The sequence below is a fragment of the Bolinopsis microptera genome, chromosome 3, assembly GCF_026151205.1.
Source record: "Bolinopsis microptera isolate Bmic1 chromosome 3, MBARI_Bmic_1.0, whole genome shotgun sequence".
Lineage (NCBI taxonomy): Eukaryota > Metazoa > Ctenophora > Tentaculata > Lobata > Bolinopsidae > Bolinopsis > Bolinopsis microptera.
The window spans coordinates 8,806,232-8,950,410 of record NC_087074.1 but is presented as its reverse complement, the minus strand read 5'-3'; the positions used below and the strand labels follow the sequence as shown (position 1 = coordinate 8,950,410).

The window sequence follows — 144,179 nt, the reverse complement described above, 5'->3', positions numbered from 1 at the left end:
GTAATTGTTGAGGATCGTCAAAAGTTTAAACAAATATGAAACTAACCTGTTCTTTTAGAGAACAGTAAGATTGAAGTTTCTCATCGTAGGAAACGCAGCTGGGTTTTTTAGCGGCAAATTTCTCCATCATAATGGTCTTATCGAGTTTCCACAGAGGTCGATATTTCTTCCACTTATTAAGGACGTTCTTCAAACTGAAGTTTTATCATTGTCGGTAATACCTAATGTTAAATTTTAAATATCTTAGATCTTTACAAATAGTTCATTAAGTATTCAAGAAACATTCTTAGTCATGCTCACTACTTACGCTCCAAGGCTCTTGGTGATAGTCTGGCTCACAATCATGGACATGTCGGTAATAGAGGCCACGTTCTGGATATCAGAGTGATAACTGAACACCACAGCTTCATCTTCCCTCTCTCCTTGTGGGGGAACTTCTATACAAGTTCCGGACATCCAGCGAGTAAAGTTCTTTGTGCTCTCTATACAGCCTCGTACAGACTGAAATAAGACATCGTATGTTAAAGAAGAAGATATTAGATATTCATTACCATTTTCTATGAAAAACTGAAGACTCTTTAATTACCTTCTTTGGACACATTGAACAACAAAAATATTTTCGAGAAATAAAAATAAGTCAGCAGCGTATCTACCTGCATGAGATGTTTGAAGAGTTCATTGTATGGTGGATTAACTATAATATCTGGTGGTGACAGCATGGCATCAACACTGAACAACATTTTTGTTTGCAGCTGGTTATTGAAAGTTGTCAAGTTGTTCTGCACCATTTTCTCGAGAGCCTCAAATGCTCTCTTCTCCCAGTAAGCGTAATAACTTCTGAGTTTAGTGGATTTGCCAGTGTTAGTGTTCACAACCAGTCCCTCCATCTTAGTGAGCAGTGGTCCAATAGCGCGGTATTTCTGAGACAGAGTCTCTACTGTCTTAGCTCTGTGGATCTCGATGTACTCGAAGTAGTCCTTAGCATCACGTGGGAGGCCACCTGACAGTGCTGGTGGTTGTTTGAACATGTCAGCGTTCTCGATCATTCCCAGACGAGAGTTTATGTCATCAGCGTTCTTTTGGATCTGGTTCACTAGTGACTCAAACTTACCTGTAACACAAAATTATCATCAGCTACATTTTAACAATGTAGATAGGTTTAAATACTTCATTAACACAAAAATTGAATCTAAGTGACGTTAAGTTTTCACGAAAAACGAACTTGTCTCCGATTATATTACATACAACGTATCAGATTAAGACACTAACCGATTGCATGGCTGCATCTTCCGATGAAGTCAGGGATACCCAGCGAGTTCCAGTTAAGACGCTTGTAACCAGCACGCAGTACCCTCTGTAGATCCTTGATATGATCGTCCAGCAACTGCATCTCTGCTGCATTCAACAGAGCCAGTGCATCGTAATAACGGGCCAACATGCGCTTCAACCCATCAACATAACGTGAGAACTTCTCCTCTTGGAGGGCCACATTTCGAGCCAGTTCAGGAACCATGAAGCCAAGTTGTTCTAGGTACTTGGTCTCAGTGATGATCTCTGTTAGTTCAGGAGAGAAGTTGACGTAGTATTGGGGAGCTCCACTGTCGTCTCCACCAGCACCCTGAGCTTCTGCTTCAGCGTCTGGGTTTGGTGATATTCCTGGGGGAGTGGCGGTTTTTTGTGAGTTGTTTCTTAAACTGTCTGACATCGGCAGTCGTTTGGGTCAATATCATATTGATCAAGGACAATGCGCCGTTAAAATATCACGGCGCATTGTCGGTGAACAGTTTAGAAAACGCTTTGTACTATGAAGTAATTTTACAATATTTTCATGTTTGTAAATGGTCACGAAAGTGGACTAGTTACCGATAGCCAGGATTGGTTTCTTGAGATGAACGTTGAGAGTGTTCTCCACATTCTGTAACCAGTTTTCATACAGCTTATCTTCAAATGCCTTCATCTGACGTGCTGTATTGAGGTAGTGTTCTTTAGCTACCACTCCCAGCTCACCTTGCAGCATCTCCTCAAGGGTCTTGAACCTGAAAACATCAATTTTTAGTAACACTTCTATTATAACTTTGACATCACTTTTATCAGTGAAAGTTGTGTTCTAATATTTAACAAAAAATCGCGTATCAAAAATCGACACTATTTAAAAATGTACTGAATTATTGCTTACCGTAACACAGTTCTTTTGTTCCTGAAGAAGAGAGACCTAGACCAGGCAATAGCTCCAGCTACTGGAGGTTGATTCTTGTAGATAGGCGGGTTGTTGATACCGTCTTTGAACATATTGTCCATCAAATCGACCTCCTTCATAAACTGCGTCAAAATCTCGTTGAACTTTTTCATCATTTGAGAGTTGATAGCTTCTCGAGACCTGATATGCCTGAAGTTGAGAATCATGTCAAATGCTCCCTCGGCAGATCGTAGAGTCTTGAAAGAGTCGTCAATGAAGTGCTTAGCTTCAGACTCGATGAGAAGGACCTCTTGGTTGAACCAGTTCATTACTTGTCGCCATTGAGTCTGATTCTTGATGTTCCAAATGTCAAATTTAACTTGTTCAAAAGGTTCAATCAATCCATCAACTCGTTGCAAGACTTCTTCAATACGTTCTGGTTCACCAGTAACTGCCTTTAATTCTGGTCCGAAGATGTTGTAAAATTCTTCCATCACTTGAGCAATATTGAACAAATCTTGGCAAATAGCAGACATGTAATCGGTCTTCTCAAACAACCTCCTTCTGTCAAACTCCCATCTCGCATCTCGACCTGAGGCTTCAATCTTAGCCCTTACATCAAGGTAGGAATTCTTCCACGTCTTCAGAGTGGTGATAGCTTCTCCTGTTCTCTGTTTGATTGATTCTGGCTGCTCTCTGAGGATCGCTCGAATGTTAATAACTCGGGCAACATGTTCAGATATCTCCCAGGCAATACGTTCCATCAGGGGAACCATCCTCTCATCGCGATTGTAATGCCGAGAAATGATCCAAACCATTCGCAGAGCGTTCATGAGGGATGGAATAGTGTCTATCACCACGCTGAATGTTGAACCGTGGGCGAGATTCTTGAAATGTCGTTCCAAGGTAGACAAAAAGCGGACATTATCTTTGGCTTCAGTATAGAACTTATTTAGTTCAACCCTGTTGTGCTCAAAGCTGCTTAACACAGAAACCTCTGCGACCTTTAGCACTTCAAGCATGTTCTTCACCAATGGTAATTCCAGCTGTTCACAAACAGCACTCAGAGCAGAACTGCGCTCCCTCCAGAAGTCGATCTCTGCCAATGGCCCATTGCCAACAGGAGTCTTCTTCAGTTGCTGTTCAAGACACACAGCAATAGCTTTCTCCCAGCTCTCTACAGCACCTTCAAGGGTTGTGACAATCTCCATGTTTCCAGCAGCAGCTTGGATGTCCTCGATGATAATTTCGGGGATATCAAGTCGAACTTCTCCTTCGACTTGTTGGATTGTTCTGCTGATATGAGTGCAGAACTTTGACATATTTATCAAAAACTCATCCCTAACCACAGATCTAACTGGACCTGGTTTACTTTCACTTTTCCCCTTCTTCTTATCTTTAGAGGAGTCCTTAGGCTTTTGTAGAGAATACGTAGCCAACAACGGACTGTAAAGGTTAAGCATAACCTGCTCTAAAATGGGTAGAGGACGTGAGTTCAGGAATCCAAAAGAGAGATAACTAGGAACTATCTCATCAGCATGGATACGTGAAGTTGGAATTGGTATTGCTTTATCTTTCATCCTCAAGAAGTAAACCGTCGCATCCTGGTTGACGGCTTCACAAAGATCGCCGTGCATCATATGCATTGTTATGATGGTCTTCCTTACAATCTCAATCTTCTTGCCTAGAGGTGCTGGAGCTGCATCTTCTGCAAGTTCCCCGTTTTGTTCTGGGTTATCTTGCGTGCTCCCCTCCTCTTCATCTGAAGAATGAAAAGCTTTAAATACTAAACATTTTCAGCGTACATGTGTCTAAGAAAAAACAACAAATAACCTCAACAAATAACCTCAAATTAAACCATAAAAAATAACATACCTTGGTTTTTTCATATTATGTATTAATGGAATCAACTATAGAATATAAAAGCAATGCGATAGTTCCCTACTGACCATCGAAGTTACTGCTGGTTTTCGGTGCTAGCTCAACCTCGACTTCAATCTTTTCTTCTTTCTCATATGACTGTAAAATTAATTCTCATTAAGAACATCAAAGTGATATTTCTGTACAGACTTTTGTTTGATCGTATTTTTTTTGAAATATATGTGTTAAAGCTAAGAATCTGTTGTACATAAAAATATGAAATTTTATAGAATGTTTGAACCTCCTAAGTGGCAGATTAACTTTACTAACCTCAATATGGAATAAAATAGTCTGACTTGCGTCTGGATCTGTGAAGTCTAAGTACTTTTGCAGTGATATTGTGCAGGCGTACTCATCCCGCTCCAACAGGTCTTCAAACAAACTATCATCTTCAACGTTCAAGGATAAGAACACTTGGTTCTTTATCCATTGAACACGATAATCGTCCATTTAAACCATTTGGTCTAATCTATAATATAATACAGTGTTATAAAATATGATTATTGGTCTGGTTTAAGCAAAGTTTTTAAAAAATCTGTTATCTTTCTTCTCGTTGTTGTGATTTGTTTCATTGAATTTCTTGTTTTATTGGTTAAAACTGATCATGGCAGTCAAAATTGTCACTTTGTCCATCACTTTCTAGTGATTAAAACAAATCCAAAGCTAAAGAAATTACATAATTTAGAAGTGAGGTAATCAAAGTGATGAACAAAATAGAAATATATCGGTTTCAATCAAATGGCATGGTGTTTCGATGGGACTGGGAGCTTACCTGCATATCCATAAATCATGTATTGATGTGTAATTTAACAAAGATTTGACACTTTTTCAATGTTATAATTATCTTGATGGTCAAAGCATTTTGGATTTGAATCCCTCATTCGTTTACTATAATGTGATCATAGCCGTCTGGAGACTTTACTGAAAACTTCCCTTTGTGAAACTTGGGACTCAACGTGAGATTCGAATTACTAAAGAGAAATTTGTCACTCTATATATCTTCATTCACGACTCAATACACCGAGAAACACCAGAATGGCTGTTCGACCAGATACCTGGCCACCGATGTCAAAAGCGCCTTAACTATCAACTAGTGAACTCACTGGAACATCAACATGAGTTCAAACATTCTAAAGCAGTCGTACTTTCCTGCGGCATTAATGACCTAGCTAGGTATGGGCAGTCGGCCAGGAGTCTTGCGGACAATTTCTGTCCCCGTTTTATAGACTCTTGTAACAATAACAAGAATACCGAGTTTATGTTTTGTGCTTTATCTATGACTAAATTTAACTGGTTGAATGCAGAGATTGACGCTTTTAATATCATAATGTTGAACCTGGCTAAGGATATTCCAAATCTGAGTTTTTTCGATGCCCATGCCGTGATCAAGCGTGTTAACTCATACTACGTATGGGACCGCAACGACAGACATGGCATCCACTTATATCACGAGGTGCAAAGGGTAATGGCACATGAACTTGTTAACTGCGTTGGCAAGTTATGTGGATCTGAACAGAGACGTCACAGGAACTGTGAGTGGCTCTATCACCACAAGCCTAACAGTCTCTCCAGATATAACCGAAGCTGAGCGCTTTACAAATCATTGATTGATACCATTCTGATTAAAAAATACGATTCAATTTTTTCTCAACTTCCAGTCCACCTTTAACAGATCGTTACCAAGATAGATCATATAATGAAATGATCTGATTGGTGGAATTTTTCTCATTATCTGATAAGCTCATCCATTATCAATATCTCTTATCACCCGATCGCACACAAAACATTTTACTCTACAAATCTGTATCATCCTAAATCAATGAGATTTCATAACTCTATACAACATTCAAAATTCACATACAAATCTATAAATAATCAAGTGCGTTCTCTTCAGTATTACTCAAGTTCAGTGCGATAGTCCCTTATTACGTAAACGCTACAAACAAATCAAATACAAATAACACCTCACAAAACTACACAACACAAAAGCAACCACTTTATTCGATTTCTATTTTTTAGCCAAATCAGTTATTTAAATCATACTGATAAGGCCCTAGATAAAGACACTTTATTTCACTTAATTATCCGATTTTAATATAATTTACTTTTAAATCATATCACGATTCTGTAGCATACAGGACCTCCGGTTCTCGTGAAAGAATCTGATTTGAACTATAGTTTTATATACTATCAGTATCATAATCATAATATTTAGTTATAAATGGAACCCACTGTTACATCTGAAAACAAAGTCAAGATCAAATGTTCAAGCTGCAGCGGCTGGTGTTACTCTATTAGAAATATTCGCACATGCTCATGGTGTCAAAGTAATGTCCATGTCAAATGTTTTAAGGATAATTTAGGCTGCACGAGTTGCTGTGAAAGTATCATTCCTGGATTTCACGCAACCTACTATGAAATCTATGACGACTACAGTAAACTTAATAGTGACATATTTAATCCGTACGATCAGAATAGTCGATTTAATCTTATTGGCGACGCCATGACCAACGAAGAGCATCAAGATTCAACTTGGAGCAATATTTCATCTTTCCTAACTAGTTGTCAGTATAAACAACAACGTAACGTGAAAAAATCTACCTGCTCTCAACTTAAAACATTTTCTATGAACATAAGATCCCTTATTAAGAATATAGATCAACTACGTGATGATATTGAGACTTATGATAAGTATGATATATTGTGTTTTAACGAAACTAATTGCACTTTAGGGAAATTACCGAACGGAATAAACGACGTTACCTTAGATGGATTTCATGAACCATTTATCCAGGATCCAATTCGCCCATCTGGAAAAGGTGGGGGGCTAGCCACTTATGTACACAAACGTGTAGTCGATTATGATAAAATTGATATTTTCACTCCAAACCCTGAACCAACTAATACTAGTGGCGAATTCCAATTTATCAAGCTCCATCAGTGCAAAGGAAACAACAGAACGAAAATAATTGGCAATGTTTACCGTTCTCCCGCTAGGAGACCTGAAGCGTTTCTAGAAATTTTCAAAAATACGCTGCACAACCTAGGGAGACACACCCGTAAACATATGACGCTTCATGGAGATTTCAACCTTGATTTACTGAAGCACAGCAGCGACCAAGCATGTCAGAACATTATAGATATTGCGTCCTCTTACGGTTTTATTCAAATTGTATCACGCCCAACTCGCCTAACGGACCATAGTGCCACGCTTATTGACCACATCTACACAAACAATCTTGAGGATACAATAAGCTGTAACGTCTTAACGACAGATATGTCTGATCACTTAGCAATAGTCACTACAATAAATCTTGATAACACGCCAACCAGCAGCTACCGCTCTGCGTCTAACTCACAAAATGTATCTCAAACTGAAACACGTAGATTTAACGACACCAACAATCAAAAATTCAGAGACTTAATTACAGATGAAAGTTGGTCAGAAATTTTTAACAATACCAATGATGCCAACGAACAGTTCAATAATTTAAATACGGCTTATAATAAGATTTACGAGTCTGCCTATCCCACAAAAAGACAATCACGAAGACAAAATGAACGTGTTAATCCGAAACCATGGATGCTGCCCTGGCTCGAAGAAGCTATAGAACGTAAAAATGAGTCATATTATGATTTTGTTAAGGAACCATCTGATAGTAACCGCAGTAAATATGACCGTCTGAAGAAGTTTTGTAATAAACACATCGATAAAGCTAAAAACAAGCACTTCAAAAAATTTTTTGAGCAAAACAAAGAAAATTCTAAGAAGCAGTGGCAAATGATAAACAGTCTTCTTAATAGGAAAAAATCTAAACCTACTTCAATTAAACTGACTGACGAAGACGGCTCAATCAGCACTCCGGCAGCTGTAGCAGAAAAATTTAACGATTACTTCTCAAACATCGCTCCTAAAATTAAGTCTGAAATTAGTAGTAGGACCACTTTTGATCCTGGTGGAACCCATAGCACACTTCGCAACGCCACTCCAAGTAGTATTTACTTAAAGCCAGTCACTGCCACAGAAATTCAGGACGTCATAAACCTGCTTAAGAATAAAGCCACACTAGACACTAAAATTGAACCTCTAAAAATCGCTAACAGCTGTCCCAGTTTTACTAGTGTACTAGCCCACGTTGTCAACAGTTCTTTTGAACAGGGGATCTTTCCACAGGCTTTGAAAGAAGCGAAGGTGGTCCCAATTCACAAAGGTGGATCTAAATCTGACATAAAAAATTACAGGCCAATATCTCTTCTTGCTTCTTTCTCTAAAGTATTTGAAAAGCTAATGCATAACCGAGTTATAAGTTTTTTAGATAAATACAGCATACTATGTGAAAACCAATACGGTTTTCGCCCGGGTAGGTCTTGTGAACATGCTCTTCTCAACGCAAAAGACACCATTCTTAATTCAATGTCTAAAAAGCAGGTAACTTTACTTCTTTTAATCGACTTCAGCAAAGCTTTCGACCTTGTGGATCATTCCATACTCTTGCGCAAGCTGGACCATTACGGCATAAGGGGTCAAGCCTTAAACTGGTTTAAGTCATATCTCACTAACAGGAAACAGTTTGTATCAATTGGCTCGTCAAAATCTTCAACCAACCAAATTTTATACGGCGTGCCTCAAGGGTCAATATTAGGACCTTTACTTTTTATAATCTACATAAACGACCTACCTCAAATATCAGATATAGCAAATTTCATTATGTACGCAGATGATGCCAACATCTTCCTGATAGGAGAAAATCTTAATGAAGTTTACGATAAACTAATAACTCTTAGCGATGCTTTAGTTAAATGGGTAGATAATAATGGTTTAGCTCTCAACCTTAAGAAAACAAATTATATGATCTTCTCTCGACAAAGAAATCTTAATTATCGTGATGTGGCAATTTCTGGTGTCACAATTGAGAGAAAAACAGAAGCCCGTTTTTTAGGAGTTATAATAGATGATAGACTAAACTGGTCCCATCATATTTCTGCCATGAAAATGAAAATGTCCAGATACATAGGAGTCATGTACAAACTTAAAAAATATCTGCCTCTCGAAGCACGTCTTCAAATTTATCAAAGTTTTGTGCAGTCACACCTTAATTATTGCAGCCTTGTATGGGGTTTTGCTGCCAAGTCTCATATTGAATCGCTTTTTGTAAAACAGAAAATGGGCCTTCGAGCAGTATTACCTGGTTTCGTCAATTACTGGTACAAGGACGGTATCCCCCCAGCAAGTACCAAGTCTGGCTTTTATTCACATAAAATATTGACAGTACACAGTATCATTGTAAAGAACGCACTGAAAAACTTTCCTAATCTAGTACCATTGTCTCTCAAGAAAACAATTCCCAAAAGTGCACCATTATATAATACTAACCTGGATTCTATTCTCACTACACAATGGTCAGAAAAGTATGGTCAACACCCTTACAACAACTCAGTATTTTTTAAAGGTCCATTATTAGCAATAAACCGATATAATGTTGCAGCAACTTCCCCGCCTAGTCTATTTAACCTGAACATTTACAAAACTTGTATAAAAACTATGCTCATCGATCAGCAAAATGAAAACATCGAAGACGATTGGCCTAATTTCATGTTATATTGTATAACAGGACTAAGAAAATCAAAGCGTAACATAAACCAAAATGCCGATAATAACCTTGTCTCTACATCTTAGATTATATGCACACACTTATGCATCACTCAATAAACGTCGCATATCTCATCAATTACACTGCCAACATAGGACATTCTTTTTTATCGCCGCGATTTCAAATCAAGTTACAAATTCTACAAATTTTGAAGTGCTCAGTCTTGTTTTACTTTTCTTATCTTTACCTATTAACCATTGGAAAATAAAACTTTAAATTATAAACCTTCATTGCATACTTTACCGGTAGAATCTAAATTGAATAGTTTGAGATTTCCTTTACATTTTATATTTATGCATGTGCCCCACGGGGATGAATTTCTTATTACCATTGATATTATATATATTTTTTGAGTAAACATTGGCTGGTACCACGGGCCAGTCCCCAACAAAAAAAAAAAAATTGCATCGTTCCAGGGGCTGGGAGTATCATTACTATACAAAACTTTAATATCAGTCAAGTTAGTCGAATGAGATGCTGACTCCTCCAACCATTTCATATAATATAATAGGCCCCCACAGGCGACTAGGCCTGGCCTAGATTGCAGAAACTGTAATCTCACTCAAAATATAATACAATCAATCATGATGATCAAAATAATAACCAATTGTCATCGATGACAATAGCTAATATCAACCGAATGATCATCAATGAAATGATCCAATATTCTATGTTCTAAATGGTTCACAAAATTTTAGATTTTCCAATTGCAAACTTCCAAGCCAACTATATCGTGGGAATTTAATTAATCATATCAATATAAAATATGATTGTAAACAAAAATCAAAACTAAGAAAAATTAAATGGTAAATAGAAAAATACATTTGATAAATAGAAAAAAGAGAATTTTTGCAAAGTTTAACAATGTATAAATTGATAAATAAAATCAAACCAAAGCAAAAATGTTGACAAAATTGCATTGTTCTAAGTTGTACAGCAGGGTGTCAGAATTATTGGCGTGTTTGGTCGCGCAAGCCACTAACGACTAACATTGTCAACTTCAATCGCGCTTAATTGGTAATTAAATTAGTAATTGTGAGTCCCCAGGTTGATAAACCTGCGCACGACTATCCGTTGCCATAGTTTGCGGATTTTAGGACCTCTCAGTGCTGTATTATTATGTCTATGATTGCTTTGAAAGTTGAACGTCTGAAGACAGTCAAAGTTGTTTTGCGAAATGTGATCGTTCAATTGTATAGGAATCGACTTAGGACTGGATTCATTGCAAAAGTGACTGGTGTTAGTCAAAGGACAGTCCAGCGGATTTGTCTGACATGGCTACGAAGTGGCAACACTAATACTAAGAAGCCTGGAGGCCGCAAAAGCATGTTCACCCCCCCCCCCCCCGTATGTACCGGCACTTAAGTTTCCTCATAGTCAGAGGTCGAAGAAATGCAAGAGCACGTCTTTTCGCACAATTTCGTGAGAGATTCGGTCCAGTATCAAGATCCACACTGCAACGGGCTCTTCGGAAAGTTAATTTCTGCTGAAAACCTTGCAAGAAGAGGCAGATTCTTTCAGCGAGGCACTGAGCTGGCAGATTAGCTTGGATACGTGGACGGAAACAGCTCCCTCAGTCGTATTGGAACAAGATAATCAAGGTAAATTGGAGTCTGTTGCTGCAGCTGTCCCAGCTGCTTCGGTTTATCTCGACAACAGACCTGTCAAGTTGCCATGGAGTACAACTTCACTTAAAAGAATGAGGAAGAACAAGGACAGAGCATGGGCTGAATTTGATATTAATCCTTCGGATATTAACTTTAGCTGTGCAAATAGCAAGCAGCGTATTTTTGAGGTGGCAGAAATTAAAGCTAAAGTAAATTATGAAAAGAAGATTACATCTAATTTAAAACAGAATTGTAAATCTTTTTACTCGTATTTGCGTAATAAACGTCAAGTTAAGTCAAGTGTTGTTTCTTTAGATAGAGGAGATGGTACACGCACAGATAGTTCATCTGAGTCAGCTGAGGTACTTGCTAGTGCCTTTAGTTCTGTGTTTGTGCGTGAACCACCTGGCCCTCTCCCCCAAAATGAGAGTTATAACAAAGAGGTTATTGATGATATGGAAATTAGCAGTTCTGATATCAAGAAGCAACTTTTAAAGCTTAATGTTTTTAAGAGTTCTGGTCCGGATGGCGTTCATCCAAAGTTGTTGAAATCCTTAGCATACGATGAAAAGTTTGTTGAAGCTGTAACTAAATTATTTGTTAAGTGTTCAGAAACAGGAGTCCTGCCTGACATTTGGAAGACAGCATCTGTTGTAGCATTGTTCAAAAAGGGTGTTAAATCTGATCCCTTAAATTATAGACCTGTCTCATTAACTTGTATTTTGTGCAAAGTGTATGAAAAGTTGGTGAGGGCACATTTATTAACATTTTTAGAAGAACGAATTTCAAAGCATCAGCATGGATTTGTGAAGGGTAAATCTTGTCTATCTAATCTCTTAGAGACATTTGATAATATTCTTGATATTTTAGACGAAGGTGCTCCTGTCGATCTTTTGTATTTTGATTTTAGTAAAGCTTTTGACACAGTCCCCCACTTTAGACTTCTATCTAAATTGGAGGGGTTTGGGGTCAAGGGAAAAGTTTTAGATGTTATAAAAGACTTTCTGACAGACAGAACCATGAGGGTTTGTGTAGAAGGACAATGGTCTGAGGTGAAACACGTGTTATCTGGTGTTCCCCAGGGGTCAGTATTGGGTCCTTTGCTATTTATTCTTTATATAAACGATTTACCTGACAATGTTAAAAATAAGATTAAATTATTTGCAGATGATCTCAAGTTAGTTTGTAATGCAGCTAACCATAGAAGTGTATCTGATGATATTTTAGAACTCGAAATTTGGGAGAGTATTTGGCACTTAAACTTCAATCCTGCCAAGTGTAAAGTAGTCCATATTAATCTGAATAATAATCCTAACTCGAATTATATTGTAAATGGAGTAGAACTAGAAGTATCTGCACAGGAAAAAGATTTGGGGGTTATTACCCATAGCTCCTTGCTTTGGAATGAACAGATAAAAGCATGTATTTCTAAAGCAAATCGTATGATCTGCTGCTTTTCTCTAATAACTAAGGAACTTAGTTATTAGAGAAAAGGTTGTAATGATAGCTATTTATAAAGCTTTGATAAGACCTCATCTTGAGTATTGTGTCCAATTGTGGAATCCAGTTGCGGCTCATGGAAGTTGGGGGACTGTTTTGGAGCTGGAGAGCGTCCAGAGGCGGTTTACCCGTCTTATTGATGAGGTGGGTACTCTTCCATACAGCTGCAGACTGGATATCCTCAATTTGACAACGCTGGCAGAGCGGCGAATACGTGGGGACCTTATCGAAGCTTTTAAAGTAACTAGTGGTTTGACTGAATATGGATCGGGTTTGTTCAGAATGAGCAGATCTGGTCTTAATCTAGTTTCAACCAATAGGTGTAATAAGAGTGTAACTAAAGTTAAGAATCTCCAGTCTTCTTTTCTTCCGGAGCGAGTCATTCCTTACTGGAACAAACTCCCTTCAGATGTCAAGAACTGCTCGACAGTTTTAAGCTTTAAAGTTAGATTGGAAGGATTTAAGAAAGAAATGATTTCTAAAAACAGTGTAAATGATTTTTATTTTTGGAAAGTATCGAATGAAGTTTTAGGGAAAATTGAAGGACCCAGTTATTTAAGCAATAAGGAGACACATAATGAATATCTTTGGTTTCATCCTTTTGTGGCAAAGAAGCGTTTCATAAATCTTTATTCCACTGGGAAGTATTAATGAATTATTTATAGATAATGTATTAGATTTTATTAATTAATAAAATTGAATTTGATAAATTATTAATGTTGATGGAAAAATATGTTTATTTAAATTATTTTTTTATTTAGTGCAATGATATTTTGTAGACACTTGTGATGATGTTATGTCATAATCTTTACTTACTTACTTACTTACTTACTTACTAATCTTTTCCGATGAATGTAAAGTCAAGATAGGATATGATGACAGAATCTGGGTGTGGAGTAAAAAGTCTGAAGGCTATAGGCCGGACTTGTATGGCGAGGAACCCAAGGTACCTAAGCTCTCTATTATGATATGGGGGTGTATCACTTCAAACGGGGTTGGGACCCTGTATATGACCGAAGAGAACATTAATGCTGTTAACTACATGAAGATATTGGACGAAAACTTATGGCCAGTCATGTTGAAAGAGTTTCCAGCAGGAGATGGGGTGTTCCAACAGGACAATGCCAGCGTTCATACAGCGCATATTATACGTGATTTTATGCGGGAAGGTAATATCAAGATGCTACCTTGGCCGGTGAAAAGTCCGGACTTAAACATTATTGAGAACCTTTGGTTTATGCTAAAGTTTGACATCAAAAGGAACATTGAACGAATAAACAATCTGACAGATCTGAAAACTATTATTAGGGAATGTTGGGATGGCATTTCTAAGTCATATGTCAGAACCCTGTACAATAGTGTTCCCAGACGGTTAAGGGCTGTACAAATCAGTAAGGGTCATTTGACCAAGTATTAGATTAATTATTTTGTTGTTGTGATATGTATTTCTGAGTGTGTATTATTTTAGTAGAGGCTCTTACGGGCATTGTCTGCTCGATACGTTAGGGACCCCAGATACACCTTACTAGACGTATTTTTGACCGTAGAATCGATTGAAAGTAGTTTCAAGATGATTGGACTGATTGTTCTGGGGTAAAATCGCAAAAAACCGATTTTTGGGCCAAAAATAGGCCAAAAAACCATGTTTTTTGATATTTTGAGCAAGTTAATTTTGTTGGCATGTCGGCAAAACTTGCATAAAGATAGCTAAAAGACAGCCGCACAAGATTGTATAAAAATAAAACAAATCCCTCTATTTGTTCTGAGGTAAAAATCCAAAAAAGTGGTAAAAATTTTGACTTTTTTGCTTGAAGTTTGAATAATTTTTTGCAGTTGTATTAAATCAACCCAAAAATAGTCACATCGTGTTTGCCTAAATTTTTCCTTTCCGAGAAGTACCCACTTCATATACTTTATCGAAGTTTGAATATTGTCACTCCGCAAGCGTTTTTGCCAAATTTTCGACGCGCACTACGCGCAAAAGCATTTAGTTGTTATCAATTGGCACCCGCGCGTTCATCATAAATTTCAAACAGCTATAACTCAGCGAGATTATGTCCGTTCTAGCTCATATTTTCACACTAAATAGAAAATAATGTGATCTTATTGCTGACAAAATATGAATATAATTTCTCTATTTGCCTTAGAGTAATAGACTGTCAAAGTTTAAAACGCGCATTGGTATAGCACGTGACTAATAAGTCCAAATTTATACTTCTTAACATATTATCGATCCTTAGACATCATACTATGGTGTCCAATTAGCGGTTAGGTCTCTAAACTCGTAGCAGAAAACACGTCTTTTTGCCCGTAAGAGCCTCTACTATTTATTTCAAGTTTATTTCTAAAGAAATGGTAGTAATAGCTTGTTAAACGTATTACTTAATTTGTATCAAAATACGAAATTTGCGCGCCACGCCAATAATTCTGACACCCTGCTGTACATACCAAAGAGTTTACAAAGTTTAAGGCGTTTAGTATAACATTAATTACATTTCCATTCATATTTATGTAACTCGAAAAACTTTTTCTACCAAAAACGTTTTCGATCGGGAATCGTCTTTAAATTATTTTGGGGAATATTTTTACTTGACCATTGATATAACGACGTCGTCGTAATAATAATAATGACACAAGTGATCAACCACTTTATTTGATAGTGTTTTTTAAAATAAAGTATTTATATTTTTAACTTGGGGTGTAAATGTTTTTAGGGTAAAGACAATAAGTAAAACGAATTTGAAATTAAACTTTTGACACTTTAACTTATCAATAATAAATAATAAATTTAATCGTAAGCGACATTCACTTTATGCTATCTAGGCCGCGCCGCGCATCAAATAATATTTTGTGTAACCTCTAAATTAGCGCCATTGCATTCACCGTGTTTTTGGTCCTAGACTAGTAGCAATTAATGAAATTGAACTACGCTGATCGTTTTCGGTTTCATAAATATGCTGATTAATACAATCCTCAATTCTTTTTTAGAAATCAAGCTTAGCTTTCTTATTTCTTAATTTGCTAAATTACTTATTATATAAACAAAACAATAGTTGTCATTAAATTTACATACAGTAAAGCGTTTTTATTTTATGTTATGGGGTAACGTAATTTGGATCAATCAGCGCTCATCAAGAATTTACTTAAACAGTCACTTCTAAGAGCTCAAAACCGGTATGGAACTGAGTGGTGTGACAAAAATTTCACTGAATTCTGATTAAGAAGTGATATTTATTTGCCTGTTATTCCCACTAAAGCACTTACTGACTGACAAGCTTATCTATGATTACCATGCTTGAATTTAGGTAAACAACATACAACTCATTTCCAAGTTACGCTGAGCGCAACCGCCGAATGACTCAGCAATATGGAAACGCGCGCGCATAGCATTGCGCGCCGATGCTGTGCGCGCGCGTTGTCGGCCGAAACTTGGGAAGTTCCCGCTCTAATATTCAGACGACAGTGATGACTCATTAAGAGCACTAATTTCGACCACTTTCCCGGTCGAACCATACCAAATCAAACTAATTGACCCACGTGTATAGCCAATGTCCTGGCGGTGCTGAGCCGATGTAAAACTCTTCTGCTAGATTCTGATTTCTCTGAATCAAGCAGTAAAAATATATAAATAGTAATGACTATAACACGTCTCTGATAGCAATATTGTAAACTAAACACGGGTTTATAGGCTAAGATCATGTTAAATAAAATAAATAAACTAAACACTAAGCTCCAGCGGATTTAATAAGGATGTGGTTACTATCGAGGGTGTTCATACCCACATAACGCTCAAGGGTTTTCAATTGGGTCTGGTAGAACCCCTCTCTAGCTTCCATGGCCTTTTCCCTATCTGCTTGACTTATTTCAGGTTTAAATTCTAGAGCGTCCACTATAATAACAGAAAGGTGCGTACTAAGTGAAGAGTTATATAAGGCTACTGAACTAAAATCTTAATCATGATCAATATCTAAAAAGTGATTTACTAACTTACAACTTCTGATACCTTTCTTAATGTGGCTCTTATGATTAGAAAATCTCTTAGGGAGATTAGAAGTAGTATATCCTACATACGACTGTTTACAAGTTCTACACTCCATTAAATAAATAAGGTTATTACTCTGACAAGTTATATATTTAGTTACTGGGCCGCGCTCAGCCTGTCATTCCGCCAAATCTATATTCTATATGTTAATGAACATAATAGCCTGGGGTCCTCAGGTAATATATTTAGTAATAGGGAAAACTTGTTTGGAATGGTGACTACTAAATTTGGAACAAGGGGACAGGAAACTTTGCTCACAAACATAGCATTTTCCACAGGCATGGCACCCTGCGTTATCAGCCTCCCGAACAGCCGGCAATATTGCAGCGTCTGGTTCAAGAAATTGACTAGCAGTGGCTTCTCCATCTCTATCACTGCTTACAGTTCCACCAGCACGACACTTATTGTGTACAAGCATGCCACCGATAGTTTGATTCTTTCGGTGACTTACAAATACACTGTCAGCACGTACTAGCTTCTTCAAGGCTGGATCGAGATTAAGAAGGTGCTTATACTTGTGAATAATGCTCCCCATGTTGGGAAGTGCTGGATTCTGATCCATCACCATGGGTATTAGACAAGTAGTCGTCTCATCCTTATTTTTAGGGGCATACAAGGTTTTCCTATCGGTTATATCACTAAATTTGTTGAAAGCATCGTCTACAATACTAGAATGGTAACCACGGGGCTACAAGGTAACCAGTATATACCTCCCTTTGCTCTAAGAAATTAGTGTCTTCACTATTGTACTGCCTCACTCGCCTCGCCACACCATAGGGTATGTTTTTGAGAACATGGCTCCTATGACATGAGGTGGGGATGAGATAGCAGTGGGTGTCACTGGGCTTAGAGTAAAGTTTGGTATGAATAACATCGCCAACAGCATAGACATAGGTGTCTAAAAACTCAACACCATCCTTAGAGTAGTCGTAAGTAAACACAAGGTCTGGATGGATACTATTGAGCCATTCCATAAATTGTAGAAGCTCCTCAACAGTACCAGGCCAGGCCATGTATATATCGTTATATATATGTAATAAACAAGTGCGTACTGCGTGTATTATAATTTTATTTAAAACAGCATATTTTAGGGCTGCAATCGATGGAAGAACCTTCGCATAATAAGTTAAAAGGGTTTTAAGGACACCTCACAGTAAAAAAGAGGTATCGTGGAGTGTATTATGCGGAGTGTTATTGATTGGACAGCTACAGTTGACTACGTCACAAAAATGTGACATTTCAGAACATTTCAGAACTTCTGAACATGCTAAGTTAATAGATGCCAAAATTAAGCCACTATAGTCGAAAACACTAAAACTACCACGTACACACGCACTCGTTACTTTTTCTGATAAAACGTGTGAGAAATGGTTACTGCAATATAGTTTCCGTAGTATAGGTGCAAATTGTACATTATAGTTATTACATATTATTATTATTAGTATCACAGATAAGAGTCAATACTAATATATGGAATTCTGCAATAGATGTTGGAATTAATTGGTATCCGTCCTCTGATCACGTGTCTTTTCTAACAGCTTTTCTATGTTACGCTTGTTGCGTGTTAAATTATTTCCAGTTAACAATTAAGCACATCCTTTCGTCACAGCCAGTATGGTATCTGGTATCTGGTATCTGGTATCTTGTATCTGGTATCAGGTATCTGGTATCTGGTATCTGGTATCTGGTATCTGGTATCTGGTATCTGGTATCTGGTATCTGGTATCTGGTATCTGGTATCTGGTATCTGGTATCTGGTACCTGGTATCTGGTATCTGGTATCTGGTATCTGGTATCTGGTATCTGGTATCTGGTATCTGGTAATTATCCCGTATATCGCATTTAGTAGTTATATTAAATCGTTCCATCAACTGGAAAGTTGAAAAGTTGGCGAAACATGGCAAAACTCCTTCACATGTGTAACTGTATAGTATGACAAAGTTTACATCTCACTCCCGGCCGAATTTAAGCGATATAATCTACCAATATTCTCAACTTCAATTATCCATCGTATCCTTCTCTCACATCAAAACAAAGCAATCAATTTAATGATTAGTATAGCATTAAAATGTAATATTTCAGACTAGAGTGGCTGATCGATGAGGGCTTCGAACACTCTGGGATGGGTTACTGTTATATAGGTACCCATCCCAAAGGAGCGGATTTTTGCAGATACATTCTTGAAAAATTACAGACAGAGACAAGATCAGCTTTCAGCTCACTGGGATCAGGTGTAAGTATTAGTTAAGAATACAAGTAGTTCCTCTTCGTTCAAATTGTTTGTACAACAACCCTGCTTTGAACGTTTCACACCTTTCTAAAACCTCACTACTTTTCAAATGTAATTTCCATGAATTTATAAATATTCATAATATGTTTTATTTATAAAATCCCTCCCTCCCTCCCTCCCTCCACCCCTCCCCCCTCCCTCCCTCCCTCCCTCCCTCCCTCCCCCCTCCCTCCCTCCCTCCCTCCCTCCCTCCCTCCCTCCCTCCCTCCCTCCCTCCCTCCCTCCCTCCCTCCCTCCCTCCCTCCCTCCCTCCCTCCCTCCCTCCCTCCCTCCCTCCCTCCCTCCCTCCCTCCCTCCCTCCCTCCCTCCCTCCCTCCCTCCCTCCCTCCCTCCCTCCCTCCCTCCCTCCCTCCCTCCCTCCCTCCCTCCCTCCCTCCCTCCCTCCCTGAATTTGATGCACCACTTCAAGTTAAGCTTTCAGACAAGATCAGCGGAACCTCCCTCCCTCCCTCCCTCCCTCCCACCCTCACTCCCTCCCTCCCTCCCTCCCTCCCTCCCTCCCTCCCTCCCTCCCTCCCTCCCTCCCTGAATTTGATGCACCACTTCAAGTTAAGCTTTCAGACAAGATCAGCGGAACCTCCCTCCCTCCCTCCCTCCCTCCCACCCTCACTCCCTCCCTCCCTCCCTCCCTCCCTCCCTCCCTCCCTCCCTCCCTCCCTCCCTCCCTCCCTCCCTCCCTCCCTCCCTCCCTCCCTCCCTCCCTTCCTCCCTCCCTCCCTCCCTCCCTCCCTCCCTCCCTCCCTCCCTCCCTCCCTCCCTCCCTCCCTCCCTCCCTCCCTCCCTCCCTCCCTCCCTCCCTCCCTCCCTCCCTCCCTCCCTCCCTCCCTCCCTCCCTCCCTCCCTCCCTCCCTCCCTCCCTCCCTCCCTCCCTCCCTGAATTTGATGCACCACTTCAAGTTAAGCTTTCAGACAAGATCAGCGGAACCTCCCTCCCTCCCACCCTCACTCCCTCCCTCCCTCCCTCCCTCCCTCCCTCCCTCCCTCCCTCCCTCCCTCCCTCCCTCCCTCCCTCCCTCCCTCCCTCCCTCCCTCCCTCCCTCCCTCCCTCCCTCCCTCCCTCCCTCCCTCCCTCCCTCCCTCCCTCCCTGAATTTGATGCACCACTTCAAGTTAAGCTTTCAGACAAGATCAGCGGAACCTCCCTCCCTCCCTCCCTCCCTCCCTCCCTCCCTCCCACCCTCACTCCCTCCCTCCCTCCCTCCCTCCCTCCCTCCCTCCCTCCCTCCCTCCCTCCCTCCCTCCCTCCCTCCCTCCCTCCCTCCCTCCCTCCCTCCCTCCCTCCCTCCCTCCCTCCCTCCCTCCCTCCCTCCCTCCCTGAATTTGATGCACCACTTCAAGTTAAGCTTTCAGATAAGATCAGCGGAACCTAAAACCTATAAGAAGAGTATCTTGGGGAGAGAGGAGCATTCTATAGCGTGGTCATATAAAAACCGATACTTACGTATCACAGAGAGACAAAGGTATGATTCTGAGATAACAACACATCTAGAGCCCACGTGAAAATATCATCAAAATTACGTGCAAAAATAAGCTTTATGAATTATGTATAAACAAGTTCCTTAAGAGAGATATTTATTGTTTTGTTCATTATTATGGTGTTTCCAATTTTATTCAAATCTAAAAAGTTGTATCCCTATTCTCCTGTTATCATACTTTTTGACTTTATAAATTGTTGGGTCAGACATTATCATTGTAATTTGACTTTTGAAATATTGTTCAACTCATTTAATCATTTCATTTTATTTGCTCAAAGAGTAAATACAAATTCTGGGTATATTATAGAGTTAACAATTAACATTTAATTGACGAAATTATCACTAGGTTCACCTGCCGAGCAGGAAATCGGATCTCCAAAAACCCAACAATCAAGATGTGCCGTGGAATTGATCTTCCTAACAAGACAATAAAGATGGGCTGCAAAGCATGGGTTCGGGTATGTGCTTAAATTATCTTTAGGTGCCCTTTTATCTAGCAAGGCGAATGGCGATGCAGCCCTACACCACATCGTACTATTGATTCAGATTTGTAAAATCTCCCGAAAATTTGAGAAAAAAACATGCTTAAATAACACGTTTCATCCAGAGTTTCTAGACCTCACAGTTATTGCTAGATGTTTATTACCACGAGACCCTCTTTTAATATGTGATTAATTTTCTAGGCGTACGTTTTTGAAGTGTTGGACGACCTGTATACATACCTCAGCCCAGCTAACCTGAAGAAGGAAAATAACGAGGACCTTCTCAGCTCGAGTGAAAAAATCTATGGGATACAGGTTTATCCTGTTCATAGTATGCACGAGCCATGGTAGGTTTTAGTAATAATTGTCGTGCAGACTGTATTCTGTATGTAAATTACCCAAATTAAATTCAATATGGAACTAACTTTATCGTCTTCGATTTTTTAGTCAGTATCTTCTTCGATTTTTTAATTCAGTTTTCATCTGATATTAACCTGGTAACTTATTTCAATTTGGTTAATAACATTCAGTGGTCATCTACAAAGCCCTCACCCGGAAGTTGTAAATATCATAAAGGATAATGGTTACAAATGCCAAAATCTTTGGAGGTTAAGGGGAATTCTTGAGGAAGAAGTGACTAAGTTATTAGGTTCGTATAATTCACGTACATACGTAATATATTCAAATACAGTTATAATATATATACAGTGAAAATAGATCAGATTAAAAGTGATTATCTGCTGAGTGCTGTTTCTGGTTCCAATTTAATATTTATATAAGAAAACTGGGGTTTGTTTCACATTTACACTTTTAAATCAACCGACCGTAAATCGATTTTTCATTGTACTCAGTAGCACAATAAAATTTATTTTGACAATAGTAAATGCTTATTACACTACTTAAACTCACAATACGAATTTAATTTTAGAACAGAAAGGATACACCATACATCTCGATAATAGAATGTGGTTTCCCACTGTCTCTGATATCCGGAATGGCACTATCCGTCGCGGAGTCGAGTCCGCGGCGGAGCCGCCGGACTCCGGCCGGACTCCGAGCGGACTCCGGCGGAGCCGCCGGACTCCGAGCGGACTCCGGCGGTGCTCCGCCAAAATGTATTTACAGTGGACTCGAGTACATTTTGGCGGACTCCGAGCGGAGCCGAGCGGACTCCGAGCGGACTTTAAAGTCCGCCGCGGACTCCGAGCGGCTCCGCGGCGGCTCGGTGGAGTGTCCGCCGCGGACTAAGCCACTAAGCGGACTCCGGTCCGCCGCGGACTCCGGCGGAGTGCTTGGCGGACTCCGCCGGACCTCTCCGCCAGACTTGAATCCGGCGGAGTCCGGCGGAGCTTGGCGGACTCCGCCAGCTCGGCGGACTCCGCTCGGAGTCCGCCGGACTCCAACAGAGTCCACTGACTTCCGACCTCCGTCTTCCGACCCTCGGCTAAATTTGTCACGTGACATACAACATAGCATTTTGCAATATTGTGGTCAGATGAAAAGGTCGCTAGTGATAAACCTTAACCATTACCCTCACAATGTCAATAGTGTACAACTCTAGTCCTAACTTTGACCCTATAATGTATAAACGTTGACCCTAACCCTCCACCAAACCGTCCGCAGCGAAATATCAATGTCATTGACTGGTCACGTGACCAAAACAATTTTTGTCATATTATCTCATATGGCCTGGGGAAGCGTTTTTAGCAAGCAAAAATACGTCGACCATCACAGGACGACGCCAGCCAGCACTCTCTACGCTCTTCGAGCTCCGATCGTCCTGTGACGAAGTAAGGACGAAGCCTGAGGTCCTCAGGTAACATCGACCACCGATTGAAAATTCAAAGATTTTTTGACATAAAGGTCAAATGTAAAACTAAAATCTTGATGTTGATTGATTGACGACGTCAATTTTTGAGCACAGCGCGAGCGCATATTGCGGAAAAGGACCGCGTAGCTAGTCAAGATGTTGATAAATATTTGGCTTGTGGCGCGATGTGTTGCTCTAACTATAGCCCTCTCGCTTGCAGTAGCGCGCGACCGCCGGAGGCGGAAATGACCTGGTTAGCTAGCTAGGTAAACGCGATGTGCCTTGTAGGATGAAATCCTACTAGCTGACGCCATTCGCAGCTGTGCTGCTCGCTGTACGTCAGCGATCGAAATTTATACGCGTATCCCCCGTTAAGATGTGCCACTCGACGCGCCACACAATTTTTTTCGTTGCTCGTCGCACGTCGACGAACAACGAAGCTCGTTGCGACGCGCCGCGCAATGAGCTGCCAGGCTAGGACATCGTCCTGGTCCAACAAATTTTGGCGAGCGATTTTCTCCAAAAATTTAATGAGGGCGTCGACGTGCGACGAGCAACGAAAAAAATTGAGTGGCGCGGGTGATACGCGTATAAATTTCGATCGCTGACGTACAGCGAACATCACAGCTGCGAGTGGCGTCAGCTAATAGGATTTCATCCTACAATGCAAGGCACATCGCGTTCATTTAGCTAACCAGGTGCTTTCGCGCCGCTGCGGGCGCGCTTGTTCCACAAGTCATTTCCGGCGGTCGCGCGCTACTGCAAGCGAGAGGGCTATAGTTAGAGCAACACATCGCGCCACAAGCCAAATATTTATCAACATCTTGACTATGGACTAGCTACGCAGTCCTTTTCCGCATGCGCTCGCGCTGTGCTCAAAAATTGACGTCGTCAATCAATCAGCATCAAGATTTTAGTTTTACATTTGACCTTTATGTCAAAAAATCTTTGAATTTTCAATCGGTGGTCGATGTTACCTGAGGACCTCAGGCTTCGTCCTTACTTCGTCACAGGACGATCGGAGCTCGAATAGCGTAGAGAGTGCTTGCTGGCGTCGTCCTGTGATGGTCGACGTATTTTTGCTTGCTGGGATCCGGCCGAATGACGCCACATGCAACGTGTAGGGTAAAACTAAAAACGCTTCCCCATATGAGATAATATGACAAAAATTGTTTTGGTCACGTGACCAGTCAATGACATTGATATTTCGCTGCGGACGGTTTGGTGGAGGGTTAGGGTCAACGTTTATACATTATAGGGTCAAAGTTAGGACTAGAGTTGTACACTATTGACATTGTGAGGGTAATGGTTAAGGTTTATCACTAGCGACCTTTTCATCTGACCACAATATTGCAAAATGCTATGTTGTATGTCACGTGACAAATTTAGCCGAGGGTCGGAAGACGGAGGTCGGAAGTCAGTGGACTCTGTTGGAGTCCGGCGGACTCCGAGCGGAGTCCGCCGAGCTGGCGGAGTCCGCCAAGCTCCGCCGGACTCCGCCGGATTCAAGTCTGGCGGAGAGGTCCGGCGGAGTCCGCCAAGCACTCCGCCGGAGTCCGCGGCGGACCGGAGTCCGCTTAGTGGCTTAGTCCGCGGCGGACACTCCACCGAGCCGCCGCGGAGCCGCTCGGAGTCCGCGGCGGACTTTAAAGTCCGCTCGGAGTCCGCTCGGCTCCGCTCGGAGTCCGCCAAAATGTACTCGAGTCCACTGTAAATACATTTTGGCGGAGCACCGCCGGAGTCCGCTCGGAGTCCGGCGGCTCCGCCGGAGTCCGCTCGAAGTCCGGCGGCTCCGCCGCGGACTCGACTCCGCGACGGATAGTGCCTCCGGAATTGTTGTGCTTCGACGGGGCTAGAAGTCGACCGACTTGACGATTTGGTGGAAAAGTTCAGGAGCAGCGGTGATTCTGTTGAGTTTATCTACGAGCCAGATATGGTAAATTTTTACTTAATCTTTGGATGAAGTAAATACCAGGAAGTTATTCGCTGTAGGTAGATATGCCTTAACTCTCTCCAATGAATTATTGTTAACACTCTGTTAATACATTTTCTGTCCACCGCACAGCATGTTGATAGTGAGGGTGTATTGCAAGATGGTGTCCTAAATTAACTACGTTGCAGGAAGTGAAGACAAATACGAAGTTCATGCTCGTATACCAGAACGAGGCAATGAAGTCCATCCTAAAAGACCATGGCGACTACTTGTTTCTCGATTCAACACATAAAACAAACAAGTATAAAATGCTCATGGTATTCACACCTCACGGATACCAGGTACATAAACATATACCCGCAGCCCCAATTACTACAATTTACCATCAACTTACCATAAATACTCGAAAAAGTACTGACCCATCATAAGCTTACCCAAAACCTTGAATTACTGAAAACCTCGAAATATTACTTAAGATGTTATTTATAATTAGTAAATTACTAATAGTAATCACAGTTAAGAATGTTCAACTTCTATTGGTAGTAGCGGTTTTCCTTACTTCCAAGCTTGACGGCGACACAGTAGCAGAAGCCTTGTATGTGGTGAAGCGTTGGAATCCTGATCTTTCGCCTACTTACAGCATGACAGATATCGACACGTATGAACATGATAATAATAATGGCACTTATTGGTAAATTTTTTGTGTATCTATGCCGTAGCCAAGGTATTTCGTCAAGTGTAAAATATTGTATAGATTAATACTTTAACCCCACAGGGCCGAAATTAATGCCATTCAAGAGGTTTTTCCAGGAACTAAACATTTTTACTGTGATTTCCACATCAAACAAGCATGGGAGAAAGCTATCAAGAATCACTTTAAGTCGGATGACATAGGTATGTAATATTTATGCGACAAGTTTGATGTTTATGATATCCCGTTGCATTAAACAGGACTAACTCCTTTTGAGTTCTGATTTTCGTATTATTCTTATTGTGTGTGGAAACCTTCTATTAAAATTGGATATTGTTCTGTGTACAATTACTGCTATATTGTTGCTATTGAGTGTGGGTAAATCTAAAAATTATCTCAGACAAGGAGATTGTGGGTGAACAATACATCAACGCTGAAGGTAAGTCATAACCTTTGTAGCAGCAATGTAGCTATTGGATATAGTAATTGATTTCTGTGGAACTCGGGAGACGAATTCATCTCATCATTTTTATTTGTTGATAATTAGAATTAATGTAAATGTGTGATTGTTTGTACATTACTACACCAATTGAACTCTAAATTAAAATTTATTTATTCTTTATGATAATATAATAAGTGAATTAATTGTAATCATAAATTTCAGCAAAGATTACGGCGTATCAGCTATTACTTTATCTAATGGACGCAGATTGTCCCTGGTCACATCATCTGACCGAAACACTTGATTCAGACTTTGAGGCACGACTCTTGAGAGCTGCAAATCATCCGGTGGTTTTAAGAAACCCAGGATTTAGGAACTACATGATCTCTTGGTCATCACCAGTAGAGGTTAGAACCATGAAACTGTTTTTCACAACCACCAGGCTTGTCCGCCGTGGCTAAACCAGTCGGCGGCGGCGTTTACACATGGCTATAAGACATATAATACTCATAATCCGTGCGAGTTTGGGCGAATTTCTATCTGCCAAACTTGATATATGCAACTTCAAACACGACAAAACTGTACCATAATATATATTGGTCGAAAATCGAGTGTTTTAGTGAATAACTTAAAATATATATTCGATTTTCTCAAGATCTAACTGATAGATTTTCTTTAAACTTTTAAGATAGTTTCATGGTTATATGGCGGATAATGTGTGAGAGTTTTGGAGAATTTCTATGTGCTAACCTTATGATATGACTTCAAACACAAGAAAATATCTCCAAATTGGCGGTTTTGGCGGAACACAGGAATATATTTCAAGATCTGACTGATAGATTTTCTTAAAACTTTCCAGATAATTACATGTTATATGACGGATAATGTGTACGAGTTTGGAAGAATTTCTATGTGCCAAACTTGAGATATGACTTTAAACACAAGAAAACATCTCCAAATTGGCGGTTTCTAAGGGAACACATGGGCATATATTTCAAGATCTAACAGATAGATTTTCTTTAAACTTTCCAGATAGTTACATGGCTATAAGACAGATAATCCGTGCAAGTTTTGGCGTATTTCTATGTGCCAAACTTAAGATATGACTTCAAACGCGACAAAACTGTACCATAATATGGATTGGTCGAAAATCGAGTGTTTTAGTGAATAACTTAGAATATATTTTCGATTTTCTCAAGATCTAACTGATAGATTTTCTTTAGACTTTCCAGATAGTTACATGGCTATAAGACAGATAATCCGTGCAAGTTTTGGCGTATTTCTTATAGCCTTGTAACTATCTGGAAAGTTTTAAGAAAATCTATTGGTCAAATCTTGAGTAAATTGAAAATATATTCTAAGTTATTCACTAAAACACTCGATTTTCGACCAATCCATATTATGGTACAGTTTTGTCGTGTTTGAAGTCATATATCAAGTTTGGCACATAATAATACGCCCAAACTTGCACGGATTATCTGTCTTATAGCCATGTAACTATCTGGAAAGTTTAAAGAAAATCTATTGGTTAGATCTCGAAATATGCCTGTGTTACTTGACTTAAGGCGGGTGGTATTCCCGAGATCCATTGACAACAGTTCTCCACAGCTTTCTGTCCTCCATCAGTCTAGCTATCTCATCTACTGACTTCAGCCCAGTATCTGCTTTTAGGTTATCTAGTAGTGTTAAATGAGGTCGCCCCCTGTTAGTATGCCCATGACTCGGCTTCCAGAGGATCAGTTTGTTCAGTGTCAGCTCCGGATGTCGGTGAGCATGACCTGCAAGTCTGAGCCTTCGTTGGGTTATCTTGGAGCTGACTTTGGGAAGATCACCGTACAGGCTGTGGTTGCTGACATGGTCTCGATATTGGTTGATGTTAAGGGCCATTCTTAACATTCGCGTATAGCAACCATCAACCATCTTCTCTAGCCTTTTCGTCATTGTCCAAGTCTCGGAACCGTACAGTAGCACCGACTCCACTAGTGCTGTAAACACTCTGATCTTGATAGACTTTCTAAGCTTAGAATTCCAAAGCTTTTTGAGTGTGTGGCATGCTCCCCATGCTCTTCCTTTCCTAACCCTGATATCACTCTCACTGTCTCTGATTCTAGAACCCAGATAAGTGAAGTCTTCCACATGCTCTATTGTACTGTTACCCAGGGACTTGATGGTATCAGGGTTCTCGATGTTCTGAGTAATGAATTTGGTTTTCCATTCATTCATTCTAAGTCCCACTGTAGCAGCAACCCTTTCTACCTCTAGCATCAGCGTCTCTGCCTCCTTTACAGTATCTGCTATCAGAGCAATGTCATCTGCAAAACCAGTGTCTGATATCTTCTCCGCCTTAACTCTCCTACTCCTATAAGGCTTAATGGTAAATCCTATTTCAGGGTGCTTGCTTAAGGCTTGTCTCATGCAATAGTCAAGGGCTACAAGTTTGGCACATAGAAATTCGCCCAAACTTGCACGGATTATTTGTCTAATTATAGCCATGTAACTATCTGGAAAGTTTAAAGAAAATCTATTAGTTAGATTTCGAAATATATGCCTTTGTTCCGTTAGAAACCGCCAATTTGGAGATATTTTCTTGTGTTTGAAGTCATATCTCAAGTATGGCACATAGAAATTCTCCCAAACTCGTACACATTGTCCGGAGTGTTACCATGTAACGATCTAAAAAGTTTAAAGAAAATCTATTGGTCAGATCTTGAGAAAATCGAAATTATATTCTAAGTTATTCACTAAAACACTATATTTTCGACCGATTCATATTATGGTACAGTTTTGTCGAAAGTCCTTCTGCTGAAAACCACAAATATTGACTTATCCGCGGGCGCGGAACGTTTTGAGTGAACTTTGCTAGTAGGCAGACCATGTGGTTCGCCGGTGCTAAATTATCACAGATAACTAACGCGCATTTAGGAGACGCGCAAAAGTTGAAATTGTTATTACGGTTTGGGCGAACGATTTAGAAAGAGCCGATGCTGTGCGCGCGCGTTGTCGGCCGAAACTTGGGAAGTTCCCGCTCTAATATTCAGACGACAGTGATGACTCATTAAGAGCACTAATTTCGACCACTTTCCCGGTCGAACCATACCAAATCAAACTAATTGACCCACGTGTATAGCCAATGTCCTGGCGGTGCTGAGCCGATGTAAAACTCTTCTGTAAACTCTTTTGTCTCTTGTAACTTGTTTATATTTTATATTTTAGTTATACTGTGTACTGTGTACAATAGTTATAGTGTGTAGTGTGTAGTGGTTATTTTGTTGTAACGTGTCACTTTATTATTTGCTACCAACGTCAGCCTTGACTTACCATTTATTGTAATTGGTACAGCATATATCAAAATTAAAACACTGTTTTCGATCTGACGGGTGATGGGCTCTCTCTGATGGGACATATAGTTCTAGGGGGTACCCGGGGTACGAGTTAACGAATAGTGTTTGTACGTCCTTCCACAATCCCCTCTCATTGTGTTTTTGACGGAGGAGGAGCCTAGTTCATCCGTCTGCATCGCTTAATCGAGTTAAAAATTTAGCCAATAACAAACTAAATTACATGTTATACTGATATCAGATGTAGAGTTTATAACATACAAATTCTAAATTTTTGACGGCTGACGATGGTAAGTCGCTACGTTTAACTCGGGACTTTTATAGTCTTAAGTCTTGGAGCTCAAAATGTCTCGTGCTGTGGGCCGTATAAACGGCGCACACCACCGCCCCGCCTTACTGCTTACATTACTTCATGGTTGCAGGTTGACCATTGTTAATGATCTGACCCGGCGCGCGCTACTTCGTAGCTCTTGCCATCGGGCCAACATTTCGAGAAGAAAGCGGCGCGCGCTACTTCGAAGAAATTTAGACGAGTAACATCCGTCAAGGTTGCAGGGCGGAGCCGGTGCCGTTTGTCTCGGCCTCGAGTGGCGAGTGCTTGCCCATCGAATACACGATTGAAACACTAATTATTTACTGGCATTCTACAGTTTCCAAAACGAAGTACGAAGGTATATTAACTTTGAGCTTTGTTTTGGCGACTGCTTCATCGATGGGCGAGTAGGTATTTGTTGTTTAGCAGTGTTGAATATTGGAGCAATTATATAATGTATATCTCCATCATAATATAGGCTAGTGTAAACATATATAATCAATAATACAAACAAATAGTATTATATTATTGGTAACTCGCTAGATTATAAATGTTATTTAAACACATATGTTTACGTCAATCATTACTAAAATTAATATTCTTTTTGCTTTAATATAATTACATGTCACATAATTGATTAGTTGAATGAAACGTGTGCTACAATGTCTACGCCTCACGCAGAACTGCGTACCGCTTAGTACTTCATGCTTGAGCGGTACTGCTGTTCACAGAGGCGCGCATATAATAGCACTCAATTTAATCACAAATAACGAGCGCGCGGTTTTTGGAATTTCTCCACTAATATTTTGCGATCTATTAATTAGATCGCAGTGCTCACGGCCTGTACTGCGGGAACGACAGAAATATGTTTTAAATTATTTTGCTTCTGAAATTTTGGCTCTAGTAATTAAGAAATGCGACATGTAATTGTAAGATAACAATTAAATAGATCCTGTGCGCGGCGCCTACAGCTGACCTACGAATTTCTGAACAATTGAAAATTGTGGCTGTGTGCGCGGCGTACTGTATATGTGTTTGAAATTGAAATTTGAATTTATTTATGAATATAACATTATGTATTGATTGTTTTGTGGTAAATAAAAAATTTTTCTTTCCTAAAAAAAAAAATTTTCTTTCCTAAAAATCTGAAAACTTACAAATCATCAAATCATGACTTATCTAGAAATGAAAATAACCAAATAAAATATTAAATTTAACGTAACCATTGTTAATGGTTTGGCCCGAGGCGCGCTACTTCGTAGCACTTTGAACCTGCCATAGAAGAGAAAGCGGCGCGCGCTACTTCGAATTAGAAAGTTAGACAAGTAACATCCGTCAAATATTAAGTATAATTGTGGAACACAACAAGAAAATTGAAAATAATCTTGTGCAAGGGTAGGGACCCAGATGTCGTTTCTAACCCAAATAAACTTTAAGGAGGCTTCTCATCAGTAGCCGCACCTCCTTACTCGGTTTCTGAACTGGAATTCTATGGGCTTCCAGACGGCCAGACCGAGTATTACCACCCCATCCTTCTAGAGTTCATCACAAGTAGCACCCACCTTGAAGATCTTTGACACCCAGACACACCCCATTGGCGAACAAACTTTGGATATAATCTAGTACATGCTCCCGAAGGAATCCCTGGTTTATGGTCTTTCTCATCGTCACCAGAACTTTCACTAGAGTCACCAGCCCTTTCACTGGAGTCATCAGCATTAAGTATAATGTTTAAATAGCAGACCTAAATATAAATGTAGAGCCAATCAATTGAATTGGCTACTACTTAAAGGGTTTTTATAAATTTTGATATTGGACAGATCGTCACACACCATACAACCATCGGAGATCTAGCAAGGTTCCTTATGAAAGCGCATGAACGAAGATTCCCTAAAGTAAAAAAATAATAATAAAACAATAAATCTCATTCAGAAGATTTACGGGGATCATTTATTTGTAGAGGCTTTTATTTGTAGAGGCTTTATTATAATTATGGTGGTTGCAATTTTATTCTCATTCTCCTGTACATATATATAATATATTATATAATTTTTGACTTTTGGGTAAATTTACTTTTTATATTGGGTCAGACATTACAATTGTAATTTGACTTTTGAATCGTTTAATCCGTTTAATTAATCCGTTTAATACTAAATGATATCACAGTTCAATGGTGTGATAAAAATTTGTTTATTTCGTGTGATAAAAATGAGTAAGATTCGTGTAGTCAGTGTAGCCTACGTTGCAATTATCGAGCTCTCTTATCTTTTGTAATTTGCGATAAGTTCAGTTTGCTAGGGGGGGGGGGGGGGGGGGGGGGGGGGGGGTGAAGCCCCCTGGAAAATTTTCGAATTTTATCTTCCTAGACCTAAACGTATTTTAATATCTCTCAAAACAGTTTCAATTGAGTAGAAGTCAGAAGAAAGTAATCAAACAAATTAACTGATTAGACATAAGAATTAGTATAAAATAATGTAATTTATACAAAATTTGACAATTTTGGTGTACAAATTTGTAAATCGTTCGGGTGGGTGCAAGTCCAAACTGAGTGGGTGCAACATCCTTTGGGTAGGTGCGCACCCACTCCCACCTACACGGTGGAGCCATGCCATGCCTGCAGTGCATACTGTAAACATATTACTATTAACTATTACTATTAACTATTGACTATTAAAATAAATAAATAAATAAATAAATAAAGTCAATTTTTACAGCACAGCAATATATATCTAAATATCAGATCCTCTGTAATCATAATGTATAAAAAAAGGAGCTTTTCTCTGTGCTGAAGGATGAATCAAGGCAGATCATGGTTCTGTTAGCAGGCCACCCTAGTTATGGACAATACATATATATAAAATAATTAAATTATAATTTTAAAATTGTGTCAAGATTGAACTAAAACATAACTCAGGGTAAAATAGACGTATTCCCTTCGTCAAATTAACTATTTACAATACTAAACTTAAACGAACTACGGGTAAAATAAACGTAATCCCTTTGTCAAACTTGCTATTTACAATAAGTTAATAAATTAATACGGTTGAAAATTATTTCATATTCAATAACAATGTAGCATCAATATAATTGATACAAATGAGGAGCATACATAGCAGTGAGAATTGCACATAACAGGAGTGATATAACAAGGAACAGTCTATTTGGAACTAGCCATAAGAGGCTAGGGAAGTTCATTGATTAGTAAATATGATTAGTAAATATAACAATATGAATTATAGTAATAATACAATATATAACAATTCCCCTCGCTAGGTTAACCGAACAGTTCTGATCTCGCCTGGTCTGCGGCGCGCGCGCGCGACCAAAAGTCAATCGCTAAATGTTTAGCGCTATTGCTTTTGTTCGGTCAAGAACTGTTTGGCGTCCGCGCGTTACATACATATTCTTTCCAGTCCAATACCGGCCCTCACTTGGCGCTCGGTTGACTGTCACTATTACTCTCCACATTTCAAATATTGAAAACTCACATTATCAAACGGTTCACAATAAACATTAAAGTAAAAAAAACTGTAAAATTATTTCTCTGTCTTATTATAACATCTATAAAACGGTAACGATAAAAATAATGTCTTAATATAACATCTGTCCGAAAAATTATTTACAATTACAAGGCCAAAATATTACATATTTTAGCTCAAATACCCTTACGTCATCTCTTTCATCTTTATCAGTGCATTAGTCTTAGCCCTTCTACTCGGCCTTTCATCTGGTCTGGCTACAGACGGACGGACTACAGACGGACTGTTAGACGCTACGCTAGAGCTACTAATCACGGACGAACCAGACACTAACTCACTATTTACAATCGGACTCGACTGGGACTCACGGACTAACCTACCTGGTTGCTCCACAGGTGAAGCTGATCGAGCTGACTGCTGAGGAATAACATTTGTTGTCATGTGGTCGGAAACAGGTATATGTGACTCCGCTCTCTGTCGTCTACGTTCCAGGACCTCGTTTAGTTTTTGACCCTTCATCATTAAATATCGGTCCCCGTCCTCTGTCAACCGTCGTCTTTGACTCTCGGGTACATCATCTCTCTTCATACTAATTACCGGTGAGTATCTAGGTTTTAGCACATCTGCGTGTTTCTTAACCACTCTGCCTTCGTGCTGGATTGCGTAGTTGTTTGAGTTATCACCGTATCTCTTGATCACTCGAGCTTGTACCCACGGTCCTCGATTGTCCATTCGTACAAAAACTTGTTGGTTCTCCATAAATTCTCGTGTCTTTTTTTGCTCATCTACGACTTTTTGCAGTTTCTCTGTCTGTAAAGCTTGAACCTTCATGTGGTCGGCTGGTTTTATCTGGTGTAGACTAAACCTCAGCGATCTGTTCCAAGCTAAAACTGCTGGTGTTTGTCCAGTAGACGAATGCGGGGTGTTTCTATATGTTAACAGGAAATCATATAGATTTTTACTCACGTCTTTACTCGACTCATTCATTTTCTTTAAAGCTCCTTTAAAGGTTTGCACCAAGCGTTCACAAATTCCGTTTGACTTTGGGCTATAGGTCGGAACTGTGACGTGTTTCACTCCGTTGGAGCGCAGGTAACTCTCGATTTCCTCAGACACAAACTGGGGTCCATTGTCGGATACTAGTGTCATAGGAATACCTGTTCGTGCAAATATCGATCTTAATGCACGAATTGTTGCTCTAGATGTTGTATTAGCATTCATCTGAATTACTTCAGGCCATTTACTATAAGCATCTACCAGTAAGAGCCACATACTGCCTAAGAAAGGCCCAGCAAAGTCTACATGGACCCGTTGGAATGGTGCTGTTGCTCTAGCCCACGGATGATCTACCAGTTTGGGTAGGTTCTTACCGTACTTGCCACACGTCTCACACGTCCGAGCAGTATCCTCGATTTGTGTGTCAAGACGAGGCCAGTATACATAAGAACGAGCTAAGCTCTTCATACCTGACATACCAATGTGGGTCGAATGTAATATACGTATCACAGTATCTCTCAACTTTACAGGGATGACCACTCGAGCTCCCCAGGTCACACAGCCTAGTTCCACTGTCAGCTCGTCTCTCCTGCTCCAAAAAGATGCTAGTTCTCCCTCACATTTCAGGTAATCTGGCCATCCTTCCAGAATATAACACAAAACCTTGCTCAGTATCGGATCTTTCTTCGTTTCTCGAGCCACCAACTCGGCGTTGAGCATGGCTTCACTCACTGTCAGAGAAAACATATCCAAACAGTCATCTTTAACCACAGTTGGGTGTCTCACCTCCTTTGGTAGTCTCGACAGCATATCACAATTTGCGTGATCTTTTGTGGTGCGATACTCGATGTCGTATTGGTAGTTCATCAGGAACAAGGCCCACCTTGTTATCCGGTTAGCTGTCATCTCAGGAATTGGTTTGTCTCCAAAGATTCGAACTAAAGCTTTGTGATCCGTGACCAGTTTAAATCTCCTTCCATAGAGATAGATATGCAGTCTCTTTATTGACCATACTATTGCCAAAGCTTCTTTGTCCATTTGTGCATAGTTCCTTTCTGCAGACGATAAGGTTCGTGACACATACTCGATCGGGCGTTCTTCTCCATTAGGCATTATGTGAGATAATACTGCTCCTATTCCAGATTTAGACGCATCCGTATCGAGTTTCAGAGGTAGCTTAGGGTTGTAGAATGTCAACACACGACGAGAACACAACAAGTTCTTCAAACTTTGGAACGCTTCATGCTCCTCATTGGACCACTTCCACGGCACTCCCTTTGCTCTTAACCTATCTAGGGGAGCAATAACAGATGACAGGTTCGGTAAATATCGTCGATAGTAGTTCACTGCACCCAGAAAACTGACCAGTTGGTCCACGTTTTTGGGTTCAGGAGCCAACTTTAAACTGTCTACTTTACTCTGTACCGGTTGTATCCCCTCTGCTGATACTCGGTGTCCCAAGTAAATCACTTCTTTCTCCATAAGGCAGGTTTTCTCGAGTTTGCACTTGAATCCACGTCTCTCCAAGCGAGAAATCACTCTGTTCAGGTTAATCAAGTGCTCTTCGTCATTTTTACCCGATATTAGGATATCATCTATTCTGCAACAAGTCATCGGCACACCGCGTAGGGTATCATCCATTATTGACTGAAAGATTGCTGCAGAACTACTGATACCATAGGGTAATCTATTCCATTGGTACAGTCCTTTGTGTGTGTTAAGTGTCGTCAAGACTCGGTCCTCCTCTCTAATCTGGATGTTATTGTAAGCTTTCTTGATGTCCACTTTTGAAAACTTTAGGCCACCCCGAACTGTATTAAAGCACTCTTCCGCTGTGGGCAAAGGGTACTGTCGGGTGCTCACACACTTGTTCAACGTTGACTTGTAGTCTCCACATATTCGAACAGACTCACCTCCGTCTTTCTTTACTGGAACTAGAGGAGTCCCCCACGGGCTATCATCTACTTTGGACAGGATACCGCTTTCAACCATTGAGTTAAGTTCATCCTCAACTTTGTGTCTCAAGGCATACGGCAGGTTTCTAGCCTTCAACATTATAGGCTTGGAGTTGTCTCGCAGGACCAAACTCGCCTCCACATCCTTCACTAGTCCAAGTCCCGATTTGAACACATCACTCAGTTTGAGCTCCTCCAAACTTCTGCACTGATCCACTCTGGTACAGTCATCATTCAGTTTTAAATCATTCTTCACGTTGGTCCCATCAGTTTGCATCATTGGTCCCCCTCTACCGTCGCTACCTGCACATTTCTCACAGTTGTTCACCTGCTGAGAATCTTCAGAACGCTGGGTTGTCTCAATTGCCAAACGGTTGACCAACCTGGTACTTAGCAGCTTGTCTAGCCAGTTCTCACCACAGAACTTTGTTATCCAGGGTCTCCCTAACAAAGTTGGGAAATCCTCGGCTACATACAAGTGCAAGTCCGGAACTTTTTTACCATTCATTGTCACATCCACCACTGCATAGCCATCCACGATCACCTGCTGTCCACTAGCCACTCTCAGTGTTTTCCTGCTGGGTTGTAATGTTAAACTTGACAAACCACAGGACACTAAGACACGTTTACTGACAACAGATAGTAGATACCGCCGAACCAGAATCAAATTCCATATTTAAGATTTTACCGTTAATCAATACATCAACTGTCGGTTTACCTTCCAACTGGTTTACATCATAAATCAATTTATCGGAATTAGAATTAGATTCAGCACTATTCAATTTAAACTTGGAATCAGCAATATTTTCATGCAACCGAGAAATCGTACAAATCCCCAAAGAATTTACAATTATGGAACAATTATCATGCAACTGTGATCGCTCATTAACTTCTATGAAGTTACACTGAAGCCCATAAAACTCCTCGTCGAGAATGCTGTTGCAGTTGTCGTCAAACTCTTGTAGTTCTGCATCGCTGTCTACATTGTTGACATCTCGCTTGTTCCAATTATTCCTACACTTGCTACTGATGTGCCCAAGTCCCGAACATTTGTAACATCTCACCTCACATTTATCAGCCTCATGACCCCTTAAACCACACTTCTTACACTTGGTTTTTGATTTGTTGTTTGAGTCCCGATTTTCCGGCTGATATTGTTTTTTGTCCATTTGAGATGACTCCCCCTTCTTCAGATAAGGGTTATTTACTGTTCTCTTGAATGTTGGATGTTTACTATACTTAACACTGTTCACTGTGGCAGACATACTACCATGCATTCCTTGAGCCTCTTTCTGAGCTTGCTCTCTGTTGAGCGCTTCTCTTATGGCTGTTTCCAGATCCAAATCTGTTTTGACCAACAGTTCCGATACCAGTTTCTCGTCCTTCAGACCGCACAGAATCTGATCTAGCAAAGCTTCGTTATAGTTTGTGCCAAATTCACACTCATTTGCCAGTGACCTTAATCTTGATATAAAGCTGGCTCCAGACTCATCTGACTGCTGACGTCCACTCCTAAATTTGTGCCTTTGAGCGAATTTAGTAGGTGCCGGTGCCAGGTGGTCCAATAACAACTTCCTCAGTCTAGGATGGTTCGAGTCAGCTACATTCTCCGGCGCACACAAAGCTTTTAAAAGCTTGAATATTTCAGCATCACATTTAGATATGAACACCGCTACATTCTTTTTTATGATCAAGGTTCGCTCTGCTGCGTTACTGCTGTCTTCTGCTAGGTCCGGCACTGTCCCCATCCAAGAATTGGCCAGGGCGTGAAAATCAAACCTTTCTAACCAACTTTTCACGTCCGCCATTAGTGACAGGTTCTCCAACTTGTTTGCCATCTCGTCGCCAGTTGATATAACAAGGAACAGTCTATTTGGAACTAGCCATAAGAGGCTAGGGAAGTTCATTGATTAGTAAATATGATTAGTAAATATAACAATATGAATTATAGTAATAATACAATATATAACAAGGAGGACTGGAGGTATGGAGCAATAATGATTGACAGTGCACCTTTCCACTGATGTTCCTAATTTCCTGTAATAGCTTAATAGGCATGGAAATACTTTGATTGCAGGGGATAGATTGGATTCACTTATGTACTGAGATAACTTAACCGAAATAACATAACTGCCTAGATACATTGGCTAGTGTTGGGTGGGATCATGAATTTATCGTAAGAGTTATCCCCTTGGTAATTCTCATCAGTTAGCACCATATTCATAAGAGTTTCTTTGTATAACTTAGAAAATTTCTTAACGTCGTCACACTCTCTAAGGGACGTTGGTAATATGTTCCAGGCCTTAGTTCCTAGATAGTTAAACTCCTTGTGAGATCTTGATTTAGGAGTATAAAGATTGCAGTTTTCTGCCTCACGTGATCCACCAGAAATATACGAGAATTTCCCGATAAAATGCTTTGGACATGTTTCATTGATTATACGGTACATATATGAGCTAAGATGAACCTGTCGTCTCAAATGGAGAGGAAGCCATCCCATATTTTTGTATACATTAACCGACCTCTCTCTGATGTTTACATCTAGGGCTATTTTAGCAACCTTTTTGTACATGATATCTAACTCTCCTAGTCGTTTTTTATATGTTCTTGACCAGATGGTGTCTAAGTAGTCAAAATGTGGCAACATAAGTGCATTAGCAAACATCTTCCTGAACTTAAGAGGGAGAAGTTTTTTTGATCTATACATAGCACCAATTCTTTTGGATATCTTTTTCTTAATGTTATCAATATGTTCATTAAATGTCAATCTGCTGTCAACTATAAGTCCAAGGTACTTATGGGATTTAGTTTCACAGATTACCAAAGTAAGGTCATCACAAATTTCAACAAGGATGGCATCAAGGTTAGGCTTAGAGTCAAGGATCATTAGTTTTGTTTTTTCATTATTCAGGGATAGTTTATTAGCCTGAAGCCATCTGATAACTAATTTCAACTCTTGTTTGATGTTACCATAGTTTCCTCTAGATATATTGTCAAAATATAATGCACCGTCATCAGCAAATAGATAAGGTTTAGAAAATAGGCATGCATTAGGCAGGTCATTGATAAAAATGCTGAATAGAATTGGTCCTAATATACTTCCTTGAGGCACTCCAGAGTTCAATGAATGTAAACTGCTTATCCTACTCCCAACTCTAGTTTTCTGTAATCTATCTGTGAGGAAGCTCCTAAACCAGCTCAATGCAGTATCTTTTATTCCATAATGCTTCAGCTTTTGAATGAGAATATCATGGTTAACAGTATCAAATGCCTTTCTGATGTCCAGGAAGATAATTGCAGGATGCTTGGCACTGTTCTTAGCAGTAAATATACGATCAAACAGATCTAACATGAGATAAGTTGTAGAGTGATCTTTACGGAAACCATATCGATGCTCTGAAAGTATTCCCTTTTCATCAAGATATTGAGTCAGTTGGGAGTTCACACAAAATTCGATGCACTTTCCAAGAATCGGTAAAATTGAGATTGGTCGATAATTACTAGGATTCTCAGTATCACCATCCTTATGGATTGGGGTGACTTTTGCAACCTTGCAGCTGTTTGGCATGATGCCACTGGATAAACTCAAATTTACAAGATGTGTTAATGGAGCAATAAATGCAGGTAAAATTTGTCTAAACACTCTCAATGGTATATGATCATTAGTGGATTTGCTACAAGGGATACTTGCCACATAGTCTAAGATATTGGACTCAGTTATTTCAGTAAAGCTATTCAAGCTGGTCTCGTTGTCAATCTGCTCATTTTGTAGATAAGATAGAAATTCATTTTCATTTTCCAGCTGCACTTCTGCTTGGATCTTTGGACCTATTTCAGCAAAATATTTATTGGTGGTTTCAGCATCAAGATTGTTATTGATATTGTTAGCTTTAACAGGCAGATTTGATGCTGTCTTTATCGTTTTCCATACACCCTTTAGATCATTCATGGCACACTTGGCTTTCAGTTCTGTTGCTAAGTTAGTCTTCCTATTAATTCTAGACAAATAGGTTGAATAGTTTCTCTGCCGTTTATATGCCATCCATAATGAGTCACATTTATTACAGTGTATAAGACCATTTGGATGTATACGTCTGTTCTTGTTGTGTGTTAAAAATTTACGGTAAAGTTTCCCTTTCAATTTCTTACTTTCTAAAAATTCTGGAGATGGCTTATGGATGTAATCACTATGGCACTTAATTTGTTTAATTGGACAGAAGTGATCATAGTAGTGATCAATATGTTCGTTTAAACCATCAACTGCATCATTCAGACTAGTTGAATCTATTATTGGTCTATAATCACAAGTTTCCAAAAATTCTTTAAGAGCAGTAACATTCATTTTGCTGTGATCTCTTATTAGTAACTTCTTGAATTTTGAGGCCTTATGCACATTGAAATCGACAATGAACTTTACGAACTGATGATCTCCTATACAATCATCAAGGACTTTGCAGTCAAGAAACTTGGAGTAAGTGTTTGCTATGACAACATCGATTGTGGTCTTTGTGATTCTGTTTCCTAGTTTAGCAATGCGGGTAATATCCTGAACTACCTGTACCATTCCAAACATTTTCATTGTAATGTCTAATTTCTTATAGTTCATACTGCTGATGTTGTTTTGGTCTACATTTACATCACCCAGCCAAATAACATTCTTACTTCCTATACTCATCATGCAGTCTGTCATATAATCTAAAAATTTGTCAAGAGGACTAAACAACTCAGATCTGTAGAAACAGCAGATGAAAATATTGCAATCTGTAAGATGGATCCAAATAGCCTCGATTTGGTCATATTGCAAAACTAAGTTTAGTTGAATCATTTTAAACTTTATGTGCTCACTGATGAGAATGCCACATCCCACATGACCATTGTCGTTAGGACGGTCTTTGCGGATAAAAGTAAAATTCTTGGGTAGGTTTAGACTGGCTGAGTCAATATCCGATTTAAGATTTGTTTCATTCAGGCATAAAACATCTAATTTCTCTTTCCAGATTAGATCTTGGATTTCAAGACATTTTGGCATACCTGTTAGTCCTCCCTGCATGTTGCAATGTCCCACTGCAAGCTTTTTGGCATGGTATGAAACTGTGATTTTACTAATGCACGGGTTAATGCAAGAACTGCTGTGAGAGCATGAAAATTTTTCCAATTTATGCTGCTATAAACTTGTCAGAATAAGATAAATTGCAGAACTGGCAAATTTGTATGAGATAATAACAAAACTTTCTAAAACTTCAATAAACATGAGGAACAATGTGTAATTATCCCTTATCTAGATGAAATAAATGTTAACAATCTTTCTGAAAATTCAAACTTGCTTATGGGCCCAATACTTCAGAAATTTAGCAAGTCGAATAACACCGCTTGTATTGAGGTGACAGTTATCAGATATTTTTGCAGATGGTCTGGCAAAATAAAATTCTTTCCTGAATCCACTTCTATTATAGCTTTATAGTTAAATAAATTATGGGTGCTAATGTAATTAAAACAAGAATCTTTGCTACACATATCCTTAATACCCTTATTCAGCTCTGCCACAACATCATTGCGGCCTTTTGTACTCCTGGGAAGAATATTGAGAACATTAATTGTTGCATTCGGATACACTGACTTGAGATAATTTAAGAGATTACTAATGTCACCCGCTGCATCCTTCAGTGACTTTGAGCCAAAATAGACTGTGTTCACATTATTAGTTCCTGTCATAATATAAATAATAGATGGGGATGGAACAGAGTGTAGGTCAGTTTTTAGTTTATTTAACATTACTTTGGCATCAGCCCCAGGATAAAACAGTTTACTAGCACTAACAGTGGACGATGATAACTTGTCCGCATCAAGAAACCTGAACATAGAGCTGCTTATGAATAGGACAGACTTTTGTGAAGCTTTAGCTGACTGTTTGCAAACTGAGAGTGCAGGTGAAGAAGAGTCTGTCAGTTTGTGTCCTGAGTGAGGGATGGGTGGGGGCGGTGAACGCAGACCAAACTCAGTTGACTGAGTGATCCTAGGGGGCTTCATCAGTCTTAGGGTGATGCTGATCCGGGGTTCATCACACATTTCGTCTGGCAGTATCTCATGTTGAAAGTCAGCCTGAGACAATTTGGACATGATGAAGACATCTCCATGCTGAAGCTGCACAGAGCCCACAACTTCATTGCTGCCGTTTGATCTAATTTGCAGTGTTCTCGTCGCACCAAGTGAAATGGTTACAATATCAGAGTGTTCTACAATACATGATTCAGAATCGCTATGAGCTGGCATGAACTCTGCTCCAGTTTCATATAGATTGACGAGAATACTATTGTGTCTGAAATTGGGTAATATCACATTAATGTAGGAGCTGAGTTTAGCAAGGTAGGAATCATTGTGTACACATTTTGGGTCATGTGTTGCACCTGAATACTCATAGGGAAAGTCACCAAAATAAACCGATTTCCGGTTTTTAAAACCGTGACTGAACTCAAGTTCTTCCATTAATAGATCAAGTGAAAAATTAGAGAATGGACCATCATCTAGTAGGGTAACTGGTTTCACTGGTGATGGGGAACAAGTTACAGATATATTCATTGGCCCCGGTGTTATAGGATCGTAGACAGGGGCAGGGACCAAGTTTGGATATTTGTCTCTGGGCTTAGGGGTGTTGATCCGTGATTCACCAGTAGCAGTAGATACAGGGAGATCAGACACATCATCCTCGTCTGCCATAACCTCGTTAACAACAATCTCACTGATAACAATCTCGTTTCCAACAACCTCCTGTGGAACAACCTTGTCCACGACATCGTTGTCAACAAACAAACTGTCCGATACAACATCTTCCACAACAATGTCATCTACATCAAACGCTTCTACTTGATTGATAACAACGTGTGACTGAGGGGTAATGGTTATGATCTCACATTCAATCTCCTCTGATAAGTTTGGCAGCAAATTTTCACACTTAAAACTCTGTTCTTGTATTTGAGTTTGATCTGATATGAGACTATCATTGTACTGAGCAATGAGATCACTAGTTCTGATAATTTCATTCAATAAAGACAACTTTTTTTCTAAAAAGTCAATCTTGATGTCTTTTGACAGACAATTGTTACAGTTCTCTGATTTTTCAGACTGGAATGAAAAGTTCAAATGTTCTAAAGGGCGCTCACAAGAGTGGAGACTAATGTCTGAGCTCTGATTATTTGACATAGTTATATTATCAAGAGTTCAATGTTCAGAAGCACAATAGACACTGTAAACACAATACCTTCAGTCTAGATAGTAGTTTTGATGAGAATAGTTTTGATGAGAAGGTGGAGGATGAGTAATCTTCAAGTACACTCACAGCAGTCCTTTGCACGTCAACACTTACGCTCGTCTATCATATCTCATACCTCAAATTATTTGTTATATAGTAGTGTTGAAAGTATTAAAACTCTATTTTATATATAAACTAATAAATTAGTTTCATTGATTTATTAGTTTCATTGAAATATCATCTACTCCATCATCGGGGCAGGGATGAGGTTGTAGGAGACTTCTGATAGAAGGGTCTCATGTTTGATGTCAATCTTCTTCCCTCTGTACCCACGACGAGCAATAAGAGATGTTCCTGGGGCACACTTGGGGCAAAAAATTAATTGGGGCACACTTGGGGCCCTAAGTGTGTTTAGTTTACTTAAACTGTGCTTAAAGTCTTTTTTTTGCCTCGACTGTGCCCCAAGTGTGCCCCAACTGTATTTGCCCCAGGAAATTCAATTTTGTGCCCCAGGTGTGCCCCAAGTGTGCCTAGCTAGATTACCAAATTGCCTAGATAGATTATCAAATTGCCTTTATTTTATTTGCCTTTACAATTGCCAGTGTATGGCGTATAACAAATGTATACGCCATACACTCTGTATGGCGTATAAATTAGTTAAAATAATTATTTGAATAATTGTGAAATGAAATTGAATTGTGATTACATTTTTATCTACCTTACTCGGGAATGTTATAGCGGGTTAATTTATGACTGGGAAAATTAATGACCGGGAAAAATATGGCGGACTTTCCCAAAACCCGCCAAATTATCCCGGTCATGTATTTACCGGTGGCCGACCTTTCAAGTTTTTTTTCAGAGGTCAACAAATTTTCAACCGAAATTTCTGTTTTTGTTACTTGTTAAAGAAGTTATTTCAATTTACAGTTATTGATATTACTCAGAAATAGAAAAAATGACACGTCTATTTAAAGGAAAATAAATCTAAGCAATAATAAGTCAAATCTTCATTAAAGCGTATTCTCATTCTCATTATCGCTATAATGTCCCCGCCATTATCATTATTGATATCCCACTGAGCTGCTGGCCGTCAAATTCGAAGTTGTATTGTTGTCTTAACAAGACTTTCATTTTGTCCGCTTATGGGGCTACTGCTCTGAAGGTCAGCCGGAGCTTAATTTCCTGCCCACCGCTTGGTATTGGGGAACGTCTTGGCTTTGCATCTTCAACTGCTCCAGTAATCAATCCACTGTGGACCATGAAATAGTGGCACAGTTTACTCACTTCTAGCGGGATGTGGCCACAAGTTACTTTAACGGGAAAAACTCCCTCTTTCTTTAGTCTACACACTGCACACGAGAAGCGATCAATCTTTAGAGACATTATTATTATAATATATATTATATATTATTATTATTTTCGTTTTCTTCTATAACATGATTCTTCGGAATTTCGCTGGATTGTACAACTTTCGTCTTGGTAGATTCCAAACACAAGGAAATTTTCCTTCTGGTTGGTAATATACTCAATGATGGGAGTATAGTGTATTGGCTATGCCCCGCTTGCTAGTTTAGCTCTTTCTAGTCCCCTGCTACACGGCATGTAAACAGGGATTGGCTAGTTAGAGGCGGTCCGTGTAGGCCTTACACTGTGCTTTCAGCAATACTCATATAAATTGTTTTCTTCTCTACGATTCACTGATTCATGGGCAAGAGAAGTGAGAATCATGGTCCACCCTGAAATCTGATTTCTATAACCAAATTGTGATTTTTATAACGAAATTATGGTAGCAACCGCCAATAAAGTTACAGCCCTCCATCCACTGCTTCAAAAGTCTTCTCTAGCACATATGAGACTTCAGGTAAACTATGATGATCACCACCCCCTAGCCTTGGAACCCCATAATCTGAGTCGGCGGGTTTTTTTATGACTAGTAAAATTTTTGACCGGGAAAAATATGGCGGAAACTTCCAAAACCCACCACTTTATCCCGGTTATAATATTCCCGAGTAAGGTATACAAAAAATTTGTTTCACATTTAAGTTCTCTACAATGACAAATTTGCCTCTAACATTAAACAGTGAGGACCTCCAAGTTGCAAAGATAATTTTAAATGAATAAGCTTTACAAAGTTTGTGATAATTTGTGACAAAATTCCCACACTGTTACATTTGTCCCCAATGGGATCAACTTTGCGATTCCAGTTAGTATTGTGTTTCATCGCTAACATTAAAACATAGTGCAGTGTAGGGATTTTATTGCTGCAAACTTAGTTGAAATGTTATATATTAACCAACACTTCATGGGTGAACATCTTTATAAATACTTAGTTTTGTATACACATCCTAAAAGGATGATTGATTTCAATGTAACACATGCCATATTTCAACTAGGCAGAAATTCTACATGGCATTATATGATCAATCAGAATAAATAAGGATGTGATAACATGATACTATTGTACAGTATTGTAATGACCTATGGTGAGTTCTATTAATTTGGATTCAAATTAATTTCTTGATCTTAAACAAATAATTAGCCTTGAGTCGAATTAAATCAATCTATTGTCTTATATCAAAGAATCGGTCTTGCATCACAATCATGAATCAATAAGAAAAAGTTCAACAAATTAATATTCCAGTGCTAACACTCACATGTATTTCAGGCTCATAGTTTTACTGGATCTCTAGTGCCATGCTCAAACATGTGGCCTACAAGGGCGAAGAAGTTGTTAACTGTTCACATCCAGACTCTTGATGTGGACATGGAGTTTAGTGTCCCGGTGAGTGGTGTATTTAATAAGTATAATATGTTAGTGATGTTTCTAATTTTTCTAATTTTTCTAATTTTTCTAATTTTTCTGCTCTGTCAGTTATATTATATCTGTATCTGTAAATGATGTTTCTAATTTATTGTAGTTTGTCGTAAATCATATCATTATATATAGTACCCATGCTCTTACTTCTTGTCTCACATCGAAAAAAAGCGTAATAGTGATGTTTAGCCATGTTGAAAAAGGATATTGATTATGTCGAGATTTTCTGTTCGTTGGTTCGTCACAGCACCGTCACATTTAGCATGTTGTTAAAACATTTGCTAAATTTTTAAAAGAATTACATGTCCTAGCGATCCGAAAACATACAAACGGTTCTTAATATTGTGATTGCGATAATATTGCATTCTTCACCAAGGAAGAAGTTGTGAAGCAGTTTCGATGTTGATCTTATTAGCGTCCTAAAATACCTCTCAGCGTGTTCCTAGATGGTCTAGATTTACTTATATTTTGGTATGACCTAGTCGTTTGGAACGTTGACACAAGATCACATACAGATTGAAATGCTAATTAATTATGGGTCGCCTCTAACCCTCTACATATTTAACATCAGTATATTATGTGATATTGGTTGCGATCTGACACGCTCATAATTATCATGAGATCACGTCATACTAATCTGAACATTCTACTTTTGTATGTAGTTCGGTTGAAACAAATACAAATGCACGAAATTGTACTGGATAATTAGAGGGCTTTCTACGACAGTAAAGCTTTAGTTTAGTAAGGAAACATTGCGTTGGTCCTAAAGGTTTCAATTTTAGTTAAAACTGGACACAATCAAATCCACCGTGTATAAGTTAATCATGTTTCATTTAAAACATTTTATGTGCCATTTTTCTACAGACTTTAACTATCCTCCCATCTCAGTACAAAGCTACGGGAAAAGAAGTGTTTGACAAGGTGACCAACACGATGGGTCTACGAGAGACCTGGTACTTTGGTCTGCAGTCCACCAAGACAACTGCTGGACAAATGTGGATTATTGACGAGAAACGTATCGTGGACCAAGTGTATATTAGTGATGATAACAAACCTGTTCAGCTGAACTTACTCGTCAAGTTCTACCCACAGGTACTGATATTATATAGGTACTACTATAGGTGCTACTATAGGTAGCCATGTTAAATTTTACGAAAAAATTTCATTATTTTCGCTTATACCCGTGGCCGTAAACCTGCAGTTCTGTTAGTACTAGCAGTGCTATTAATCCAATACCACACACACACACACACCTGAACTTCCATACTTTTTGCATTGTCCAGTCTAAAATTCTGCAGGTGTATTTAATATTGCATGTCATTGCACTCGTTAGTTCCATTTTCATCAAATTATCTAGATTTACTGCTAGATAATTTCCCTTATACACTGTAAAGTATTACAGCACGTGATGTAACATTTCCACACCCAGGACGTGAACGATCTGATCCAGGATATAACAAAGCACTTGTTCTATCTACAAGTAAAAGATCAGATCTTGTCCCGGATTATATTCGCTCCTGCTGAAGTGTGCGTCATGTTGGCCTCCTACACTCTGCAAGCTAAGGTTTTTTAATTTGATTTTTTAAAGTTTGACGTTTTTATTTGATTGGATTTATCACGACATTGTTCGTGTGCGGTGATGCCTTGTATCTAAAATGCATGACGAAGCATGTTGCAGTTGCATTATCAGCACTGTGCCATATAACATAATATATAACATATAACATAACCATGTCACATATAACATAACCATTGGGAGTACTGCACTCATCTGACAAAATCATAACTTATAACATTTTCTTACATTTCCGTAGTACGGTGACTACGACCCACAAAAACACAAAGTGGGTCAGCTAGGCAACGAGCAGCTCATCCCGGAACAAGTCATGAACCAGTACCAGTTAACTAAAGAGGGCTGGGAACAGAACGTTATAAACTGGTACGCTCAACATTCCTGCCGCTCCACTGTTGACAGGTTACATCCATTTAACAAAATAAAGGGGTGGGTCAGAGGGATGTCTCGACTATTTGATAGAACATAGCTGAGTTTTGGGGAGTTTCCCACCATTAACTTATATTATGGTTCAGAACCTTATAAGGTTCTAATTTGATGGTGGCAGTAGAACACGGATAGACAAACTCTTTAGTGATTGTCAAGTGAATTGGACCGTATTCCAATCATTTCATGCAGTTGTGTTATGCTGCGGTGCGAAATAAGACTGCATGAATTTTATAGGACAGTCTCTTCAATTCTCGAGTTGACATTAATTAAGACTTAAATTTGAAATATTCATGTTTGCTTATACATCAAGCAGATGACTTTCAAAACTTCTTAAACGCTTTTTATTTGAACCTCACAAACCTCTCTCCCCACGCAGAGATAGAGAATGGGCGGAGATGCAGTATCTCATGATAGCAGAGAGTTTGAAGATGTTTGGTGTCAATTACTTCCTCATACAGGTTTGAAAAAGATATAATATACATCATACAAGTAACCTTTGACGTTATTTTTGACGTTTTATTACTAGATGGTAGACCACCCAGGACGATTAACTTGCAATGAATTTTAAGTCACTATGTTAGAATCAGTGATATGAGTGGTTGATCACTTGTGGGAGGGAGACATTTGTAATTAATAAGAGAAAGATTTTATGCGGAAACTATCGATAAATACAGGGTGGCCCAAAAGTTACTACCCACACGCAACCCTTTAATAACTCACGTAATTCGTGTCAGAATTTCACAAAAATTTCAGAGAATATAGATATGGGTCAAACTTAGAATTCCTGAAAGTTTCCCAAAATTTCATTGATTACAGAGGGTGTGGCACGCCACTCCCTCTTTTTTAAACTATTGTCGCCATAAAGCGAGAACGCTTTGAGCTAGGAACTCCAAAGTTTATAGACACATTTAGTTTGATAATTCAAGGGATTTCCCAAAATTTGGTGAGTAGTTACTTTTGGGCCACCGTCGTTATCCAAGAAAACAAACCTGTTTCTAAACTTGATACTATTCTAACGGCATTATAGATAAACTATGTTTGTACTACCTTTTAAATTGTAAAATAAATTTATGATAATCCAAACTTTGATTCTTTTTAACGGATGAATAGAATCCTGCATCCCAGAACAAGCGTGGAACAGATCTCTGGCTTGGTGTTGACGCTTGTGGACTGCACATCACAGAGATGGATAGTCAACAAAAACCCAAGATAGCTTTCCCTTGGAGCGAAGTTAAAAACATATCTTTCCAAGACAAAAAGGTTTTTAATTTACTATCTCTATTCCAAATGTTTTGAATTTGATACCTCTAACAGGCTACACACTAGTTAATGCCACTACTGTCTGCAATAACTGCATGCTGCTAACGACTTAACCACAAATGGCCAGATTAGTTGACACTTACATTTTCAGAATATGTGTTATGTAACTGAGATTTGAATAGGTTGTGTGGTCTAACTGTCCCGTTTCAGTTTACAATCAAGCCAGTTAACGAGAAGACAGAAGATTTCAAGTTCTTCACTAAGAACATCAGAACTAATCGAATGGTAATTTTAATATCATAATATTATTATGACATCACAAAATTGTAGCACTTTAATGTAAAGAAATTGAGAATGAGAGCCAGTAACCATTGAGCAGAGTTATTGAAACCTATCACACATTCTAGTAAATAACATGATCATGTAGGTTATCAAGAATTCATGAAATGTGTCTTGATTAATATGACATCATTTGACATACTCCAACTATCAGTACCATTTCGATTATGTCACGATTACATTAAGATACTGTTAACGCTCGTACATCACACACACCTGTCAAGAACACATATACACACCGTACACTGTACAGATAGTTGCATGCTGTATTCTATAAATCATTACTGGTGTACACTGTCATATCAGCAGATGGAAAGTTTCTGTCAATAAAGATGATCTAACCATCTACTCTAATTTTCCAAACCTCAATAGTTGAAATAATCACGCACCAGCTGCTTGTAGTTGGGGTGTGGCGCGCGTGGTATTTGTTAATACAGCAGCTGTACCGCTGGTGTTCCACTGTTACTCTGGTAATCGCGTACCATTATATAGCTGACACTCGCACTGTCTTGATTAAAGGGTGGGGAATTGGGGGTTGGGTTGATAGTTTTAACATTATAATATAATAATTTGTCTGATCCCCACAGTATCAAACTACAGTAGAACCCCAAAAATTCCGATATATACCACAAAACACTCACATAATAATATTATGTCATCGAAATTTTTCTTCAGAAATCATCAAAACTTTACTGTTAACAATTTTCAGTTTACAGTGAGTAGCAAATGCAATAAACACCCCTCTCTCTTTACAGATCCTGCAGATGTGTGTAGGTAACCACGAGTTATATACACGGCGTCATAAAGGAGACACGCTGGTCGTCCAGGCGCTCAAGCAACAAGCCAAGGTAGGGGTCATTCTGTAGAATCCTAGAAAGAAGTAATCTTGTTAACTCTACTAAGAAGTAATCGATTTAATGGTTAAACAGTGGGTGAATGCTCGAGTTCCTGACTTTATTCGGTTATCGCTGATCAAATTTATCTCACGATTAACTCTGAGATTTTTCTCGAAGGGAACTTCACCATGCCATCAAGGCGTTGGTTGCATTTTAAGCAGATCTTTATAAATGACAGCTCAACTCTGATTCCATTTCTTGTAAACCACGACAATTTAATCTCAGTGAAAATAATACACCAGCCAGCCAGAGAACAAATTACATGAAAATTTAAAACCAGTTTTAATGTGCCAGTATTACGCTGTCATCCTCAATATTGACTGTTGAAACTCGCTAATCGCCTCCACATCGTATATAAGCTAAAGACAGTCTTGTGCAACACACTCACAACCGCTCTGGAATAGTACAGTAAAGAGCGGTGTTTGCTGGTGGGGTGATCTCATGTAGACACCCAGATTTAAAATATCAGTGTAAATATAACCCACTGGTCATAGAGCTTGTAATGAGATGAGTGTAGGAGGTCGAGAATCCGTATGAACTACAACAGGGCAGCCATACAGCCGTGTTTTGTACACGTAATAGTACTCACAGCAGATCACACAAGTGATACCTCACACACACACACACACGTGATACCTCACACAAGTGATACCTCACACACAGTGATACCTCACACACGCACTCACACGTGATACCTCACACACACACACACTCACACACATGTGATACCTCACACACGTGATACCTCACACACGTGATACCTCACACACACACTCACACGTGATACCTCACACTCACACACGTGATACCTCACACACACACTCACACGTGATACCTCACACACACACACGTGATACCTCACACACACACTCACACGTGATACCTCACACTCACACACGTGATACCTCACACACACACTCACACGTGATACCTCACACTCACACACGTGATACCTCACACACACACTCACACGTGATACCTCACACACACACACTCACACACATGTGATACCTCACACACGTGATACCTCACACACGTGATACCTCACACACACACTCACACGTGATACCTCACACTCACACACGTGATACCTCACACACACACTCACACGTGATACCTCACACTCACACACGTGATACCTCACACACACACTCACACGTGATACCTCACACACACACACACTCACACACATGTGATACCTCACACACGTGATACCTCACACACGTGATACCTCACACACACACACACACACACACACACGTGATACCTCACACACGCCGTTCAGGAGGAGAAGAAAAGGAAGCAGGTTGAACGAGAGAAGCTGGAGAAGGAGAGGAGGATGAAGGAGGAAGCGATGCGCCAGCGAGAGGAGCTGGAATTTAGATTGAGAAAGTTTGAAGCTTCCGCTAGGAAAGCAAACGATAAACTGGTTAGTGGTTTATTTCGATTAAACACTTATCATGCAGCTCGGGTTTTAAGGATTGCGGATATAGTTTTAGGAATTGTGGATATTGTCAAACTGTCTTCTTTTCCTTGCTCATCGCTGTGTTTATAACTAATTTAATAAAAAATTTCGAAGCCACATCTCTTGATTTTTCAAAATAAGTCAATTTTAAACAATTCCTGCAGCAAAGAAGCGAAGAAGCAGCTGAGATTCTTGAAGAGAAGGTAAAATTGGCAGAGGAAGAAGCTAATCTGTTAGCTAAACGAGCTACAGAAGCACAGCAGGAGATACTGAGAATCAGACAGGAAAATAATAAGGTTGGGAAAATACGCACATCCTCGATATTTATCAATACAAATCTTACATCTGATTCATAAAAACCTTAAAATTTATCAATCTTAAGAAATTGTAAAGCTTACAAATTACATAATTAAGGAGGTGGTGCTCAAAGACCATGTCTATTTTAGTTCACGACACGATTTTACTCTGCCAAATTTAATAGTTATATTGTATATTTTTAGAATAACGAAGAGAATCTCATGCTGAAAGAGAAATTGCAGCATGTCGAAGAGAATGCTCACCAAGCTGCCTCTAAAGCTGAAGTCGGGTGAGTTTTGTCACAAAAACAATTTTATTTCATTTTTCAAGACAATTTGTATTTAAAGACAATGTTAAAATCTGAGTAAACTTCCGGCTATCTAGCGTTATATATCGCTAGATAGGGCTGTTTTTGTTACCTTGCAAATTAACGTTTGAGCTTTACACTTTACAGTCCAGAAGACAATGATGCTGGAATGAATGTGATGTGAGAGTAGCCACTTTAAATTATGATCCGTCAAAAAATTCAAGCTCCCTCCCCCTTAAAATTTTCTTCTGGGCTTTTCTATTTCTACGGTTAAACATTCAATTAAAAACTTTTCTCACAATCTGAACAACGTTTTATTCATTTTTTCGCACTTAATTATCACATATATTAGCATGTGCGGCAGCGCCTCATTGTGTAATGAAGAGCACAACTATATGGTGTTAACAACTCAGCCACACTTTTATTAAAACTATTGTGTGTAAATGTTCAATGTTTTGTCGGGTTGTACGTTTAAAATATATCGTGAGAAAAGTAAGTGCATGTATTAAAAACGCCCTTAAATGTTAATTCCCAGCTCTAACGGTATTTGATTTTGGAGAAATATAAAATGTAATTTGGATTGTAAGACGTGTTAAGGGTTAATTGTATCTTTAAGATGTTTGGAAATGATTCCTAAATTTCATTCCTTGTTCAGGGCAACGGAGGCGTATCGTTTAAAACAAGAGTTGGACAATGCCAGAGAAAGAGAGAAAGATGCTAGGGGTAGGCTCATGGAGATCACTCAACAAAGTGTTTTACATGATAAGGTATTCTGCTTTAGTTTATATTGCATAAAAATGCTACTTTTTCTTTGCTTTTTTCAAACTTTGCTTAAATCTGTTCGTTGTCTCACAGACCTCTAAAATTTCAGGCTGATATACTGTCGTATATCAACAAGGAAGAATCTTTATCTACTGTGAAGAAAAAAGAAGAACTCGTCCAGCAACTTGAAAGCTCACGGTTAGTCTATTCAATTTCCTAGTAACGATTTTAATCTCTGTTCCTAGATATATCCTCCGACATTTGACAACTGTGTCACAACTGTGTCACATAAGTGTCACATAAGTGCGAATCTTATGCCACCCTTTTATTTGTGCGCCCTTTCATAATTTGTCTTACGCGAAAGAGCTTACTGATCGCATTATATACCTTCCTTTTTGCAATCAGACAATTTTTTCCTTTTCACCCTTTTGAAAAAAGGCAATAGTGAAAGGTTACGAATGGAGGTTTTTGCAGAAAAACGTGGATTTTGGAGAACGAGATAGGTGGGTTTGAATATGTCGTGTGTCCTTCCTTCCTTACGTCCGTTACCATGCAACGAAAAAGTTGCGCGCGCGCGAGGATTGCTTGCGGAGATGTGATGTATAGATAGCCTGTGATCTACGAATGCGCGGCGCGACTGTGTTTTAATGTATATGATGCATGTAATGTATAATATTACTATTAGGTAATACGCCCAATTTGTACGTGGCACGCGTAGTGTATTGATGTGTACACGAGTATAGTTTACCTTTGCTGATAATTTCTTGAATTACAGATACAAGTTAAGTTCTACGGCAATTGAACTGAATTTCAAGTGTTTCCCGTATTTCAATTTGATGCATAATTTATCAATATTAATATCATGAAGATTGAAGTGAGCTGATTGGAGCTTATACTTAAATTTATAGTAAATGTGAAATGGAAATCTAGCGTCCGCCAAAACGAAACAACAGGCGCAATTCTTGTTCTATCTGGATATTTTCCAATATTAGAACACGACGAGCGAACGTGAGGTTAGTAAACACGCGCCAGCATGTGAACGCAGTGAAACAATAGCTGAAACTATGCTGGGGGCTCCCCAGGCAGCATTAATACCGGATCCCACTATACAGCCTGACATTTTCTTTATGGATACTAGTGATGGATACTCAGATTTGACAACCATATTGTTTTGACACGAGACAGCCAATAAGCAACCAACTTCCTGCGCCGAAAAAACTGGCTAAGAAACAAACAGCTAATAATATGATAAGAGTAAGAGTTCAGAGTGTTAAAACTTTAAAAGATGTAAAATAGATCTAGGGTCTCTCAATAAGATGAATCAAAGTTTTCATCTCATCACTCTAATTAAAGTACCTATTATAAAATGTTGTTGTTTTATCATCGAATGATCCTTTTCATTGATATTTCCTTCAATCTTCACAGATAAATTCACAGATTTGCTGTTTCAGCTAGTACATGATTTGAAAGTTCTCGATCCTCCTGTTCCGATTGTATGACATCTAGCTCGTTGTTCACACTCTTTACACCACCCATTCTCGTCCGAATAAGTTCCGTAACCATGGAGACACGTAGTCTGATAATTAATTTAATTTCCACCAACTTTCTTCCGAGGAACTCTGTTAGTGTCTTGTCGTAGATCAGTGGATTTATAACAGAGTTAAGGGGGAGAACTATCATGGCAAAAGAAACGTACCAATTAGTCGCATCAATTAAATACATATTATGCATACCACTTATGATAGTAAAGGGAACCCAACATAAGAAGTCAGTAGCAACTATGATAGTAATTTTGTTCTGTATAGCCCTGTTTACCCTTACTCTAGCGGGGTTTTGATCCTGTCCTGATCTCCGTGAAGATATTCTGGTTTGGATATTGATGACTATGTAACAACAAGTGATGATAATGAAGCAGACCAAGTTCATGGCAAGCATCAGCCAAACTACAAGATCTCCTTTATGATCGCTGATGTTAACTCCACTTCCTACTGATTGCCTGATTCTTCTTGCATCGTTACTCCGAACAAAGTACTTGAATAAGCAGACACCGTCATTTCCATAAAAATGAACTGGACGTCTACTAAAAAGTCCATATTGCTGAGTGAACATACCGTCCACTTTGTCACCGATTTCTTTCCAGGTTATATCCATAGTGATGTTTGTGGTATTGTATTGAGCTTGAAGAACTTCAACATGTTTCTCTTTGTTGGGGAAGCCGACAAAAAATTTGTAGATGGGATCATAAAACATTCCTTGTACAAAGTATTCCTCCAATGAAGATATCAAAGGTATAAAAGCTATAGCAAGGGATGCGGTGATGATTCCCGTTGCTAGGAAAGCGAGCTTGACAACAGAGCTTCTGTTTGCAGGGCCTGGAATACTCTTTTGCTTAAAAGTTAAAAGTAAGCCAGAACATTCGGATGACACTCAAGGCTGTCATTGCGAAAAGGGAGACTTGTGATCCAACTGTGCTGATGACCCCTAATATGGAGCATGTTGTTCCGGTTAACCATTCGGCTTGATGTCTGCAGAACCCAGTTCCATATATAAAACTATCATAGAAGGACACAAGAACTAAATATAGTCCGATAACCAGATCCCCTGACCCGATTAGACTGATCAAGGCCTTGTTAGCTAAAATACGTTCATTCCCACTATGCTTTATAGTTTTTATTCCACTGAATACGGTGTACGAGTTTAATATCAATGCTAGCACCCCCATTATCCAAGATGATATCTGCAGTGTTAAGTTTTCAAGTATCCTTTTCCCACAAATGTCATTGCATTCATCTGAGAGGTCAAAGCAATCGTATATGCCGTCACATCTCTGCGATAAGGAAATAAACTGATGTTTATTTGACTTTAAAGTGTTTTCACAAATCATGTGATTTGCACAGTTTAACTCGTCACTCATGTCCCCACAGTCATCTATGAGATCACATACTTGCTTGTATTCCACACATCTACTGTTATTGCATTGAAAATAGTTCTGGTGATATTGGCCTTTCTTTGACTTTTCAACAAACGTCAGAAAAGAGTTGTTAGCAAGTGTATATACACGGTCAGGATATTGTTCAGGACATGAATCGTACAACAATGTTCTATTTTTATGTAGAGGACACGAGGCATCTAGACATAGATCCATGCAACTGAGAAACAGGTAATATTCACCAAACAAATAGCTGCAATTAACCTTAGAGGTCGGAACAATTAACTTTAACTTTTTTATTCCGAATACATCTGCAATCCAGGGTCGTATGAACTCTTTTACTTCACAGTTAGAGTCACTGCATACATTTAGCAATTCTCCATGATGAAGAGCGGTCTTATTGATCTTTGGGAAATCCCTAGCGATCCTACAAACCTCATTCTCTGCACCGTCACCACACGTCTCCAATCCGTCACAAAGTTGTTCGTATTGAACGTAATATGGTTTATCACCTTTCGAACACAAATATACGTTTTTGCAAGATTCATCACTTTGTTTAAAACGATAGCTGTTGTCAGTTCTGTTGCCGCAGAAACTCTGGTTCACAATATGTTCATCTAACCCGTCCATACAATCCACCACATTGTCCATTATCCAAGAAACTGGTATTCCGAACTTCATACTTTTAAAGTTAAACCTACGGACACATTGAAATTCCTTCGTCATGTATTCACACATGTCATTAAGTTCGTCACTTCCATCAGGACAATCCCACACTCCGTCACACATCCTGTGTTTGTGTACTCTACAATCAATGGAAGTAGACGGTGATAAACAGTTGTTTTGAACGTCATCGTCACATAACTTAACTGGTAAACTAGTCTTCTTATCATGTTCATAACACAACATGTACTTAGAAACATTCGAGTTATACCCATTAATAGAACAATACCCCCTACTCGCTCTATATCAGAACAGTTAGTCTGGTCTAAATAGTTCAGACAGTATGGATATATTATTCTCTTATAAGGATATATACTCGTTATATCAAATGCAGAGCATCTAGTATAGTTGAATATTGGTACTGTTATAGTCTTTTTATACGACACTTTACTGTAGTAATGTGTACAAGAGTGTGGGGTACTTTCTGTAACTTTACAGTCCTGTTCATCCTCTCTTTCATCACACATGCTGTATACGTTACATATCCATTTTACAGGAATATACGTGTCCTTCCCCGAATACGTACAGTTAATTCCGTATTTATACCCGTTACAATCACTTTCGTCCATACAAATAGTGTCGTCACCGGAGTCGTCACATTCATCATTACATATCTCTGTAGTTGAGTACTCTCTAATAGTTGTAGCGGTATAAGCAGCAGTAGTAACATAACTATTTGCAGTGACCTCTGGTGGGTCAGGCGTTTTATTGATTTGTGATACAGGACAATTCTTATCTACACTGCAGTTCTTATCACATCTGATGTATTTTTTATCGCAAAACAAGCCTCCACACAGCACATCCGTGTTCGTTATTTGTGTATTGAACCCACACGCCTGATACACGTGGGGATCGTTCTCACAAACTGCAGTAACGTCCTTGAAATGGCCCCTCAAAGTCAGGTTAAAGTACACATCAGAGTGGGTACACTTGAAGTAGTATTGTTTCCTTTTTTCATTAAAACATGCATTTTTAAGGAAGCCCCCTATTATCGTAACTGTACAATGTTTTCTTGAATTTCTCAATCCATCCACTACCCTGTAGTCAACACCGCCCGGATCAGAACAATACTCAGTTGTGTTGCCACACTTTCCATCCCACTTTCCATTTGCATCCCGCGTACTACAACACGGGTTCTCCCCATCAGGGTCACACTCAGCAGGACTGCCATCAGAGAGGGGATACCATTTACCACATGTTCTGTTAGAAAACCACTTTATCTTGAATTCACCTGATAGAGTAAAGTAACGTACTACTGAGTGTTGCATGAATAGTTAATAATGATAGCATCAATTCATGTATAATTCCGCTGTCCTGCATTTAATAAAGGCAATCAAATTGTACTCATAGAAGCACTAAACGTACGAACTTGCACGTTTAAAATTGTGCGCGGTTAGATTTATTAAATTTGTGCACGCCTTAGCTGTTTCCTACAAATGATGACATATTATTTTTAATATGTGTGTTCACAGGACTTGAGTTGTTTACAAGAGAAACTCGCTGGGTTTGAAATAGAAACAGTCTAACAATTATTAGGTATATTTTATTCATTCAATTTCAAACATCATCTTACCTTGACAGACGATGCACTGAACTAAGACCATCAGTAGTGCGATGGAAAGTTTGACCTCCATTCTCGTTCCACCTGATTTATTGAGTCGAGATCTTTAGAATTTAGCTTATTCAATCCTTGAATTTAGTGTAACATAAATATTTCATCGGAAATTTCCAAAAACAAAATGAGCTTATGAAAAATAAAAAGCAGAAGAAAATACGGTCAGGTAAACAAATATAATTATAAGAGCAAAAAAATCGTTCACTCAACGGTCTGGCGATTATGAATTTAATGAACGTTGAATAATTTATGAAGGGCTGATATTTGTATTAGGTAGTGCTAACAATCGTTTTAAACGATTGTTTCCAACGATAACAAGAAATTGCGGTCGCTTTTCTTTTGCGGATGGCCGCTCAATTTCCCGATCCGTGATGTAGTTTCCACGTGTCTTCAGGCCACATTTTGCCACTTTTACCACTTTTTACCACCTTTCTTGTTTGTCGAATAACTTGTTGTGAGCATCGTAACACCCCTGTTCCATGCCCAATGAAAGATGAACGAGGATGGGTGCAAGGATACGATTTCCATAAATTCCTCGAATATTGCCTCCAAATCCTCGCGCAAATACCTATCCTCGCGAGGGTAAATCATCATCGTGCACAATTTCCCCACGAGGATGATTTCCTCGCGATGAAATTATTGGACATTTCCATGGCCATCCTCGCGAGGGTATCGCGAGGGTTTTCTCCTTGCGCGCAGCGTATCAAAATTGGTAAATTTGCACTTTTGTCACAAATGTAGGCAGTTTCTGGTGTCATCGCGAGGATCCCACGAGGATCGCACGAGGATCACCGCGAGGATACCTATATGAAATTTCGACGAAATTATGGAAATCATTCCATTCTCGTGTGCATCCTCGTTCATCGTTCATTGGGCATGGAACAGGGGTGTTAAAGGTTGCGGATTAATCGAGGGTGTTCATCTTATCAGGAAGAAAAACTTTTGTAAAGACAATTGTTACGTCAGACAATCAATTAATTGGATGATTATCAATTAGCTAATTAGCAAACATTTGAATTTTTATTGGTTCTAAATGATCAGAATAGCTTAAAACACGGAGAAAAGTAGTTTTTAGAAAAACTTTGAAAACTGTCCACTTATTTTGTTCGCCAAAAGTGATCAAATTGCATGAAAAAATGAAACGTGGATAAAAATGCTTTTCACAGAAACTGCACCAAAAGCACAGTCAAGATTGAACCGATAGCCTGCTGTACTATCATTTTATTGATTTCAATAATTGAATCAGTGGGGCCAAGAAAATCACATTTGTAATAAATAAAACCTCTCTGTACCGTCAATCGTGCTAATCTGAACCGGCCTACCTGGATTACCAGACCTCTTCTTTTCCTCAACAATCAAACCGAGTTGTGCAAGGAATGTGATAATTTATCATATCGAATTTTGTGGGTGATATAAGTAATATCGAGCTGTATTCAATCACAATAGGACACAATACGTGTATATTATATGGCCCTTAATGCGGTATATGAAACGCTTTATACCGCGAGAGACCCGGTATAGAGATTTTACGGTTTATCATGAAAACGTCTGCTTGGCCTAATGGCTCATTTACAGCTCGAAGAAGGCAAAAAAAGACCAGGGAAACCAAGGAACAGCTAGGAAGCAAGTGTAAATACGCCTTCCAACATCTACTGTGACTTGTTCTTCATTGTACTGCATACCGCTTCATTTGCTATGCGAGATACCTAAAATCACCCCCATATGTCAGGGTCGGCTAAAATCAACAAGGGTAAGATACGGGCAAGGGTAAGATTTAGATACGAGCGTCGTGATCGAGCAAGGGGTTGTAAAGAAACGGTAATAATTAATTCGGTTAAATGAATTCCAGGAGAGTCAGGATTTCTTGGAAATTGCTTAGAAACGACGGATATAGTGTCATTGGTGTACAGAAAATTCGAGAGAATATGAAATCGACAACGTCAAAAACGTTCATCGAGAGTGTGCCTCCACACCATATTCAATAATATACCTCTCCTCATCAATGAGGAATACCGGAGAAACATACGCACCTATGCCACTAGCAACAACAACAAGATCATATAGTATAGAAATCTAATTCCTATAGGTTGGGGGTGAGGTCTGTTCACAGATCACCCTCAAAAACCTACAAGGAAATATTTCCTGTATATTCTCAGTATATAAGCAACATTTGACAGAGCAACTTGTGGAGCTATGAGCGATATGAGCTATGATAAATCACATTTCTTGCACAACTCGGTCTGATTGTGGAGGAAAAGAAGAGGTCTGGTAATCCAGGTAGGCCGGTTTAAATAAGCACAATTGACGGTACAGAGAGGTTTTATTTATTACAAACGTGATTATCTTAACCCAACTGATTCAAGTATTGAAGTCAATAAAACGATAGTACAGCAGGCTATCGGTTCGATCTTGACTGTGCTTTTGGTGCAGTTTCTGTGAAAATCAATAAGGCTGTACTGTAATTAATTGTGAAACTCTAATATCGTTTCAGACCTATCCACTAAGTAATTCCTGATTACTAAAATCTGCCGAGATTTACTGAACTCCAACTACAAATATTTATGATTTTAGTATTCTTGAAACGAAAAATTTACGGAATTTTTTAAAGCATTTTTCTCCACGTTTCATGCAATTTGATCACTTTTGGCGACAAAAATATCTCGAATTTTCAAAATTTTTCAAGTCACGAAAAAAGTGTATGTGAACAATTTTCGAAGTTTTTCTAAAAACTACTTTTCTCCGTGTTTTAACCTATTCCAATCATTTAAAGCCAATAAAAATATTTTTTGCTAATTAGCTAATTAATAATTATCCAATTAATCCAATTTATATGTAACCATATATTTATTGTTTATGCAACCTGATATGACACGGATCTGTGCAAAATAGTAATACTAACTCGAAATAATATGCTATCAATTAGTGCCTAGTGGGATACCGGATACGTGATGAAATTAACGATTTACTTGATTGGTTCTGCGCCGCAACGCAAGCTAACATATGCAAAAGAAACTTCGTCCACTAACCCTTGTCCTTGACTCTTTTGTGCCTTCGGCACAGGAGTCATGGATCGGGGAAAAATCGCCAATTTGTTACAAGCAAACACAAACTACTGGCTTGTTGAAGTATCATTAATCATATATATTAAGGCCTATTTACAGAAACAGATTACTATTGTTGAAAGTGTATTCTTGTTGAAAGTACAATAATCATAAAAGTTCGTTTATATGCTGTGGAACTGACTGTGCATTAAATTCGTCAACTCAAAAGAAATACCCGTCCTGGCGTACGAACCCTGATCTAAATTTGGGTAATTATAGCGATTATGGGTAATCTGAGCACCAAATATGTCACGTGAACATCTAAACAGTTTGTAATTGGCCTAAGCACTATGCCAAACACCGAAATCAGCTCCTGAGTAGGCCTCAGAAAGAATCTTTGGCTGATGAATTTCAACATCGGTTTATTTTTCTTCAAATTTACACATGAGTAGAACCAATTGTCCACGCCAAAATATACCTCAAACTGGCCGCGATTTCTGAGAGTGGATGATTATAAATTATGATTATGAAGTATGAATGACGCATTATCTATGAGGTGTTCATTTTTGAATGGCAATGATGATTGTTCGAAGCATATTGTATAAGTTATTACCTGTAAACGTTTGAATGACCGGATTGTTATTCAAACGGTGCTCAACAAACAGAAATTACAAGCGAAATCATTTCAGCGGACCTATTTAACAGTTTATAGTTCTGTTTAAACGGGCAGCAGTGTTGAAAGTATACGTTATATCGGCCTCGTGTGCTAATTCAACTTCTATTAGGTTTTAGCATAAGTCTTAAAGTTTCAGCTTAACTCTTAAATGTAAGACTAAGAGAATATGAAGAGAAATGTATCTATTAATCTGCCAAGAGAAGCTTTCCTCATTTCATCCTAACACCATGTAATACCATGTCCTATCCAATACACGTAACCTACATCTGTACCACAACAACCCTATTAAAGTACTGCTCCAATGTAATCAGATGAGGCCCTGTCAGGCCTAATGAAATCCATGTACTATACATTGTTGTGACCTCTCGATACCCTACCAAATTAGGTCATTGCCACGAGGAAACAAGGAAATTAGCAAATCTTGGGAAATTCAGGCTCCCGCCCGCTTCCTTAACCCCTGACTTTAGATTCAGTCGACATAATATAAAAATTTTCCAAACAGTATACACATAATGTCACAATGTCAATGACCCTATATAAAAATATTTTGAAAATCACCCTCGGCCTTGTGGCTCCAATTAGTTCAAATCAGTCGACATAATCATAATACATCTAATCTTTAGGAGGAATATTGGCATTTATTTTAATAGTGAGGAGTAAATTATCCCAAAGTAATTTCTTTTCAGTAATCTGTAGATCATCTGTGTCATTTTGCGGGTTCTGTTTTGCTAGCATTGATCCAAGTTTTTTAGTAATTATCCTTTTCATCGCGGATAAAATGTGGATACTTGTGTTGCGTAAGTTTGGTAAGGGCACAGATCACATTATTACCTTTCTCTTGTAAAACAATACAATACATAAATTCAATCAACTCTCTCGCCATGTTATTGAAGATAATATCCACTGCTAGCAAAGCGTGTGAACAAGAGGAGGTGTTCTAGCAAAATTGTAAACGAAATTGTAAAAATGTCGCTTTATGTCGCGCGAGGTTTATTTCTCAGAATTGTAAAAATGTCGCTATTATTTGGATCCATAAATAACGAAATGTTACGTGCGTGCGCGTATTTTTATGAACTTTAAATTGTTACATATTGTAAATCTGCTGAGCCTTTCGTAGCTCGGCGGTCTAGTCGCCGTTTCCAAGAAGAACACCCCGGATCGAGCCTCGGCGGAAGTCATTTTTTTGGCATTTATTAATTGCTTTACTACAATTATCAGCGGATTTTACTAATTCACTCGCCAGCGCGCTATCACGTGTTTTTAATGCCGTGATTTCATTGGTCACCTCTATAGCGCGCATTATTTGTGACAGCATAGTTGTTTTTACACAATTTGTCCACCGCGCGTGCAATTAACTCAATCTAAGCTCCGATTTGTGACCGAAATGGGCCATAATATGGTTTATGAAACGCATGGCCTGTAATTAGCTAATTGAATTATAGGCACTATATAAGGTTGCACGAATTCACGAATTATCAATAACATTGCAATAACATTATTCCTGCAAGTTTTGATTCAATTTCATTTAAGGTTTGTTTGATTCAATTTCATTCAAGGTTTGTTTTCAGTTTTGCATCGCGAACAGATACCACAATTTGAAGTTGTTACACGGCCAAGGATAAATCTCACGATTGTTTAGATTTGTAGCTCTGTTTATCAACGATGATATTTATGAAAGGGCAATTAAAATTGAGATCGATTTGCCTCTTAAACGACAAACGTGCCTCCAACTGTTAAATAGATCAAAATTCTCCATTCTACCAGATTCTTATATACCTAGATTCTACCTAGATTCTACCATAATAGTCGATATATTATATACCAGAGCACGTCACATTTCAATAATTTTACAATATGTTATTATATCACTATCAGCTACATATGTTTGAAGGATTAAAACACTTTTATAACGGTGCTGTTAGAATAACAGAATATTTACGCTATAAAACAGTTGACACCAAGATTATTATAACATTACCAAACTAAGTAAAAAATAACAACTGTCCAATGTCCTAACCGTGAACCTAACCAAAAATGTCAATAAATATCAGTCTATTCGAAATCAAAGTCATATCACTATGAAGACCCGTGTTTTAGCCCGGTAGGTGAGGTCCAGTAGTTGCCCGGAGGCGGCGTAGATTTGGGTGATGAGGTCTCCTCCTGCCACGTTGTACATTCCTTTGTGTGGTTCCTCCTTCTCTCCTTCCTCTTCTTGAATATCTGAGGGGGGAGGGTGATCACAGAGTAGAGAATATATAATAAGGGATATTTTATAGTAGTGCTGTCACGTGACAAAAATGAGCTCTCATCGTTCATTACTTAGCCACGACTCGACCTGTCAACCGTTTTTGGAGAGTTCTATTAACTACTTCTATCTTACTCACTATAATTACTGCAGTATTAGATCAGGATCAGAGACGGGTTCAAGATTAGGATATTATATAAGCTACAGGAAAAGAAGATTATTTTTTATTAACGGCACTCTTCCCACAAACACCACATACCGGGAAGATTAAGAACAAGTCTAATTTTAGAGGCTGAATTTCCGTCCAGCCACATCAGTGCTCTGAATAACAGCAGGACGTTGATGTTCCATGGTCTGGACTAGCGTACCAACTTTCCACCCAGGGATGGAACAAGAGCTCCAGCTCGTACAAACTGGTCTTGACCAGCGGAAGACCAGGACAGAGGAGTTCTCTCAGTTTCTCTATCAGAAGGATAAGGTCCTCGTAGGAGCTGGAGCTAGCAGGGAAGTCTCCGTACATGCCTGACCATTATGTTGGTTAGAGAAATACACCAAACAATCATTAGTTTAACAAAACAATTATTACACCAAACAATTATTAATAAAGTGAGGTTATAACTGTAAACTTGTTACACCCCGCAATATCACTACCGTCCGGAACAATAATTATTTTAAGTTATGATATTAAGTTTAACATAAGTTAATAGATGTGGATACTGGTGGGGAGGTGAAACACATTTGTTTACTTTAATAGTGAGCACATGTTCGGCGGGTTGAGGAGGTGAAACACATTTGTTTACATTTTTAGGGTAAGCACTGCACATGTTCGGCGGGTTGAAGAGGTGATACACATTTTGTATTATAGAAGGCTTGTAACACTTGTAACGCTTTCTTGTTACCCCCCTTTGAAGGCCCCGAATTATTTTCTGAACGAAACCTCAAAAATAACCGAGAAATCGACCTTCTTATTAACTCATTTTGATGACTGTTTCTGACCTAAAATTGCACGAAAAATCGATTTAGCTAGGTTTCAGAACCTATAAACACTTCCTTATCCCTCAAAATTGATGTTTTATGGTTGATACGAGCAACAAGCAACATATGTTTTGATCCTTCGGTTCTACTCATGACCTAGGCAGTTAAGCTGAACCCGACAGATCGAGGCAATCCTCAGCTTAACTGATCAAACTGGTACTAACACAATTTTCAGATATAAATGTTCTTTGCGATACGTTTATTACAGCTTTGCAAATTGCAACTTGAGTGAAGACCAGAGTACGAAAACACACAGCAGGTAAGCAACTCACTTAACTTTATACTTGAGTACAAGTCAATTTGATTATTGGGACATATAATTTTACAAAGGATCACGTTTCGGTTCTAAATTGTTTTAGGATTGTTGACATTTGTAAGATTGACATGTTTGATAATAATAATATCTTTATTTGACCCTCTAACATTGTTATCTCTACCACATCTTGGCACGGCAAGGTCCGCGTCACATGACATAACACCTCTATTACAAGTGGTCGCTCGTTGAGGATCACGGAGCACATCAGGGCTGCCCGTCGTCAGAATAAACTTGACTCAGTTGTTAGTATGATTGTTATATTGTGGTGTTCGTAACCTACCTTCATTGTGTTTCTTTTGACTTTGTTATCATGCTGTGCTCTGGAAATTGTGATAGTACCTGTTCGATTTGTTAAGTGTTAAGGAGACGATCTCCCTGTAGCTGTTCATATGTTACAGGATCAGAATGTTCGTGAGGAACAGTCACCAAAAGTGAGTTGCTTATCTGCTGTGTGTTTTCGTACTCTGGTCTTCACTCAAGTTGCAAAGCTGCAATAAACGTATCGCAAAGAACATTTATATCTGAAAATTGTGTTAGTACCAGTTTGATCAGTTAAGATAAGGATTGCCTCGATCTGTCGGGTTCAGCTTAACTGCCTAGCCCCTAGGTCATGAGTAGAACCGAAGGATCAAAATATATGTTGCTTGTTGCTCGTATCAACCATAAAACATCAATTTTGAGGGATAAGGAAGTGTTTATAGGTTCTGAAACCTAGCTAAATTGATTTTTCGTGCAATTTTAGGTTAGAAACAGTCATCAAAATGAGTTAATAAGAAGGTCGATTTCTCGGTTATTTTTGAAGTTTCGTCCAGAAAATAATCCGGGGCCTTCAAAGGGGGGTAACAAGAAAGCGTTACAAGTGTTACAAGCCTTCTATAATACAAAATGTGTATCACCTCTTCAACCCGCCGAACATGTGCTTACCCTAAAAATGTAAACAAATGTGTTTCACCTCCTCAACCCGCCGAACATGTGCTCACTATTAAAGTAAACAAATGTGTTTCACCTCCCCACCAGTATCCACATCTATAGAATATTATTATATTAGTTACGATCGATTGTAACAAACCTGCAACATGACATTATTACAGGGAAGCCTCCGGGTGGGAGGACTCCGTACCATGGGGGGACTTCTGGCAACGTTCGAGGAATTTCTTTTCTCTTCTCGAACCTTCTTCATGTGCCGCTGATCTGAATCACTTTATTAAGTTTAACTTTAGTCCAAGAGTAGATTCATAGAAAAAGTACCAGTAACTGATTCCAATTAAACTAAAAAGTCATTAGGTACTAGTTACTAGTTATTAGTTACTAGTTACTAGTTACTATAGTAGAACAATCAGTAAGCTTATCTACTACCTGTTATAACACTGGGTATCAATGTAGCAGATGTAATGAAGATCACGGTAGGCTCAAAACAAAATTGACTCTATCATTAATTGTAACAAACCTGCAACATGACATTATTACTGTCCGGGCAGGAGGATCCAATGAAATTACCCCGGCAACCAGTTGAAAAGCCAGGTAATTGATCAGAAAATCAATAACATGATACAACAATCCTGAGTCGAGTTAAGAACTTAAGGTTTTTAGGTCTTGATGTCATTTAGCGCTAAAGAATGCCAACAGGGAGTAACAAAGAATGATAAACCGAACATCCCAGTTGAATTTCTACTGCAAATTAACTTGAACACACGTTTCTAGGGTACCACGTGACACGCAATCTGGCCAATAAGCTATCGAATAGCAGTCACGCTGACCAATCAGAGGGCTGGCTGTTAGTCGGGTGCGGACCACTTATGCCAGTCTAGCTGACGCCAAACAACTACACTGATACACTCAAATTTATAATTTCCAAATGTGGAGCTCTAAAAGAACAAATAGGAGCCTTGGTTCCTACATCCGAATCTATGTATTACACATCAAAAAGCTTAAACCAAGATTATCCTAGAGATATATCTCCAAATACCATTCAAGTAAGGTTGCGTGAGGGAGGGAGGGAGGGAGGGAGGGAAGGAGGGAGGGAGGGAGGGAGGGAGGGAGGGAGGGAGGGAGGGAGGGAGGGAGGGAGGGAGGGAGGGAGGGAGGGAGGGAGGGAGGGAGGGAGGGAGGGAGGGAGGGAGGGAGGGAGGGAGGGACGTTTCACTATGACGTGGTCTGATTTCTCCGTCTTTGACACTGATAAACTGTGGATTAAATCGATATTGTTGGAGAGGATCACGTCAAGGATGTTTTGGTCCTTCCTAGTGGGTTCGTCGACTAGCTGCTCTAGGAAGTTTGAAGATATGAACTCCATAAAGGCTAGTCCCGAGTTCGTGTCGGAAGCCGATTTGCTGGAGTTTGGTTTGATAGACTTACTGGACCAGTCTATAAACGGCAAATTAAAGTCGCCTGCAATGTAGAGTTCAGGAGAGCCAGGGAGGTGGTCTATAAAGTCTTGAATCACACACAAACAGTCATCAAACTTGTCGACTGGTGCCTGTGGAGGGCGGTACACGTCAACAAGGAGAAAGTTACTGCTAGCGATGTGAACCATTGCAACTTCACAATAGGAGTTAGAGTATACTTTTATCGTGTCAGCAGGTAAAGAGTGGTGTAGGTAGATAGCTACACCGCCTTGAGCACGTTTGTCTTGATCAGCTCTGATGGTACTGTTGCCAGGGATACACGTCTCCGCTTCAACATGGTATGGCTTCAGATGAGTCTCAGTCAGAATAAAGAAGGGAGTGTGGAGCGGGCTGGTTGCTAAATTCTCGTGGAGAGATTTTAACTTCCATCGCTGGTTCTTTATCCCAGGATTTATTCCTTGTATGTTAAGAAGAAATGCTGAGGAGATCGGAAGTATTGACTTGAGGTCTACTTTCCCAGCAACGGTTTGTAGAGAGCAGGCTGTTGCAGGTGCTGTGCACTGCAGTGTGCAGGGTAGCCCTGGGGAGATGAGGGGCTTGTTGGTAGGGCTACAGTTGAGTACTGAACACCCGGACGAAGATATATCTGGGGGTTCGGGCTTGTTTGCGAGGGTAGATAAGAGGCCATCATTGATTCGAGTGATTTTTGAATCATGCACGAAATCTCTTACGTCCAATCCACTTTCAACTGGTCCAAATGCTGGAGAAGATCCTTGTTGCTAAAATATTTCGAAGCATTTTTCTCTTGAGGCGGCTTCAAAGTTGATGTATTCTTCCTGCTGCGTTTATGATTGTCTTGTGCAGGAGGGACATCCCCTTTCTTTCCTGTTGGAACAGGTTTAGTGGGTGGTTTGGCGCTGCTGATGCGCTTTACACCGCGAATATGCATGAGCTTGAATTCATTGTTTAGGCACAAGTTATAGACAAGACCATTTTGGCAAAGTTGGGTATGGAAGTAGCGGCAGCTATCTCCACGATTGCAACCGTGGCGACAATGCAAAATACAAACAGTGGACAGTGCCACATAAAAAAGTGCCAAAATCATACATTTTTCTTGGATGTATGTAGCTCTCATGACATTGAAACCATAACAATAACAAAAGCGTACGAGAAGGGTATCACTTTAAGGCAAATGACAGATGACAGAGATATTCAGCAAACTGCAAGCGATAGGTTTATCAGAAGGTATAATGCAGAGAGCGAGTGAGAGAGTGTCAGGAACAAAAGTTTGTATCTGATCTCAGCTCAAGCTAGCACACGCAAGCGCGGTATATCACGCGCACGTGACTTAAACACTGCAATATCATTGGTCATCTTTATATCCAATGCGAAATACAAACACGCGCCCTTTTCCTATAATCCATGGCGAGTGAATTAGTGAAACCGATTATCAGCAGAGCACCTTAGTAATACACTTCATCAGATAAATTATACTGTTCGAACTTTAGCTAGGGAAGGATTGCCTTCAAGGATTTGTCCGGGGAAGGCCTCGTTCGCACTGGAACATGTCAAATGGTAAACGGAGTTATCTGGTAATGTTTGTTTTGTTTATGGCTAGAATTTAGAATGGAATCAATGTGATGAGGATCCAGAGTTAATTACCTGCTAGGATTAATAAGTCACTTTCTACAGTTGAAGAGGTCACTTTTTCAAACTTTAAATGAAGAAATTGGCTCGGAACTTCATTCCTTATAGATTCATCACTTTCAGTTAATAACTACGGTGTACCATGAAACCAGTTAAATACTGTATAGAAAGACCAATCCACCGGAAATAAATGAACCAGATTTCACAGAACCATATACCGACTCAATAAAATTAAAACCATTTGATAAGGTTTGAGTCGAACTTTTTTTGTGTCTGATAAAATATATACAAGGAATACAAGGAATAAAGGAATATAAATTTCAAATCTCAAGTTACATTGCAACAGCTACTGTCAAGATAATAAAAATAATAATAAAATAACTCGCCCCGGTCCATAATAATAATTGACATCTTGATTGACTTCACTACTCCAGACAGTATTGATTATCTACGTAAACTCGCGCACGCACCTACTTTTTTGTAATATTTAGAATCAAATTTGTCCGCATAATCATAGTTTTGAAAAGCGACATTTTTACAGTTTTGAGAAGAAAACATCTACTGGTGAACAAAAACAGTGGGTCCATAGACGGAACGCGCGCGGTTTTAAGAACATTAAAAGATTCTCAATGTTCGCGCAATATTTGATCACGTGATATATATTATATATAATCGATAGATCTATACAAATATATAGGGCGATCAGATTATTTCGATCAGTCGGATTGGATCAATCGTATCATATCCGCTCACTCAATTTCTGCATGCAATTCGATCAACAGTCAATCGATCGATTGTTAATTAATTATCGATATAGTCTATTGATTGACTGATTGCACGCCAAACTGCACGCGCGTCGATTTATTTATCGCGCTAAAATTGGATCATATTAATACAGATTACAGACAACTGTAACGTTTCACGAACATTCTAGTGTGAAATCACGTCAATGTTCGTCTCTAAGTAATATTTAAATTTTGTATCAACTACTCAGTGCTTCTTTTAACTTTCTTCATCGTAGGTTAGAAGAATTGAAGGCGAATGAGGAGTTCAAGACCCAGCTGAACAGCGTCAAATCAACATTGGATGTAAGTTTTAAAACTAATCATTTTGAATTGATAATAGACCCTCTTAAGCCTAACTTTCTTTGAGTTAGTACGTGTACTAACTTTTTCATCATTGAATAAAAACTGCATCGTCCCCAGGCTCTAAAAGTGGATGGTACTCCAGTAGAAGAACCGATAGAGTACGTTGACGAAGACAAATATCAGACCCTCAGACGGGTAAGGATTTTGCCACGTGACTCTTTGATCACGTGACTCTTTGATCACGTGATACATGTTGTTGGCTATTTCTATCTGTGTAATAGTGGTAGATAAGATAAACAATAACAACTGAATTATTTCAGATCACAGCGGGCGAAACAAGATCACGAATCGCGTTCTTCCACTCACTGTGACGACTTCAATCACTTCAAACTTAACCAAGAAAAATGTATTGTAGCACAGTACTGTCATCTCGTTTTAACCTTAAATTATGTTTTTACCTTATCTTAGAAGTCGTTAGATTGATTTTTTGTCACTAATACTAACTTTTGAACTAACAAATGTTACGTGAAGAAGTATCATTTAAAAGTTGTAAGCAATATTTTTTTCAGCTAAAGCGCGCGTACAGAAGTGACGTTATTAAAACTTGACGCTTTCTTATTCGGGAAATTTTGTATCGGGCATCTAATTAAAGTTAATTAGCTTCAGTTATGCTATTAAAAGTAAAACAGGTTGGCTTTAAATGGGTTTAATAGATTTGAAATGGGTTTAATAGATTTAAATTATTTTCGCACTATTACCATTTTAACTTCAATCGGCGTTATTCCAAAATAAAATGGGATTGTTCACAAGTTTTAAGCTATTTTCTAATTTGACACCGTTTTATTTTCTTAATTATTTGAATCAATTCAAACTTATTTTATAATTACGTTGTAAAACTGGGAATAGAATCAATTTGGTAACAAAGTTAAACCTCCGCTAATTATCGACGTGAAAGGCTCATGTCTTGTGGTTCGGGGAAAGTAAATAGGGCAGTTTAATGTAAAAAGCACGTGTTTAAATTTTGATTAGAAAATTAATATGATACATAGCATGAGCTGTACTAAGGCGGAAGAATTTAAATGTTTTTCCAAAATTGTTGAAATGCGTTTTGTAAACAATTGTTACATCTCATAATATGCTTTGTTCCCAAAAATATTAGTTTACTTGATTCGTCTTAAATCATATGTAAAAATCTTCATCCTGCGGTAGTGCTCATATTTTGAGCAAGGCTTCTATGGATTGATATACCGAACATTGGCTGATTTATCGATCATGAAGTTCAAATTGCATCTAATGAGGCTAATAACGGGCGAGATCAAAGTTTTGTAAGTCTACCGCAACATCTTTTGTTGATATTCTACTGTGGAACGGTACTACTCGGAGCTGTGTTGTTTTCTATTCTTGGATTCTGCCCTATCTATGTAATTTTCGGTTTCAGACTTTTTCCGTGATCTTGTTTGTCTCTTCATCTAATGATATTATAGCCGTGTCTCGGACCGTTTCCCTCTTATTTTCTCCCAAATTCCCACAGCCATGTCTAGTGATTTTCTTCCACATGTCTTTTATATACGTCCTCATGGCTGCGTTTCTGACGAAATAGACAATCGGGTTGCATGCTGAGTTCAGGGGCAGTAAAACAAAAGAGTTAGTCGCTGTAAGATAGGGGTTTTTACTCTGGCACAATTCACCCCATTCCAGGTCGCACTCGGAAAGCGTAAGACCGAAGTCGACCAAGAAGCCTATGTTGAGCGTGCAGTAAAGGACTGATAGGACTCCGATGGTGATTGTTGCATCCTTTTTCCACGAGACTATATGAGAATTTACTAGTTTTGCAATGCACAGACCGTTTGACAATAGGACAACCAGGAATATTGAGATCAAGATCAAGAATTCAATAATGTAACTTACATCTACTGGAAGTAAGACCAGAGTCATTGCGACCATGCTGTAAAGTGTTAGCGCTAAAAATATAACTTTAGAATGCAGCTGATGTCTGGGCCAAGTGATGCTTATTGCTCTTATCACTGCCAATGAACATGTGATAAAGGATGTAGACAATACTGTAAACATAAAAGCGACAAAAGCAGCCATCAACAATTCTAATGGTCCATCAAGAGTGAATGTTAGCAGCAAGCCCGTCAGAGAAACACAAACTATAACATCATAAGAGTTCAACAAAATAAACAGTCGCTTGTTGATGGCTTCTGTTGCACTTTGTCGGTTGTCTGACTTCCTCTGAGTCACGAAGTAAGAGAGAGACAAAAGATTGCTCACAGTTCCTACGATGGTCACCAAAGCACTTGGGACTGTGAAGGGTTTGAGGTGGTCCACAATGGTTCTTAAATTTGATGATTTATTGCTCCAAGCCCATTTTAGTTCCTCCCATTCTGTGACATTCGTCATTGGATCTCTTTCTTCTTGGCAAAATAATGTTATTTAATATAATATAATCAATTAATGTCATCATAGATTTCAAGTTGTTATAACTTATAAATAGGGCACTCAGTGTCTGAGCTATTAAGGCCAACGTATGGGTATTGACTTTTGGCCCACCCTGTACATACTGAGTTGATTAAATGACAAATCCAAAACTGAGGCATGAAGACATAAAAATACTCACATACGCCGTACGTGTTCTTCAATAAAAAGATGTTGTTTTGATTAAAACAACAAAAAGATAGCAACAAAATTTAAACTATAGCCGATTGACTCCGAACCCTGAAAACATGAAAAGTGAGAATTGGAGCCTAAAATTAACAACGAACCTGCAACGAACCTGCAGCTGCAGAATGCAAATGAGTTTAAGCCAACGAAAATGTGATTTTAATGATAATTATTATGATGTTATTAAGTTGAGCCCTGCATGGTTCGTTGAAGGAGAGTTATAAGCAAACTTATACAGGAATAAGAGTATCAAAGTCGCACACTGGGCATGGGCAACTTTCGATATCCTTGAAGCTGCCAGACTTATACTAATTACTAGGTTTAAAAATTTAGAATCTTTAAATTTGTAAACCCTTGTCAACCTTGTCTGAAACTATAAATATAATGCATGAGACTATAATGAGACTATAATGAGATTATAATGAGACTATAATGTGCATTGCATTTTTATTGTTCAACGAACAATACTCGCCGCCATCCAGACTTTGGGAACGCTATTAAAAGAAAAGTCAACGTGTGCCAATATCTTGAACAATACAAATACCGAAATATGGTGGCTACGAGAGATTATGCACACCAAAACATTCATAAGCTATTGTCCAGGCGATCGTAACAGCTGTGCAATGATGTTTATTGTTTATGATTAAGTTTGAAGATAATTTCCCAGACGTCTGGCTTGCAATTTTTAATTCTAAACTCGTGGCAAAACATTACATATTTGCCATGTTGACCAGAAGCCAGGAGAAGCCAGATGTGACGTTATATAGTCTATATTATAGACTAGTTAATTCATAATTGTGGATGAAAGAATGCACGATTGAGCTCAAACAGCGAAATTTGGGTCGCGGAAAGCTGAAATTTGAAAATGTCCTACCGGTTATAGGACATATTCAAAATTTGTATTGCATCAAAGTTTTCTACGGATATACTGGTTCCAGTATCTCGATGGTGACTTGAGTCACTCACCCCAACCTCACTCCTCACTGATTGGTCACTGGTCAAAAATTCAGCCAAAACTGTAAAATTTAATAAGCGCGAAGAGTTGGCACAGAATTCTTTCTTTCCGATTTTGATCAATTTGCACTGAGGGCTTAATTTGAAAATATACCCAATGCAATTGTTTATTCTTCAAGCTCAAACTTTTGTAAACTTCCCTCATCACACCAAGACCAATGGAATGGATATAATTAGTTGGTGCATAATTATAGTGGTTGTATGTTTATAAAAACTATGTAATAGTAGCCCTATCATATAATTTAGCACTTGTTGTATTGTACGTACATTGGTCATGATGCGATGAGGGAAAGTCGCGACTGTTTCCGACATAGATGCGGAGTTCGTTGATTTTTGGCGTAGAGTTCGTGGAGTTCGTTCAAAATTTGGAGTTCGTTAGAGTTCGTTGGAGTTCGTTAGTCAATTTTTCAAAAAAAAAACATGGAAAATGTTTTTTTTTAAAGTAATCAGCTCAGGATTTCTCGCATGATCTCAGATATTTATTGGGGTAAAAATAAAGAATAAAACTATAATATTTTTGTATAAATAAATAAATAACGAGCAATACAGAATGTTAAATTTTACTAACTTTCAGCAGACATAACATCGGAAATATACTTCAACAGACTTGTTGAAGCATGTTTATGGGAACAGCGAACTTCCTGTTTGGACTTACAATAACGTAGATTTCCATGAACGTAAACCAGCTTTTCAACTCTATCAGTCGACAATCTATTCCTCTTTTTATTGAATATATACTCAAATGTCTCACTGTCTACTTTACTGCTGAAAGTTGTACCTACAATGACATTTGAATCATCAACTATACCTATAAGTCTATACACAGTGCACTTCAATTTCAAATAGTTCAGTCTGCTGTACATGGCAAAATAAAATGTATACATCATACACAATACATGAACACTGAATGTACAATGTACATTCGGTGTGATCACAGCTGTTTACAGCAGAAGAAAACGAAACGCAACGCCAGAAGTACAAGTTGAAGTTTTCTGCAACGTGTCCAGGGAACGTGCGCGCGCAAACTATTGGCGCCAGAATGTTCCAGTCGATCGACCAGTCCTTGTACTGTGAAATGTACAGTGTACACGCGACGCGTGGTAGAAGTTTCGAGTACCAATATGTTTAGTTGTTTTACAATCGTATTTTATGTGTTGAATTGGCTGAATTGTAAATACAATTTCTGTTTAATTTCATTTTACGTAAGTTGTACAAAACGAACTCCTCAAGAGTTCGTAATTTTGGGTTGATGAGTTCGTAGAGTTCGTTGTCACTGAGGAGTTCGTAGAGTTCGTACGTATCATCTATGGTTTCCGAAACACCGATAAAACTTTGAAGGAGAGCTAAAAGTAAAAGTAGAATAAGAAACAATTGCGCTGCCACACGTGAAATATTTATCTGATGAGGGCGGTAGTTAACTGACCACAGCTATAAGTATACTTAATAAACCATATTATCATTTACACTTACAGTTAAGTATAACTCAAATTATTTTTGTTTTTTCACGTTTTGAGTACGCCTTAAGAGTTAATTGAGTACGATTAGTAAGTCTTCTGTTCTAATCCTATTGACGGTAGCTTTGGAGCTGGCGATGGTGGATGGGTTCCAGAAGGTGCCGTTAGTGTCTGGGTTGCTGGACTGACAAACATTTCATAGCAGATGCAACATTTAAGCGCAAACTTTTTAAATTGTGTGGTCTCAATCAAGAATTGTATTAAAGGAGCAACCTTTTCCTTTGAAGTTGAACACCGACATCTTACTTCAACTACCTTATCGGACCTTATTTGGACGGACACTACTTGAACGGACATAATTATGAACGGACATTAATATGAACGCTAGAAGGCAATCAAAACCATCAAAAATCCGAATTTTTTTCATCTTTTTTTGAATTTTTAAAAATTTTAGCAAATGATTTTTAAATCCATTTTTCATACAGTAAGCTTATCTGCGCTGTGCAGATAAGGTACGAAGGTACGAAGGTACCTACAGGACTAGATTAGATACTTTCGGTCACATACCTAGGGAGATATTCCGGTTTGTCTTCTACTTTATCGAGATGGGTGGTATGGTAGAAGGTATCGAAGCTGACATAAGCCACCGAAGGACGCCTATACCAAGTGGGGGGCTAGAGATAAAGCTTAAGCTGTACTTTAGGCATTCTAGTATCTCTCTAGTAGATCAATTGGGATCGTTCATTGCCCGCGTGGTACGACTACGAGTTGGACAGACAACCAGTTGTAAGAGAAAATGTGGAGGTAGAAGAAGCCGAAGATCAACTTCAAGATAATGTGATATTTACAATTCAGATTGTTAAAATTTTATAATACCTTGTTTTTATTAATTCAACAATATAGTTTAGTCTAATGATAGCTATTGAAATTGACTGAACTTGAAAAGTTGTCATATTCTGGACAAAAAGTTCGAAATGAAAAAATGTTTGAAAAAAATTGAACGGACTTTAACTTGGACGGACATTGATTGAACGGACTTTATTTGAACGGACATTAAGATGAACGCTAGGGCCTCCAGCGTTCAAGTAATGCATCCGTCCAAATAAGGTCCGATAAGGTAGTCAACACAACTATAACCTATACCGTAAAAAAGCAGTCGAATAATCAATAGGTAGATGCAATAACGGTAAATAAGGTCACGCAGTAATAAGATTTCCAAACTAGTCTCAAAATCCCCCAAACATATTGATATGGTGGGTCATTGGTTTTTAAAATCTTAAATTGCGAAAAATTGTGCAGGATGTTCGGAAAAAGTGTCGCACATAAATTATGCCTCTGTAAAAAATTGGGCCTGGGGTACTCAGCTTTTAGTTGGGTTGTCGGTAAAAACTTTGGAGAGTGTAAGACTGTTTAATCCGTTCATATTTTGTAAGAGCTATACCTATCGAGTAATTGACACAAACGAAATATATGTAAAGAATTGGAAGAAGAAAATACAACAGACTGGAAATTCAGCTTTTGAGGTCATGTTAATGTGATGTTGACAATTTCGATAACAGATCGGAATCCAATGTTGACTAAGAGTTGACTAAGAGAAAATAGCGCAGTGCCGGTGTGGGCATAATCATGATCATATGATAAAAATTATAGATGGCAGTCCGAGCTAATACATAAAGTAGAACAATCATAGTTGGAGAGCTAAATAGTTTCTTGTAGTAGTAGTAGTACAGCCTGTGTTTTGTGTATATACGGCCTATGAGTATGTCTAGGACAACGGAAGTTTAAGCTTCTATACTGCGGTGTAAATAAAGTTCAATACCAACTACCAGTATCAGACCTGAAGTAGAAGTAAAATCAGGTACCACTACCAGCCGCCATACGCTACAGCACTCATTTTCTAGCGTGTGTGCACTGTTTTATCTTTTTATTAGTTGTTGAATACCTTCCCCTCCTGCTCTGATGTACACGCCTATAACACCTGTGCCCCGAACTCTTAAAAATGTGCTCTACACCCAATAACGAGTATGTTTGAGTGAACAATAATCAAGGGTAGCAGCTGACCTTTCTTACAAAAATAAAATGACCGGTAAATTGCGAATGCAGGACTTAATGACGCTAGATGTCGAATTTCAACAATCGGTAAAAGTCCGAGTTTATGATCAGGTGTAAACCAAACCTTGACTGGACTTTGCTCTGTCTCTATCGTAGCAGATTCATCATGATTCCAGATATGATGCCTTGCTCATTTGTTGGTATCTCATCCTAATTATAAAAAGAGTCCGATTGGAGAGGTATAAGACACTAGGGCATAGGAAACAAGGGCGGTAGACGCGACGCAAGAGCGGAGGACACGAGGGACACAAGGGCGTTACTTTCCTAAAACGAGGGCGAATCACATGATTCATTTTAGTATGGACACGAAGGCGGAACAAAAACCGTCCTAAATGATGGTGGTTTAAACTGAGAGGATTGATGGTTTGAAATTGAGTGAACAGTAACACCCCTCAGTGAAATTCGTCTACCCAAAGTAAATACCCGTTTTGGTACGTACTACCCCTGATCTAAACCCGGGTAACCGTATAAGCGTCAGCGACTGCGATATTTTGAAGGCCAAGTTTGTCACATGAACATCTAGGCCGTGTTTGATTGGTCTAGGCACGTTGTCGTTACCAAACCCCCGGCCAAAATCTGCTGCTGAGTTGGCTGAGATATTTAAGGAAAATCTCTCAATTTTTGGCTCGTTTAAATCTGGGTGATTATTTGTCACGTCACTATGTTTTGTTTCAAATTTACACGTGAGTAGATCCAATTCTTCGAGCTAAGCTTTACCTCAGCCAGACTGTTGAGAACATCAAAAAACCCGTTTGTCCATGTCAAGTCACCGCCCTTGTGTCATACGCCCTCGTGCCCACCGCTATTGTGTCTACCGTCCATGTGTTCTCCGCCCTCGTGTCCGGTTCCCGATTGGAGAGCTTAAGGCCTGTCATGATATCATGGATCGCTTAGGTTCTGGTAGTCCTCATAATTCTGCGGCCTCTATGTATCGTTATCTCGCACGACTCCGTAAGACCCTTGTGAGTTTGGCATGTGAAAGTTTGCAGCCTTCCATACTTTGATTGGGTTAACGAGGTGTCGTACGTCAACTCAAGATCGGGTGACAGGGGGCTGACCAGGCCAGAACCCAATTGATTGGATCTGAGGTCACGTGATTGTGAGCCTGAGGTCAAGTGACTGTGACGTCACCAGAGCTAATTGGACCAGGTGAGCTTGCATGCTTGTGAATGTGGGTGTAAGTACAGCTGTACTGTAGTTTATATCTAATAGTAATTACCCCCTGTTATAGAAACCGTAAATTTATTTTCTGACAGAAAGCTAGAAATTTACCAAAATATCGACATTGTAATAAACTTATTTTGATTAAGTTAGATGCTATTGTTTTGCCTAACGAGCCTGTCGCTCCCTAATCTATCTATACTAACAAGCTAGTCAACGAATTTATGACATCTAAATTAGCTCTGCAAATACATCATCTTTCGCCGCAAATTCACCGCGATTTTGCCTAGTTTGACTTGTCGCGGCGCCGCGAATTTTTTTTTTTTTTTTTTTTTTTTTTTTTTTTTTTTTTTTTTTTTTTTAATAAAATGCAACCTACTAAAACCAATGGGGCCCTCCCCGGGGTCGTCCCTAAGGTGTGAAAGTAGGTCAAGATTTGTTCACACCAAGCCCTAGCATCGCTATTTGCTGACCATCTGCCTTCACTGAAGGTATGTTTTTAGAGAGTGGAGGCCGACCGTCAGCTTGGGATGCAGGGCCAAGTTGTCAACAACGTCAAGGCCCCCTTCCACATAGGCCATGTTGGTTTTGGCAGATACTGTGGTAATAAGATATGAAGTGAATGAGTGAAATGAAGTGATTGAAAAGGGTGTAAAAGAGGAAGAGCTTGTAAGGTAGTTTAGGAATGGAAGGAAGCAGGGCATGTACTACAAAAAAACAGTTAGTAGTACTGTAGGATAGTAACAATAACCATTGATAATAAATAACAAAGACAGCAATATAAATGGGGTGGACAATTTGCCCTAATCGGCCAAGATCGACACAATAGAACTTTTGTGGCCTATTTTGTCACCAGTAAGTGAAAGTTTAAGAAGTTTGATATATCCCTGCCAGATTGGCATGTCCCCTGCCTGAAATCTTTTGCTAATGTACCATTTGGCAACAATATTAAAATAATTTATAATTTGTGAAGTGTGATTACAAACTATAAAATTAATTTTATTGGGGTCTTTGTAATTTCTATCGATTTTCCTTTTTATAAAGTCTTCAAGTATTGTGATGAAGCTATTTGTGTGGATACAATGGAGATAGATATGAGGGATTGTTTCTAAGTATGTGTTACACAGGCTACACATGGGAGTATCTGTAACAATTTTCATTTTGTGTCTCATGTATCTACACGTCGTGATCCTCATTAAAAGCTTGTACTGAAATTGAATCAACTTAAAACTTTTAGATACTAAGAAAAATAGGTTGCTAAGAACGACCGCCCAATCTATTGGTTGATTATTTAGGTCAATAACCCATTGACGTAATGGGGACAGCTCGTTTGGGCAGATAGAGTCGTACATTTTATCCCGAATTTTACTTCCCTTCACCTGTCCAGTTACAGAATGTAAAAATTTAAGTTTTATATTTGAGTCAACAAACTCAATATTCCTTGAGTTAATAGTGGGGCAGTTATATCTCCGTATCCCCATGATAATGTTACAGTACTCAGTTTTGGAAATAGTATTTGGAGACAACTCCCACTTGTTAATGAACATATCGTAGTTAAGGATTGTACTTTGGTCTATAGAAAGAAAATCTGAGATGTAAAATATTCCCTTATCAATCAGATGATTGTTCCAAAGTTTGGCCCCGATGTCGGTTATTGCTTGGTTGTACCACACGCAGTGATCAATAGAGCCCAAGGCTGCATTTACCGAACTTATCTTCCACTCAGTGTAACAATTAAGGACGTCTTGAGTAAAATGGCAGTTGGTTTTAGCGAGACCGTTTTCTACGGAGATGGTGATATGGTCAGGAAATTTCAGCTGCATAATCATAATATCTTTCCAAGTGTGGTGAAAGGAATTATTTAGTAGCTTGGATATGAGGCTGGTTTTAAGACCTATAATAAAATCAGATAAATAAAAAAGTCCCAGGCCTCCATGTTCCTTATTTCGGGTAATAATCTCACGTTTTACTTTATCGCGTTTGCAACCCCAAAGAAAATGGAAAATAGCCGTGTCAAAGATTCTGATAAAGGAAGCATCCGGTCGAGGGAGAGGAGAAACAAGGTATGTTAATTGGGAAAAGAGAAGGGTTTTAATGACTGTGCATTTACCCATAAGCGTCAAATCCCTCTTGCTCCATCGGTTTATCCAAGACTGAACCTTAATCAATTTATCATTATAATTACTGTTGACAATATCCATCAGTGAGCCATCGTTCATATAAACTATACCCAAAGCGGTGAAGTTGTTTGTTATAAAATCATAGCCGTATAAACTTTGAAGGGATTCTAGTAGAGTTGTATTAAGACGAGCTCGACCTAAAGGAATACATCTAGTTTTGTCGATGTTAGCTTTACACCCCGAGCACTGAGCAAAAGTTCTGAGTTCTGTCATAACCGCCTCTACACTTTCAATTGAAGATTTTAGAAACAGATCGGTGTCGTCTGCAAAGAGACTCTGTAAGATTTCCACACCTGATATGTTAAGACCCTTGATATTAGGATTAATCTGAATTTTATTCGAGAAAGTTTGGGCCACAATAAGAAAGAGAATAGGAGACAGTGGACTACCCTGGTGAAGACCTCTTAGAATATAAATAGGCGAGCTTAAAAACCCATTAATATTGGCGTAGCTAAAGCATGCTTGAAAAGCCACTTTAATCAGTTTAATAATGTATACGCGAATTTGGCCTAAATAATCAGCCCCCTGTCACCCGATCTTGAGGTGACGTACGACACCTCGTTAACCCAATCAATGTCTGGAAGGCTGCAAATTTTCACATGCCAAACTCACTTAAGGGTCTTACGGAGTTGTGCGAGATACATAGAGGCCGCAAAATTATGAGGACTACCAGATCCTGAGCTGGTGGAACCTAAGCGATCCATGATATCATGACAGGCCCTATGGAGAGCTGTAAAAATCGAAACGAAAGATAATTTGCAAATTTAAACTCATGATATTTGAGATTATTACACTGCTTGGAGGGCCTTCTCAGTTAATATATATATCAAACTTTCATTTTTTGGGAATAGTACACGAAATCTAGTTTGAGATTTATGTAAGTATATAACACTTTATATATTAGCCCATGCAATTTATCGTCGTAACACTCAATGTGTCCATTGACATTGTTCAACTTACCTAAGCCGTAGAAGCGTAGGGACGGCAATAATCACGGTAACACCTGTCATCCTGTATATCCTGTACGTTCTAAATGAAACAGCTACATGTACTTGTAGAATAGTCTGTTCTACTTCATACTTATACCGAGCCCACTAATCAAGCTAGACACTAGTCTATGTGGGGCGGCGTAACAGTAACACGAGCCTTCAAACATCATCAAACGTCTGCATCTACTCACTTTTTATACTCTCTTTTTCCTGTTAGTGTTAATCATTCGTTCACCAGTTCAAGCAGTGCCCCATCATTGCAATTAATAACGATGACGATAAAACGTTTACAGCTCAAAACCATATTTTGATGGTACTTTAATCGTTGAATTTGACCTTTCATTTCAATGTTTTACCTTTTAGAGGAATGCGACTACAAAGAAGAAGATGTTTTACTCGAACTGTCCTCTGCTGCACTGGTATATCTCTGTTGTTTTGTGCGGGTATTTTCTACAGCATCTCAGCTTTTGAGGAGGGTTTTATGTACTGGACGTCAGGGGTTTGGTCTAAAAAAAGAAACGAAACTATCACTAATCAAACTAAGAATTTTTTGGTTCACGGTAGCGATGTTTTAGTTTCCAAGCCCGACCCGAAATCAAAACTATATTTTGAAACGGATGCCTCATATATACAACGCTTAGAACTGGAATCAAACATCCAGTACAGTGCTATGTTCAAGAAACTTGATAAGCCCTATTTTGATACAAGAGAGGGGTACAATGAAAGTTATGTAGACTCTCTACCTCTGCTCCGGAATATTCCAGACTACAGACCCCCTGGGTGCGAGAACATCACTTACCCCACCAGTAACACCACTGTCTCCGTTGTCCTGAATTATCATAACGAGGTCCTCTCTCTTCTGCTCCGCTCTATCTACACCATCCTAGCTGCTATTCCTCCGCATAACTTATGTGAGCTGATATTGGTGGATGATGCCAGCAATTTCACTTCTTATCCGGACCTGGAGAGGGTGGAGCCCCTTGTTTCTCAATTTACTGTCTCTGTCAGGTATTTCAGGTTTGAGACTAACAAGGGACTGATTTATTCGAGGGTTTTTGCAGCTAAGAAGGCTAGAGGTGACACTTTACTTGTTCTGGATAGTCATGTTGAGATGAAGAAAGGATTTCTGGAGCCACTACTGCAAATCTCTGATAGAAATTACCGTGCTATAGCTGCTCCAGTGTTTGATTTCTTCGAGACCTTCAGGATGGTTCACGATGATTACGATGGTCATGGTCTTGGATATGACGCATATCTCAACTGGGTATGGGTCATCAAATATTTCACTGGAACAGTGCCTTGGCAGATACCTGGTATTTTGGGTGGAGCATTTCTAATGACTAAGCGGCGACTAGAGGAAATAGATTATTTCGGAAAAGGACTGGTGGGGTGGGGAGGTGAGAATATAGAGCTGTCTCTTAAGAATCTGATGTGTGGCGGGGAGATCTGGGGAGTTCCCTGCTCTAGATGTCTTCACTTTGCTGCTTCTAGGAATCCAGAGATCCACGGAGATCGTGTCCACGCATCCAAGACTAGTAATGTTGTAACCGTTGCTAAATCTTATCTAGATGATCATCAGTTTGAGGAGTTTTTGAAGGGGAGACCTGGATATCCATATGCTGATGAGCGGGCTGTTGCAGAGAATAAGAAACTGTTACAAGACTTGAAATGTGATAGAGATTGGGAGTGGATCAGGGAACATTTGATGGATCCTGTTATAGAGAGCTTCTCCTCTAAAACCCACATTGCTGTAGGGTTGATGTTTGGTGAGCAATGCATCAAGGTTGAGGGTGATGATGTTTTTAAACTTCATCCCTGCGACAGTTCTCAGCCGTTTGTTAACCAGCTCAGACTTACTAAGAGGTTTGAGCTCAGGTGGGGTAAGCAGAGGTGTTTTGACATCGGCGGGACTCCTACCAGATTATCCTTATGTCACCATCTAGAGGGACATCAGAAGTTCCATTATTCTATCCTTACTGAACAATTGTCCAACAAGGCTCAAGATACTTGTCTTACGTTCAAACCTGAGGACGCAACATTAGCTTTTAAAAAATGCACTAGAAACAGTCCTAATCAAAAACTTCGTTTTAAAACAGTCTTCCTCCCAGATTTGATACCATAGTGAAGTATGCTGGTTTTATAATTATAGTTATATACAGCAATCAGTTTATCAATTTCACAACGTTCTAGCTTAGAAATTAATGATGATGTCAAGATTTCGATAAACAATATTTCAGATCAAGAACAGCTCATTCGAGTTGATAATTTTTGTGCTTACAATTATTTCGTGATTATAATTGTTTATGAAAATAACTTCCTTGTTCTAATTTGGAGTAAAATTATTTCAAAATAATGAGCATGAATCAGTCCTGGCACATTCAAAATAGTCACAGTTTGGAAATGCTAGCCCACTGTATACGACTCTAAAGTCTAAATGTGATTTCTACACGGAGGAGCGGGAAAATCTGATGCTTATAAATTGTTTTATTTTCAAAAGGAGTTGGTGTAAATGATATACGCCGGCTCATTACACTTTTTTACACTACACTTTTGCCTTTTTTGGTGTATCAGTATGGTGTAGTAAAATTAAAAAGTGTAGTAAAAAAGGTACACTAAATTATACTTTTTTACAATAAATTAAACTGAATTACACTTTTTACACCTTAAATTACACTTAACCAATTTATCTTCTCAATATCTTCTTTTTTTTCTATTATTTTTCATCAGTCTTCACATAGTACATTTCCAAAGGCAAAAGAGGGGTAAAACCTACCTTTGGTGAGACAAAAAGTTCACTTTTTTACACTTTTTAAGGCTTTTTAAGGCTCTTTTACAGACACTTTTTAAGGCCCTTTTACACTACACTTTTTAAGGCTTTTTAAGGCTCTTTTACAGACACTTTTTAAGGCCCTTTTACACTACTACACTTTTTTAGCAATAGTTTAAATGTTATATAAATTGGTTCAGGACAGGGTTGCTCCGAGCCTTGATTGCGTCGAGGAGTAAACTGAAGATTGGTTGCTATTGTGGATTGCGATGACTGATCTCCATACCGCTCTCCTATGTGTACTGTAGGCTGTGTTGTGATCGACGGCTTGTTACAGCTTGTTAGTGTACCGGTGTACTGTACGGCTAGCACGATCATGTCCTCAAATAGTCAATCACGTATCGATGGATCAGATCTCAATGGATCAAATCAGCATAAGGAAAGTGGGAGCAACGTCACAAGATTACCCGTGAGGTAAAGGTGCTCACTGCTCATTCCAAAATCTAAAGTACACAAGTTCCCGGACGATCGGAAAATTTAATCGGAATAGGGAATTCCGATTTTAAACTTTCAAGAGGGACATTTAGAAAAAGGTTGATAGAACGTTTCTTTATATACGCATTGGTAATGAAAATACCTTTATTTCGTAACTAGATTTGGAAAATGAATGCAAAATTATCTTTGGGATATTAACTGTCAATATTACATACTACCTATTACTATTAGCAAATAGCAATACTTAACTATTCAGTTTTATAAATGCACAATGCACATACAGACTGTTAAATACATGTGACTGAACACTCCCAATAAATGTCTTAATAATTATAATTTCATAGTAAATACTCACAAACAAGGAAGGATAGTTTGGGAACCTGATTTCATAAAGCCGTACAAATTTACAAAATCGTGACTCCACTTCTGTTGTCAATCGCCTCAAATCCACCGTAATGTGTTTTTGTGGAATAAGGAATTCTACAGAGATATGTTAGTGCAAAAATCCTGCTCAGACGGGGAATGCCTCTATAAGACAGTAGTATCTATTAGCTGAATATCTTTGTCTCATCCTCGATAATGAATAATGAGACACCACCTCTAACCTCCCACTTTGAAGCCTCACACTCCAGTTGTAGTGCAGGTAAGATGGCGCAGTTAGCGGGCTACTGTTGGCTGTTCTCTTAAAGTCATAGATGATACGTACGAACTCTACGAACTCCTCAGTGACAACGAACTCTACGAACTCATCAACCCAAAATTACGAACTCTTGAGGAGTTCGTTTTGTACAACTTACGTAAAATGAAATTAAACAGAAATTGTATTTACAATTCAGCCAATTCAACACATAAAATACGATTGTAAAACAACTAAACATATTGGTACTCGAAACTTCTACCACGCGTCGCGTGTACACTGTACATTTCACAGTACAAGGACTGGTCGATCGACTGGAACATTCTGGCGCCAATAGTTTGCGCGCGCACGTTCCCTGGACACGTTGCAGAAAACTTCAACTTGTACTTCTGGCGTTGCGTTTCGTTTTCTTCTGCTGTAAACAGCTGTGATCACACCGAATGTACATTGTACATTCAGTGTTCATGTATTGTGTATGATGTATACATTTTATTTTGCCATGTACAGCAGACTGAACTATTTGAAATTGAAGTGCACTGTGTATAGACTTATAGGTATAGTTGATGATTCAAATGTCATTGTAGGTACAACTTTCAGCAGTAAAGTAGACAGTGAGACATTTGAGTATATATTCAATAAAAAGAGGAATAGATTGTCGACTGATAGAGTTGAAAAGCTGGTTTACGTTCATGGAAATCTACGTTATTGTAAGTCAAAACAGGAAGTTCGCTGTTCCCATAAACATGCTTCAACAAGTCTGTTGAAGTATATTTCCGATGTTATGTCTGCTGAAAGTTAGTAAAATTTAACATTCTGTATTGCTCGTTATTTATTTATTTATACAAAAATATTATAGTTTTATTCTTTATTTTTACCCCAATAAATATCTGAGATCATGCGAGAAATCCTGAGCTGATTACTTTTAAAAAAAAACATTTTCCATGTTTTTTTTTTGAAAAATTGACTAACGAACTCCAACGAACTCTAACGAACTCCAAATTTTGAACGAACTCCACGAACTCTACGCCAAAAATCAACGAACTCCGCATCTATGCTTAAAGTTCCTGCCGATCAGGCTGTTCTACAGGAGGGGGAGTCGAGTTGTTGTTAACGTTGGGGATGGAGTAGCTGGTCAGGTTGTTATCTTTTGAGAAGGCAGCTAGGTTTCCATTTTGATCTCTTGCCAGGATGTCTTCACCAGGTGCACTTGGTTCTGTGGGTAGATAACGATAAATGAGTCGGTATTGATTATTGAGTGCTGTTTTTGAATTATGTAAAAGGTACGATCAATGATCATTACCGAAATGGGTATTATTAGGGATATTCCATATTAGGATTATTGAACATTTTCTGTCGAATTCTGGTCCGAATGTACTACCACGGACTGGTTAAATTATCCTCCAAGTTTCTCACCAATTTTCTCGCGTTCAATTAAAAATTTCCCTGTCTTCTCGAAAAGCTTCTCGTTGCTAACTACGATCTTGGGCATAGATCTTTTCTTTTTATATTTTGTCTGGTACCAGATCCATAATATCACAACCACTGTTCCTATAACCAGGCCACTGCAGATTGCTGTTATCTTCCAAATAGTATCCATATCTGAAAAAGTTATTTTTTTCCTCCATCATCGATTTAAAATTGAAAAAAAAATTGTTTGTTTGTTTTGAGCAATCAGTATTGATGAATAAAATCAATTTGATGAATTAGCATTTAAACATAGACTCACCGATTTTGAGTTTTGACTCCTGTTTCGAAGCATCTTGTTCAGTAACGAGTGCTTTCTCTGTACTGTTTTCAGTGTCACTTCCCTCTTTGTGATTGTCAGTGTCACTTCCCTCCTCAGAGGGTGACACGTCACCAGATTCTGTGATAGGATTCTTTGTCACAACCGGCGGATCGTCTGAAGAGTGCGTCTTTTAAAATTCGCATTTTCGAGATAAAGGTACTTATAATGCGAGGAACGAAAACATATGTATAAATATAATGGCTTTAAACTTTTTTGCTACAGCAGTGAAAACAAATAATGGAATGTAACAGCACCACTACTAGGGGGGGGTCCACGTTAAAAAAAGTTAAAAAAGTTAAATTAATTAATGTTAAATTTCAAAATTCAGGCTTAGAAAGTTTAACTTTTTTAACATAAATTCAAATTTGGGTTGAAATTGCAATGGAGTGAATATTCTAGACTAGTTTATTTTTAGGTCATGCGTTGGTATTTTTGTTCATTAGTCATTACATGTAGGAATATAGGAATGCCCATGACAAGAGTAAAACAGTCATATAACATAGGTACAACCGATAAATAATTGATACATTTGATCATTACAATAATAAATTATAATTCATAGAAATATAAAACAGCTGATTGATAAATAATTTTTTTAAAACAACAGATTCCATTCACAGTGTCAACACTGAAAATAGGGCTATGATAATCTATATCATTAAATCTAGTGATACTAATCGTAATGAATTAATAACTGAATAAAATTCTAATGATGTTTCATAAAAGTTATCGCTCAAACAAAGAGTCACTGTGTCACGGTATTATATTACAAAATTAAAAATAGTGTCGATGACACACCCCCTCCCAATTCTTCCACGAACTCTGCGTTTAATTTCTCGTACATTCATTGTGCTATCATAGAGTTTTAAGATTATGTAATAACATAATAACGATAAACTATACCTTTCACTGACGATCAGGATGGCTGTAAATAGCAGGAAAACTTGACAGTCAAATCTCGAGGTGTTGGAATAATATCAGCTTAGTTTAAAAAGAGAATGATCTGACATCCTGCACATATCATTGTAAAATTAAAAAAATTCTAATTGGTAACTATGTAAATTCATAAACTTAGTGAAATAAAAGTTGAAGATCATTATAACTAATGCAGTCGCCGTTAAGCAAATTAAGAGCTCAAAATTGACACGGTTCATCATAACTGCTTAACTGTTAGTTCAAACGAGTTCAGGCATTGGCATTGAGAATGATGTCTGGTGCCATGCCTAGTACTCCCTTCATCGCACTGAACCACCTCACTAACACTCCAGATATCATACTTTTCCTGAGAGGTGAAGCAGCAAAGGGCACAGCCAGGCTTCAAGCTTATGGAAGCCTAACCCTCGAAACTATCGCCCCCAGAAAAGGTACCATCACAACTCACACCACTATCAACAAACAATTCATGGTAGATCTCAACATACCACCCAAAGCAGAGAGAGACCTATCTATACCAACCATGATGCTTGAACGACGCTTCACGGTCACCACTCCTGGAGCTGACAACATTGGTTATAGAGGCTCACTCCAAAACACCATCGACAACATCCCCAGTGAAACCATCACCTGCTACACAGACGGGTCACGCACAGACTCAGGTAGCGGGGCTGGTTATATTATCACCACAGACAACAACAACACTACACTAGATGAAAGATCATTCAAGCTTCCCGATTATTGCACCGTTTATCAAACAGAACTCACTGCCATCATCGAAGCTTGCAAATATCTATCAACTTATACAAACACACACATCATCATATGGTCAGACAGTCTCTCCTCTATTCAAGCCATATCCTCACCTTCAACGAGGAGTAGGACTACTAGAGACTGTTACGACACCCTCAATACACTCGGATCCACTAACACCTTAGAGATCAGATGGATAGCTGCACACATTGGATTGTGGGGTAATGAAAAAGCAGACGAGCTGGCCAAAAATGGTACAACCAGTGAATCCACTTTGAATTGCCCAATTCCACAATCTTACATCAAACGCCTGATCAACGACAAAGTCACAAAACTTAATCAAGAATCATGGATTACTGATGGTCCCAGACACACTAAACTGACACTTGGACATAAAAACATCAACATCATCAAAAATCTCAACACTACACTCAGTAACAACAGACAAAATTATAGAACTGCAGTGCACCTCATCACGGGACATTGTGGCCTCAACAAACACCTACACACCATTCGCAAATCAGACACAAGTGCTTGTCCTAAATGCGGCGACGAAGAGGAGACTGTCTCACACTTTCTCGGACAGTGCCCGGCTATTGCCCAAATAAGAGGTCAATATTTCCGGGACTACTACCTCTCTGTCAATGACATATTCGACAACCAACACATCTCCACCATTGTCAACTTTACAAACCACACTAAACGCTTAGTGGTGCCAGAGGAGTTGGACCAGACAGGTGTAACATAGCGACTACTTTAACGCCGTCTTATTTCGCCTCTCTCTTCCACACTCAACCACCACTTAAGCGTTTATCTATGACACACCCCACAACACTTACCATCATCCTTGATTACACATCTTGATTCCACTGGCATCCTCCCACAGGACTGCCATACCCCAGAGGTAGGCAAAGCATTCATATGCTATCCTCTCGTGGGCCAACCAGGCCCAGCCTCTCTAAAAAAAAAAAAAAAAAAAAAACTGCTTAACTGATAAGGATATTGGTTAAATATAGAGGTCTTGGAAAAACCTCGCTGGTTACAGAGATACTGTACTACATCTCTACTAAAATTCAAAGAATTGTTTCTGTCTGTATGTCTGTACGACCGCCCACGTGCAAATTAGATGAAAAATATGAATTTAGGTAACAACCAAAAGGTTCCATAGCAACGGTGTTTTAATGCACACATGCACGTGCAAAGATTGTTTTAACGTCATTTTGATTGGTTTTGTGGTAATTACGTTGTGTTTAAACTTTTGAAGTGTTTTATATTTAAATCGGCTGTATCTTCGGTTGAGATGGATATTTTTTGAAGCGATTAAAACTTTCTTTCAAAGAATACTACTAGCTTCGTCCCTGTTACCACGGGCTTTCTAGTAGTTAATAAAGTAATCACAGCAGCCCAATCCACATGCTAGTTAAATTGTATAAAACAAACTTAAGAAAACTAAAAAACTGATTAAATGATAAAAACAATTGAAATTCAAAACTACCGAGCAATATCAAGGCTGGGTAAAATAAAACCTTTCAATTATCGAGAGAATAAAATTAAAATATCTGCAAAAGTAATTTAATAAATTAGCTGAATAATATTAATTTAGCTGTATAATATTAAATAAATGGAACATTGAAACTTATTCAGAAATATATAAATTCATTTATGTACCATTGTCCATTATAAAAGTATCAATACAATCTGTGTTTCCTGACGAGGAGGGCCAGGGGATGTTATTTTCGTGGATTCTAACATTCTCCCTTCACGATATTAGCTACTCCTCTAATAAGGATCCGTTTGGCTGCATGCAGGATAGTCAGCCGATGACATTTGTCAAATATTTCCAACTTGTCCAGGTCACTTTCCTGAACACACTGGAAATTACTGGGTGATCCAAATCCCGCCTCTTCCAACTGTTCCGTGTAACATTCCGGACCATATCGTGACAGCCACCCTTCTAATGAGTATTGGTCGGGCTGTAAGCCATTTCCTTGGGTCCCGACTGAAGTCTGACTGTAATGTTCATCCCCCAAATACTCTGCCCACTCCTTCCCAGTTTCTGACGTCCCGTTATACTTGGCATCAATAGCATTCGCTACTACCTGTAATCAGTCCCGCAATTCCAACCCATTGACCACTACTGTGTACTTGTGGTTGGCCGACATGCTTTTTCCTATTATATGAATGATTATATTAGTAAATTATACAATTATGTGTATATAGGGGGGTGACATGTCTCCAATGTCTACAACGTCTCTTGTCTTTTTTGAAAAGATAGGGTGCAGAGACATGTCCTGGAGACATTGGAGACATTGGAGACATTGGAGACACAGCTTTTGGAGACATTGGAGACATTGGGGACATTGGAGACAAAGCTTTTGGAGACATTGGAGACATTGGAGACACTGGAGACGTAGATGTATGATTGGAGAAGGAGGACGATCTAGGAGGAGGATGACCCAGGAGGAGGACTCAGGAGGAGGAGGAGGAGGATGAGGACTCAGGAGGACGACTCAGGAAGAGGACTGAGGAGGACTGAGAAGGAGGACGACTGAGGAGTACTGAGGAGGATGGCTGAGGAGGATGGCTGAGGAGGATGACTGAGGAGGATGACTGAGGAGGAGGAGGAGAAGGACTCAGGAGGAGGACCTAGGAGGAGGAGGACCCAGGAGCAGGAGGACCCAGGAGGAGGACTCAGGAGGAGGAGGAGGAGGAGGACTCAGGAGGAGGACTCAGGAAGAGGATTGAGGAGGACTGAGAAGGAGGAGGACTGAGGAGAACTGAGGAGGAGGAGGATCAGGAGGAGGACTAAATAGGAGGAGGAGGGGGACTGGGGGAGGACTGAGGAGGAGGCGGACTTGGGGAGGACTGAGGATGAAGAAGACTGACGAGAAGGATGAGGAGGAGGACTGAGGAGGAGGACTGAGGACTGAGGAGGATGAAGAGGAGGAAGACCCAGGAGGAGGAGGACTGAGGAGGAGGATGAGGACTGAGGAGGACTGAGGAGGATGGCTGAAGAGGATGGCCGAGGAGGATGACTGAGAGGGAGGAGGAGGAGGAGGAGGAGGAGGGGGAGGAGGAGGAGGAGGAGGAGGAGAAAGATGACTGAGGAGGAGGAGTAGGACTGAGGAGAAGAAGGAGGAGGACCTAGGAGGAGGAGGACCCAGGAGGAGGACTCAGGAGGAGGAGGAGGAGAACTCAGGAAGAGGCCTGAGGAGGACTGAGAAGGAGGAGGACTGAGGAGTACTGAGGAGGATGGCTGAGGAGGATGGCTGAGGAGGATGGCTGAGGAGGATGACTGAGGAGGATGACTGAGGAGGAGGAGGAGGTGGAGGAGAAGGACTGAGGAGGAGAAGGAGAAGATGGAGGAACTAGGAGGAGGAGGACCCAGGAGGAGGACTCAGGAGGAAGAGGAGGAGGACTCGGGAGGAGGAGGAGAAGGACTGAGGAGGAGAAGGATGAGGACCTATGAGAAGGAGGACCCAGGAGGAGGACTCAGGAGGAGGAGGAGGACCCAGGAGGAGGACTCAGGAGAACTGAGGAGGAGGAGGAGTGAATAGGAGGAGGAGGGGGACTGGGGAGGACTGAGGAGGAGAAGGACTAAGGAGAAGGATGAGGAGGAGGACTGAGGAGGAGGATGAGGACTGAGGAGGAGGACTGAGGAGTACTGAGGAGGATGGCTGAGGAGGATGGCTGAGGAGGATGGTTGAGGAGGATGGCTGAGGAGGATGACTGAGGAGGATGACTGAGAAGGAGGAGGAGGAGAAGGAGAAGGACTGAGGAGGAGGAGGAGGAGGAGGAGGAGGAGGACTCAGGAGGAGGACTCAGGAGTACTGAGGAGGATGGCTGAGGAGGATGGCCGAGAAGGATGGCTGAGGAGGATGGCTGAGGAGAATGACTGAGGAGGATGACTGAGAGAGGAGGAGGAGGAGAAGGACTGAGGAGGGGGAGGAGGAGGAGAAGGAGGAGGACCTAGGAGGAGGAGGACTCAGGAGGAGGACTCAGGATCGGAAGAGGACTCAGGAGGAGGACGTAAGAAGGACTGAGGAGAACTGAGGAGGAGGAGGAGGAGGACTGAATAGGAGGAGGAGGGGACTGGGGGAGGACTGAGGAGGAGGGGGACTTGGGGAGGACTGAGGAGGAGGAGGACTGACGAGAAGGATGAGGCTAGGAGGACTGAGGAGGAGGACTGATGATTGAAGAGGAAGAGGAGGAAGATGAAGAGGAGGAGGAGGAGGACCCAGGAGGAGGAGGACCCAGGAGGAGGACTCAGGAGGAGGACTCAGGAGGGGGATGAGAACGACTGAGGAGGACTGAGGAGGAGGTGGAGGAGGAGGAGGAGGTGGAAAACTGAGGAGGAGGAGGACTCAGGAGGAGGACTCAGGAAGAGGACTCAGGAGGAGGACTGAGAAGGAGGAGGACTGAGGAGAACTGAGGAGGAGGAGGAGGAGGACTGAATAGGAGGAAGAGGGGGACTGGGGGAGGACTGAGGAGGGGGACTTGGGGAGGACTGAGGAGGAGGAGGACTGACGAGAAGGATGAGGAGGAGGACTGAGGAGGAGGACTGATGATTGAGGAGGAGGAGGAGGATGAAGAGGAGGAGGATCCAGGAGGAGGAGGACCCAGGAGGAGGAGGACCCAGGAGGAGGACTCAGGAGGAGGAGGAGAACGACTGAGGAGGACTGAGGAGGAGGTGGAAGAGGAGGTGGAAGAGGAGGAGGAGGAGGAGGAGGAAGAGGAGGAGTCTCCAAAAGCTGTGTCTCCAATGTCTCCAATGCCCCTAATATCCATTTTATGTCCCTAATGTCCCCAATGTCTCCAATGTCCCCAATGTCTCCAAAAGCTGTGTCTCCAATGTCCCCAATGACCCCAATGTCTCCAATGTCTCCAAAAGCTGTGTCTCCAATGTCTCCAATGTCTCCAATGTCGTTGTCTTTTTCGAAAAGATAAGGTGCGGGAGACATTGGAGACATGTCACCCCCCCCCCCCCCCCCCCCCCCTATATATAGATACAAGGTGTTTTTTTTGTAGAGTTATCAAATCAGTTACAACTACAGAAAACAATTGCAAGAGCGAGGTACTACTAGTACTAAATATAAAGATCAACACTCATAATTGAGTTTAATTTGGGTAATTATGTTAAAATTTGAACCGATTAGTCAGCCAAAATCTGATTTTTAATTTATGTTAAAAAAGTTAAAAAAGTTAAAGTAATTAATGTTAAATTCCAAAATCTCGATCTTAGAATTTAACTTTTTTAACGTGGACCCCCCCCACTACTACTAGTACAAGTATAGTCAGTTGTTATTGTTTTACCTGAACTATCAGCAGCATCACAATTTTCCCCACGCCATCCATCCAGGCAGATCCTATCTCCAGTAGAGATATTACACGTGTAGTGTCCTGCGCGGCTGTCACGTGGCACACACATTTTGTCGCACGTGCCGTAATAATCTGCTGCACAACTCGCCTAAATGTAATTTATGTTCAATGCAAATTAGGTTTAATGCTTTTCTTGGTTTCAGTATCAACCTTTAAATTTAGAATTTAATGCAAAATATTGGATGTTTTGTCGACAAAACATCCAATAAAAAATTATGTTTGTACTTTAATCATTAATAGTAAGACAGTGCGGCGTAACGTTCAAAAAGTTTTAAAAAGGCCCGGTTTTTTTTGCACCTTCCCTCCCTACAAATTAAAACTCACGTTGTAACTAAAAGTTAGAGATGCGCTGCCACTCTGCAAAGTTATTTTATCGCTGAATTCTCCAGTTTGATCGAACTCGAAACTAGCCATAGCGTACTCGTTGTTAGGATAATTCTTCTCAACGCCAATCACAATTAGAGCGAATTTTAGTCGAATCTGGGATAAAAATAGTTCATACGAATCCAAAGAATCAATCTGATTTGCTCTTTCAGTTCAACTTCAAATTTAAAGTAGGTTTAGCCCATACCGGGTCATCTTTATTCGAGTCATTTTTATGATCATATATATATATATTTTTAGTTAGTACTGATTGAGATTCTTTATTCTAATTCTATCTAGACGATTACAAAGTAGAAGTAAAGTAAAAATTATGACATCACACATGTCTACAAAGTATCATCGCACTATACGTTATTACAAAGGACACTTAATTGTTGTCAAAAATCGTGTTCATTATACAATATACTCAACTACTCTCTGCTACTCTAGTAAAAGTATGTTGTTTCGTCGACAACGTATTATTTCACTGAACAAAAGGTTTGCAATTTATGATAACTTGTTGAGATCAAATTTGTGGGCAGGGTTCGTGACATTGCCTGTTTTGTACACTTAGTGCGGCTGCTCAGTCACTTTGAAACCACTTACTTTACAACTTAAATAAATATGTACCTCCGACTCCGTATACATCTGTTGTTATCTGCGCTGCAGGCTGCAGCTATTTTAAAATGGCGTGCGATGAACAATGGAAATTGGAGTACTCTCTCAGACCGTCCAAACGCTATTTTAACTTTTAGAACTTAGAAAAGAAGTTCAATGATCACCTTTCATTTCAGTATGCAGAGTAAAATGTTAACGTTCGTTTTGATACTCCTGTCAGAATCGTCAGATTCAGCCACTTCATCATTAAAATCGGAAGCTTCAAATTCAGGTAAATTTATAATCAGTATTCTCAGTATTGTTTGTCCCTGCTTGGAGCCAATAACGGAGTAACATCGAACGGCGGGACGGAGGTCACCCGAGAAATCAGAGACAGACCAAACTCTCTCTCTCGGAGGCGAACGACCACCAAGTCAGTCGGAGAGGAGACTGTCTCACACTTTCTCGAACAGTACCCGGCTATTGCCCAAAGAGGTCAATATTTCCGGGACTTCTACCTAGTAGGGTTGGTGCAGCCCATCAAGGGGGAGAGGAGGTTTGTGTTCCGACCCAGGTACGTTCGTAGTAGTCACTAGGCAGCAAAGGAATCCATCTCCGAGGGAAGGGTTGCTTTCAGCTGCGTCCAGGTCACAGTAGTGTTGTTTGTCAGACTGAGACGTCCGGAGCAGGTCTTCTCAGTTCTCAGTGCATCGCCAGTAGATCTTATCGTCGCAATTCTTATCCAGTCAGTAGCGGTATCCGTCGTGGATAACTTTTCTTGAACCAGTAGAGCGTCCAGGAATGAAGGTGATTGAAGAAGACATGTTGATGTTGTTTGATGCTTTGGTAGAATCATCGTGACCTTATTTATGGCCCAAGCATATGAAATTGTTATCCCAATTGGAGATATACCTTCATACGATGCGTGTGGTAGGAATGAGGATCATATTCTGCTTAAGAGTTACCCAGTGGATCACACACTGCATACGTGGCTTGAACTGACCCGAAGGAATTATGATCAGTGGATAACTTCGAAACACGTGATGTGAACCGACGAATCGTATTCGCAAGATCACTTCGAAATAAGTGACGTGAACCGACCCGACGAATCACTTAATGGTCCATAAGAAGGATAGGATGTGACCTGAACTTGGAAATAAGTCAGGATATTTTGTCGCACTAGAGTGCGCTACCTGGATCGTAGTGCGACACGTACTGTAGTGCGACAGAGGGTGTTTTTGTAGGACTTCGCACTAGAGTACGTGTCGCACTAGAGTACATGTCGCACTAGAGTACGTGTCGCACTACAGTACGATTACCGGATCTATAGCGGTTTTTTTTCAAGGAACCTTGCTTTGAAATAGCGGCCCCACTAAAACAACAGTAGCAGCAACGACAGATATGAAATGAATAAATAAACATATTGTAATCTCATTATCAACCCTAGCTGGATGAAGCTTAAAATTGATAAATTCATTCACTTTGATCAAATATTGTCAAAATACTGCGTGTAATTACTTACCAATTCAGATTCAACAACTGGTCCGGAAGAACATTCGATGACAAGTCGATCATCAGAATTGAAAACAAATGTTTCAAGTTACGTTACTACTTGGTTATATCAATATGGGAGTCCACAAACTACTTGGGTATTTGAAACAAAATGGACGCTAACAAATTTTAATTATTCAGTTACTTCTTGGATATTTGAAACAACAACATCGAAAGATAGTACTTTAAGAACAAGTAAATTGACGATACATTTTAGATTTAAATGCCCCGCCCCTTTTCTCCCAAATTTACATGTTGATCTTCAGCTCTTTTAAAAACAAAATTTAGATTTAGTCAGAATTGAGAATTGTAGTCAGATGAGAGTAGTTTGGCTGAGATTTTATGCTATGGTTATTTTCGATTTAACTAAATGTCAGACAATTATCTTTCAGATGACCTTGACTCGTGTCACATTGGAGAACATGGCGGGTTTCTGAAGTACAGATGCTCAAATGACAGATGGGGCGGTGAGAAGTACAAGTGCCATGCTTCTGAAGAGTTTTATTACCTTGGTACTAAGTTCTTGCCATATAAACATGGACAAACTTGCTCTGAGGATCCGTACTTCTACCAAGCTTGTGACAGACGAGTTGTAGGATATAGCATAACGAACAGGGACAGTGATGATACATTATGTGGAAACCAAATGTGTGACTTTTACCAAAAAGGAAGTAACGCTGTTGTAACCCTCACAGATTTGGCAATATCGGGATGGGTTTGTGATGGCGTTCAAGACTGCACAAACACAAACCTCGATGAGACTGGGTGTTCAGATACGACAACCTTGCCAACTGGACTAGTGGTTCAGTCTAAGTTTGTCTGTAATGATAGGTGTGAGGTTGAAGACTGCCAGGATGAGGCTATATGTAACGGCCTAACTTATGGAATGTATTGCACATATTTTGGGGAATTTGTCTACCTTTATCCAAATTCGATATGCGACGGAACGAGAGATTGTGACGATAGAGCAGATGAGGTCAACTGTACAGTTACTGAAAATACAAAGAAAAAATGTGTGCAATCCTTTTCGAAAACTGTGGTGCCAATCCATAATTTTACGAGATGTGTGACATTTTATCACTTGGAGTTGGCAGAATATAAATATTATTGCACAGACATGAAGGAAGTTCAAACAAATTGCACAGACCCAGCTAGGGTTGGAGCTACGTGCAACATAAACGGATTCAAGTCTACTGTTTCCAAAAACATGATCTGTGCTGTGGGCGTATCAGTATGCGATGATCGTATTGAAAGTGATTGTCTTAACATTTCAAAATCCTGCTACACTCACAAACACATGATGTGTGACAACAAACGTTTTTGTGATGACAATGCTGACGAATTACATCCAATATGTCTCAGTCAAACCAAAAACACCTGCGAAATAAAAGTTGGAAAAGCAGGTTTGCTGACATTGCCTTTAACCTGGTTAATTGACGGTGTACAAGACTGCATAGATGGAAGCGACGAACTGGCGATTTGGCCAACATGTGGGAGGGGCAAGACATATAGATTGGTTACCAGCGATACAACTTGCGAAAATGTTTTTGTCTGTCTCTTAGGAGATAACGGCTACGTGGAATTGAATCAACTTTGTGACGGACTTGAAACGTGTGGAAACGAGAACAAGATTTGTTCATTATCTAGAAGTTCCCAAACAATATCCACATCTGTCTCCAGTTCGAAGAACGGCCTCCTGAAGAGGCTAGCATACTGTATGAAAGGACTCAGAAGCATCGCAAGCCTCGACAAGGTTAACTGCGTCAAAGAGCTCTTCATTTTTCCTGACCATGAGTATTTTCGGGGGAGATGCATCTGATGAGACATCGTGTAGTAACCATTTCAAATGTAGTTCCTCCGTTCGTTTCATACCAAAAACTAGTAAATGTGATGGTAATTTTGATTGCTTAGATAAGTCCGATGAATGCAATGACCAGTGCTCAAGACAAATCCTAGACACTTTTTTCCTCAAAGTGACTACATGGCTCTTAGGAGGACTGGCAATGACTACAAACCTGATTATCATAATAAGAAACATCAGAGCTCTAAAAAGTTGCAAAACAAGTGTTGCTTTATATAACAAATCTCTAATTATTCTCATATCTTTTGGTGACCTTTTGGTTGGATGTTACTTATTAGTTGTAGCAACCTATGACACCATCATTTTTGGAAAGACTTATTGTCGAAATCAAATTGAATGGATGACCAGCTACCAATGTTCCACAATCGGAGTTCTTAGCACAATTGGATCGCAAGTTTCCCTTTTTTCAATGGTAGGTTTGAGCGTAGTCAGACTGAATGGCATTAGACAATCATTAAGGCCCCCCGGGGAAGTTAGCCGTGGAAAGTGCCTCAGAGTCGTCCTTGGAGTGTCCTTCATATTCACGATATCTGCAATTATTGCAATTTTACCGTGGTTTAGAAGATTTCTTCGTGAATGGACTCAAGTTTCCTGACCAGCTCCAATTATTCATTGGAACTCCAAACAAACAAAACATTCTTCCAGTCATTGAAGCTTACTATGGACGGATGAAAGAAATGACCCTGAGTTGGGAAATGATCATCAATATGGTGAGGAACATGTTCTCTCATGATTTTGGATATGATGATCATACTTTGATGGTCACTAAACTGGATTTCTATGGAAATGATGGAGTTTGCCTTTTCAAATATTTTGTGAAGAAAGATGATCCCCAAAAATACTTTGTGTGGTTCAACCTCGCAGTTAACCTCATCTGCTTTCTTTTCATAACGTTATCTTATATTGTTATCGGTCTTGTCTCGAGAAAATCTTCAAAAACGTTAGCATCCTCTCTTGATAATAATAAACTCAATAAAAGAAACCGCAAAACTAACAGGAAAATTGCACTAATCATTACCACCGATTTTTGCTGTTGGGTGCCTTTCACAGTGATCTGTGCCTTACATTCTTTGGAAGTTTTAGATGCCACTCCCTGGTATGGTATCTTTTCCATGATGATCCTACCGATCAACTCTGTGATCAATCCCTTACTTTACGACGATGTTGTGGCAGGCGTTCTACAGGCACGTTTTCAAATGATTTTTGCCAAAATTGTCAACCCAGGAATTTATTTGAGCGTTATCGAACACCTCTTTGATTATAAATCAAAAGCTAAGGTTAACGAAATGGATCAAATAAATATCCGAATAGATGCAAGTGGAGCTGACAGTGGTGTAGAAAAGGACAAAAACATCATAACAAAGAACGAAGTAGAGGAAGATATAGATAAAGATATAGATAATGATATAGATAAAGATATAGATAAAGATATAGATAAAGATATAGATAAAGATGTAGATAAAGATATAGATAAAGATACAGATAAATATTTTGATAATCGTGACAACAAGGGACGAGCATCTAGAGGCAGGAATGTATCCTATGAGAATAAAGTTGCTGTTGGTCTCAAAACCCGGAATAGAAATGAAGAAAGCCGCCAGAATGGATCAGTAGTAAAAGCAGCAGTCGACGACGGAGGGGGGGTACCAATGGCATAAAATGGAGACAAATGGCATAAAAATCGTCAAATGGCATAGAAATTTCATGGCATAAATGGAAATTTAGCTTGGCCAATTCTCCATTTATGCCAATTTATGCCATTAATTTAGGTCTTCATATTTGACCTTTAGGATGACTTTAGATTCGCAAATACTATTAGTACTTGAATAAGAGACATGTTTCATGCTTTATAACGCTTGGAATGATCGTTAAAGTCAAAGATTCATATGACAAATAACTAAATAAAGAAAATAGAAATGTATTATATCAAATATATACCAAACATTTCACTATTCAAGAATAGCAAATTGTGAGATGTTCAAAATGTACAGAATACAAACATTGACAACACAACGATTTTGAATGTCATCAAGGAACAATGCATCTGATGTATTTGTCTTCGACGAGTAGCCAAACATTAGGAGATCCATTGATTAGGCTATGTTCCTGGCAGTAGTACTTCATCGGGCATGACTTATAACAAATAAATCTAACCACTCCTGTTGCAAAGTCCTGCTGAGATTTGAAGACTTTAAGAGTTTCTGTACTGCCAGCTTTCAAACCTGTTGAACATCCGCATTCAGGTTGATTGTATATGCGAACATCAGAAGACACTCCAAACGCGTCCCCCTTGAATCTTGAAAGACGAGATTTTGTTGATAAAGTGCTTCTTCCTCCATTGAGCGTGAGTGTCTCAAAAGACCGGAAGGATAGTGTTCCATATTTATCTGTTGATATCGTTTCTCCATCATCACAATCATCAACTCCAGGTTCTACCTCATAAGCTAAGTCGTCCTCATCCTCGAGGCATCCAGCTTCATCATCTACAGCTTCCCAAGAAAGTTCTTGGCCATGGACGATTGGCTTCCCACTCCGTTCTTCAGGATCTGCGACTGCGGCGAACACAGGGAAATTGTTTCTTTTCCCTTCTCTAATGCAGTCCCTCGATGCCCTGTCCAGCGTTTTTGCCAACTTGCCTAGGCTTATCATACCACCAGTCCATTTCACTCGTTCTGCTTTGGCCAGTAGATTTAACCTTTTTTAGGTGAACTGTAGGATGCAAAACTGTACTTCCACGTGCATGTGCAATTGCAGATGTGTCTTCATGTAATGATAAAGCACTGTACACATTCTTTCTCTCCATTCCATGGGCCATAGTTATCGCATCCATATTTCTTGAGCGACCAGATGAAAAAGAAACCCGAATAAATGCAAACAGCTGCTCATTCTGATCACTTCCAAGGTAATAAGTGACGATTTCAGCATTAGGGAATTGCTTCTTCAGCAGAGTTAAATACAAAACAAGACCGTCACAAGTACATATAAGATCAAGGACCAAGGTACGTCTGATTCGTTATGCTGACAGTTGAGTAAGTATTCTCTTTCCAAGTAACGAAAAATGTTTTTTCTCAAACAGTTCCATTTGTATTATACTTTATAGTTTAGAGTCTAATTTGGCATGATATCAGATCATGTGATATTACATGGCCCCATGGAGAGCATTGCCAGAGCAATTGGCCAGAGAGCTCCATAGAAGTAAGGGGCCTACTCTAGCCAACAGCTCTAATACATTTCCTTCCTCAACTTCATTTTCTTCATCTAACTGCTGCTGCTGCTCAGCAACTACTTGATAGCTGGCACAGTGACGTTTGTCTGCGTAGTGTATCTGTTAGCCTCAATTTTGCCTCAAGGAGGGAAGTTAGCCTCAATCCAACCTCACATAAGTTTCGATAAAGTCTCAATAACCTTCAGGCTACAATTACAAGTTTTATAGTGGGTCTATAACATGTTTCCGTACATTAAAGTTAAAACTTAAAATGCGGTCGAATCATTTATTAGCCTCATTTTGGCCTCCTACAAGAAGACTCTGCGATTTCTGAAATGTTGAACTTGAAGAGGATGAATACATTTTTATTGTTGACACATTAGATAGTCACAATACCGAACATGCTCGAAAATATACACAAACGTATACTTGTTAGCCTCATTTTCACCTCGAATATTTAAAGCTTAGATCTCGATCAAGTATAATCACTATGGATTATACTTGCAACTTGGATATCATGGACGTAACATGAGAAAGTTCCTTTTTGAAAGTGGTGAGGCTAATTTGTTAGCCTCAATTGTCCCTCGCAGTTAAATCACTCCTACTGAGTCTAGTGAGTGAGCTAGGAGGTCGCCGAACATCTCATTTTAAAGCCGTATCGATTTTCTATACGCATACCAAAAATCGAATGCGTAACAAAAACAGAAATGAAATTACAGAAGTTTTAATTTTTTTGTCAAAAAACGAACTTTTAGGGGTGTTTCTAATGACCAGGGTCAGTACAATAAATAGAGATAAAGGTGGACAGTACTAGTAGGGTGCAGACTATTCGTTATTAAATTCTCAGTTCAAAGTTTTAAAATTTCATATTTCGAATGGCATAAAATGGAGACAAATGGCATAAAAATCGTCAAATGGCATAGAAATTTCATGGCATAAATGGAAATTTTGCTTGGCCAATTCTCCATTATGCCATTTATGCCATTGGTACCCCCCCCCCCCCCCCCCCCCCCCCCCGACGGAGTCCCAACAGAGATAAATGGGACTGTGACTGTTAAGGTGCATATTCGAGAGGATTAAAGTCATGTACAATCCAACATAGAACATTGCTAACACCACTATGATTAATTCAGTTGTGGTTAGTGAAGCTAAACTTAATTGTATACTGCGATTTAAAATCAATATTGTGTAAACCATAACTTGATTGTGATTGGAAAATAACAGGAAATGCATTGATGTTGTTATATTTATTTAACCAGTTAATTATAATTTAACCACTGTATGACCTGGTTACATGCCATCCGCCTTGATGCTGAATCGGTACTAAAGGTACAATTCATTTCTAGACTTTTACGTCGAATAGTAATAATTATATAGATTCTGCTATAGTGCAGTCTTCGAAGTTTTTGTGCTACATCAAAGAGCTGCAGCAACTTGGATGCATGTTGGAAAATACACACAATTTATTAACACCCAGCACATAAAAATGTATTAATATATGACGAAGGTTCTACTCAGCTAACGAGTACAAGATCTAGAAATTCCCAAACAGTATCCACATCTGTCTCCAGCAACAACCTAGGTTTGTCCCCTATCTAAGCCTTGATGGAAACTTGAAGCACATTTTAAATTATATTCACAAGTAATAAACATAAACATTTCCATAGATTACGAACAATTCATACCGTTAGACATTTTTATATACTAGAATGCCCATGGTCAGTGGTCACAGGGAGGAAGATAATACAGTATAAAGTATTCTTTGAAAGTCAGTTTTTATCGCATCGTGAAATTTCCGACTGAATCATGGACTCAACATAAGTAGCCATTAGGAAAAAGTAAAATAAAAGAATTTATAACAAGTTGTTAAAAATATAGAATATAAATATTATCAAATTACTGATATCACAACTACTGTTAGGTAAAATCTATTCAAATATCCTGTACTGCATTAGTCTGGGGATCTCCCGGTTGTAGCTGCGTCAGTGTAGGTTAGGTTGTGACGTCGCAGCCACACAAACTCGATCTTATCGACTGACCCATTTGCCATTGTCGAGGATATCCTCCGCATACACTGTCGAATGGATTTGTAGATGGACTGCACAGTCTTATCGTTCATTGACAGGATCATAGCGGCATCCGACACACTCAATCTGTTGCAGAGGATCCCCAGGAGATGCAGGAATGCAGTGAAGGAAATACTTCGGTTGTACAGGATACTTCCAGCTCGAATAGAGACCGAGAGTTGACACACGCTGCAACTCCTTTTGATCGCGCGCGAGAGAATTATACAACGTGTAGCAAATAGAGACAATGCTGATACCGGGTGCAGGACTAGTAAAAGCAATCAGGGTACTTTGAGGGAGAGCAAGGTTTCAGCTCCATGTACGCTTGGCAGTATTGGTAGTAGTGATGGGGTCGAAGTAGTTTCACATTGAGGCAGTATTGTAGGGATTCGCTTCTGAGGACAACACTCCTGTTCTTCTTAGAACTTCGTAGAAAAGGAATTGGGAAGACATTATAGTGATAATAATAAAAGGGCGCCTTGCAGGGTTTTTAATACATTGCAGCAGACCGCTGAAAGTTATTTTGATTACTTGCTAACACGTCGCAGAGATGAACACGAGGTATGTAGAAGGTAATTTTGAAAGGTCATGTGCTCCACATGTGACCCTGCGATCCAATAAAAAACCTAGCTTTCGTCACGTGACTATAGTCAAGAAATAGAATCAGGTGACCCAGAAGCAACTGGAGTAGTGGATCTAAGCAAGAATTATACATAACTAGAAAGCCCGTGATCACAGGGAGGAAGGTATTAGTATTCTTTGAAAGTCAGTTTTTATCGCATCAAAAAATATCTGTCACAACCGAAGATACCTGATACAGCCCATTAAAATGTAACTCGTACTAAATACAACGTAATAACAACAAAATCAATCATAATATCGTTGCAACAATCATTGCGACATTGCACGAGGCTCGTGCGCGTTCATTACCGCGTTACCATGGTTACTATGGAACTTCCTATTACTCATCCAATTTGCAGGCGGACATAAAGAAACTTTCGAATTATAGTAGAGATATTATCAAAAGCATTATCATAACCTGCAACAGAAACTCTCATACCTTTCCAACAAAGTTGATAAGAAGTGGATTGTCCCACTGAGTACCGAGAGTGGAAGAGAAACTCTCCATGTCCCCGATGTCATCATTTGAGTGGATCTGTTTTACTTCTTCCAACAATGTGCCACCCACTTGAACGCTGAAAGAGAATCAGCAAGTTTAAGCGACAGTGTTTCCTGGATCTGATACTCAGATTCTATGAAATTAAACATCGAAAATCTTCCTAACATGAATACTCATACTTTTATAGTATTCATTTTTTTCTAAACGTGATTAGATTAAAAATGCCAGCTGAAAACTACTCACTTAGTAAATAGTGTGATAGTGAATGTGTTGACACATTGTCCCGCACAAATATCCCCAGTAAGTGACTTAGAGGCAGGGTTGTTGTACGACTGAATGTGAAGAGAGACTGTTCCCTCACCTAACACCTGTAATCGCCCGGTTCTTTTATTAGCACAATTTGAAGATCTGTTTTTAGTATGAAGAAAATTAAAATTGAAGCAGTCAGTTTTTAAACATAAATAGCATTAGCAGAAAAAATAATACTAAGATGTTTCCAAATTCCGATGATAAATTGAAAATGTCACATCGCTCAATCTGTGCTCCCTAGCTGAAACTCAGAGATTGCATCTCAAACTAAAGTTTTGAAGGACCTGGTAAAAGAGCCAGACAAAAGAGAAGAGCCTGATATCGTCTATACAGAGCAGACCCATTTGGAGCATCTCGGAAAAACGATCACGGAACATTAAGACCAGACATTTTAACTGTGTCCAAGTAGACCAACCTAACCAGCGGTCACAAAATAGACTCCTGCTAGTGCTCGCTTGAATTAGATTTAATCAAATAGTGGATATTTTCCACATGCAAAGCTGCGACTTCTAGCCCAATGAGGACCTTTCCGATAGATCATGTGACCGATATAGACCAATGGGAGTGCTCAGATTGGGTCTGATGCCGGGTTAGGACACCAGGGGGCCGGTTAGACCGAAAAGCAATTTACCAAGAAAGCTGACATCACTATTGCAAGGTGGGTTTTTAAGTGCTTTTAGAATTACATGAGTGCCAACGAAGTCACTGAATGAGCCTACCAGCAGAGGTTAAAGAAGTGAGAGTTTTATCTGCTACAAATGTGTTCTGTTACTCTTATAAATTATTACTGGTTACAGGGAGGAGACACAACTGGGTCCCGGTCAAAATTCGGGACTGGTTGGATTGTGGATCATACGTAGGAGAATTCGGATTACTTTTATTTTGAGGTTGTCCGAAGCTTTTGGCCTATATATCAATCTGTTTGATTTTACCGTAGCCCATTTTAAACAATTGAGAATTGAAAACAACCAAGTTAAGTTATATAAAACCACCAAAGCATTCAAACTGGACATAGATACAAAATCCAAAGAAATTAATGCTAGTACAATCAAAATAAATTAATCAAATTCAAAAATGGCTTAAAACTAAAACCTACTAAGATCAAGTTTACTAGAGTTAGAAATAAAAGGAAATGAATTACTACCCCGCTCATATGTGACAACAATATGTGACAACGATTGAAAATTACGAATCCTCAAAAAAACTAACAACTAAAACTATTTTGGTTTTGAGAGTACTATTCTGGTTTCAGATTTCAACAAATCTTTACGCACGATATATCATCAAATTCTTTCATAGTTTAGATGTTAATAAATCAGGAACACCTAAAATGCACTGCCACTACTTAAATATTGCTTATTCACTAAAAATATACATATTCAACCTTCAGCCTATGAATCGTTAGTTTGAGATTGTCACCATCAAAAACTAAGGAAATCTTGATATCATCCCAACTAAATAGTGGAGAGTGTATCTAAGAGATGTTTGGGTGGCATTCCTTCGTAACAAATCTCGTAAACGCTTCTAAATAAGGGGTAGGATCCTTCTACACCCTTAGCTTTCAGTACGTGGTATACCTGCGGGAATATTCACTTAATAATTTTGATTTAAAAGTCAATGTGAACTCATAAAGGGTCCATCGTTTAATATAAGAAATATGTTTTGTTGAAAATCATGCAGCATCAGACATAATAAGTTAATTTAATCTTTAGGTTTGAGAAGGTTAGCCTATAAGTATAACTGTACTTCTCGACCTAGGAAAAGCCAAAGAAATCTTTTTAAACAAAGATAATCTCCGACAGCGAGTTTAGACTACAGTTTTCAATTCTTAAGAATCGAAATACCTCTTTAGCGGTCATCGGTCCCTGCAGCTTTTGTCCTCCTAACATCTCCGCTTCCAGAACATCGAGTGTTTTTCCTGTTTTTACGAACGCTTCGGAAACTTTTCTGTTTCTTCCACCATAACAGCTGAAATGGTTTCAATTTTTCAATGGTTTTTAATTTTCGTGGGCGTACAATTCTCTTAAATAATCCACAATTAAATTGAGCCAGCTAAATTTTAAAAAATAATATTTTAACTCAGAGAATTTATCATATTTTTTCTTATCAATCTGAAATTCACGAACTAATTCACGATCAAAAAGTAAATGGAGCCTACGAAGGTCGAAAGTAAAAAAGGAAGAAAATAATAAATTGAAATCCCTCCCGACTAACGTGGTAATTAAATCAGCGACTCCGCAACTCTCAAAGAATGTCAACTGCTGACTAGCTGGACTAAACATCTTGCTGAACTGCACCATCTCTTTCATTCCTAGTCGGATGATGGCTGCCTTCGTGTTGCCGCCTGTTGGGGTGTCTTATTTACAATCGTGATTGGTGACAGAGAGCACAAGAAGATACGAAACTGTTGCATCAATATATATTTCTAATTCAGCAAAGATTATCAACTGTACGTCTAAGATAAGGACTCATTCGTTGGTAAATTAGACAATTGTTCAGTGAAATGTCGAAAGCAACAATAATTATAATACAGCAACGTAAATAATTAGCTATTAGCTTAGTCTGAATAGACAGATAGCCAGCTGGATGGTAATTGTAACTCACCAAGGCCCATCCCGTCCACAAATCCTGCAGCAACTGCAACTATATTCTTCAGGGCGCCACACAACTCCACTGTATCTTTATCTGAGATGAGTATCTGTTTTATAGTTGGTGGTGACTTTAATATAAATGGTATTGATAATAATGTGATTTTTTAAAGAGTCAATTCACACTCAAGGATCTTGTATGTGACATGTTAAAGTACAATACTTATTGAAGTCAAATATTAGATTAGCATGAAATTGTTTGGCCAGACGATAGAGGAGCCGCCTACAGAAGATGATAAATACCGCTATCCTACAGCCACCTTTCGCTGTGACGTCATCAGTTAAACCAGTTAACCCAGAATTCGTAATTATGTCATCATCAGGTTGTAATATTTTTGGTTTGAAATTTAATGTGTAATTTTCGATGAAACCACTAATAATTAAACCATCAGCTAGTAGTGACTTTGGTTTTTCTACTTCAGTATTATCAGTGATTATACTTTATTATTAGATACATTCCTCAAGATGGTGACTCTACATGTGTACAAAACATTCAAACTGATAACAATTGAAATTCCAATACAATCCAATTTCACAGAAATCCCGACAGTAAAAGAACAAACATCAGGAACTATCATGGGAAACACCCTCTTATAACTGTCAGACTGACAACTGGTATTTAAAATGAAGAATATTACATCGGGTAACATGGCCTCTTGTCCCTTTCAAGTGTGATATTAAACCACTTCAAACTGCATCGTGATTCAACTGTCAAATCGATAGTTCAACTGGGTTTGAGAAGCCAGGAGCGGCTAAATGAACAAGAGGAAAATGTTTATACAAGTAAATGTTCATACGCCTGTGTTAAACATGTTTCTGACGTAGAGATAAGATATTTTAAAGTCGTGCAATGGACTGATCCAAACAAGTCCAAATACGACCTGAGTCCCGAAGTTACTAAGGACGGAGGTGAGGTTTCATTCAACATGGACAACAAGTTTTCAATTTATTTTTGCTGTAAAACCATTGGCAAACAGATTTAATCACTCGTCCTATTCCTCAATAGTTGGAGAAATTTCCTACTTGGACTGGACCTGATTTTACTTCCACTTCGAGTGGATACAGGCATCATTGCGGTGCGAATCGCAATACTTTTAAGGGACATAGATTTAGAAAGACGTTCCCTAAGTGGCACGTAAGTGCTCATTCTTAATGATACTTTCTTGTCGACTGTCCCCACACCTCTTATACCACAGGTCATCACCCACAAAACAAACTTCCTGAATGCAGGATAGAAGTAAATCAAAAGAAGGTTGGAGAAAGTGGCGTCCAGAGATATAACGTAACTACTGAAGCGTAGGTAGATTGGGTATCCTGAGCTGTTGAATACTGTTCCGTAGATTATGGCAGGTAGCCATGCTATTACGGCGAGAGCAGATAGACAAAGGATCATCGAGATCTTGGCTTTGTCGACGGTTGTCGCTTTCTTGATGACGATCAGAAAAAGTCCACCATTACTTACCACACTTATGAAAAGGGGCAATGCAACGTAAAAAAGGAAGCAAATTTTGTTGAATTTCTTCCAAAACGGACCAGCGTTTTCGTCGTGAACTGTACACCTGCAAAGTTGGAATGTTTGCTTTTAAATCTTACTCCTTATAATGGCACCATAAAGTCGATATATGTCTGTAAATAATCTAACATTTTAAGATTGTCCCATCATAAACTTTGCCAAACAAGCGGAAAATCATTTACCTGTTTATGTTTCTATCGAAAGTGGTAGGCTTGTCGAGAACATAATATATGACGACAGGAATCAGTGAGAGGGTCCACAAAAGAAAAGTTATCAATGTTCCAGTCCTGGCGGTAAGAACTGTGTACATTGACTTGAAAGGAAAAAGGCATCTAAACAATTTATTGGCAGAGAGTAGGGTGGGTTAAAGAGAGTAGATGGATTATACAGAACATGCTGCTCAGACTGGCAGTCAGACCACATAAGAACCTCCCGAAGATCCATTTGTTGGAAAAGTTGGAGAAAGCAGACGGCACGACAACAAACAAGACATATAGAAAGTCCGATATTGACATGTTACTTAGAAACCATGTCGAGGTGACGTCAATCTTAAACCGATCATAGTACAGACCAACAAGAACCAGAATGTTTCCAAAACCACCGAGCACGATCGTAACTAAGCTCCATGTTCCCAGCAGCATCCTCTCTGGATCACTGATTAGATAGCTCAACACTGATGATTCATAAGTAAATCCTCCAGTCAATCCTCCAGTTAATCCTCCAGTTAATCCTTCAGTCTCAGAGTGCATGGCGTCGTTTTATTCTCTCAATCGATCATTAGTATTACGAGGACGAAAAGCGTAATTTATAGTTGTAAAGAATTAGCAGTGATAGAACATAGAACAAAATAATAGAGCGTAAAAAACGACTGTATGTGTTTTTGGAATAATTAAACCAATGACTTCTAGACAGCAATGTTCACTGTTCGGTAGCTTATTTTAATAATAGAATCAATAATAACATAATAAAAGGCCCAATAGTGTACTGTGCAAGGGCGTACAATAGTTCGTCGGCGACACTGTTAGAGCCGCAGTTATATCAGAAGACTGGCGTAGTTCTGGCTTAGTTTTGTCACAGAACTGGCGCAGTTCTGTGACAGTGCTGTCGCAGGACTGTCACAGGACTGGCGCAGTTCTGTGACAGTGCTGTCGCAGGACTGGCGTAGTTCTGGTGTAGTTTTGTCGCAGGACAGTCGTCGACGGACTACTGTACGAATTTGTACAAGTACGTGATTTGCGAAGAACATCATGTGCGCAGAGAAATGTGCAGGCATCAACTCCTTTGTTGTAAGCTTAGTCTTTCAAAGAAGGCACAAATATATTATCCCAAATATACCTCGTAATTCCTCATATCTGCCTTTTCAACTTCACAGCGGGTTCAGGGTCAGGAGATTTTATAAGGAAATGTTTCTACAAATTGATACTTTTCCAATTTCCATTATATTATCGGATATAACTGCTTCATTCAAGCTTTATGGAGCTAGTATCAATATCAAACAATTTGGTGATGTGCATTTAGTGAAAAGTATGTACCGTTTAGATGATAGAAGTGAAATCAGTTTATATATAATAAGAAATTAGAAATCTCAACTACATAATAAAGTATTCGTTTCTTCGACGATCGAAATCAAATGAAAACATTAATAAATCATACTAAGGGGTCGTTCACATATTACATAATCAGCCGAGGGGGGGGGGGTTTCCAAATGCTTACGGTTGATTACAGGGGGCCGGGGGGGGGGGTGGGGTTGGTCGTTGATTACATAATACAAATTTTCTTTTTTACCCTCTAGAATAATAACAATTTGACAATCATAGCATGAAACGTAGAGAAAAGTGTTTTCCAGGGAAAAAAGTCAGGGGGGGGGGTCAACCTATGATTACGTGATATTACTGTCAGGAGGGGGGGGGGGTTGGGTCTTGATTACGGTTGATTACGGAGAGGAAAGGGGGCAAAAATTGCTAAATATTGATTATGTAATATGTGAACGACCCCTAATTAATGTTGATCATCGAAACGAAACACAATATTTACTACCCCGCTCGTATGCGACAAAGATATTGCATAAAATATACCTAAATAATTTACACAATACGGTGCCCATGTCTGAGCGGCTCTCCACAAAAACTTTCTCTCCTCCTCAGAGCAGAAAGTTTTTTTTTTAAATATATAAACTGGGATCTCATAAAAATTTAAGAACCAATGTACTTTATTTGACAATAAAAGATTAAAAATTGTGTCACACCTAAGGTTTATAAACTACCAAGACGTGCGCCGAGTTAGACTCGTCGATGGTCTTATATAATTAGAACAAAAAATTTACGAGTATCACCCGTTAAGTCACACACAAGAAAAACTTCATGATTATGCATCGTTCACTATGATATCTTGTCCTCACAACAAATAATACCACTTCTGATATAATATCGTCTCTTCAAATCCTTCTTTGCCTTCTCTTTCATCTCCAAAACGAGCAGATGATGTCTGGCTTGCTCCTCAGGTGACCGATCTGGTGAAATGAACACAGTTTTGTGGTGCTCACTCAGTTTCAGGTTTTTCGATTTTGATAAAATCTGATGTACAGTATTCGAATTTGATAACACAATTTTGACAGGTCTGGTCTTGTCAGCTGATTTCCTTCCAATCCTTACAGCTTCGAAGTGTGGTTTCACTTCAATCTGTTCAAACAGTTAGTCTACTTTGTCTGATAGTTTCTCTTCATCTGTCTCCTTTAAACCAAAAATGAGAACATTCCTGCTGCGATCCTCTTCTGACACAGCCTTCTGCACAACTTTTTTCAGGCTCTCCTCCGTTATTGTAGTGTTCGGCGAGGCTTTTAACACAGCTTGACTGTATAACTTGATCTCAGCTTGAACAGTGTCCTGAACAGCAGATTTTACGGCGGTCTGAACAGATTCCAACTGATTGGCTTTGGCTTCAAGAAGTTCCCTCTGCAGTTTGATAACCGACTCTTGTGATCGGATGAGAAAACTCTTCAATTCCTCAACATCTTTCATTGCATTCACAGTTTCTCCGACGACAGAATTCAACTGATAGTACATATTATACATCAAATTTGATAAAACCTTCTTGACTGGCTTTTCAAACTTTTCAACTGAAAACATTATTCTATTTTCACAGTTCGTGGCTTTTGCAACATTCGAAATTAAAGTGTTGAAATCCTCATTCGCTTCGTTGAAAAATGTAGAGTGTCCTGATAAACGCTGCAGTAAATCTGTGTCCTCCATCATGTACTTAACTTGTATTACAAGGCTACACGGTGGTCGCAGTGCAATTAAACGATTTTACTGATAAGAGAGCAACTGTTATCAACACACAAGCTAAAAGGTTTAAAGGTAACAAAAATCCAGGTAACAAAAAAATTACAGGTAACAAAAATCCAGAACAAAAAACTCAAATGTGCATAAGAACAAACTGTCCTTCCAAAAAAGATAAATCGCTCGTAAAACTGTACACTTTAAAATGGTTCATAACAATTCAAACTGAAAGTTCATATCCAATGATCAGTTAATTCATAAATGAGCAATGTTTGCTTTTGTTCAAGCTCTTGAAGAACCGGGAGATAAATTTCGTGCTCTGTGCAATGTTTTCTGCGTTGAAGGAAGTTTTTATGACGTTGTTAACCAAGTGCAATCAAGTTGGAATTCATTCCCGATAATAATTGGATAGTAGTTCTGTTAAAAGCTCTTAAGAATCCTTATTATTGGCGAAGCACTGAGCACTGAGCACTGAGCACAGACATGGTGAATGGTGATTGTGACTCTATCTCATTCGTGACGATTCCATATGCTCTCCTTCCCTTATTGCGCCGCAATGGCGACTATAATGAGTGTTTCTAATGTTTACTGTGGATTTTTTAGGTATCATAGCCGTGCGAATCGAAAGGCTTTTAGCAGTCAGTTGCTTTGAAAGACGTTTTCTTAATGGAACGCAATTTGCAGAACTGATTGTGCGTGAAGTTTCCTTTTTATCCTCGAGTGATGAGAGTCCACCCTTCTTACCACAAGTAATCACCCAGAAGACAAAGTTTCTGAAGGAGGGGTAGAAGTAGATTAAAAGAAGGTTGGAGAAGGTGGCGTCCAGCGCTATCAAGTAGTTGACACATCGTAGGAAGATTGGGTATCCTGAGCTGTTGAAAACTGTTCCGTAGATTATGGCAGGTAGCCATGCTATTAAGGAGAAAACAGACAGAAGCAAGATCATAAATATCTTGTCTTTGCCAGTGGAAGGAGCTTTCTTGATTACGATGAAGAAAAGTCCAACATTGCTGGTTACACTTATCAGAAGGGGAAATGCAACGTAAAGGACAAAGCAGATTTTGTTGAATTTCACCCAAAAAATATCAGCGTTTTCGTCGTGGACCGTACACCTGTTTGAATGACGTTATAAAATTTGCAATATAATTATTCATCAAAAATTGCATTTATGACATTGTGATCGACTAATGTCCTACAAAAGAGCAAGCATGGTTTGAAGTTTAATAAAATTATTCCTAACCTGTTTATGTTTCTGTCGAAAGTGAACGGCCTGTCGAGGACGTAATACATGACGACAGGCAAGACGGAAAGTGTCCACAACAAAAATGTTATCAATGTTCCACTCCAGGCGCTAAGAGTTGTATAAATTGACCTTAAAGGAAAAAGGCATCTAAACAATTTATTGGCAGAGAGTAGGGTTAAAGAGAGTAGGTGGACTATACAGAACATGCTGCTCAGACTGGCAGTCAGACCACATAAGAACCTCCCGAAGATCCATTTGTTGGAAAAGTTGGTAATAGCAGTGGGTACAACGATCACTAAAATGTATAGAAAGTCCGAAATTGACATGTTGGTCAGGAACCATTTTGAGGTGAAGTCTATTTTAAACTGTCCGAGGGAGATACTAACAAGAACTAGAATGTTCCCAAAACCACCAATGATGATCGTTGCTAAACTCCAGAATCCTAGTAGTATTCTCTCTGGATCGCTGATCAAATAGGTGGCATATTTGTAGGACAATCCTGCATTTGAGGCGAGAATAGTCTCGCTACGATTAAATTCGTTCATTCTGAAGACGAGTAGTTTCGATAAAAAATTTATAAATAATCGTTGTTAAAATACTCGAAACACAATTTAACACTAAAATACCTAAATAGTCAGCTTCAAAGTGCTGGCACTAATATGCAGGTTGAGAAACAAAGCAACGTTGTAGAAACACGCCCTTTTTCTCTTGTCGTCTCCACACTAGAGCCCTTGAATCTGTCAGCGGTCAGTAATGCGTCAGTAATAATATATTAACAATTAGGACTGTGTGAAACAGTCCTGTGAATATAATGTTAAGTCCAGTATCGGACAAAAGTCAGCGTTACCCTGGTCAGTCCAATCATGCAAGACACTATTCTCAACTCATAAGCTTCGTATAGAAATACAATTTTCGTCATTTATTGAGAGAAACTTCTTATCACATTTATAATCCGGGTTTCGGAGAGAGATTCTCCATTAAGAAAAGAGCTGCCCCCCCCCCCCCCCCCCCCTTCACACTAATTAATTTTAGGTTAGTACAGATACATCATTTACTCTGTGGGCCAGCGGCAACTATAAAAATATAAAATGGCATAGTTATTCATTCACACTTCAAATGTAATTATTTTCCTAGTAACAAATAAATACACAGCTGTTATGTCATGTTCGGTAGAATCCTAAAAATCCTGAGTTTCATTTCAAGTAGTACAGAATTGGTATCAATTATAAAAACCTCAGTTCACATATTCGTGTTTGTTCATTACATAGGCTCTCCGGCGGATCATTTGCATTACTCAGTCGTTGATGTTGTTGCACTCGAACACCACTTGCGGTTTTAATAAAGCTGACAGAATTCAGTAAATCACTTCAAGAAAAACCGCCTGTCGACAATTATTGATGTTCCAATGGGGTTAATTTTAGAGAGTGGTAGATTTATAGTTATACGATAAAGTGCCCAAAGCAAGTGTAAAACAGTTTAAATAAAATCAACTAATTAACAGCTGAAGTTGAGGAACAAATAATTTCGTTGAGATCATCATTGGACACTGAGGCATCTGTGAAGTGTGCCATAAAACATGCAGTCATGCCAATAGGTTGCCTTGTGTCTTTCAATTTACGATTTGAGTATAAAAGAATGCTGTTGCAATGAATTGCGTAACTCAGGGCTTGGCACATACAATTTATAGTCTAAAGTTCAAAATATTAGACCAATCATTGTTTCACTTCCTCTACCGACGCCATCGTCTGGAGGATATGGCGTGATGATGTTCTGGGGGGCATTGTCTTGTTGGCTTGATGAAGTTCACTCGTAGCGAACTGACTTTGGGATAATCTAGTTTTAAGAGGGACGTATACTGTTGTACTGACTGCACGAGACCGCTTTCGTTCGCTGTTTAAACGTGATAGTTCGCCTTTCTTACCACAAGATAGTATACCTAAGATGAAGGACCCAAACGAGGGGAAGAAGTAGATCAAAAGTAAGGTTGAGAAGGTTGTATCCACTGAAATAACATAGTTTGTGAATCTTAGGAAGACATGATATCCTGAACTGTTGAACACTGTGCCGTAGATAACTGCTGGCACCCATGAGATAACGGAACACACCGAAAGTGACACAATCATGAACATTTTTCCTTTGTTAATGTTGTTGGCTTTCTTGATGATGATGACGAAAAGGCCAGCGTTAGCAGCTACGTTGAGTAGCAGAGGTATTCCTACGTAGAAGATAAAGCAGAGCTTGTTGAATTTCACCCAGAAAATTTCAGCGTTGTCATCATGGATCGTGCACCTGCGAAGTTTGAATGGAATGAAATACAATCTTTAAATACTTGATAAAATTCAATAAACAATACTAATCCATTAAAACTATGTCCATTAAAGGTTATAACATTTATTTAAAGAATGTAGAGCTAACCTGTCGAGGTTTCTATCGAATGTAAAGGGTCGGTCCAAAGAGTAGTTCACTACTGCGGGTCCAAGGGAGAGAAACCACATCAAAACAGTTACCAGAGTTCCAGTACAAACATTTAGTTCTGCGCTCATAGATCTCAAAGGAAAAACGCATCTAAACACTTTATTTGCAGAGAGTAGGGTTAAAGAGAGTAGGTGGATTATACAGAACATGCTGCTCAGACTGGCAGTCAGACCACATAAGAACCTCCCGAAGATCCATTCGTTGGAAAAGTTTGTGACTGCAGAGGGTACGACGACAAAAAAAACGTACAGGACGTCTGATATTGCCATGTTGCTCAAGAACCACTGGGAAGTTATTTCTATCCTGAACCGCCCAATGTATATACCGGTGAGCAAAAAGATGTTCCCAAATCCACCCAACATGATCGTGACCACACTCCATGTTCCCAGCATCATTCTTTCAGGACCGCTGATAGGATGACTTGGTGTCGTCGATTCGTTGATTGATCCGTAGTTCATCATTCTTTCATTCACAATTCCGGTCAAGTGTTTGGCTAGTGGCTACACAAAATATGATTGGAAAATTAAAGAAATGTAATTCGATGATTAAATATAGAATATGATCAATGTCTATTATAATAGACATAGGCTATAGAATAAAGACTATTGAGTAATCGACTGACAAAGGAATACAGGCTTGAGACGAAAAACATGATTTAACTTCGGACGATGGTAAAATTCATCCCCGATCCTACTTTGACATGCAACAATAGATGTACAATTAAAACAATTAAACCCAACTCAAATATCAAAGACCAGCTCAAATATCATAGAATAGTGGAATGCCTCAATTAAGCCGGTCTGATGCGGAGAGTGGAGAATTATTTGAAACGTGCTCTTTATTTATAGCGCAACAAAGGCACGACGAGTGTTTCAGTTATCTTTCTATTTAGCCAAAATATCACACGATAATAGTGAGGAGCAACATTCCGTGTTGCCGTAGACATAAATTAATAGTTCGTAATAAGAATTAGATGCAAGTCAATAGCCTTAAAGTTTTATCGGACATGTTGATAAAGAGGTAAGATGTGACAAGGCGTGTAAACTGTAAAATAGTATAGACATTTACAGATATAGTTTTCAGCACTGATATAACTTACTCATTAAGTTAGAGATTATTAAAGTACAATAATGACAGATATTACTTATATGATAGGACAGTCGACAACAAGCACGATTTTAAGCTTATGTTTAAGTTTGAATGTCACCGATACAGCGCTATTAGCCGAGCTCTAAAGCAGACCTATTAGTAGCCGGTTCTAAACCGGCTACTAGCCGGCACTTGAAAAGCGGTCACTAGCCGGCTACTAACCGGCTACTAACCGGCTAGTAACCACCAAGTGGCTACTAACCGGCTACTAACCGGTCACTAGCCGGCTCTAAAGCAGACCTATTAGTAGCCGGTTAGTAGCCACTTGGTGGTTACTAGCCGGTTAGTAGCCGGTTAGTAGCCGGCTAGTGACCGCTTTCTAAGTGCCGGCTAGTAGCCGGTTTGGAACCGGCTACTAGTAGGTCTGCTTTAGAGCTCGGCTAATAGCCGGCTAGTGACCGCTTAGTAGCCGGTTAGTAGCCACTTTGTGGTCACTAGCCGGCTAGTAGCCGGTTAGTAGCCGGCTAGTGACCACTTTTCAAGTGCCGGTTAGTAGCCGGTTGGTAATGTGAAGTTGAGGAGCTGTTATTACAAAAGTGGCTACTAGCCGGCTAGTAGCCGGCTAGTAGCCGGTGTTCATATGGTACTGTGCAGGGACGTTGCATAGACGTTGCATAGACGTTGCATAGACGTTGCATAGACTGACCGTGCAGGGAGTGTGCATAGAGTGTTCATTGTGCAGGGACGTTGCATAGACGTTGCATAGACGGTTCTTTTGTTGTTGCATGGACGTTGCATAGACGTTGCATAGACTGTCCGGAGCTAAACGACCAAGTTGCCTTAATTTTGAATGTCACCGATACAGCGCTAAAAAATAAACACTATGGTGAGATAAATTGGACGTATGATAATAAATTAACTGTGGTCAGATGCTTGTAAAAAGTATCACGCTAACCTATCAGAAAATTGGTGGAACAATAAATAACAATTAAAATATCATACATCTCCAGACTCCAGTTTCATTGAACAGCAAAGTGCCCGGGTTAAGCACTTTTTTCCTTTTTTAACTTATTTTATTTTAAAAAAAAAGAAAAAAAAAAGAATAAATTTTTTTTTTTTTGAAAAAAAAAAATTTTAAAAAAACATTATAAAAAGAATGTTCAATATAAACTATGGGGGTGGGTTTGGAAAAGTGGGTAATTTTACAACATATTAATGTTTAATTTGGGTTACAGGGGAATCGGAGGGGGTAAAAGCCGAAATTTGGTTACTTTAAAGATAGTGAATGATCCCTTTTCATCTCTAGGGGATAATAATGGAGATGAAATTCCTTGTTAATGCGTTAGTCCAGTTGTTTAAATATGTGTAATAAATGTAGAAAAGTCTAACGTTTTGAAAAACGGTGAAGTTTAGGGAAAATTGGATGTAAAAAAGAAATTTGCAATCCTCCATTATTAAATTTTTTTAAAAAAAAAGAAATGAAAATTAAAAAAATAGGTTTTAAATTTTTCTTACTTAATTTGTGTTACATTTAAAAAAATTTAGGGAATTTAAAATAGGGAAAATTTAAAAGTTAAAAATTTTGGGCAAAAATTTTTACTTTAGTTTTGTTTTAAATTAAAGACGATATTAAAAAAAAAATTTATAGTGGATTTAAAAAAAAAAAAAATTTTTAGTTTGGGGGCTTTAAAAATTAAAAATTTTAATGGTTTAAACTTTTTCCCTTAAATTTTTTTATTTTTTTTAATTTTTTTGTATTTTCTTACAAAAATTCGTGGGTTGGGGGGTAAAAAGGAATGCAGCCCCGTTTGGAAAAAGGTTCTGTAGGCCCTCACCTCCTATTACCCCTTTGGGTTTCCCAAAAATTTTTTTCCCTTGTGGGGTTTGTTTTCAAAAATATGTTTTCCTTTACTTTTCCCCCCCCCTTTTTTCCCCTGTTTTTTTTTCTAAATTTTTGTATTTGAACTTTTTAAAATTTAAACCCCCCCAAATTTTTTTTCCCTTCCCCTTTTTTTTGTCTGTAAAATTTGTTTGGGGGGCCCCTTTTTGTTAATTTTCCGAACCGTAGGGTTTTTTTTTTTGCCCTGGGTGGGTTTATTTTTTTTGGGATTTTACAAAAGGGGGTTTTTTTTTTGGAAGGGGATAAATGTTTTTTTTCGGGGCATTTGGGGGACAAATTGGGTTTAAGCGTTAAAATTTTTTAGGGTTTTACTCAATGACTTGGAAAATTGGGCCACAACTTTGGGTTTCCCCATTTGTCGTGGGGAAAGCTTAAAGTTGCAAAAAAAAAACTGGGGGCGAAAAAAAATTTTTTTGGGCCCAAAAGGGGGGTCCCCTTCTACCCCCCCTTGGGTTTTTTTGTCTTTTTGGCCTTCCCAGGGGGTTTCTGTAAAAAGGTTTCTTGTGTTTTAAAACGGGGGGCTTTCGTGTCAGTGGTTTTGACTGGGTTGATGGGTGAGGTGGGGCGGCCCGGGGGGAACTTCATAATGGTTCAAAATACTTTTTTTTTTTCGGGGTTTTAAAAAATTTCCCCCGCCGGGTTTTCTTTCCTTTCCCCTTAAATTTTTTCTCCGGGGGGGGTTTATTTTCCCCTGAAATCCCCTGTTTTTTAAAAAGCCTTTTTTTGTGGGGCTTCTAAAAAAAACTTTTTTTGTAAATGCCCTTCTTTCTTTTTTTACTTTTTTTTTAAATTTTTTTTTCTCTTTGGTTTTTTTTCTTAAATTCTTTTTCTTTTTAAAATCGGGGTTTTTTTTCTTTTGGGTCTTTTTTTCCTTTTGGTTTCAAAAAAAAAATGTTTTTTAAAATTTTTTGGTCTTCAAAAAGGTCTTTTCTACTGGCTTTTGGCCCCCTTTTTCCCCACTTTTTTCAAAATTCCTTCGGGGGGTTTTTTTTTTATTTTTTTTTTTTTTTCTTTCCGACCTTTTTTTCCCCTCACCTCCTGGGTGTTTTGTAAAAAACCCAACCTCTCTTTTCTTTTTATTAAGCCGCCCCCTTTGCTTTCTTAACCCTTGGTTTTCCCTTCCCTTTGTTTTTAATTTCCGTCCCTTCCCTTTTGGTCTTTTTGCCTTTCCCCTTTTTAAATCTTTTTCCAAATTTTTTTGTTTCAAAAAGCGGGGTTTATACAAATTTCCGGGGCGGGATGATATCACCTTGAGATGTTTATCTAACAGCGGGCCGGGCTGAGTGATAATATGATCCCGCGTCGAAATCCCGGAGATGTTTATAGAAATAAGAACAAATTTTTTATTTGTGGATGCTTCTAAAAAGTAACATAATTGCTTAATGCTAAATGCTAAAAATGCTGATTTCTAAATTCAGACTATACGATATGATATTTATAATATGTAAGTGTGTATTACGTAGAAACATTCTGTGTTTTATTAAGAGTCATGTAATAATTGATCTATTATCTATTACTGAAGCTAGGCCGGGATATAATGTGTTCCATAGTACGCTCTATGTGTTACCATAATGGTGCAGAGAAATACATGATTATATTTAACTCATAATTGAGGACTCAAATAGGTGCTTAGTAATGGAATCCAGCGAAACAAAGAACACGTCAACCGGACCACGATTTGTTAAGCAAGGAAATCTAAACACTGGGTGGGCGAGGGATGAAGGTCAAATAACTTATCAATATTATGTGTATTAAGTTACATAACTTTCAGATGGGTTCCAGACACGGAAATAAGTCAACAACTAACAACATGCACCTGGAAAGTGTGGTATAAGTATAAAACACGCAGCACAGTGAACTAACATTATGTCAGTGTTTTATCTCAAGCAGCAGCACCTAGCTTATACATGTTATAGCTATGGTACTGTAGTAGGCGGTAGGTGTTAATTGAGACCATTCCAGACTTGGTGTAAGGTGTTTAATTAGAGGACCAAGCTACCACATCTCTAAAAACCGATCAGGTGCGTGATGCCAAAAAGTCTGACGAAATGGCATAATGAAATCTTTGATATCCGATAAGATAATGTTTCAGAAAAAGGCGGTAAGAACTAAGAACCGAAACCCTGTCCTGAACACTACCTGCACTGGTCTGATTTACTGAAGTAGTGACGACAAGCCAGTAACTTGATAAGCCACAGACTAGTTGTTTATTTTAGGCTGTTAACTAATTACAACAACACTGCAAAGGCAATTAAATAATGTCATTCTGTAGAGGGTTGCCTGTTAACGGCCGGAAAGGGAAACCTCACCAATCACACCTCAATTACCCAGTCAATGGTACAGTTTGCAACTTTGACTTAGTACTTGGGGATCTATCATTTGGCTATGTCATTTTAGGGTGCTACTTATGTGTCTTTTTTGGCATGAAAGAGGTGAATTTCGCGGCTGTCTAAAGAAAATCTGCATCAAAGTTCAAATACAATACGCACTCGGAACTAGAAATAGTAGCTTACAGATTTACTCGGTAATCAAAACAAGGCTCACACAGTAATCACGTCACACATCACAACACTGTAAACAGTTCCATTACATCACTAACCAAGTTTATTTAACCCGGTTGTGTGTGACGTATGTGTGACGTATACACGCTACACATATGTATGGAGCCGAAACGGCGACAAAATCTGCCTTTTATCGTCTACCTTGTCAAATTATGATCAACCGACTCACTGAAAACTGAAAATTTTAAAACCAGAACAACAAAGAGTAAATTAAAGAGTAAGAGAACCAGGGCAAATTTTAAAATATGACATCATGCCAGAATATAAGATAATTGAGCAGGCTAGCAAACCTCATTAGACAAGGCAGTAAGGGTAATTGCCAGCAAATACCCTGCAATTCTGACGTCAAACTTGGAGCTGGTACAAAGAAATCACGTACTCCAATGTGACAGTGTCGGTACTGCAAAGTCTAGAAGCAAAAAGTGGTTTATCAGAAACTGCAAACAAATCAACAAATCAATTGAACTCAAGTATTGTTTGAACTCAACTACTCTACAACTTTTTTAGACTGAACAAGAGTAGACCGGGACTGTTCTTCAGAATTGCGCGGTGAGCAGACAATGAAGAGAATACCGCACTACTGCTCTATTCTCTTAACAACATTTTTAGATACATTCAGCCAATTAACTATAAATGATATCCGTTAACTATAAATGATATCCGTTTACACAATACACACGCTACATCATGATGAGTCTCAAGTTCATAAATTTCGCGGAATGTAACAGTTTTGATCCCAATCAGATATGAAATAATGTTTAAAACTATAGGATCCTAGCAGCCAGCAGGACGGTAATGAGTTAGGTAAAAGACTACGTAATGAAGTCTCTGTGCTTGCAAGAGACTTCTTCTCATGCACGTGATTGGCCCCTAAGGGGCTACTTACCGTTAATTGACGTGGTGAATGGTTGAGCTGGTCTCAACTTCAAGCACAGGTCGCTCCCAAATCCAAGGATAAGCAGTGACCTTCGGCAATAAAAACCATCTCAAGCCTCAACTGATTCATTTACCATTGTTAGATTGTGCCGTAAACATAAATAATTGTTTAACTAAATGAATAATTGTTTTATTAGGTAGGGTGTTAGACTATAGAATTTAAACTCTAAGTTCAGGGGTGAAATAGTTCACCAGTATTCCTTACAAACTATTCCTGTTCCTCTCCCACCCTCGTTATCCTCCCCCGTTATCCTAACCTCCCCCCGTTATCCTCCCCCACCCCCGTTATCCTCCCCCACCCCCCGTTATCCTCCCCCAACCCCGTTATCCTCTCCCACCCCCGTTATCCTCCCCCACCCCCGTTATCCTCCCCCACCCCCGTTATCCTCCCCCACCCCCGTTATCCTCCCCCAACCCCGTTATCCTCTCCCACCCCCGTTATCCTCCCCCACCCCCGTTATCCTCCCCACCCCCGTTATCCTCCCCCACCCCGTTATCCTCCCCCACCCCCGTTATCCTCCCCCACCCCCGTTATCCTCCCCACCCCCGTTATCCTCCCCACCCCCGTTATCCTCCCCCACCCCGTTATCCTCCCCACCCCGTTATCCTCCCCCACCCCCGTTATCCTCCCCCACCCCCGTTATCCTCCCCCACCCCGTTATCCTCCCCACCCCCGTTATCCTCCCCCACCCCCGTTATCCTCCCCCACCCCCGTTATCCTCCCCACCCCCGTTATCCTCCCCCACCCCCGTTATCCTCCCCCACCCCGTTATCCTCCCCCACCCCCGTTATCCTCCCCCACCCCGTTATCCTCCCCCACCCCCGTTATCCTCCCCACCCCCGTTATCCTCCCCCACCCCGTTATCCTCCCCCACCCCCGTTATCCTCCCCCACCCCCGTTATCCTCCCCCACCCCCGTTATCTCCCCCACCCCCGTTATCCTCCCCCACCCCGTTATCCTCCCCCACCCCTCGTTATCCTCCCCCACCCCCGTTTATCCTCCACCTGTTATCCTCCCCCACCCCCCGTTATCCTCTCCCGTTATCCTCCCCCACCCCCGTTATCCTCCCCTCACCCCCGTTATCCTCCCCCACCCCCGTTATCCTCCCCCACCCCCGTTATCCTCCCCACCCCCTCCGTTATCTCCCCCACCCTCGTATCCTACCCACCCCCTGGCCCCGTTATCCTCGCCTACCCCCGTTATCCTCCCACCCCCATTATCCTCCCCACCCCCGTTATCCTCTCCCACCCCCGTTATCCTCCCGCCACCCCTGTTATCCTCCCCTACCCCCGTTCTCCTCCCCTCCCCCCGTTATCCTACCCCACCCCCGTTATCCTACCCCAACCTCGCATTCCCACCCTTACCCTCGACGGAATTTGTTAAGCAAAATTTATACTTTTATCAATTAAGTTTTTAGAGGAATCAATAAACTTATTTCTATAACCACCGCCTAAAACATAATTGTTAGATACATACCGCTTTTCGGGATTACACTTGTCGGGTAATGGTTTCCAGGGTAACGCTTGTCACGTCACGATTTAGTAGTCAGGGTAACGCTTGTCAGGTCACGATTTAGTAGTCAGGGTAACACTTGTCAGGTCACGATTTAGTAGTCAGGGTAACACTTTTCGGGTAATGGTTTCCAGGGTAACGCTTGTCACGTTTTAGTAGTCAGGGTAACACTTGTCAGGTCACGATTTAGTAGTCAGGGTAACACTTGTCAGGTCACGATTTAGTAGTCAGGGTAACACTTTTCGGGTAATGGTTTCCAGGGTAACGCTTGTCACGTTTTAGTAGTCAGGGTAATGCTTGTCACGATTTAGTAGTTAGGGTAACACTTGTCAGGTCACGATTTAGTAGTCAGGGTAACACTTTTCGGGTAATGGTTTCCAGGGTAACGCTTGTCACGTTTTAGTAGTCAGGGTAATGCTTGTCACGATTTAGTAGTTAGGGTAACACTTGTCGAGTAATGCTTGTCAGTGTTACGCTTGTCACGCTTTAGTAGTCAGGGTAACGCTTGTCACGTTTTAGTAGTCAGGGTAACACTTGTCAGGTCACGATTTAGTAGTCAGGGTAACACTTTTCGGGTAATGGTTTCCAGGGTAACGCTTGTCACGTTTTAGTAGTCAGGGTAATGCTTGTCACGATTTAGTAGTTAGGGTAACACTTGTCGAGTAATGCTTGTCAGTGTTACGCTTGTCACGCTTTAGTAGTCAGGGTAATGCTTGTCACGTTTTAGTTGTCAGTGTAACGCTTTTCAGCCAATATATAAAGATAGGTCTTGCACACCCCAAAAAAATTGATACCAATAAAACCAAACTGGTAAAAATTGCTTTTCATCAGCATCGAGTCGTGATCTTCCATCAGGAAAAGCAAATGATATTTAATCAAAGTTAATGCTATTCCATGCACTTGCTTTTGTCTGATAACGATTTAAACGACTCGACGGCGCCTGGATAAGCGGGGGATAAAGTATTGCACAAGAACAAAATTAAACAAAGGCTATTTCATATCCTTGCACTCTTGGTGATTGGGTCGACAAAAACAAATCTGATCAGATTTAAATCTTTTTGTCAGCTAATATTAATAAGATAGACGAAAATATATAGTGAATATACGCTTACTGACTGATTCTGAGTGATGTATACACTATACAAATCATTGCGACATCCTTTTGTCCATTAGTTAAATCACAATTGGATACAGCATTTGAAGCTAGAAAGCTGAAAGATTGTCGAAGTGCTGCTATTATTCCTCAAGCACATTTGTCAGAATAATGGCAACCTGTACAAGCTTAATAATATGATGGTCATGTTTTTTCTTCAGAAATTACCACTATGCCAGCCTGACTTGCAAGCACTAAGGATTCGCAGATGAACTGTGAACAACATGTATTTACTCTCTAGTGACCAGCATTACAGGTGTAACGTTCTCCTGGCGAAATGATGGCTAAGAATCAATCTCCAAGTAATCAAACCAACTTGCCTTTTCAAAACAATTTGTTTTGACTTTTGATAATTGATATACCAATAGCACGGTATATACACAAACAAATAAAAAATAAGTAGTAACTTGGCTACTTACCTGCTACCTTGACAAATCTATGAATATTCTGCTCGAAGGTTCTCTATAATATAGAGAACCTTCGAGCAGCAGACTTTAATATATATATTATGGAGTATTATTTTCAGCAGGTGTGTCAGTTGCAGTACAATGATGTCACTGTATTGTATTACGAACCTCACACTATCCCTGCAACACGAGTTCTCGCAAGCCAGAAAGGAAGCTGATGTTTATTTCACGGTTACAGTAGGGAGACGAGGCACCAAACTTGCTGACGAGTAGAAAATATTAGCAATTGCACAGATGCATGTGAACCTAATTTTGTAACACACATTTCAGATTATTTTTATTTGCGACTCTCTTGCCAACAATTCCTCTCCAATCACCATGATCACCTCTAGCAACTACACTGAATACGGGATTCACAGACCAGGAGAAAGATGCTTATGGGTCATCTACTTACTAACAGTGCTGCTATCTTCGCTTGTGGGATCCTCTATCATTTTGATAGCTTCAGTGAAGTACAGGGCAATAAAACTGAATATATTGATAGTGGTTGTGATGGAGCACATCGCATTGTGTGATATTCTGACTGCAGTATCATGTGTTCTCCCGACTTTAATATCACTGGTAGCCAACAGATGGGTTCTTGGATCATTAATTGCTCATGTCCATGTGTATCTGTGTTTCTTTAGCTTTCAGGTGGGTAACCTGCTTATTTGCACTTTGACCAGTGTTAAATTGGCCATGCTGATGTTTCCTTCTCGAACAAGGACGTGGACAAAAAATACTGCTCATATAATTTGTGGTGTTGTTTGGACGTTAGCCAAAGTTTTCCCTGGATTACGCTTTATTTTTGATAAAAACGGCCTAGTTTTCAACTATGTTCGCTACAACATCGACTTTGGAACGTCTTCGGAATTTTCTAGCACGGAAAAATCATTAATCTACTGGAGCATTGGGCTTATATTAGCTTTACCAATTATAATTGTGCTTATAACATCAATCGGGACATTGGTGTATTTAGTGAAATCGATAAAAGTAGCAAAGCTATCTCGAGGAAAGCAAAGATGGCAAGGCATAGTCACGGTATTTGTCACCGGAACAGTGTTCTGCATTTCTTCCATCCCCCTCATGATAACATTTGCACTGACGCCAAATGAACAGATTTCAAATAACTTTACGAGGATTTCAGAGAATCTTGCTGTTCTTAATATTATGAGCAACTTTTATATTTATGTCCTTGCGATCCCTAGCTTCAGAAGTTTTATCAAGGCTTCTCGAGTATCAGCTTGGACAATACAATTACAACGTTTTATACTTTGCAGACGATACGGTGTAGAAGGCTTGATTGATGGGCATCAAAGTGAGAATGATAACCAGCGACCACATACAATTGATGGCCCCATAAATGATTATCGTATGATCGAATTGTAGAAACATCGTAAATCGTTATTAAAACACCAACTTAAAACTAATTTTCTTATCTTTGCTTCCCTAATCCTTAAGTGAAGTCCATACAAACATTATATAATGTAAATTACTTTTCAACATGACCAGTTCGTTTCAAGGTGCCTTACATGTCCAAGATTTTTGTGCATAATCTAATTTTGTTTGTTAAAAAAAGTTAACTATAGATATTTCTGTATTTATAGCTTTCAATATCAATATAGTTTCATAGTTAATTAATGTCTTATAATTGCGTACAAGTTATTTGCAAATTAAATTACAGGCCATCACTCTAAATCATGGTGAAAAACTCAAGAGTCCACGAACCTTTGACGGCAGTAGTTTTGAAGTAATCTGTAGTGAACAACTTCTGAAACACGGGACCCATGACGTCATCATTACATCCGATTGTAGCTTCAGAGAACTCCTCCTTGGCGACCTAAATATATGAAATATGTGAATATAATACAAATGAAATGTAACGTATTCTGCTTATTTTTAAACGATATGAATAATTTAATGTATGAAGCTGTTCTTCAACTGAAATAGTCCAATTATAGCAAAATACAACCTACTGAGTTCAGATAAATAATAATGAAACACAATCCCCAGCATGCTTACTTTAGTTATTGAAGGAATTAAATCATCATCAAATATAAAGCGCGAATTATCCAAACCTCGTTAGCAATATTAGCACCCATCAGCACAGAGCAGTCAGTACCGAGCTCTTCTTGGATAAGGGTTGAGATAAGCTTTATCTCGGAGGAATCCTGCAGACCTTTGATACAAGATAGTGACACTGCATCTGGTTTTACAACGTCCTTTATCTGTCCGCAGAGTCTCGGCACAAACTGAAGGCAATGAGAATTATACAAGTTTTAAATTTATTTAAAAATGGCAACACATATCAATCAGTCATCATCAATGATTCGATCCAATATTCACTTTGGCTGCCTTAGTTGATGCTAAAGTGATCGGCGAAGAGATAATCTCTCTAATTACTAAATTATTGGTGAATATAAAATTGCACTATATTGACGAGGTAAAAATAGTATAAAAACACAACACTGACCTGATGTGGCAGAACCCACACAAGAATGTCAGAACCAGTAACAGATTCAACTACATCAGGAACTGCTAAAACATTTGCCGGCAGCTTGATTCCTGAAATAGGACACGTGATTAATGTTAGCTCACTTGCTGCACTAGACAGTGGTCAGAGAATACCAGATGTTCTGGGTATTACACAAAGCACTGATCGCTGATCATTATGTATACTGTACAGATAAAAGCGGCACAATCGTGATAATCCTTCTTTCACAACTCCAACTTGGATAGATTAGAGGTTGATTCATCGGGAAAAAAAAGAGAAAATAAAACTGTTGTTAGGAGAACTGAATGAAAAAAAACAAGTTAGGTAGGTTACCAGGCAGGTACTTTACATTCTCGTGGGTTGAGTTGATAATGTGAGACAACTTCTCACCGTTCACCTCCTCCTCAAACACCCACATCTTCACCTGGGGACCAACATATTGAGTTAAACTTGCCTTTACATATATATAATAGATATTAATGGGATATTAAACATTTTAATGGGGTCAGTAGCAGGCAGCTGAACAAACTTATTAACTGATATATATATATCAGTTTATATATATCTGTTTATATATAAACAGATATGAACGTCTATAAAGGTTGTAAAATGTAAATAATTCTTTACTCGATATTTAATTTTAATTTACATATATATATATATATATATGTATATATACAACAGTTCAGAACGCGCGCATAGATAGTCATCATAAAGTCGTTCGACTTTCGCGCGGAATGCGATGAAAGGAATAGACAGTGTATGCCATATGGTCGGCAAGTGCCCATTGCACCATGTGCTGAGTGCACACTGCACAGTTTGCAGTATGCACACATCCAGACGATGAATAGAAGGTAATGCTTGACTGCTTGTGGAAAATGATAAGTTATGTGAATATAAGCTACGAATGATTCAGTCAAACAGTAAATCATAAAAATGACAGTTTAGATATATCGCGATAATATTGTGGGACAAACGCTAATTCAACCAAATAGCGTTTGAAATATTTCCTAATTAAATTATCCATTCGTGCGAATATTTTCGCATGATCGATAAAAATGTAGCCGTAATACCAAATAATAAGGCAAGGATGTTGTAGGACACGTTATCTTGAGTATAAACGTGAATCTTGTACGGACAGCTCTTTCGTTATAATGCGAGCTTGTTGCAGGGCCATAAAGTGGGGCAGAGATGAGGGGAAACTTGTCTAGGATTTCCGACCATTAGGTGGCCCGAAACGATATTTGACTTATTTGGAGATTAGGACTTAGGAGCCATCTGACAGCAGTTCAATACTGACGTTGTATTAACGAAATAGCGCAAAAGAGGGGAATATAGGTAATCGACACATTTCTCTAACCTCTGAAATTTTTCTGCAAGCATTAAGTGTGGGTAATGACTTATGGGCCACATGATAATTCTCAAAATTATATGAAATTAAACACATAATGCACATATTCAATTTCTCGTGAGGGCTAATACTATGAATGATAGCAGTTCCTCCTGCAATGCACTACCTTCTTTAACCGTTATAATTACACGAGCTCTCGTCTCCTCTCGCACCGCATGGCATACTCATTTCAGTTTCTTGAGCAGCTGTTTTACATTTGCTCTCTGTCTAGTTTTCTAGCACCATGAACGTTAAATGTCTTATGTTAGTGATAGTAGTGGGGCGAGTATTCTCAATGTCACAACCAAGTACTGAGTCCGGGAAGTTGGAATCAAGGACAGAACAAGGGGAGCAAACGCCATCTTCCAGTTCAAGTACCAATTCCAGTACCACTTCATCATTTACAACTACTACACGGCAAGGTATGAACTTTCAGACTATAGGAATTAGGAGTTACAGCTACAGTGAATCTTTAACAGTCGATGATGTTTATGCGTAACGTTTAACACTGTTTTGAACTTCTAACAAGTTCTACAAACGTCAAAACAGTTGATATGAACTGACAACGCCATATTAAAGTTAACTAACAATAATTTCAGTTACATGTAAAATAGGCGAAGTGAAGGGTTTTCTAAGGAACGTATGTAGCAACAACACCTCCCCCTTCTTACTCTCGATCAAGTGCCACAACTCAGATCAATTCTACCAAGAAGGGACGGATCGGATGGACGGATCAACATGCTCAAACGATCCCCACTTTTACCAAGCCTGTGGCTTAGGAGGGAAAATAACCAACGATGATTTGTTGTGCGAGTATTATTTATGTGAGCAGTACGGGGGATACGTTACATCTGAGAGTTTGGAGGTGTTAGGGTGGAAAGTTTGTAACGGAGAGATGGACTGTAAGAATACAGGACTCGATGAAAAGGGGTGTTCTGATATGACGACTTTGCGGAGTGGACTAAAGGCTGTCTCTCATCTTATTTGTAATGATGTTTGTAATACCAAGTATTGTGAGGATGAGGCGGTATGTAACGGCTATACCTACGGGATGTACTGCAGGAAGACGTGGCAAGATACGGTAAACTTGCACTGGTATGTGCCCCCGGAATCTATATGCGATGGAAGAAACGACTGTGATAATGGGATAGATGAGGCAGATTGTGAAGTCACAAATGACACTTTACACACTTGCGTGAAATCCCAGAAATTAGTACCGCAATTAGTACCGATACACAATTACACAAGATGTGGAACTAAGGGGGTTATAAATACAAGCTGGTATTGCAGTGGGTATATCTCTGTGGATCAGACGAACTGCACGGATCCGCAGAGAATCGGAGCTAGATGTGAGATTGGGGGATATCTATCTACTGTGTCCAGAAACATGATTTGTAGAAATCCCCTGACTGATACCTTTTTTCATAATTTCTATGCAGAGGATGCAAAGCTATGCGATGACGTCATAGAACGCAAATGTTTTTCTCTATCAAAGGCGTGTTTTGTACACAAACACTACATCTGTGACAACAAATCAGACTGTACAGATGGTAGAGATGAAGAACACGTGATGTGTCTCTCAACAACTGAGGAGACTTGTAGAAGACGTGTGGGCAGGGAAGTGGAACTACCAGTACCACTCTCCTGGTTGAGAGACGGAGTTCAGGACTGCATTGATGGGAGTGATGAAGCGGACATCTGGCCTACTTGTGGCGAAGGAACAACTCTAAGACACGTGACTAACATCAATACGTGTGAAAATGTTTTTCTTTGCAGATGGGATGATCCAGGCTATGTGGAGCTTCACAAGTTATGTGACGGAGTAGAAATATGTGGAAACGAAAACAAGATTTGCTCTGTATTTCGCGGTTTCAGACAATTGTCCACTACAGTGAGAACCACAAATAGAGGTCTAGTAAAGCAACTCTCGCTCTGTCTAAATGGTCTAGAAAACCTTGTTCTACTCATTGGAATACCTTGTTCATCGGAGAGTTTTATCTTTCCAGATCATGACTTTTTTGGAGTAGAAACTAAGACAACAGTCAGTCTACCAAACGGTAGAAGTGATTGTGATCACATGTTTGGAGAGCTGTACTTGTACACCAGTTGCAACAACAAATGTATAAACTCAATCTGTCCACTAAAAACTCTTCCTAAATACGAAGTCTGTCCTGAACAATATCCCAACAGAATAGGAACCATAGCCAATCATAACTATTTGGCATTTTTTACAAAGTCGTACGAAAATATTTATACCAACCGATATTTCGTTTGTGAAAACAAACGGAGGTGCATCGACTATTCGCAGGTTTGTGATCTCGTGGATGACTGTGGAGATGCCTCTGATGAAAAATGGTGTACTAACCATTTTAAATGCAATTCTTCTGGTCATTATATTCCAAAAACCAAAATGTGCGACGGTAATTTAGATTGTATCGATATGTCGGATGAATGTAATGACTATTGCTCAAAACAACTCCTAGAAAATTTCCACCTAAAAGGGCTCTCTTGGGCGATAGGATCTCTTGCTGTTTTTGCGAACTTGATCATCATAGGAAAAAGTATTGGAACGTTGAAAAGCTGTCGAACATCGGTGGCTTTAGTAAACAAATCTCTTGTCATACTGATTTCTTCGGGCGACCTTCTTGTAGGTCTCTATCTATTCATCATTGCAATACTCGATGGGATCATTTTCGAGAAAGGTTATTGTCTTCAAGAGATTACTTGGAAAACCAGTTTCAAGTGTTCGCTCATTGGTGCATTAAGCACAATTGGCTCCCAGATTTCACTATTTTCTATGGCTGGTCTCAGCATAGTAAGAATTCGTGGTATTTCGAATAAAATGAAAATTCCCGGAGAAATAACTCCTCTAAAATCATTTCAAGTTGTAACAGGAATGGTTGCCATTGTCATAGCATCATTTGCTATTGCTGTAACTCCAATCATTGAACGATTTGAAGACTTCTTTGTAAATGGAGTTCATTTTAAAGACCAACTTAGGATATTTATAGGGACACCAGGCAAGCAGCAAATCCTTGCTGCAATTGAGGCATATCACGGAAGAATGAAAGAAACAACTCTGAGCTGGAATATGACCATCAAAATGGTACGAGAAATGTTTTCACACCAGTCAGAATACGCAGACTATACAAATGAAGTTAAAAACGTTGGTTTCTATGGAGATGATGGTGTCTGTCTGTTCAAGTATTTTGTTAAAGATAACGACCCTCAAAGGGAGTTTGTATGGAGTATCCTTGCCATCAACTTCGCCTGTTTCTTCTTCATATCAATTTCATACCTTCTCATTGGAGCGATTTCCTACAGATCTTCGAAGAGCCTTTCAAGTTCGCAAGAAAACCCGCAGGTATCTCAAAGGAACAGGAAAATGAATCGGAAGATAGCAATTATAATTTCTACTGACTTTATATGTTGGATGCCCTTTATCGTCATCTGTATTTTGCATACCACAGAGACCCTAGATGCCACTCCTTGGTATAGTTTCTTCTCTATGATTATCCTACCAATCAACTCTGTGATAAATCCTTTCCTTTATGATGACATTATCACTGAATCGTTAAGAGTGTCCTTCTCAAGACTATCATCAAGAATATCAGGACTCCGTCAAGTTATCCGAGATAAATTTAGTTGCGTTCAGCCGGAGGTAATGAATTTGGAACAAATTGGGTAAATCTAATGTAACATTCATATGGGCGAATGCTGGGCTTGCTAGTACATAATAACCGTCTCATTTGGAAATCACGAAAAGTTATATTGCGTCTTTGCAACAGTGGGAACTAAATAATAAAGACAAACTGACATTTTATTTCATTGAACTGTGATCCTTAAATTTATATTGTCAATATCAACTTAATTTCAATTCCTGTATTTCAACCGCTCCGTTTGTAATAATTTTATGAGATATATCGAGAGAGAGAGAGTAGCATTACGTCATACAAAAATATAGTTTAAAAACTAAACAAACCTGTGAGTGGAAGAGATCAGGATATTTGGCAGTATTAGAGCCCACAATCTTAGCAATAGCACTGCCCCAGTTTCCTGATCCGATGATAGTGACCTGACGCAGTGACATGGTGGAACTCTGAGAGTGTTTAACAAATTAGATTATAATTAAATAGTTAGATTATAATCCCTTGGGAATCAGATGTTGAGACTAGATTGTGTGCTTTAGACCAGAATAAAGAATCGAGTCGGATAAAACAATTAATAAAGCAATAAAAATAAAAATATTAATAACCGGTAAAAAATATGATTATAATAAGTTAGATCTACAATATACAGCACACACAATCATGGAAACTAAAACACTTAAAGGTATCAAATTGGGGTTTAAAATTATCCTATCGTATGCTGGTAAATATACATCAGTACCATCAATATCGAAAATCAAGTATAAAGGAAAATAAAATATTAAGCAACATGAGATAGCAACACCATTATGTCCCCTCAACAAGTCCCAAGAAGTCGTGAATTCTACACCATAAAATTTAATGAAATAAAGTAATAACCCCGTTTGCAACGTACTGGGTATCAAATGTTACATACTGGGTAGTATACAGGATATTTATCTGCACCCAAAATACACATACATGTGTAATGTGCAATGTACTTTAATTGTGAATTAGTCCCTTGAATCTAATGAAATATCCATTATCTATGTTGTTTTGTTTATTTAAAATCTAATCCGTTATAAAAACTCAAATAAATATATTTTAACCGTTACAAATTCTACGATAAAAAACCGCAGCTTTGTTCGATGATAAACTGTTCAAAATAAGTGCAATGTCTACTTCATGCCAAGTATCACATCAACGGCGTGACTTAAGTTGTCTGCTATGAAGGTGGGTTTTACTTTAGGATGGTTCGCATCTCTTGGCCTGGGAACAAAATCTCAGGTAAAACTAACAAAATAGCAAAATCAATGGTCACAGCTGACAGCAGGTCACCCATGATAGAGTTACAATTTATATATTATGTAATTATCATGTAGGAAAAGTATAAGTTTCATGATTTTAACAATTCGTTGTATGGATTTGTTTAGAGTTTTAATTGACTGCAGTAACTGTAAACATGCAAAATATATTCAAGTTAGGAGAAAAGGAGGGACCTGGTATATTAAGGTACCCGGTATAGAGAGGCACGGTATATAAAGGTTCGAATGTAGATAGTAGTGCTAACATTGTTCTTCTATGACGTTCGAGCTAAGGATCAGAGGTCGAAATATAATTAAATTTGACACCGCTATCCGATTGTTAGGGTCGCAAACAAATCATACTGATTTAAAAATTGCGTTAATACTAAATATACGGACCTGAATTTTCCAGTCTTGACAAGAACAGCAGCCTGAAATCCGGCGCTCAAAGCACCTCCAACGTCACCCTCCACATCGTCACCAATCATCACTAGATCACCAGGTGCTAAACCAATCATCTTGGCTGCTTGGTTGAAGAACACCGAGCTAGGCTTGCCTACTATCTCCGCTTGAACTTGACTTGAATACTGGACGTAAGAAAGGTATTATGTAATCATATAATAATATTATAATAACAACCAGCATATTTATTACATTATTAGGAACGCAATGTTGGAAATGAACGCCTCATTGTCTCCAACACATTATACTAAATGTTTATCGAACGATAACAAATTATAGTAAATAGTCGATGATTACCTCTCCCAGTGTACGCATAATATATTCGGGTTCTCATTTTATGTCCCTTTGATATACGCAAATTTAATCTATCTTTCCTTATGCCTTATCCTTATCAATTGACCAGGTATTATTCACAGGAATGCATGATCTAAGTGGTAATACGATTAAATTCAATGAAACAATAAGTTTTCAATGAAACAATAAGTTTTATTTTACATTCCTTTCATAAATAAAATAAGAGCTTAAACCACGAATTAGTTAACTAGAAGTAAACTTGAGGAAATATTCTTTAGTGGTTGAATATAATTATTTTAAAAACTTTATCTGTTAGTATTTTATTATGGAAAGTGGTTGAATTTAGTGAGACAAGGTCAGTTTCTCTATTGTCTCAGAAAAATTTCTACTTTGTAGTAGGCAATGCTGAGTGGCAGGAATGACGGACCAAAACGCTTGGGGCTAACAATGGCCCATTTACAAACCACTTCAGACATGGCAATGATGTCATTTATGCTTAATTCGTCTGAAACTGACCCTACTGCACTTCTAGCAATCTATAAAAATCTCTTCTAAAATAGGTATAAAAATGCATAACACAAAACACACAAACAAAATGTTTATAATCCTTATATAATAAATTTCTATAGAACTTTTAAATTTCTATAAAACTAATAAACCTATATTATATATATATATATATTAATTTTGCACCCAGAGAAAGATGTGATCACAGATGTAGTTTCGATATTATGATCATGACAAGGTATGGGGCTGCTGCAAGTTATATTTTGCTAAGATATTACCGCTTTTTCAAGCTTAAGTAATCTAGGCAAGGTCAATTTTAAAGTTTTTGAATTTTGTCGAACGCTGTTTAAGGCTAAGTTCCAGTCATTTGGTTCTCCTTCCTTTTGAGTGTGAGTGATGGTGATTCTTATGGATGATTTGAGGTGATTGGGCTTATAACAGGTGAATGTAGTTAGCATGAGATTTTGTCGTACTGTATTCCATATTGTCCCCGCTCTGTATATGTAGCTGTCTGATGGTTTAGGTGTGAGAATGAGTGTCTCTTTGCCAAGTCTGCCAGGAATGCATGATCTAAGTGGTAAAACGATTAAATTACAAACTCTTACTCAAGTTTCAGCCGCTGCATGTGTAATGAACTTAACATCATGAATTTTACACGTTCAACATATTAACTCTCCGGGCTGACTTACCTCTAATCCGGCTACAAAACACCCCAGATCAACTTTAAGCTCTCCAGAATCCATGTAGTACTTTCTGAGATTTAAAAAAATGGTTATCAGCTTGATTTTAATCTTTATCAACAATTTGAAATTTCGTAATCTCAATTATCCCGACAACAGAGAAGTTGCCAAGATTTCTTATATCTCAAAAAAACACAAATTAACTTAAAAAACACAAATTAACTTACCCTTTCCCTAGGCTGTAAAATTTGCGTTCACCTGAAAATTAGGAATTGATCAATTTCTGTTGAAATATAACTCAATTTACATAGATACGTTTAAAGTATAGAGCTAGGTACAAATATAAGAGAAAATAGGGTTCAAACCGCCTACAAGTAACTTGAATGTTTTGTTAACAATTTCATAAGTAAAATGCTCTTCTGCATCGCCCACCACCTGTAAATTTAATTGAGTATTAGCTGCTGCCTGAGTCAGAACTTAGAATGATAAAGCCGAGAGAAGCTTTAATATAATAAAAAAGGTTAGAATATAAGACACTTAACACAGGAAAGTTACCATGTTTTAATAATATTTCAATTATATTCAAGTTATCAGAAGATTTCTGGTTCATTAAAACCAAAGAAAAGGAGTATGATCACTGGCCACTTATCTATCAACAACAAAATCACCTAAAATATTCCAAAATTTAAAAACATTAACTGCTAACCACACAATCAGGGTTGGTTTGATCAAACTGTGAAAAATCCTCCACTACTTTCTTATTCACCAATACAAAAGGTCTGTGGTTATTCTCTTTTATCACCTGTGAATGGATATTAAAGCTATAAATTGACATGTTGTGATCAATTTGAAAGTAGGATATAATAGTCCCAAAATAGGATATAATAGTCACAAAATAGAATATAATAGTCCCAAAATAGAATACAATAGTCCCAAAGGAGGATTACTAACTTGAATGATAGCAGAAACTGGTGAGAGGATTTGATCGGCTCGCACATTGAATCCAATTTCATTGAGCTTTTGAGCTAGGATAGCTGTTGAGTAGCAGCTTTCGTTAGTACACAAGACATAGGGTACTCCACTCTCTTGAATCCTAAAGAGAAAATATAATTATCACAGCACTTTCTGTGTTCATCTATCATATTTTTATTGATGTTAATGGTCACATTGAACCATTATTAAACCACATAAACCAATTGTTTGGGTAAAGGAAAGAAAAATTTTTTTAGGAAAGAAAAATTTTTATTTACCACAAATAATCAATACATAATGTTATATTCATAAATAAATTCAAATTTCAATTTCAAACACATATACAGTACGCCGCGCACACAGCCACAATTTAAAATTGTTCAGAAATTCGTAGGTCAGCTGCAGGCGCCGCGCACAGGATCTATTTAATTGTTAACTTACAATTACATGTCACATTTCTTAATTACTAGAGCCAAAATTTCAGAAGCAAAATAATTTAAAAGATATTTCTGTCGTTCACGCAGTACAGGTCGTGAGCACTGCGATCTAATTAATATAATAATGGAGAGATTCCAAAAAACCGCGCGCTCGTTATTTATTGTGATTAAATTGAGTGCGCGCCACTGTGAACAGCAGTACCGCTCAAGCATGAATTAGTACTGAGCGGTACGCAGTTCTGCGTGAGGCGTAGACATTTGTAGCACACGTTTCATTCAACTAATCCATTAATCCATGTGACATGTACAATGTAATTATATTAAAGCAAAAAGAATATTAATTTTAGTAATAATTGACGTAAACATATGTGTTTAAATAACATCTATAATCTAGCGAGTTACTAATACTGTTCGCGTTTGTTTGTATTCTTGATTATATATCTTTACACTAGCCTATATTATGATGGAGATATACATTATATAATTGCTCCAATATTCAACACTGCTAAACAACAAATACCTACTCGCCCATCGATGAAGCAGTCGCCAAAACAAAGCTCAAAGTTAATATATCTTCGTACTTCGTTTTGGAAACTGTAGAATTCTAATAAATAATCAGTGTTTCAATCGTGTATTCGATGGGCAAGCACTCGCCACTTGAGGCCGAGACAAACGGCACCAGCTCCGCCCCGCAACCGTGAAGTAAGGCGGGGCGGTGGTGTGCGCCGTTTATACGGCCCACAGCACGAGACATTTTGAGCTCCAAAACTTAAGACTATAAAAGTCCCGAATTAAACGTAGCGACTTACCATCGTCAGCCGTCAAAAATTTAGAATTTGTATGTTATAAACTCTACACCTGCTATAAGTCTAACATGTAATTTAGTTTGTTATTGGCTAAATTTTCAACTCGATTAAGCGATGCAGACGGATGAACTAGGCTTCTCCTCCGTCAAAAACACAACGAGAGGGGATTGTGGAAGGACACGAACACTATTCGTTAACTCGTACCCCGGGTACCCCCTAGAACTGTGTCCCATCAGAGAGAGCCCATCACCCGTCAGATCGAAAACAGTGTTTTAGTTTTGATATATGCTGTACCAATTACAATAAATGGTAAGTCAAGGCTGACGTTGGTAGCAAAGTATAAAGTGACACGTCACAACAAAATAACCACTACACACTACACACACTATACGCTATAACTATTGTACACAGTACACAGTATAACTAAAATATAAAATATAAACAAGTTACAAGAGACAAAAGAGTTTACAGAAGAGTTTTACATCGGCTCAGCACCGCCAGGACATTGGCTATACACGTGGGTCAATTAGTTTGATTTGGTATGGCTCGACCGGGAAAGTGGTCGAAATTAGTGCTCTTAATGAGTCATCACTGTCGTCTGAATATTAGAGCGGGAACTTCCCAAGTTTCGGCCGACAACGCGCACAGCATGGGCGCGCAATGCTATGCGCGGTCTCATATTACTGTGTCATTCGGCGGTTGCGCTCAGCGTTACTGGGAATGAGTTGTATGTTGTTTACCTAAATTCAAGCATGGTATTCATAGATAAGCTTGTCAGTCAGTAAGTGCTTAAGTGGGAATAACAGGCAAATGAATATCACTTCATAATCAGAATTCAGTGAAATTTCTGTCACACCACTCAGTTCCATACCGGTTTTGAGCTCTTAGAAGTGACTGTTTAAGTAAATTCTTGACAGATCCGCATGTGGAGGTGAAATTTAACGGGCCAACTTTACGGAATTCGTTCCACAGCCATGCAGATTTATAAATAAATTGATTAGTTGGAGAGGGTGTAATGAACAGATTATCTTTCCTATTTGATATGTTGAATAAGTAGTATAACGAAATTGGTACTCGTGACTTAATGATCTTAAAAAGTTCCATTAAACAACGGTATCGGTACAGGTTCTCTGTAACAAGTAATTCATGTTTTGTGAATAGAGGCTTAGTGGACTCTTTAACATAGAATTCAGATCCTAGACGTTGAGAATTAATTGGTCTTGCTCTAGCACATGTCTTGAATTTGTCTACATAAGCTTCATAGTCTCCAAATAGAATCCTGATACACTTCTTTTGAGTAATAAATAGTGGTTTTAACTGATTATTGGGAATACCTCCCCAGACAGAAATAGCATAACCTAGGTGTGATTCAAAGAGAGAATGATATATTTGTTTATATAGTGATTCTGGTAAGCATTTCTTAATACGGTAGATACGTCCACAAGCACTTCTTAGTTTCTTGTTGAGGGATGATATATGTGGTTTCCAGCTCAATTTATCATCCATGATTACTCTGAGAAACTTTGTCTGACTTACACGTTTAATTATTTTGTTATTAATGGACAAGTTTTGGCTATCTATATCGGCATCTAATTCGTTATTATTACGTTTAGAGGGAGAAAAATACATGTAACAACACTTCTTTACATTAATGTGCAGTAGGTTAACTCCCATATACTTGTTTACGGCCTGTAGTACTTCATTAGCCAATTCATATGCTTTATTTCTCGAATCGGCAGCGACAAATATATTAGTATCGTCTGCAAATAAGACAAATTTACCCTTTTTAGTTATATTGCATATGTCATTGATGTACAGTAGGAAAAGTAGAGGTCCTAATACACTACCCTGAGGGACCCCGAATTCAACCGGTAATTCATCAGATTTGGTATCCAAAACGTTTACAAATTGTTTCCTATTAGACAAATAACTAGAGATAAGATTCAGAGCATTTCCTCTTATGCCATAGTTGTTTAATTTTGTAGTTAGTTTACAGTGGTCTAGAGTGTCAAAGGCTTTTGAGAGATCGATAAAGACCCCTAGGACATGTTGCTTTTTACTAATTAACGATTCTATAATCTATATGTTCTACAGAGTAGTTCAGTGCATGGCTGGTGGAGTGTCCTTTTCTAAAGCCGAACTGGTTTTCATGTATTATACCCTTGGAAGTAAGGAAACTATAGAGCCGCTTATATATTAACTTTTCTAGAATTTTCCCGAATACAGGTAGAGTTGATACTGGTCTATAGTTTTCTAAAAGCTGTTCATCTTCTTTTTTGTAAATGGGGCTGATTCTCCCAGTTTTTAATTCATCGGGAAAGTGGCCTTCTTGCATGCATTTATTAAAGTATCTAGCTAAGTACGGTGCAGTAATTTGACACGACTTCTTGATCACATGAATAGGTATGTCACTAGATTTCCCGTTTTTTAGTTCGTTTATGATCTCTTTAATCTCAATACAGTCACAATCACAAAGAAAAATACTGGACGTAACTGATGTGGGCAGGTAATCAGTAAATGACGGCAGGGAATTTATTCTTAAGAAGTCACCAGAGTATGCTTCGTTCAAGTTAGCTGCAATAGAGGCAAAGTATTTATTGAACTCATTTGCAATTACACGCCGATTAATCACACGCTCGTTATTTATCACAAAGTTAGGTTTAATCTCACGTCTCTTCTTACCACGCAGTTCATTAATTATCTGCCAAGTTTTCTTACTATCTCTTACTAAAACTGCGAAAGTACCCATTACTAGGACAAGAAATGCAAATCTAGGACGCAAGTAAACATTATCAATGAAAATAACCTTTGAAATGCTTCAACAGATTTCTCTATAGCCACATCCACTCCATTTGTCATGTCTTTCAGAACTCCACTAATGTCACTGACAATTCCTGATAAATCAGTTTTTCGTTAGGTGCACACAATTAGCAAATTCATCTTCATAAATAAATAAATAAATAAATAAATAAAGTCAATTTTTACAGCACAGCAATATATATCTAAATATCAGATCCTCTGTAATCATAATGTATAAAAAAGGAGCTTTTCTCTGTGCTGAAGGATGAATCAAGGCAGATCATGGTTCTGTTAGCAGGCCACCCTAATTATGGACAATACATATATATAAAATAATTAAATTATAATTTTAAAATTGTGTCAAGATTGAACTAAAACATAACTCAGGGTAAAATAGACGTATTCCCTTCGTCAAATTAACTATTTACAATAAATAAACATGAAAGACAGAATGCACCTTTTTATTTCATGTTACCTTTTGGTCTTTCGGACAGCATGATCAATAAGCCTTTCTGTAAACGGTAGCCAGAGTTCTACAGTACAGAGGGAGAGTTTATAGTTTCATAAAACATCGAATAAAAACGTACGATTACTTAAAAACCTATATTGCAAATAATCATAGAAATAGGAGATTGTTTACAACTAATTTAACGATAAAAAACAGAGGGCCGTATTTCAGAGCAATTTACTCGTAGAAGAGTGCAACTACAACAATTTATTTACATTAACTAGCATGAGACAAATCAAACCATGTTATCATCAACCAGATTCTAGTTAATGTATCCTATGCCTATGAAATATTACTCGCAAGAAATCGTGTTCAAGATTCCCTTTTACCATTTAAACTACGTAGTTATAGTGCAAATACAGATCTGATGATGAACCACATGGCTGCATGACAGTTAAAAATGTAAGCAGCCGTATTGTTGCTTTAATTTCAACATTCGTGGCTGTTCCGCAGCAACGTTCACAGATCACAATACAATTGTCGGTTGCTTCAGCATATTCATAGGCGCTCGATTTTACTTACTCATTCGCCAGACTGAGATATAACATACAATTTATACTTGTTACTGCGCGCAACAAACTCACTAGATTGCATTCTTTCG

At 39.0% G+C, this 144,179-nt stretch overlaps 8 protein-coding genes and 1 long non-coding RNA gene across 10 annotated transcripts in view; 3 read left to right on the top strand and 6 right to left on the bottom strand.

Moving 5' to 3' along the window:
* Positions 1-43,507, bottom strand: part of LOC134812259 (dynein axonemal heavy chain 10-like) — a 55,565-nt gene extending 12,058 nt beyond the window's left edge. Inside the window, exons 1-9 of the mRNA XM_063819535.1 lie at positions 43,482-43,507; positions 4,367-4,565; positions 4,126-4,195; positions 2,177-3,938; positions 1,864-2,036; positions 1,270-1,656; positions 654-1,111; positions 308-501; positions 47-194 (exon numbers count right to left, since the gene is read on the bottom strand). Of these exons, the coding sequence (XP_063675605.1) occupies positions 47-194; positions 308-501; positions 654-1,111; positions 1,270-1,656; positions 1,864-2,036; positions 2,177-3,938; positions 4,126-4,195; positions 4,367-4,546 (3,372 nt within the window). The 5' untranslated portion in view covers positions 4,547-4,565; positions 43,482-43,507. The remainder of the gene's footprint in view (positions 1-46; positions 195-307; positions 502-653; positions 1,112-1,269; positions 1,657-1,863; positions 2,037-2,176; positions 3,939-4,125; positions 4,196-4,366; positions 4,566-43,481) is intronic.
* LOC134812620 (uncharacterized) lies at positions 20,572-21,756 on the top strand. The gene is made up of 4 exons (XR_010159932.1): positions 20,572-20,645; positions 21,007-21,118; positions 21,344-21,489; positions 21,673-21,756. It is a non-coding gene; the product is annotated as an uncharacterized LOC134812620 (long non-coding RNA).
* Positions 32,827-37,937, bottom strand: LOC134813157 (uncharacterized protein K02A2.6-like). The gene is made up of 4 exons (XM_063820843.1): positions 37,004-37,937; positions 36,818-36,824; positions 33,746-36,674; positions 32,827-32,850 (listed from the first exon to the last, which is right to left on the bottom strand). The coding sequence occupies exons 1-4, from the start codon at positions 37,935-37,937 to the stop codon at positions 32,827-32,829; spliced, it is 3,894 nt and encodes a 1,297-aa protein (XP_063676913.1).
* A 2,229-nt stretch (positions 43,508-45,736) lies between the features above and the next one.
* LOC134813538 (merlin-like) lies at positions 45,737-72,301 on the top strand. 2 transcript variants are annotated; one of them, XM_063821356.1, is made up of 18 exons: positions 45,737-45,828; positions 46,011-46,127; positions 47,049-47,252; positions 47,590-47,724; positions 47,975-48,135; positions 48,539-48,620; positions 49,288-49,422; positions 49,633-49,707; positions 50,517-50,609; positions 51,943-52,086; positions 52,287-52,418; positions 52,623-52,708; positions 52,874-52,906; positions 53,382-53,493; positions 53,598-53,686; positions 71,082-71,148; positions 71,266-71,343; positions 71,469-72,301. In XM_063821356.1, the coding sequence occupies exons 1-18, from the start codon at positions 45,826-45,828 to the stop codon at positions 71,517-71,519; spliced, it is 1,797 nt and encodes a 598-aa protein (XP_063677426.1). In that variant the 5' UTR covers positions 45,737-45,825; the 3' UTR covers positions 71,520-72,301. The 2 variants fall into 2 exon arrangements, with proteins under 2 accessions (XP_063677426.1, XP_063677427.1); XM_063821357.1 differs by lacking the exon at positions 52,874-52,906.
* An 11,091-nt stretch (positions 72,302-83,392) lies between these two features.
* On the top strand, positions 83,393-84,844 carry LOC134813156 (putative polypeptide N-acetylgalactosaminyltransferase 10). Its single transcript, XM_063820842.1, has one exon. The coding sequence runs from the start codon at positions 83,393-83,395 to the stop codon at positions 84,842-84,844; it is 1,452 nt and encodes a 483-aa protein (XP_063676912.1).
* Positions 84,845-107,517: 22,673 nt separating this feature from the next.
* LOC134812518 (glycerol-3-phosphate dehydrogenase [NAD(+)], cytoplasmic-like) lies at positions 107,518-135,288 on the bottom strand. The gene is made up of 9 exons (XM_063819988.1): positions 135,166-135,288; positions 130,127-130,217; positions 129,773-129,864; positions 129,378-129,551; positions 129,028-129,139; positions 109,149-109,229; positions 108,759-108,888; positions 108,389-108,512; positions 107,518-108,121 (listed from the first exon to the last, which is right to left on the bottom strand). The coding sequence occupies exons 1-9, from the start codon at positions 135,271-135,273 to the stop codon at positions 107,999-108,001; spliced, it is 1,035 nt and encodes a 344-aa protein (XP_063676058.1). The 5' UTR covers positions 135,274-135,288; the 3' UTR covers positions 107,518-107,998.
* On the bottom strand, positions 114,408-115,771 carry LOC134812517 (C-C chemokine receptor type 3-like). The gene is made up of 2 exons (XM_063819987.1): positions 115,224-115,771; positions 114,408-115,095 (listed from the first exon to the last, which is right to left on the bottom strand). The coding sequence occupies exons 1-2, from the start codon at positions 115,769-115,771 to the stop codon at positions 114,489-114,491; spliced, it is 1,155 nt and encodes a 384-aa protein (XP_063676057.1). The 3' UTR covers positions 114,408-114,488.
* On the bottom strand, positions 116,422-123,612 carry LOC134812520 (alpha-1A adrenergic receptor-like). The gene is made up of 3 exons (XM_063819989.1): positions 123,542-123,612; positions 117,642-118,201; positions 116,422-117,515 (listed from the first exon to the last, which is right to left on the bottom strand). Exons 2-3 carry the CDS (start codon positions 118,160-118,162, stop codon positions 116,939-116,941), a joined length of 1,098 nt encoding a protein of 365 aa, XP_063676059.1. The 5' UTR covers positions 118,163-118,201; positions 123,542-123,612; the 3' UTR covers positions 116,422-116,938.
* A 143-nt stretch (positions 135,289-135,431) lies between the features above and the next one.
* Positions 135,432-143,612, bottom strand: LOC134812445 (phospholysine phosphohistidine inorganic pyrophosphate phosphatase-like). Its single transcript, XM_063819869.1, has 9 exons — positions 143,546-143,612; positions 143,078-143,165; positions 139,008-139,149; positions 138,763-138,858; positions 138,422-138,491; positions 138,284-138,314; positions 138,066-138,129; positions 136,513-136,700; positions 135,432-136,078 (listed from the first exon to the last, which is right to left on the bottom strand). Exons 1-9 carry the CDS (start codon positions 143,565-143,567, stop codon positions 135,988-135,990), a joined length of 792 nt encoding a protein of 263 aa, XP_063675939.1. The 5' UTR covers positions 143,568-143,612; the 3' UTR covers positions 135,432-135,987.
* Between the last annotated feature and the right edge of the window lie 567 nt (positions 143,613-144,179).

Coding starts and splice junctions, on each gene's coding strand:
- LOC134812520 (XM_063819989.1), bottom strand. CDS start 118,162: ATGATGAACTACGGATCAATCAACGAATCGACGACACCAAGTCATCCT. Junction 117,516..117,641: donor TTCGATAGAAACCTCGACAG/GTTAGCTCTACA, acceptor CAAACTTCGCAG/GTGCACGATCCATGATGACA.
- LOC134812518 (XM_063819988.1), bottom strand. CDS start 135,273: ATGTCACTGCGTCAGGTCACTATCATCGGATCAGGAAACTGGGGCAGT. Junction 108,889..109,148: donor TGTGGACGGGATGGGCCTTG/GTGAGTTACAAT, acceptor ACACCCCAACAG/GCGGCAACACGAAGGCAGCC. Junction 108,122..108,388: donor GACCGATGACCGCTAAAGAG/GTATTTCGATTC, acceptor ATATTCCCGCAG/GTATACCACGTACTGAAAGC.
- LOC134812445 (XM_063819869.1), bottom strand. CDS start 143,567: ATGCTGTCCGAAAGACCAAAAG. Junction 139,150..143,077: donor TCTGTTGAAGCATTTCAAAG/GTTATTTTCATT, acceptor TTTTCTCTTTAG/GATTCAAGAGAGTGGAGTAC. Junction 138,315..138,421: donor ATTCAAGTTACTTGTAGGCG/GTTTGAACCCTA, acceptor CCTAATTTTCAG/GTGAACGCAAATTTTACAGC.
- LOC134813538 (XM_063821356.1), top strand. Junction 52,709..52,873: donor GCCTCTAAAGCTGAAGTCGG/GTGAGTTTTGTC, acceptor TACACTTTACAG/TCCAGAAGACAATGATGCTG. Junction 52,907..53,381: donor GATGCTGGAATGAATGTGAT/GTGAGAGTAGCC, acceptor TTCCTTGTTCAG/GGCAACGGAGGCGTATCGTT.
- LOC134812517 (XM_063819987.1), bottom strand. CDS start 115,771: ATGAACGAATTTAATCGTAGCGAGACTATTCTCGCCTCAAATGCAGGA. Junction 115,096..115,223: donor TTCGACAGAAACATAAACAG/GTTAGGAATAAT, acceptor TCATTCAAACAG/GTGTACGGTCCACGACGAAA.
- LOC134813157 (XM_063820843.1), bottom strand. CDS start 37,937: ATGGCAAACAAGTTGGAGAACCTGTCACTAATGGCGGACGTGAAAAGT. Junction 32,851..33,745: donor TAAAACCTAGATACTCACCG/GTAATTAGTATG, acceptor GAACTTCCCTAG/CCTCTTATGGCTAGTTCCAA.
- LOC134813156 (XM_063820842.1), top strand. CDS start 83,393: ATGTTCAAGAAACTTGATAAGCCCTATTTTGATACAAGAGAGGGGTAC.